General features: G+C 39.7%; 2 protein-coding genes and 1 pseudogene across 3 annotated transcripts; all 3 read right to left on the bottom strand.

Moving 5' to 3' along the window:
* Positions 1-9,164: 9,164 nt before the first annotated feature.
* Positions 9,165-18,605, bottom strand: LOC133074535 (guanylate-binding protein 7-like; annotated as a pseudogene).
* A 31,240-nt stretch (positions 18,606-49,845) lies between these two features.
* Positions 49,846-80,908, bottom strand: LOC133041078 (guanylate-binding protein 4-like). The gene is made up of 12 exons (XM_061121450.1): positions 80,702-80,908; positions 72,087-72,282; positions 68,784-68,911; positions 61,585-61,694; positions 61,183-61,379; positions 59,367-59,612; positions 58,010-58,290; positions 55,752-55,964; positions 54,122-54,224; positions 53,609-53,802; positions 50,371-50,428; positions 49,846-50,000 (listed from the first exon to the last, which is right to left on the bottom strand). Exons 1-12 carry the CDS (start codon positions 80,792-80,794, stop codon positions 49,978-49,980), a joined length of 1,842 nt encoding a protein of 613 aa, XP_060977433.1. The 5' UTR covers positions 80,795-80,908; the 3' UTR covers positions 49,846-49,977.
* Positions 80,909-89,201: 8,293 nt separating this feature from the next.
* LOC133041077 (guanylate-binding protein 2-like) lies at positions 89,202-110,230 on the bottom strand. Of its 2 annotated transcripts, none has more exons than XM_061121449.1 (11): positions 110,010-110,230; positions 104,707-104,910; positions 104,094-104,221; positions 103,060-103,169; positions 98,908-99,104; positions 98,322-98,564; positions 95,505-95,785; positions 93,883-94,095; positions 91,160-91,262; positions 90,475-90,668; positions 89,202-89,482 (listed from the first exon to the last, which is right to left on the bottom strand). In XM_061121449.1, the coding sequence occupies exons 2-11, from the start codon at positions 104,894-104,896 to the stop codon at positions 89,369-89,371; spliced, it is 1,773 nt and encodes a 590-aa protein (XP_060977432.1). In that variant the 5' UTR covers positions 104,897-104,910; positions 110,010-110,230; the 3' UTR covers positions 89,202-89,368. The 2 variants fall into 2 exon arrangements, with proteins under 2 accessions (XP_060977432.1, XP_060977431.1); XM_061121448.1 differs by having other exon boundaries at positions 104,707-104,915; positions 110,010-110,229.
* Between the last annotated feature and the right edge of the window lie 33,949 nt (positions 110,231-144,179).

Raw genomic sequence — 144,179 nt, 5'->3', positions numbered from 1 at the left:
ATGACCCAGAGGGAAGGGATGGGGAGGGAGGCAGGAGTGTGGTTCAGGATGGGGAACACATGAACACCCATGGTGGATTCAATTCAATGTATGGCAAAACCAATACAATATTGTAAAGTAAAATAAATTAATTAATTAATTTTAAAAAACAAAGCAATTTTGTGTGAACCCTTTTAGACTGAAGTCTCTGTTTCCCCAAGTTCTGTGGGGTTCCGGCAACTAAGCCCTATTGGCCTTCAAAGCCAGATGCTCTGGAGCTCATCTTCCTTGTGCTGGAGCCCTGTGTTCAAGATCCTGAAGTGGGGCTCAGAACTCTCACTCCTGCAGGAGAACCTCTGCAAGATAATTATTCTCTAGTTGGAGGTTCACTCAGCCAGGGACTATGGGATCTGATGATATCATGATTTTGCCTCTCTTACACATCTCCTTGTCATTCCCTCCTTATGTCTTTAGTTGGAGAAGATCTATTTGGTGTGTTCCTATCTTTTCCACTGATGGCTGCTCTGCAGATATTTGTGGTTTGGTGTGCTCATGAGAGGAAGTAAGCTCAGGGTTTTTCTACAATGCCATTTTGGGTGCTCTCAAAAATTATTTCTTACCTAAGCTTTCAAGGAATTTGTGTCAGGTACTCAAATGATAAGTCAGTGTGTCCATAGAGTTTCAGGCTATATTTAACTTTAATTTGAGAAAAATTGGGTAACAATGCATGAATTCTGCCTGTCTCCACCCTTGCCTTTCCTTTCTTGTTTTGTCTGATTAACATTTTATAAATGATAAATACTAAAGTTTATCTCCACCTTTCTTCATGAATGTAAAGTGCTGGTGTCAATTTTAGGACAAAATGTGAAATGCAGTCTATGGTTATTAGAAGTGAGATTGCAAATGAAAGTAGGGGCAGGACTGCTTTGAAATAGGACTAATGCTAGGAAACCAGCTTCTTACTTTGATCAAAAAACTACTGTTTATGTGGCAAACAAACCAAAACGTTGATACCAAGGACAAGTGAACGTTCTTGTATACTGTGTGCAAGGTAAATGTAAATGATGGTGAATTCTTCACGTTTCTAACCTGAAGAAGGCCCATTTGTCCATCTCCTTTTTAGAAATTTTCTTTGGAGACAGCTGGGCAAGGATCCTTTCCCTATTTTTTAACTTCAAAAGTTTCATGTTAAGTATTACAATTTGATTTCTGTATACACAAAAAGTGATCACCATCACAAGTCTAGTTGTCACCTATCACCACACAGTTGACCCCCTTCACCATATGTCCACCTCCTCTGCCCTGGCCCCCCTTGCCTCTAGTAACCACCAGTTGCTCACTGTATCTATGAGGGTTTTTTGTTTGTTTGTTTGTTTTACCCTGTTTGCTCATTTGCTTTTTTTTTGTCTCCTCATGTGAGTGAAATCATATGGCATTTGTCTTTCTTCACTTTACCTATTTCATTCAGCATTATACTGTCAAGGTCCATCCATGTTGTCACAAATGTCAGAATTGAATTCTATTTTATGGTTGAGTATTATATATATATTATATATATAATTTTATGGTTGAGTATTATATATATATATATTATATATACATATATAATATATATATATATATATCATATCTTTTCTATCCATTCAGTCATTGACTGGCACTTAGGTTGTTTCCATATCTTGGCTAATATAAATAATGCTACAAGGAAGATCTCAGTGCCTATATCATTTTGAATTACTGTTTTCCTGTACTTTGGGTAATTTCCTGTTCAGTTCAGTTTAATCACTCAGTCATGTCTGACTCCCTGCGACCCCGTGGACTATAGCACGCCAGGCCTCCCTGTCCATCACCAACTCCCGGAGTTGACCCTGAACTATTCCACAAACAGGGAATAGCTGGGATATATGGTAGCTGTATTTACAGGGTCCTTGACACCAGCTTCAATCCTGGCTGTAACCATTTCTTCTCAGGAAGATGAAAGACATTAGATTATTCTTTCAAGGATCCAAAAAATCAATTATTCAGTTTCCAATTTAGCATGAGTTTGACTCTCTGAAGCAAGGTACAGAAAGTTTAGCATGTAATAGTAAATTGTGCCATCCTGTCTGCTTATGGAAAACAAGATCTCATTGATCTTAAGGAAACATGCTCTATACCAGCTAAAAACTGCACTGGTAAAGGATTCATTGGCCTAGATATATAAATAACATGAGTTTATTCTTTCTAGTCATTTTAGTCTACTGACACACATGTACTGGGTACTGCTTATTCAATAAAATGAAGTGTTCTCTTTTTATGTTGTTATGAAGAGGACTTTCTTTAAGACGTTTAATTCACCAATAATATGAAGGAATGAATTTTTTGCTGCACCTTTTTCTAGATAATCAAAGTTATTGTTGTAGACAAATTTGGGCATGCTGTCTGTGAATAACTCAATTAATAATAGGTGCAATACTTTTCTGTTAATCAAAACATTTATATATCAATAATAAGTAGATTCTAGGAATCTATTCTAGGAATGGGCAAATGAAAATGGACTGGCATGGGTGAATTTAACTCAGATGGCCATTATATCTACTACTGTAGGCAGGAATCCCTTAGAAGAAATGGAGTAGCCATGAGTAGCCATCATGGTCAACAAAAGAGTCTGAAATGCAGTACTTGGATGCAATCTCAAAAATGACAGAATGATCTCTGTTCGTTTCCAAGGCAAACCATTCAATATCCAAGCCTATGCCCCAACCAAAACGCTGAAGAAACTGAAGTTGAATGGTTATATGAAGACCTACAAACCTTTTAGAACTAACACCCAGAAAAGATGTCCTTTTCATTATAGGGGACTAGAATGCAAAACTAGGAACTCAAGAAACACCTGGAATAACAGGCAAATTTGGCCTTGGAGTATGGAATGAAGAAGGGAAAAGGCTAGTAGAGTTTTGCCAAGAGAACGCACTGGTCATAGCAAACACCCTCTTCCAACAACACAAGAGCAGACTCTACACATGGACATCACCAGATGGTCAACACCAATATCAGACTGATTATATTCTTTGCAGCCAAAGATGGAGAATCTCTATATAGTCAGCAAAAACAAGACCGGGAGCTGACTGTGGCTCAGATAATGAACTCTTTATTGCCAAATTCAGACTTAAATTGAAGAAAGTAGGGAAAACCACTAGACCATTCAGGTATGACCTAAGTCAAATCCCTTATGACTATACAGTGGAAGTGAGAAATAGATTTAAGGAACTAGGTCTGATAGACAGAGTGCCTGATGAACTACGGACAGAGGTTCGTGACATTGTACAGGAGACAGGGATCAAGACCATTCCCAAGGAAAAGAAATGCAAAAAAGCAAAATGGCTGTCTGAGGAGGACTTACAAATAGCTGTGAAAAGAAGAGAAGTGAAAACCAAAGGAGAAAAGGAAAGATATAAGCATCTGAATGCAGAGTTCCAAAGAATAGCCAGGAGAGATAAGAAAGCCTTCCTCAGCCATCAATGCAAAGAAATAGAGGAAAACAACAGAATGGGAAAGACTAGAGGTCTCTTCAAGAAAATTAGAGATAACAAGGGAACATTTCAGGCAAAGATGGGTTCGATAAAGGACAGAAATGCTATGTACCTAACAGAAGCAGAAGATATTAAGAAGAGGTGGCAAGAATACACAGAAGAACTGTACAAAAAAGGTCTTTACGACCCAGATAATCACAATGGTGTGATCACTCACCTAGAGCCAGACATCCTGGAATGTGAAGTCAAGTGGGCCTTAGAAAGCATCACTATGAACAAAGCTAGTGGATGTGATGGAATTCCAGTTGAGCTATTTCAAATCCTGAAAGATGATTCTGTGAAAGTGTTGCACTCCATATACCAGCAAATTTGGAAAACTGAGCAGTGGCCACAGGACTGGAAAAGGTCAGTTTTCATTCCAATCCCAAAGAAAGAAAGTTTGCCATAGAATGTGCAAACTACTGCACAGTTACACTCATCTCACACACTAATAAAGTAATGCTCAAAATTCTCCAAGTTGGACTTCAGCAATATGTGAACCATGAACTTCCAGATGTTCAAGCTGGTTTTAGAAAAGGCAGAGGAATCAGAGATCAAATTGCCAACATCTGCTGGATCATGGAAAAAGCAAGAGAGTTCCAGAAAAGCATCTATTTCTGCTTTATTGACTATTCCAAAGCCTTCAACTCTGTGGATCACAATAAACTGTGGAAAACACTTAAAAACATGGGAAGACCAGACCACCTGACCTGCCTCTTGAGAAACCTGTATGCAGGTCAGGAAGCAACAGTTAGAACTGGACATGGAACAACAGACTGGTTCCAAATAGGAAAAGGAGTATGTCAAGGCTGTATATTGTTACCCCGCTTATCTAACTTATATGCAGAGTACATCATGAGAAATGCTAGGCTGGAAGAAGCGCAAGCTGGAATCAAGATTGTCGAGAGAAATATCAATAGCCTCAGATATACAGATGACACCACCCTTATGGCAGAAAGTGAAGAGGAACTAAAAAGCCTCTTGAAAGTGAAAGAGGAGAGTGAAAAAGTTGGCTTAAAGCTTAACATTCAGGAAACTAAGATCATGGTATCTGGTCCCATCACTTCATGGAAAATAGATGGGGAGATAGTGGAAACAGTGTCAGACTTTTTGGGAGGGGGCTCCAAAATCACTGCAGATGGTGATTGCAGCCATGAAATTAAAAGATGCTTACTCCTTGGAAGGAAAGTTATGACCAACCTAGATAGCATATTAAAAAGCAGAGACATTGCTTTGCCAACAAAGATCCATCTAGTCAAGGCTATGGTTTTTCCAGAGGTCATGTATGGATGTGAAAGTTGGACTGTGAAGAAAGCTGAGAGCTGAAAAATTGATGCTTTTTAGCTGTGGTGTTGGAGAAGACACTTGAGAGTCTCTTGGACTGCAAGGAGATCCAACCAGTCCATCCTGAAGGAGATCAGTCCTGGGTGTTCATTGGAAGGACTGATTCTGAAGCTGAAACGCCAATACTTTGGCCACCTCATGCGAAGAGTTGCCTCATTGGAAAAGACCCCGATGCTGGGAGGGATTGGGGGCAGGAGGAGAAGGGGAAGACAGAGGATGAGATGGCTGGATGGCATCACTGACTCGATGGACATGAGTTGGGGTTAACTCCTGGAGTTGGTGATGGACAGGGAGGCCTGGCGTGCTGGGATTCATGGGGTCGCAGAGTCAGACAGAATGAAGTGACTGAACTGAACTGAACTGAGTAAGTAGATAAGAGGCTTCCCAGGTAGCTTAGTGGTAAAGAAACTGCTTGTCAAGCAGGAGATGTGGGTTGGATCCCTGTGTTGGGAAGGAGAAGAAGATGGCAACCCACTCCAGTTCTTGCCTGGGAAATCTCATGGACAGAGGAGCCTAGTAGGGTATAGTCCAAGTGGTTACAGAGTCAGACACAACTTAGTGAATAAACAACAAGAACAACAATAAATAAATCAGAGCTTTGAACATTTGCATTCCATTATAAACAGCACTTTTAGCTCATATTTGGATTGCAGTTTATTATTTTTATACTTTTCTGTGAATAAGTGAAAGTGAAAGTCTCTCAGTCGTGTCTGACTCTGAAACTTCATGGAATTCTCTAGGCCAGAATACTGGAATGGGTAGCCTTTCCGTTCTCCAGGGGATCTTCCCAACCCAGAAATCCAACCCAGGTCTCCCATATGGCAGGCAGATTCTTCACCAGCTGAGCCACAAGGAAAGCCCAACAAAACTGGCATGGGTAGCCTATCCCTTCTCCAGGAGATCTTCCCGGCCCAGGAATCGAATCAGGGTCTCCTGCATTGCAGATGGATTCTTTATCAACTGAGCTATGAAGGAAGCCTTTCTGTGAATAACAAATCTTTAAAATGATACTAAATTCTTTGATACTCATAGAAGAACTTATACCCAACAGAAAAGTACTTCTCCTCTGAAAAAGAGAAATCATTTTATATTAAGAAAATTTTTCTGCTAGTTGATGGGTGTTGAAATCCCTTGTCATACATTTACTTGATGAGTATTAATGAATGACATTACACAAAATCTGTCATATAGAGTGTTCAATGTCATCAGATGAGTTATCTTAATAAAGTCTCTTGCATAGGAAATGAGGCAGCAATGAGGAATTTTACTCGTCCTCATGGTTTAGACAGAATCCAGAGTCAATTTATGTAGTTGCAGGGTGCAATAAGGGTGTTTTATCCTAGTGATTAAGTAGGAGACAAACATTCTGAACAATCACAGATTGGAACTCGAAAAGGTTATTTTTTTTCCCGTGTGGCTGTTGTATTTAGTGGCTAAGTCATGTCTGACTCTTTGTGACCCCGTGGACTGTAGCCCGTCAGGTTCCCCTGTCAAAGTTTTGTGTGGAAATTAGTAGTAAAATATTTCAGAATAATGTGTGCTGTCTTTGTTTAGATGCTGACTCCAATTAATACCCACAAGTGAGTGAAAGTCACTCTGTCGTGTCTGACTCTTTACGATCCCACGGACTGTAGCCTGCCAGGCTCGTCTGTCCGTGGGATTCTCCAGGCAAGAATACTGGAGTGGGTTGCCACAGCAATTTGTGGCCCTGATGGGTGGAAGCTCATGTATTTATTCACATTCCCTATTTGAATACTTGGGGCTTATGTGGTGGGAGCTACATAGATAGTGAAGAACATCAAAAAGACAAGATCATGAGGCAGTAGGAGACAAAATATAAATAGAACATTTCAGTATTAAAATTACACAAAAATCCTGTGGTTTGAGGGAAATCTGATACAATGGCATCACAGAGAAGGACACCAGACCCAATCTTAGGAAAGCAGGAAATCAGAGACAGTAAGGAGGAATGGATGGTGACTGATCAGGGTTTCAGGCTGGGGACCTGGGTTAGGGATATCTGTGTTGGGCTCAAATTCCCAAAATCAAGAGAATTTGTCCTATTGGGGAATTGTCAGCAATTTATTCTAAGTACAATGGTCAACCATCAGACAGCTAAGAAGAATTCCTAAAATGTTGAGTTGAAGGGAAATTTTTCTTTGAAATCACCATCTTTTAAAATCTAAGGTTAGTACTTAGAGAACATTTTAGCCAACATACCCAGGGACCCCTTTTCTGTAAAGAATTGGAGACTAAATTTCAATGCCTTAGTGAGAACTCCAAATGACAAGAAAGTTAGGATGCACCTCATATATTTTCCATTTCCTGCTGTAACAAGTAGGTGTTTCCTGTTGAGCTGACATGTTATTTCTAGTAGTATATAATCCTCTCACCTTGTCATAGGAGCATCTTCATTCCATACATTATTTTGTTCTTAATTTTAATAACTGTACTTATGTTTCAATATGTAAGAACTCTTACAAAATATAAATGTCACAGAAGAAAGTATCATGCAAACTTAGTTATCCTCTCATGTCTTACATGGAGAAGGCAATGACACCCCACTCCAGGACTCTTGCCTGGAAAATCCCATGGACGGAGGAGCCTGGTAGGCTGCAGTCCATGGGGTCGTTAAGAGTCGGAAAGGACTGAGCGACTTCACTTTCACTCATTGGAGAAGGAAGCAGCAACCCACTCTGGTGTTCTTGCCTGGAGAATCCCAGGGATCGGGGAGCCTGGTGGGCTGCTGTCTATGGGGTCACACAGAGTCGGACACGACTGAAGCGACTTAGCAGCAGCAGCAGCACCAGCAGCAGCATGTCTTACATCAAACATGCAGGACTATTCATGTTGTGCACATGGATACCAATTTCTTCGTATTTTCAAAGATAGATGATAACTAATGCATACATTCATTATTTCTTTCAATCAGTAATACAGCTATACACAGTTTCCACATCTTAGATTTTCCCACAGTAGCACAAAGAGTTTCCTTTTTTCGTCTAGAGACTGTGAAGTATTCCTTTGTAAGTGTGTTTCAGTATTTATCTCACTGGTATATGACATAGGGGCTTGAAAGTTGTTTCCAGGGCTTCTCTGGTAACTTGGTGGTTAAGAATACAACTGCCAATGCAGGAGACATTGGTTCGTCCTTGATCTGGAAGATTCCTCATGTTGTGGGGCAACTAAGCCTATGCATCACAACTTTTGAGCCTGTGCTCTAGAGCTGGGAGCTGCAATGACTGAGCCCATGTACTCCAAGTACTGATGCCTGAGTGTCCTAGAGCCTGTATTCCACAACGGAGAGGCCACCACAATGAGAAACCTGCACTCTGCATTTAGGATGAGGATTCACTTGTTGCAACTAAAGAAAGGCCTGCCCAGCAAGAAAGACAAAGCACAACCCAAAATTAAAATAAAATAAATAAATAATAATTATAAAAAATCGAGTTGTTTCCAGTCTTCTGAAATTACAGCAATCCTGCAACAAATACACTACAACATGTGCCATTTTCAACTCTGGTTAATAAGACCATTAAGACAGATTACTAAATGTGGATTCTGTATCAGCAGTACTTGCGTTTAAATCTTTGAATTATATTTGTACCAATTTGTACTCTCCTTAGCAGTTAGCAGAGACCCCCAATTTCTTGGAACCCTTGACACCTAGTGTCCTGTCCAAACTGCTGTTTCTGGCCCATCTGGGAGGTGACACAGGTCCCTCCTAATTTTACCTTGTATGTCATTTATTAGTAGTGAAGTTAAACACATTTTCTCTTTCTATATTTTTGCCCATGTAAAAATGTGCTTGTTGCTGCTTCTTCGCTGTTATATAAGGGCTCATTATAACTTAAAGAACTGACCTTCAGGACTGTACTATAGATTGCAAATGTTCCTCCTCTTATATTTGTTTCTTGCTCTTCTCAACACTTTACCAGAATTAATCATTGTCTTTCAACTTGTTTTCCTTTTCTTTGAATTAACTAATTCAATCAGAATTGCTTGTTTTTTATTTTTTGTGTATCAGACCATGGTAACCATGTTAAGTGGGATTCTCTGGTAGTTCAGAAGGTAAAGAATCTACCTGCAGTGCAGGAGACCTGGCTTCGATCTCTGGGTCGGGAAGATCCCCTAGAGAAGGGAATGGCAACCCACTCCAATATTCTTGCCTGGAGAATTCCGTGGACAGACCATGGGGTCTCAAGGAGTTGGACACGACTGAGTGATTCACACACACACGCATACACTACAGCAATTCTTCGATAATCAGTTTTTATTTTTAAAGTCTTCTTGAACAAAGCTGTCATGACATACATGTTTCAAAAATGAGCTACAATGTTACACTATTAAGACAAAAGATGCCTTTTAAAATGTACTTATCAGGGAATCTCAATCTTTTTCATAATTTCACTTATAGTGATATAAGTGGTTTGATATCAAACCATATACTTTACTAATCCCAGGTAGTACAGCAACTAATGTTAAGCTAGCCCCATCAAGGAACTGTGCAGTAACTGAAGGCTTATTATTTTTATTTGTTTTAATGTCTTCTTTTAGTTGATATATGTCTTTAACTCCTCAGCTTTCTTTTAAAATCCTTCTATAAGTAGTTCTTCTTGCATCTGTAAAAAGGGGAGAGTTCCTTTTAGAAAACAGACCAAATAAGTATTTTTTAATCAAACAACTATAGCAGAAAAGTATGTTTGTCTATTTCTCTAACACCTGAGATGCTTTTTTGATGTCTGTCTAGTATTTGCAAACATTTGCACCAGGGACGGGAGAGCATCCAAGGTTTAGAGTTTCTCATGTTCCTTCAACAGCATCTCCCTAGACACAGAAGAGCTGGGTGTAGGTCAGGTTTTAAAACTATCCTAGGAAGGGGTTCCAGCCCTTGGGAGAGAATGCAGGTGAATTCTAAATATCTGTCAGTTTTACTGAGGTAGAATGCCCACACATGTCACCAAAACAGCACTGCTGACTCTCTTTAGAACACTGGCGTTCAAACTCGAGGCTGGGACAAAGAATGCATTTATTCTAGGTATATAAAATGAAATCAGGCAGACCTGGAAACAAATGTAGCAAATTTTACAGCTTTTAGTATCCTGTATCTCATAGCAGGCACCATCTGATACCTTCAAGAGCAGATGGAACTATTCCAGGTCTCTGATGGTTGTCCCTAAAATTCTAAGGAGTCTAAGACGAGGTCCTATTCATTTCGGGGCAAATGTGATGCTATAATTACCATGAATGGCAGTCCAAGAGTCTGGGTCATTTTATGTGTCCCATCCAAACCCTAACACTACAGAAGGTGCTGAGTCTTACAGAGGTAAGCCTTTAGCACGATCCACATCTCTTTGACATTATAGTGAATGCTATGTCTTTGGAGTTCCCTCCAGGATCTGAACTTAGGTCAAATTTCTGTCCCTTTATTCCTGAGAAGTTAGGGTTTTCCCCATCAGGCCCTGCCCAGGCCCTTCTAAACTTACCTTCAGCTTGTGTTCCATCATCATTTCCTGCTCTCTCAGAAGGTTTTCTCTTTCCCTTTCCATCTTCTCTCTCAGCTGGGCCACATCTTCACTGAAACCACTCTCTTGTGCTTTCATTTTTTTGCTTCTTGTCATTCAGTTTCTGTGTTAGCAGTTCCTCCTCCATCTCTGCTTTCTGTCTCTTGGTTCATTCTTCTGTTTCACAAGCATTTTAAAGAGAGACATATGACAATTATACTGAGCTATACCCTCCTGAGCTCAGAGACTAGGATGACTTTAAATTGGTGGAAAGGTGTCTGCTGTTCCTGCTACCACATCAGGCAACCTGCTTTAGCACATGATATAGAGGCACTGATTGGATGTACATGCCACCCAAACTCCCCCATTTATTTCCACATGTAGCAGAGAGGTTCCACAAAAGAAGGGGAAGCTCTGGTTCCAGGAAGTGTTTGCTCCCAACCTGTCTAAGGGCAGCACAGGAACCACATTCCCCTCTGAGAGCTCAGTCTTCCCCTGTACCTGCCATGGCCTTGTCCCCATCAGCGAGGGCCTGGTCTGCCTGCAGGATGGCTGCCTCTACTCCTCCCTGTGACTGCAGGAAGTTCTGGAGGACCTCATTGGCCCGAGGAAACAACAAGGAGCAAAGACTTGTCAGGTAGGGAAGATGTAGTGTCTTGCTGTGGAAATTATCATTTAGTAAACTTACACACCAGACCCTTTAAATTCTCCATCCTTTGCAGGCTCCCAAAATGTTTACAGACTCCAGAATTCAGGGCAGGTCTACAAACTCCCATCTTCCACTGTTTGCAACTGCTATATATGCATATTCTCTTCTTCTTCTTCTTCTTTTTTTTTTTTTTACTAATGCCCATCTACTCTTTCTTTGTTAGAATATCATTTACGGTCATTTCAACTTGGAGCTTCTACCACCTCTTCCAGGAAGCTTTCTTAGGCTGTTTTCCGATTTTTGAATACTTGTCAAAAAACTACGGCTGCCCCATCAGCACTACCACTTGATGGCTCTGTGATCTTAAGCAACTTAGTGATATTTCCATATGTCATAGTTCTCAGTTTTATAAAGAGAATGACAGTAGTACCTAATTTATTATTCTGAGGACTAAACTAACTGATTGTCTTGGTAATATGCTGGAGCAGACTGACCCTGAGTTCATCTCCTCTCACAGGCACACTGAAGTCACAACTATGTGCAGAGCAATCATTGGTGAAAAAGAGCAAAATCTAACAGAAATTCAAGGGACCACAATTGATGGATAGGAGGGGCAGTGTCCCAGTACTGCCACATCCCATACACCCAGGTGGATGATCCACAATCCAGAGGGTAATTACAGCTTTAGAGGTCCTCCCACAGTGGTGAGAGGTCCAGCTCCCACATTGGGCCCCGCAGCCAGTGTCTAGCACTGGGAAGACAATCTTCCACAGCATTCTGCTTTGAAGACTAGCGGGGCTTCCTTTCAGGAGTCTCAGAGGGCTTGGGGAAATACAGATTTAACCCTGAAAGAGTACACACCAACTCTTACATGCTCCAGAACTCAGACAAGAAGCAGCAATTTGACAGGAACCTGGGTTGGACCTACTTCCTGATATTGGAGGGTCTCCTAGAGGCAGAGGGCAACTGCAGCCCCCTCAGGGGACACAGTCACTGCAACACTCATCTTTGAGAACTCTTTATCCCAGGTGCACATTGGTGCTGGCAATCACCATTTAGGAATCTTGCTTTTAGTTTATTAGCTCTAAGACCCAGGCTTATCCTGGCCCAGTCAGCTGACACTGCTGGGATGGTTCAGGCAACTAACTGAGCATAAGCATAGCTCCATGCACCAGAAGCCAGGCTACCTTACGAACTCCTGAGGCCAAAGCCAACTCCAGAAAAAAACCCAGCACCCTTCACCAGCCACGGGGTCTAAGCCTGAAAAATCCCTGGGCCCTCCAGCCAGAGACCTGTGACCTACATCTCTGCACCAGTGGGAAGATACCAGGAACAAAAAAACCTCAGTCTCCCAAACTGCACGGCCAGCCCACCCACTAGCCGGCCAGATCCCTCCCTGCACCCAGCTGGGCTCAGGCCAACAGAAATTTTAAGACGTTCCAGGCCCAGTAGCCAACTGTATGAGGGACCAGCTGCCCTACAGTTAACCAAATTAGGTTCTGGGTCTCTTGGATCCTGTAATCAGGACCCTGGAGGCTGCAACCAGTCCCCCAAAACTGGTTCTTCCCTCCAAGAGGCTGGCAACTTGCCCCACTACCTGGCCTTACCCACCAGTGTGAGCAACACTCAGGTCTCCCAGAGCCTCACGTCATTCATTGGTAATCTAGCACTAGACTCAGAACCCTCCAGGTTTCCACAGTTAGCCTCCTCATGACCTAGTCCCACCAACCAGTGGCTGACAGCTTCTGAACAAAGCAGGAACAAAAGAACAAAGGAACAAACAAGCACCTCCTGACTGCAGTCTGCTGTTTTCTCCCAATTCCTTTACTCCTCACCTAACTCCTTTCCGGGCACCTAGTTATAATCCTGTTCAACTTTCTTCTTTGCTTCTAAGTAGACATTGGGTTCTCCAGGAACAAAGAAAATTCCTTCTGAAATACTTTGCATCAAAGGATCTGAAAGGTGCTTAAGCTCAGCCTAACAGTAATTGACAGATGCCTCTTCATTCTGAAGCAAGAAAACTGCCTTCTTTTTCTCTGTGAAGTCCTATTAGGGAGAGTGGAGAAATCCAATGGAAAGAAGCTGTTAGAAGGGAAGGTCCAGCTGTGATTCTTTTGGAGGAAGTCTGATAACATAGGGTTGAGACACAGAATAACAGACATGGAGTCAGGGGTCTAGTTTTAGTCCCAGTTCTGACCACCTCTATGTGGGACTTGTGGGAAGTCCCTTAAATCCAGTGGACTCAACCTCAACATCTGTTCAGTGAAGGGGTTGGCAGGCATGGACCCTGTGTGCGTCTTTTAGCAGCAGTAGGACAAATCGCGATCCATCCACCAACAATGAAAAATGAAAAGTTTAATTATGATGGGAAACAGGGATTCTTCTGCACACTGGGTGCTATGGATAAAAATACATACACAGCAAACCAACTGCCCATTAATGAGTTAAGTACACACTGATCAGAGTTTTGAACTCTTCATGAATTCTTGATTCCCTGAGAGCTTGAGTGTGTGAAAATATAGAAACAAAATTTTTTGTTTGTACTTATAAATTAAAATCAGGCTTGCTTTCTCAATATGAGCTAAGAGGTTTTTGTAACTTGTAAGATGGTCAAGGGAGACCGAAAGTCAAACTTTCAGTGAAGCTGCCAATGGTAAGTAGAACTGTGATCTCCAAGCATTCTCTCCCCTCGTGTCCACACTCTTCATAGCCTGGAGACTTGTGAATATGACAAATATAGATGCTGTGTTTAGACTATGTTATATGGCACAGGTTAAGTGAAGAAATGGAGATGACCCAAGTGGGCATTACCTAATCACACAAGCCCTTCACATGTAGTCTTCTCCAGCTGATGGCAGAAGAGGTAATCAGAGAGATTAGAAACTGAAGAAAGAAACAGTGCCCCATTGCTGTTGAAGGGGTAGGGGGGTTCCCCAGAGTCTCCATGTGAGTAGCAAGCCCACGTGACCTTGTTTTCAGCTACAGTACACCGAGCAGATACCCATGGACCCTGAGTGGGAATCTGACCCGGGGAACGATAAGCTATTAGATGTGTGTTTCAACTTGCTAAGCTCAGGGTAGTTTATTTTACTATGACAGAAAATAAAAAGCCCAACTTTTAGAAAATGGATGGACTGTATAGCTTGTAGAGCCATATCACCCACTAGAATCTAGACTCATTTTATGATAAGAAGCATATGAACCATGGGGTCAAAAGTGCGGTGGCTAGGCATCATTCCGGAAGAAAGGAATCAGGAAGGATATATTCTAGGACACATTACTGCGAGCTTCTTCTGAAACATCTGCTTGTCATCCTTGAAGGAGTCCCTCAAGAAGATGGCAATGGCTTCCCTCTCACAGGCTGCATGCACCTCCAGCAGCTCCTGGAGCGTGTCTGTGGGGAGGCTCAGTCGCGGGGTCATCTGCTCACTGTAGTGATCAGCTGCCTTCTGCATGACTGATGAGTTCTCACACTCAGCCAGAGTTATTACTGCGTTCTCCAAACAGGGAGCTCCTCCACTGTTGATGGCATCTACATAAGCCTCCACCAGAGTCCCCAACCCTGAAAGATACATGATATTTATGAAATGAGAGAGAATTCTCACCGGCTTTTTAAAAACAGCTTTACAGATCAGCATTCTAGAAATCATTAAAATTTTTTGAAGTTAAAGATTTCTTTTCTTCTATTTATCCTTCCCCTCATTTTCTTCATTCTTGTATCCTCTTCCGTTTTCTTGTAGGAATCCACTTTTTTTGAATATCATCACTGTATCTCCTATGCACTCTTTTATGTGTCTCCAATTCATCACATTAGAATATTGAACAAATCATCTCAAACAATATGCTCAAGGGTCTCCCAGAACACTTTTCCCATTGTAATTAAATAAGAACATCTTATGACACTTGTAAGTAATTTACATAATTTGGGGGCTCTATTTGTAAATTAAAACATCTTGATGAAAATGTCATCAGAATTTCGGTACAGTGACACAAAACATGAAAACAAGAAGGACTCATCTCAGCACAGGACACAGTGTGACTGCCCAGGTGGCATGTTCATGAGGCCAACCCTGTATATAAGACATATTTATATTTGTTTCTCAGACTCTCGGTAAAACTACATGGATTCATGGACTACTATTTATTTTATTCTTCGTGTAAATTCACAAAATACTTTGCATATCCTCACTCAAAACACCTATCGCATCAGACATCTCATCACCATGAAGATTTCTATCTTTAACTTATATCATTATTGTAATAGTTTCAAGAGATTTGATAGACTGCAGAAAAAACACACATGTATATAGGCTCCTTTTAGTGAAGAAACATGCATTTCCATGTGTGGCATAAGCATCCATTTTCCAAGTTATGTGGAGAAGAAAACACAATTACTGAGAATCCCAGAGTGCAATCACAAGTTCATTGCACCCACTGAGTCACAGAGAGACATGCTCTATTGTGAGAGAATCACGTCCCCCCTTGACAGTGATTCCTTCTCTTAGGGTCTTGGGTTTTGCATGGGTAAAGATATATGAACAGAAATCATCTGATTTTTTCTGGAAATTCTCATCCAGTTGGTTATCTAGCACTTCCTCAATATGGAGTAATAGCTTTTTGTCACTTGTAGGCCAGTCAAAGGCAAAGCATTTTCTTTCTGGAAAAAAACTTCCTGATATTCTCTCTGGGCATGCTGGAGTTTTGAATTCTTGGATCCTCGCCAATAGTAGTGAAAAACAAGCAATCATGGAAGGGACAAATTTCAGGTGAGGGGGCTCAAGTGTTTCATTTCTGGGATCTTTGCATTTTGGTATCTCCTGTGTCTGTAAATCTTTACTAATCAATTCATGCAAGTCAACCTTATGCTAATCTACTCAGGAAATGGAAAATCCCTTCCCTTTTTTTTTTTTTTTCTGCACAGAGCTGAGAGTGAAGGAGGGCTTCCCAAGTGGTTCAGTGGTAAAAAATCTGCCTCCCAATGCAGGAGACCAGGGTGTGATCCCTGGGTCTGGAAGATCCCCAGGAGAAGGAAATGGCAACCCACTCCAGTATTCTTGCCTGGGAAACCCCATGAAGAGAGGAACCTGGTGGGCTATAATCCATAGGGTCACAAAAGATTAGCACATGACTGAGTGACTAACAACAACAAGAGTGATGAAAGTACTTCTGAGGAGGCAGGGGAGGAATCCATTCCAAGTGAAGAAACTTCTGATTATTTTCCTTAACCTTCCATGCTGTATAGTGAATCAACTAATTATTAGATGTCTTTTGAGTAATAGCTTTACCCAAGAAATTGTCAGAAATATTTTTCTGATATTACAGTTCCCATGTCTCTAAATGACATGTGTGCTCTAAAGTAATGTAATTATAGAAATAAAGATATTTATGATAATGCTGGGAAGAAAACCTATGGAAATAAATGATTCTCAGGACATAAAGAAAAGTTTTATAAACCAGGGTAAAAGTGTAAACATACTATCAAAAGATCACTTTAGCATATACCATCCCATAGTAAAGATAGCTTAAATGAAACTTGAAGACCTCATCCATCTCCTGTATCTTTCTATATTATGTCTTACAGCATCATAGAAGATGGTTCTAGGCATATCTATCAGTAAGTAGTTATTGAAAGAGTGAATAAATGATTTAATATGCAAAATTAATAATGCTTTTCAGTTCAGTTCAGTAGCTCAGTTGTGTCCGACTCTTTGTCACCCCATGAATCACAGCACGCCAGGCCTCCCTGTCCATCACCAACTCCCAGAGTTTACTCAAACTCATGTCCATCGAGTTGGTGATGCCATCCAGCCATCTCATCCTCTGTCTTCCCCTTCTCCTCCTGCCACCAATCCCTACCAGCATCAGGGTCTTTTCCAATGAGTCAACTCTTTGCATGAGTTGGCCAAAGTATTGGAGTTTCAGCTTCAGCATTAGTCCCTCCAGTGAACACCCAGGACTGATCTCCTGTAGGATGGGCTGGTTGAATCTCCTTGCTGTCCAAGGGACTCTCAAGAGTCTTCTCCAACACCACAGCTCAAAAGCATCAATTTTTTGGCTCTCAGCTTTCTTCACAGGTCAACTCTCACATCCATACATGACCTCTGGAAAAACCATAGCCTTGACTGGATGGACCTTTGTTGGTAAAGTAATGTCTCTGCTTTTTAATATGCTGTCTAGGTTGGTCATAACTTTCCTTCCAAGGAGTAAGCGTCTTTTAATTTCATGGCTGCAATCACCATGTGCAGTGATTTTGGAGCCCCCCAAAATAAAGTCTGACACTGTTTCCACTGTCTCCCCATCTATTTTCCATGAGGTGATGGGACCAGAGGCCATGATCTTAGTTTTCTGAATGTTAAGCTTTAAGCCAACGTTTTCACTCTCTTCTTTCACTTTCATCAAGAGGCTTTTTGGTTCCTCTTCACTCTCTGCCATAATGCTTTTAGGTACCAGCAATTATCCTCTCTGCTAAAATAACCTAAGTAACTAGCTTTTCTTTTAACATGACATGTACTGTGTAAGTTCAAGAATGAAGAGTGTGATGTTATGAGAAAGAGCATTTAGGAACCAGACAGTCTTACTGGAAGGACATAGCAGTTTGTTTCCCTGAACTCTTTAGTGTATAAACAGCCTGTCTATGAAGGAGTTATCTGTGTAGGCTAGTAACATATATTGTGTGAAATGTATGTCAAAAATTAGTCCTTTTTTTAACCTTATGATTCCGTATTTACCAATTTCCAATCTGATAGATTATCTTACTCAAATAGGAGAGGAGAAGCACTCAATATATAATACACATATGTCAGCCTTGCTTTTTCTTGGTACCCATTTCTCTAATATTGGATTCTAAACTTCCTCTGTGAGCTTACACTCTGGTCACTGGGGTTTCCAAGTAACAGCAATGATGGAGCCACACCTACATTTCATTCACCAAGCACCGTTAGCATGGCCTCAATCCAGCCCCAAATCAAGATTGACATCAAGTGCTGGATGTCAGGGCTCTTGATCCCACTTCCTACTGAGCTTTCTACCACCTTGCCCCTGCTCTGATACCTGGAATCAACTTCAAGACATTCTCCAGGTACTCATTTTCAGTGATGGGGTTTCCATCTAACTCCAGCTCCAGCATGAAATTCCACACAGTCCAGACAAAGTCTTGAAAGTATGTCAAAAACTCGACTGAGTCCTCTACATCATTCCGATGGGAGATGGGAGATGATTTGATTCTGATCAGCTCCGTTAATTCAGTCACGTAGCTGGTATCTTAGCTAAGGAAAAAGAAGCACTCTCGAACAAAATTTCCAGCTCCTACCCCAAAACAAGTTTTACAAATATTCCCTTTCTCCCCATTTTACTATCTCATCTGCCAACAGAATGGAGTCATGGAAAAGAACAAACATTGTCAGTTGCTATTCTCAGGAACTCAATGGAATGTATTCATTCAGTTCTGGAAGAATACTGCAGCTGTTCCAGGGCCTGGTGGTTGATGGTGTTCACCCTGTTGTAGACAAAACTGCTGCTCAGGAGCACGGCCAGGACAAAGATCCTCAAGTCATTCTTGGGGTCCCCTAGAGAGTACATTACAGCGTGAGGATGCTACTCCATGTGCTCTCATTCAATTGTTCATTTACTATAACATCTGTACTGTAACTCAGTAGTGAGACCAATAACAAATTTTCAAGACAATGTTAAATGCAAACCTTTCCGGTGAAGATATTGACCCCTTTAAACACCTGAGTGTGATTAGCTACTAACAGAAATGAATGATGCCCTATATGTGCTTAAAATGTTTAGTACAGTGCCTAGAACATAGAAGCTGTGGGACAGTAAGTGGGTGTTTGTTGCCTTTCCAACATTTTCCTAATATATCATGGTGTATATTGAGAACACAAATGATATTCAGTTAAATTAATCAACTACTAACTGTGCATCTAACTAACAGGAGACACTTATTTGCTTGCTTGGATATAAAGTTTCATATTATACTCCTTGCCTTAGAGAGAGGGCATTGAAGAGGTGCAGGTATACCTGGGAACATAATCTTATTGGAGATGTATACATGCATCCAAGATGATAAGCTGCCAGACATGGAATCAAATGTTATATTATAAATGGCAAAGGTAAGCAAGTAAGTGTTAGTTGCTTAGTCGTGTTCGACTCTATTCGACCCCATGGACTGTAGCCTGTGAGGCTTCTCTGTCCATGGAATTCTCCAGGCAAGAATACTGGGGTGGGTAACCATTCTCTTCTCCAGGGAATCTTCTGAACACAGGGATTGAACCTGGGTCTCCTGCATTGCATCAGATTCTTTACTGTCTGAGATACCAGGAAAACCTGTATGCCCAAACCATAAAAAAATACTCTGTGCATTCAGAGCAGTAGTGCTTGTGTCTGACTGTAATATGATGGTATTAAGAAATAAATAGCTGGAATTTAAAGAATTGACAGAAGATGGATTTGTGGGGTTATAGAAATCATGCAGGTGGAAGGACCCACAGAAGCCAATCATAATTGCCAGAAAGTGTGGTCATGTAAAGCTATTACATGATTATTTTATTTGACTGAAGTAGTGATTACTTGTGTGATAGTAAATGATGAGGCTGAAAGCAACATTCAGGGCAATTCATGAGTGACTTTGGAATAGAATATATATATATATATATATACACACACAGACACACACACACTCAGGGCTTCCCTTGTGGCTCAGTCTGTAAAGAATCTGCTTGCAATGCAGGAGACCCAGTTTCACTTCCTGGGTTGGGAAGATCCCCTGGAGAAGGAAATGTCAACCCACTCCAGTATTCTTGTCTGGAGAATCCCATGGACAGAGGAGCCTGGAAGACTATAGTCCATGGGGTTGCAAGATTGGACTTAGTGACTAAATCATCATCATATATACTATCAAGATACTTTATAATAATATGAGCAGCAAGTAGTTCTACTATCAGTGTGCAGTTCAGTGTGCTTTGGTTCTTTGAAAAATGCAGTTAGATAAAAAGAAGAGGGTCATGAAAATTAGTCTATTATGAATCCGTAGACCAACTTGGGTTGACACTAATGTGATTATTGAATACATTAAATCTGGATTTTTAAATTTAGAATTTCTGAATTTATGTACCAGCTCTTTTCTACAATGATGAAGGCCAAAGATTCAATGCTACTGCTTTCTAGTATAGATACAGATTACTATAAATAAGTCAAAAAGCTTGATTACAACTAACACTGTAAAGACAAAGTTTCTAAAATTATCCCATTTACAAAGTTCTTGATTAAAGTAGCTCATGCTTCTAGATAAGTCAATGAAGAATTCATCTTCAGAAACTAAAATCTTCCTGGGATAGCTGAAACTTTTCTGGAGATTTGAAAAATACATTATTCAGAGAAATCCTATGTTAATTGTTCCTACCTACACCACCATCAACTCATCAACTCCACATACTTCAATGACTAGATCCCATTGATTGAATGGGTTATAGCTTCCATAAGGAAGTTTTCAGGAACCTGAGCAACTGGGATAGATTCTCACATTCTTTTCCTCTTGCTTCCCTGTACTGAGAACACTGAATATTTATCTCCCCAACTCAGCTTTGGGTCTTTAACTTACTGAGATATCTGTTACACTTCATCCCCAGGATTCAAATGCCCAATGAATATTTATTAACTTGTACGGGCTTCCCTGATAGCTCAGTTGCTAAAGAATCCACCTGCAATGCAGGAGACCCCAGTTCAATTTCCGGGTCAGGAAGATCCTCTGGAGAAGGGATAGGCTACCCACTCCAGTATTCTTGGGCTTCCCGTGTGGATCAGCTGGTAAAGAACCTGCCTGAAATTCAGGAGACCTGGGTTGGATCTCTGGATTGGGAAGGTCCTCTGGAGAAGGGAAAGGCTACCCACTCCAGTATTCTGGCCTGGAGAATACCATGGACAGTATAGTGCATGGGGTTGCAAAGAGTTGGACAGGACTGAGAGACTTTCACTGTATCTTTCACCCCAGTGTTATAAATAATAAAAATTTATTCCTATCAACTGAAGTATATATTTTATCAAAGAATTAATTCAAGGAAAGAGAATTTGGCCTCATCATTCATAATAGGATTTGCAGTTTATAGGAACATATCATAAAAATCAAATCGAGGTGGGAAGTTGAAATGCAAGTGGAGTCTGAAGAGTAAAGAAGACTCCCTGGGTTACCTTATCCACATTGCCCAGATACTTCCATTTTAACAAGGAAAGAAAATCCAACCTCTATACATGTTCAGAACCTTCTCAAGGAACACTTTGTTTCCCCTATTCACCTCCTACCATTAATGGCTCTAACTGTGTCACATTCTAGAAACAATGCAAACTCTATTAAACTTTCTATATTTATCTGACACTGAAGATCCCCCATATCCTCCATCCTTTCTGATGGATATTTACCAGTGAGAAGTACTAGCAGGAGACTAGAAGTCAGGCTTCTGTTCCCCTTGCTTCCACCCTCATCAACCACAGTGCCCCAGTGTCTCTGTTCCTCTACCTTGGTCACATGTTTCGTTTAGCATCATCCATTATCTCTGATCTTCAATAATTCTGGAATTCACACATTGCTTGCCATTTCACTCAACACGAGTTATAAAAGCTACATGGTCCTTGTTCCTGCCACCTTCTGACTTCTCCATATCCTTCATTGAATCCCTCTGCTTGTGCCCTTGAACTTTTCCCTCCCCTTGAACTTTGCCCCCCGCCTTTAAGTTACCTGTTAAGTGGTTTATCTGTGTATTTCTAGCATCTGGACTATACATCAGCTGTTGTCAGATATTTTACCTCCCCTTCCTCTCTGTATTTTCCTCATTTCTGTTATTCTCTTCAAAAAAGGATGAATTCTTTATTCATTGACTGAGGTGGGCATGTAACAGCAGGAAATTCAACAAGACCTATGAGAATTGCTTGCCCATCTTTCTAAAGGTTTAAACCCACAGTGGAAGAGGATGTGAGGTATATGTTGAAGAAGCTGCAGGCAATGTATCTTATCCATACTCCAAGATTTTGACTGTCTGCCATAGGCAATGCTCCCTTCAACTGAGACTACAAATGGATATGATCAAATACCTAGGGGAGCATGGTTCAGCATGGCTCAGGCCAATCAGCTGCCATGTCCTGTGTGTTCTGTTCAGTGTGGGTATAACACCTAAGATGATCTGTACCCCTCGACATCTTGATGGCATTTGACTTCTTGCTGATTAATACAGAGCAACCTGAGCTCCCAGTTTCACCAAGGAGAAAAGACAAGGAGTTCACCACTGTCAGGTATTTGAGAAAAAGAGCAGATAAAGAAGTCATCACAAGGAGAAAGAGAAAGCAGTGACCTGGTCTTGATTGTCCACCTAACTGGGCATAAGTATAGTTTCTTTGGTTTTTGTTCTTTCTGTGATATGACTGGGGCTCAGCTCTGTCACTCAGTCATGTCCAACTCCGAGACCCCATGGACTGCAGGACACCAGGCCTTCCTGTCCATCCTGAACTCCCGTAGTTTACTCAATCTCTTGTCCATTGAATTGGTGATGCCATCCTCATCTCATGCCCTTCTCTTCCTGCCTTCAATCTTTCCAAGCATCAGGGTCTTTTCAAATGAGTCAGTTCTTCACATCAGGTGGCCACATAACTGGAGTTTCAGCTTCAGCATCATTCCTTTCAATGAATATTCAGGAATGATTTCCTTTGGGATGGACTGGTTGAATCTCCTTGCAGTCCAAGGGACTCTCAAGAGTCTTTTCCAACACCACAGTTCAAAAGCATCAATCTTTCTGTGCTCAGTTTTCTTTATAGTCCAACTCTCACATCCATACATGACTAGTGGATAAACCATAGCTTTGACTAGACAGACCTTTTTGGCAAAGTAATGTCTCTGCTTTTTAATATGCTGTCTAGGTTGGTGACAACTTTTCTTCCAAGGAGTAAACGTCTTTCAATTTCATGGCTGCAGTCACCATCTGCAGTGATTTCAGAGCCCCCCAAAATCAAGTCTGTCACTGTGTCCACTGTTTCCCAATCTATTTGTCATGAAGTGATGGGAGTAGATGCCACGATCTTAGTTTTCTGAATGTTGAGTTTTAAGCCAACTTTTTCACTCTTCGCTTTCACTTTCATCAAGAGGCTGTTTAGTCCTTCTTTGCTTTCTGCCATAATGGTGGTGTCATCTGCATATCCGAGGTTACTGATATTTCTCCTGGCAATCTTGATTCCAGCTAGTGCTTCTTCCAGCCCAGTGTTTCTCAAGATGTACTCTGCATAGAAATTAAATAATCAGGGTGACAATATACAGCTTTGACATACTCCTTTCCCCATATGGAACAAGTCTGTTGTTCCATGTCCAGTGCTAACTGTTGCATCCTGACCTACATAGAGATTTCTCAAGAGGCAGGTCAGGTGGTCTGGTATTCCCATCTCTTTCAGAATTTTCTAGTTTGTTTTGATCCACACAGTCAAAGGCTTTGGCATAGTCAATAAAGCAGAAATAGATGCTTTTCTGGCACCCTCTTGCTTTTTCAATGACCCAGTGGATGATGACAATTTGATCTCTGGTTCCTTTGCCTTTTCTAAATCCAACTTGAACATCTGGAAGTTCACGGTTCACATATTATTGAAGCCTGGCTTGGAGAATTTTGAGCATTACTTTACTAGGGTGTGAGATGAGTGCAATTGTACGGCAGTTTTGAGCATTCTTTGACATTACCTTTCTTAGGGATTGGAATGAAAATTGACCTTTTCCAGTCCTGTGGCCACTGCTGAGTTTTCCAAATTTGCTGTCATATTGAGTGCAGCACTTTCACAGCATCATCTTTTTGGATTTTAAATAGCTCAACTGAAATTCCATCACCTCCACTAGCTTTGTTCATGGTGGTTTTTTCTAAGGCCCACTTGACTTTGCATTCCAGGACATCTGGCTCTAGGGGAGTGACCACAGCATCGTAGTTATTTTTTGTATAGTTCTGTGTATTCTTGCCACCTCTTCTTAACATCTTTTGCTTCTGTTAGGTCCATACCATTTCTGTCCTTTATTGAGTCCATCTTTGCATGAAAATTTCCCTTGATATCTCTAATTTTCTTGAAGAGATCTCCAGTCTTTCTCATTCTGTTGTTTTCCTCTATTTCTTTGATTGATTGCTGAGGAAGGCTTTCTTATCTCTCCTTGCTATTCTCTGCATTCAGATGGGTATATCTTTCCTTTTCTCCTTTACCTTTCACGTCTTGTCTTTTCTCAGCTATTTGTTCATTTTGCCTTTATGCATTTTTTTTCCCCATGGGGATGGTCTTGATCACTGCCTCCTGTACAATGTCATGAACCTCCATCCATAGTTCTTCAGGCACTCTCTCTATCAGATCTAATCCCTTGAATCTATTTGTCAATTCCAGTGTATAATTGTAAGGGATTTGATTTAGGTCATACCTGAATGGTCTAGTGGTTTTCCCTACTTTCTTCAATTGAAGTCTGAATTTGGTAATAAGGAGTTCATGGTCTGAGCCACAGTCAGCTCCTGGTCTTGTTTTTGCTGACTGTGTGGAGCTTCTCCATCTTTGGCTGCAAAGAATATAATCAATCTGATTTTGGTGTTGACCATTTGGTGATGTCCATGTCTACACATGGACAGTTTCCTCTTGTGTTGTCAGAAGAGGGTGTTTGCTATAACCAGTGCATTCTCTTGAAAACTCTATTTAGCCTTTGCCCTGCTTCATTCTGTACTCCAAGGCCAAACTTGCCTGTTACTACAGGTATCTCTTGACTTCCTACTTTTGCATGCCAGTCCCCCATAATGAAAAGGACCTTTTTCAGGGTGTTATTTTTTTTTCAATTAATTAGTTAATTAATTTTACTTTTCAATGTGGTATTGATTTTGCCATACATTGACTTGAATCTGCCATGGGTGTTCATGTGTTCCCCATCATGAATCCCCTTCCCACCTCCCTCCTCATCCCATCCCTCTGGGTCATCCCAGTGCACCAGCCCTGAGCATCCTGTATCATGCATCAAATCTAAGTAGGTGATTCGTTTCATATATGATAATTTCCATGTTTCAATGCCATTCTCCCATATCATCCCACCCTCGCCCTCTTCCACAGATTCCAAAAGACTGTTCAATACATCTGTGTCTCTTTTGCTGTCTTGCATACAGGATTATTGCTACCTTCTTTGTAAATTCCATATATATGCATTAGTATAATGTATTGGTGTTTTTCTTTCTGACTTACTTCACTCTGCATAATAGGCTCCAGTTTCATCCACCTTATTAGAACTGATTCAAATGTATTCTTCTTAATGGCTGAGTAACATTCCATGGTGTATATGTACCACAGCTTTCTTATCCATTCGTCTACTGATGGATATCTAGGTTGTTTCCATGTCCTGGCTATTATAAACAGTGCTGCGATGAACATTGGGTGCACGTGTCTCTTTCAGATCTGGTTTCCTCAGTGTGTATGCCCAGCAGTGAGATTCCTGGGTCATATGGCAGTTCTATGTCCAGTTTTTTAAGGAATCTCCACACTGTTCTCCATAGTGGCTGTACTAGTTTGCATTCCCACCAACAGAGTAAGAGAGTTCCCTTTTCTCCACACCCTCTCCAGCATTTATTACTTATAGACTTTTGGATAGCAGACATTCTGACTGGCATGTAATGGTACCTTATTGTGGTTTTGATTTGCATTTCTCTGATAATGAGTGATGTTGAGGTTATTTTCATGTGTTTGTTAGCCATTTGTATGTCTTCTTTAGAGAAATGTCTGTTTAGTTCTTTGGCCCACTTTTTGATTGGGTCATTTATTTTAATGGAATTGAGCTGCAGGAGTTTCTTGTATATTTTTGAGATTAATTCTTTGTCTGTTGCTCAATTTGCTATTATTTTCTCCCATTCTAAAGGCTGTCTTTCACCATGCTTATAGTTTCCTTTGTTGCGCAAAGGCTTTTAAGTTTCATTAGGTCCCATTTATTTACTTTTGCTTTTATTTCCAATATTCTGGGAGGTGGTTCATAGAGGATCCTGCTGTGATTTATGTCGGAGAGTGTTTTGCCTATGTTCTCCTCTAGGAGTTTTATAGTTTCTTGTCTTACATTTAGATCTTTAATCCATTTTGAGTTTATTTTTGTGTATGGTGTTAGAAAGTGTTCTAGTTTCATTCTTTTACAAGTGGTTGACCAGTTTTCCCAGGACCACTTGTTAACGAGATTGTCTTTTCTCCATGATATATTCTTGCCTCCTTTGTAAAAGATAAGATGTCCATAGGTACGTGGATTTATCTCTGGGCTTTCTATTTTGTTCTATTGATCTATATTTCTGTCTTTGCGCCTGTACCACACTGTCTTGATGACTTTGGCTTTGTAGTAGAGACTGAAGTCAGGCAGGTTGATTCCTCCGGTCCCTTTCTTCTTTCTCAAGATTGTTTTGGCTATTCGAAATTTTTTGTATTTCCATACAAATTGTGAAATTATTTGTTTTAGTTTTCTGAAAAATACCGTTGGTAGTTTGATAGGGATTGCATTGAATCTATAGATTACTTTGGGTAGTATATTCATTTTCACTATATTGATTCTTCCGATCCATGAACACGATATATTTCTCCATCTATTTGTGTCCTCTTTGATTTCTTTCATCAGTGTTTTATAGTTTTCTATATATACGTCTTTTGTTTCTTTAGGTAGATTTATTCCTAAGTATTATATTCTTTTCATTGCAATAGCGAATGTTATTGTTTCCATAATTTCTCTTTCTGTTTTCTCATTGTTAGTGGGGTGTTAATTTTAAAAGGTCTTGTAGGTCTTCATAGAACCATTCAACTTCAGCTTCTTCAGCATTACTGGTCAGGGTATAGACTTGGATTACCGTGATATTGAATGATTTGCCTTGGAAACGAACAGAGATCACTCTGTCGTTTTTGAGATTGCATCCAAGTACTGCATTTCAGACTCCTTTCATGACTATGAGGGCTACTCCATTTCTTCTAAGGGATTCTTGCCCACACTAGTGGATATAATGGTCATCTTAGTTATTTACCCAATCCAGTCCATTTTAGTTCACTGATTCCTAAAACGTTGATGTTCAATCTTGCCATCTCCTGTTGGACCACTTCCAATTTAACTTGATTGATGGTCCTATCGTTCCAGGTTCCTATACAATATTGCTCTTTACAGCATCGGACTTTACAGCCATCAACAGTCACATCCACAACTGGGTGTTGTTTCTGCTTTGACTCTGTCCCTTCATTCTTTCTGGAGTTATTTCTCCACTGATCTCCATTACCATATTGGGCACCTACCGAGCTGGGGAGTTCATCCTTCAGTGTCCTATCTTTTTGCCTTTTCATACTGTTCATAAGGTTCTCAAAGCAAGAATACTGAAGTGGTTTGTCATTCCCTTCTCCAGGGCACCACGTTTTTTCAGAAGTCTCCACCATGACCTGTCTGTCTTGGGTCACCCTACAAGGCATGGCTCATAGGCATTGGTTAGCCAAGGCTGTAGTCCATGTGATCAGATCGGTTAGTTTTCTGTGACTGTGGTTTTCATTCTGTCTGTCCTCTGATGGAGAAGAATAAGAGGCTTATGGAAGCTTCCTGATGGGAGAGACTGACTGAGGAGGAAAATTGGCTCATGTTCTAATAGGCGGAACCGTGCTCAGTAAATCTTTAGTCCAGTGACTGGGGTTCAGTTCAGTTCAGTACAGTTCAATCGCTCAGTGGTGTTGACTCTTTGCGACCCCATGAATCATAGCACTCCAGGCCTCCTGTCCGTCACCAACTCCTGGAATTTACTCAAACTCATGTTCAACGAGTCAGTGATGCCACACAGCCATCTCATCCTCTGTCGTCCCCTTCTCCTCCTGCCCCCAATCCCTCCCAGCATCAGGGTCTTTTCCAATGAGTCAACTCTTTGCATGAGGTGGCCAAAGTATTGGAGTTTCAGCTTCAACATCAGTCCTTCCAATGAATACCCAGGACTGATCTCCTTTAGGATGGACTGATTGGATCTCCTTGCTGTCCAAGGGACTCTCAAGAGTCTTCTCCAACACCACAGCTCAAAAGCATCAATTCTTTGGTGCTCAGCTTTCTTCACAGGTCAACTCTCACATCCATACATGACCACTGGAAAAACCACAGCCTTGACTGGACGGACCTTTGTTGGCAAAGTAATGTCTCTGCTTTTTTATATGCTATCTAGGTTGGTCATAACTTTCCTTCCAAGGAGTAAGCATCTTTTAATTTTATGGCTGCAATCACCATCTGCAGTGATTTTGGAGCCCAAAAAAATAGTCTGACACTGTTTCCACTGTCTCCCCATCTATTTTCCATGAAGTGATGGGACCAGATACCATGATCTTAGTTTTCTGAATGTTGAGCTTTAAGCCAACTTTTTCACTCTTCTCTTTCACTTTCATCAAGAGGCTGTTTAGTTCCTCTTCACTTTCTGCCATAAGGGTGGTGTCATCTGCATATCTGAGGTTATTGATATTTCTCCCGGCAATCTTGATTCCAGCTTGTGCTTCTTCCAGCCCAGTGTTTCTCATGATGTACTCTGCATATAAGTTAAATAAGCAGGGTAGCAATATACAGCCTTGACATACTCCTTTTCTTATTTGGAACCAGTCTGTTGTTCCTGTGGCCACTGCTCAGTTTTCCAAATTTGCTGACATATTGAGTGCAGCACTTTCACAGTATCATCTTTTAGGATTTGAAATAGCTCAACTGGAATTCCATCACCTCCACTAGCTTTGTTCATAGTGATGCTTCCTAAGGCCCACTTGATTTTGCATTCTTGGACATCTAGGTCTAGGTGAGTGATCACACCATCGTGATTATCTGGTTCTTGAAGATCTTTTTTGTACAGTTCTTCTGTGTATTCTTGCTGCTGCTGCTGCTAAGTCACTTCTGTCCTGTCCGACTCTGTGCGACCCCATGGACTGCAGCCTACCAGGCTCCTCTGTCCATGGGATTTTCTAGGCAAGAGTATTGGAATGGGTTGCCATTGCCTTCTCCAATGAAAGGCTATATGTATATGTAATTATTTCAAGTTGTTGATCTCTCATTTTCAAAAACCTGCATTTTATTCTCCTTCCTTCAAGATTACAATTTTTGATAGCCTATTTTGCATCTCATTATTTTGTGTATCCTTTAATTGCTTATTGTTTAGAGACCATTTTACTGCTTTTGTCTTGTAATCTCCATACTAGATTTGTGTGTAGCTGACTTCGTGCCTTTGCTGTTGAGCCTTTCACTTCATAGTTTTCTTGTTTGACTTATGGCCATTTTTGCCTAGAAGTTCTTTTATCATTTGTTGTCATGGTTGTTTGGTGGTATTGAACTCCTTCAGCTTTTGCTTATCTGTAACATTTTTGAATTCTCCATCACGTCTTAATGATTGCTCTATTTCACAGAGCAGGCTTAGTTTTGGTTTTTCCCTTTTATCACTTTAAATATGTGATGTCTATATATTTCTGCTGAAAAATCAGTTGATAGCTTATGGAAGTTATTTAGCATATTATTTGCTTATTTTCCCTTCTTTTACTTTTTTTCCTTGTTTCTTTTAGTATCGTCTCTTAGTCTTTATTTTTTTTTAAGTTTTGCCCATCTTTTATTTTATTTTAAATTTTTATTGAAGTATACTTGATTTACAATGTGATGTTAATTTAAGGTGTACAGAAAATGAATCATTTATACATATACATATATCCACTTTTTTTTTTTTTTTCTTTAAAGATTCCTATCCCATATAAGCCATTACAGAGTACTGAGTAGAGTTTCCTGTGCTATACAGTAGGTCCTTAGTAGTTGTCTATTTTATATATAGCAGTATGTATATGTCAACCACAACCTCCCAATTTATCCCTCCCCTCCTTATCCCTCGGTAACCATAAGTTTCTTTTCTACATCTGTGACTCTACTTCTGTTTTGTAGATAAGTTCATTTGTACCCTTTTTGTAGATTCCACATATAATAGATATCATATGATATTTGTCTTCCTGTGTCTGACTTCACTTAGTAATGACAATCTCCAGATCCATCCATGTTGCTGCAAACTGTATTATTTTGCTCTTTTTATGGTTGAGTAATATTCCGTTGTATATATGTACCACATCTTCTGTATCTGTTCCTCTGTTGAGGGACATTTAGGTTGCTTCCATGTCCTGGCTATAGTAAATAGTGCTGCAATGAAAATTGGGGTGCATGTATGTTTTTGAATTATGGTTTTCTCTGGGTATATGCCTAAGAGTGCAACTGTTGGGTCATATGGTAGTTCTCTTTTTAGGTTTTTAAGGAACATCCATACTGTTCTCCACAGTGGCTATGCTGCGCTGTGCTCAGTTGTGTCTGACTCTTTTGCAACCCCATAGACTAGCCCACCAGGATCCTCTGTCCATGGAATTTTCTAGGCATGGATACAGGAGTGGGTTGCCATTTCCTTTTCCAGGGGATCTTCCCCAGCCAGGGATCAAACCCTCATCTCTTTTGTCTCCTGCACTGGCAGGTGGATTCATTACCCTGAGCCACCTGGGAAGCCCCATAATGGCTATACCAATTTATATTAATTTTATTTTTTAATTTATTTATTTTAATTGGAGGCTGATTACTTTACAATATTGTAATGGTTTTTGCCATACATTGACATGAATCATCCATGGGTATACATGTGTTCCCCATCCTTACACCCCTCCCACCTCCCTCCCCATCCCATCCCTCAGGGTCGTCCCAGTGAACTGGCCCTGAGTGCCCTGTCTCATGTATAGAACCTGGATTGGCGATCTATTTCACATATGGTAATATACATGTTTCAATGCTATTCTCTCAAATCATCCTACCCTCGCCTTCTCCCACAGAGTCCAAAAGTCTGTTCTTTACATCTCTGTCTCTGTTGCAGTCTCACATATAGGATCATGATTACCATCTTTCTAAATTCCATATATATGCATAATATACTGTATTAATGTTTTCTTTCTGACTTACTTCACTCTGTATAATATGCTTCAGTTTCATCCACTTCATTAGAATTGATCAAATCATTCTTTTTAATAGCTTAGTAATATTTCATTGTGTACATGTACCACAGCTTTCTTATCCATTCATCTGCTTATGGGCATCCAGGTCGCTTCCATGTCCTAGCTATTGAAAACAATGCTGCAATGAACACTGGGGTACATGTGTCTCTTTCAGTTCTGGTTTCCTTGGTGTGTATGCCCAGCTGTGGGATTGCTGGGTCGTATGGGAGTTCTATTTCCAGTTTTTTAAGGAATCTCCACACTGTTCTCCATAGTGGCTATACTGGTTTGCATTCCCACCAGTAGTGTAAGAGGGTTCCTTTTTATTCTCACCCTCTCCAGCATTTATTGCTTGTAGACTTTTGGATAGCAGCCATTCTGACCGACATGAGATGGTATCTTATTGTAGTTTTGATTTGCATTTCTCTGATAATGAGTGATGTGGAGCATCTTTTCATGTGTTTGTTAGCCATCTGTATGTCTTCTTTGGAGAAATGTCTGTTAGTTCTTTGGCCCATTTTTTTGATTGGGTCATTTATTTTTCTAGAATTGAGCTGCATGAGCTGCTTGTATATTTTTGAGATTAATTCTTTGTTAGTTGCTTCATTTGCTATTATTTTCTCCCATTCTGAAGGCTGTCTTTTCACCTTCTTATAGCTTCCTTCGTTGTGCAAAAGCTTTTAAGTTTAATTAGGTCCTATTTGTTTATTTTTGCTTTTATTTCCATTACTCTGGGAGGTGGGTCATAGAGGATCTTGCTGTCATTTATGTCAGAGAGTGTTTTGCCTATGTTCTCCTCTAGTTTTATAGTTTCTGGTTGTCTTTATAATTATAATGTATCTTGGTGTGTTGCTCTGGATTCATGTTATGTGAAACACTCTCTACTTCCTAGACTCCAGGGTCTGTTTCCTTTTCCAGGTTAGGGAGGTTTTCAGCTATGATGTCTTCAGTTATATTCTCATCCCCCTTCCTCTCTCTCTTCTCCTTCTGCGACCCCTATACTACAATGAAAATATGTGTCAGCTTAATGGTATAGGGTCTCTTAAATTGTCTTCATCCTTTTGGGTAGGGACAGATCTTGGCGCTAAAGAGTCAATATGGCAGCTGCCGAGAGTGTTCATGTGGTTCAAAGTTCCTCAATATGGCTGCCACCCAGAATCTGTGTCTCCAGGGTGATCTACAATCACCACTTCACCTCTCCAGGAGACTCCAAAATTAGCCAGTAGGGCTGGACCAGGCTCCTATCAAATTGCTGCTTTTTCTCTGGGTCCTCATGTGAGTGAAATTTTATGTGTGCCCTTTTAGACTGAGTCTCTATTTCCCAACGTTCTGTGGGATTCCTGAAACTATGCCCTTTTGGCCTTCAAAGTTAGATGCTCTGGGCTCATCTACCTGGTACTGGAGCCCTGTGTTCAAGAGTCTGAAGTGGGGCTCAGAACCCTCACTCCTGCAGGAGAACCTCTACAAGATAATTATTCTCCAGTTTGAGGGTTCCCTCACCCAGGGTGTATGGGATCTGATGATATTGTGATTGTGCTCCTCCTACCAATCTCCTTGTCATTCCCTCCTTATGTCTTTAATTATAGAAGATCTATTCTGGTATTTTCCCATCTTTTTCACTGATTGTTTCTCTGCAAGTAGTTTTGGTTTCGTGTGCTCATAAGTGGAAGAAAGCTCAGGGTCTTTCTAAAATTGTGTCTTGGCTGTTCTCAAAAGTTATTTCTTAACTAAGCTTTCAAGAAATTGGTGTCAGGTTCTCAAATGACATGTCAGTGTGTCCATATAGTTTAAGGCTGTATTTAAATCTAATCTGAGAAAATTTGGGCAACAATGCATGAATTCTGCTTGTTTCCTCCCTTGTTTCCTTTCTTGCTTTGTTTGATTAATATTTTGTAAGTGATAAGTTCTAAAGTTTATCTCCACCCTTCTTCATGAATGTAAAGTGCTGGTGTCAATTTTAGAACAAAATGTGAAATATAGTTTATGGTTAATAGAAGTGAAATTGAAAATGAAAGTAGGGCAGGATTGCTTTGAAATAGGTCTAATGTTAGGAATCCACCTTCTTATTTTGGTCAAAAAATGTACTGTTTATGTGGGAAACAAACCAAAACGTTGATACCAGGGACAATTGAAGCTTTTTGTAAATTGCATATAATATAAAGGTAAATGATGGTGGATTCTTTAAATTTATCACCTGAAGAAAGTTCATTTTCCCATCTCTCTTTTAGAGTGTTTCTTTCGAGATAATTTGGCAAATGTACTTTCTCTATTTTTAAAACTATTTATGTTTCATGTGTACATCACTATAATTTGACATCTGTATATAAAAATAAATGATCACTACCACAAATACACTTGTCATCCGTCACTATACAGTTGATTCTCTTCACCAATTTTATCTACGCCCTGGCACCCTTTCCTCTGGTAATTGCCAATTGTTCACTGTATCTATGAGTTCATTTTGTTTTACTTTGTTTGCTTATTTGTTTTTGTTTTCTTCTCTCCTCATACGAGTGAAATAATATAGTATTTGTCTTTCTCCACTTGATCTATTTCATTCAGCATAATAGTGTCAAGGCCCATCAGTGTTGCAAATGTCAGAATTTCATTCTATTTTATGGCTGACTAGTATTTATTTTCTTTATATATAAAAACATCTTTTTGTCCACTTATTCATTGATATGCACTTAGGTTCTTTCCATATCTTGAATGCAAATAAAACTGCAAAGAATATAGGGGTACCTGTATCCTTTTGAGGTATTTCCTGGTGGCTCAGATGGTAAAGAGTCTGCCCATAATATGGGAGGTCTGAGTCTATCCCTGGGTCCAGAAGATCCCCTGGAGAAGGAAATGGCAACCCACTCCAGTATTCTTGCCTGGAAAATCCCATGGATGGAGGAGCCTGACAGGCTACAGTCCATAGGATCACAAAGAGTGATCACACGACTGAGTGACTACACTTTTATATCCTTTTGAATTACTTTTCCTATTCTTTGGGTAAATAACCAGAAGTAGAATATGGGGTAATGCTCAGGATCCTTCAAGCTAGGATTCAACAGTACATGAACTGAGAACTTCCAGATGTACAGATTTAGAAAAGGCAGAGGAACCAGAGATCAAATTGTCAACATCTGTTGGATCATAGAAAAAGCAAGGGAATTCCGAAAAAGAACATCTACTTTTGCTTCACTGACTACACTAAAGTCTTTGAGTGTGTCAATCACAACAAACTTTGGAAAATTCTTAAAGAAATGGGAATACCAGACCACCTTATCTGCCTCCTGAGAAACCTGTATGCAGGTAAAGAAGCAACAGTTAGAACCGGACATGGAATAATGGACTGGTTCAAAATTGGGAAGGGAGTACATCAAGGCTGCATATTGTCACCCTGCTTATTTAACACACATGCCGAGTACATCATATGAAATGCTGAGTTGGATGAATCACAAGCTGGAATCAAGACTGCTGGGCGAAATATCAATAATCTCTGATATGTGAATGACACCACTCTAATGGCAGAAAGCAAGGAAGAACTAAAGAACCTCTTGATGAAGGTGAAAGAGGAGAGTGAAAAAGCTGGCTTAAAACTCAACATTCAGAAAACGAAGATCATGGCATCTGGTCCCATCTCTTTATGGCAAATAGATGGAGAAAACATGGAAATAATGACAGGCTTATTTTCTTGGGCTCCAAAATTAGTGTAGACAGTGACTGCAGCCATGGAATTAAAAGATGTTTGTTCCTTGGAAGGAAAGATATGACCAACCTAGGCAGCATTTTATAAAGCAGAGACATCACTTTGAAAAAAAAAAAAAAAGGACATATAGTCAAAGCTATGGTTTTTCCAGTAGTCAAATACAGATGTGAGAGTTGGACCCTAAAGAAGGCTGAGCACCTAAGAATTGATGCTTTCAAATTGTGGTGCTGGAGAAGACCATTGAGAGTCCCTTGGACAGCATGGAGATCAAACCAGTCAATCCTAAAGGAAATCAATCCTGAACATTCATTGGAAGGACTGATGCTGAAACTGAAGCTCCAATATTTTGGCCACATGATGCAAAGAGTCAACTCACTCTGGAAAAGACCCTGGGAAATACTGAAGGAAGGAAGTGAAAGGGGCAACAGAGGATGAGATGGTTGGATGGCATCACGGACTCAATGGACATGAGTTTGAGCAAATTTTGGGTGATAGTGAAGGACAGGGAAGCCTGGAAAGCTGCAGTTCATGGAGTTGCAAAGAGTTGGACATGACTGAGTGACTGGACAACAACAGTGGTAGTTTTATTTTCAGGCTCCCTGACATCTCGGTGGCTTCACCTATGTTCAATTCTGCCTGTAATCATTTCTCCTCAGGGAGCTGAGATGTAAAATTATTCTTTCTGATGAGGGCCATTAACCTAACAATGGATTACTCAGTTTTCAAGTTAGCATGAGTTGAACACTATGAAGCAAGGCTCAGAAAGTTCAGCATGTAATAGCAAATTGTGCAGTTTTCATCATTTTATGGGAAAACAAGATCCCATTGGTCTTAAGGAAACATGCTCTGTACTGGCTAAAAAATGCAATGGAAAGGACTTATTTGCTTTGATATATAAGTGAAACCATTTTACCCTTTCTAGTCACGTGTGTGTGTGTGTGTATTAGTCAGTCATGTCTGACTCTTTTTGACCCCATGGGATTGTAGCCCACCAGGCTCCTCTGTCCATGGAATTCTCCAGGGAAAAATACTGAAATAGGTATACATTCATTTCTCCAGAGGACCATCCTGACCCAGAGATTGAATCCAGGTCTCCTGTATTGCAGGCAGGTTCTTTAACATCTGATTACAGTCTACCTATATGCATGTTATAGTGTTATTCGCTTAGTTGTGTCCGACTCCTTGCAACCCTATGGAGTGTGGCTCCTCAGTCCTTGGGATTCTCCAGGCAAGAATACTGGAGTGGGTTGCCATGCCCTTCTCCAGGGGAATCTTCCCGACCCAGGGATTGAACCCAGGTCTCTGCCGTTGCAGGCAGGTTCTTTACTGTTTGAGTCATGAGGGAACCCCATGCATGTGCTAGGCCTGCTTATTCAATGATATAAAAATGTCCTCTTTTTAAATTGTTATGAAGAGGAATTTCTTTAACAGTTTTAATTCACCACTAATATGAAGGAATGGAATTTTTCCCTACATTTCACACCTCTTTTCAGATGACCAAGGTTACTCTCTGTAGAGGAATTTTGGCATGTTGATTGTGAATAACTCAATTTAGAATAGGTACAAAGCTGTTCTTTTATGAAAACATTTATATATCAATAATAAATAACTGACAATCTTGAAAATTATTTATTCCATTATAACCAGCATTTCTAGCTCATTGTTAGAATTGTAGTTTGTTATTTTCATACTTTTTTTGTCAATAGTTAATTATTTTCAATGATTTTGAATTCCTTTATAATCATAGTAGAATCATAGAAGAACACATACACAACTGGAAAGTACTTTCCTTTGAAAAAGAGAAATCATTTATTTCAAAAGAAAATTTTCTGCTAGGTGGTGAGTATTGGAAAGCATTGTCATACATTTGCTAGGTAAGTATTAATGACATTCCACAATGTCTGTCGTATAGCGTGTCCAATGTACACAGATGAATTATCTTAATAAAAGTGCTTACATAAAAAGGAGGCTTCAATGAGGGATTTTATTTGTCCTTTTGGTTTGGACAGAAGCTAGGTGAAAGTAATGAAGCTTCAGGTATGATAATGGTGTTTGATTCTAGTGAGCAAGTAAGAGACAAATATTCAAGTCAATGGCAGATTGTAACTGAAAAAGGTATTTGCTCCATGTGGTAATTAATATTAACATATTTCAAATAGTAGTGTGCTGTGTATGTTTAGATGCTGACTTCAATTAATACCCATAGGGTGGTTAATAGAATGTGAATTGACCAAATCTAGAATATAACATTTTAGGTAAGGTGATTTTTGTACAGGAAGTCTTTTCTGAGTTAAGAAAACGAGTTTGTTAAGGGGCATAACAGTCAATAGTAATGATGAAATCAGTGTTGCTTAAGACATGCGATGTGTTAGGAAAACCGAGCAGGTCCCAATCCTCTTGCATGAACAGGACATAAGCGGGGAGGGGCCATGGCTCCTGGCAGCTGTGCTGTTCTGAGCTCCCTTCTGCTGCTCTTATTAACCGCATCCCAGAGAAGACCCAGCCCTTGATAGAACTTCAAGGCCAGAGGACCTGCCATAACTGGTAACCATGGACCAGCTGTTTGCTTCATAGAGCAGGGCTTCCCCAGACTGCAGATTGGTTGCTTAAATGTTCTTGCCTGTCTTACACTCAAGGCTCACACAATTAGCAGAAGAAAATCTGAGCCTGAGGAGACCAAAGGACCCTACTTGACACTTTCTTACTAGTCCTGCTTCCTCAAGAAGCTATTTCCCGTATTCTTGAAGAGAAGTCTCTTTTCCAATCTGTGTGTTAAGCTTCTGTGTTTAATTTTAATAACTGTATTTATGTTTCAATAAGTAAGAGTTTCTACAAAGTATAAAAGTCACAGAGGAATGTGTCATGCAAAGTTAGTTATCCTCTCATGTCTTACATCAAATATGCAGGTCCATTCCTATTGTGCTCATGCATACCAATTTCTTCTGTATTTTCCAAAGATAGATGATAATATATGCACATATTCATTATTTTTCCAATCAGTAATACAAGTATACACATTTTCTGCATCTTGAGATTTTCTCATGTTAGCACAGAGTTTCCCTTTTCACTTCAATGACTGTAGAGTATTCCTGTATAAGCGTGTCTCAGGATTGATCTCACTATTGTGTGACAGAGGGACTTTAATGTCATTTCCTCTCCTGGAATTAAAACAATCCTGTGGCAAATACACTGCTACATGTGTCATTTTCACCTTGGGTAAATAAATCTGCAAGATGAATTGCTAAACGTGGACTTCTGTATCAGCTGTATTTGCATTTAAATCTTTGGTACATATTTGCACCAATTTTCACTCTCCCTAGCATTTATCAGAGACCCCCATTTCCTGGTACCCTTGCCAGCCAGTGTCCTGTCCAAACTCTTCTTTCTTGACCATATGGGAGGTGACATAAGTCCCTCCTAATTGTACAAGGTAAGTACATCATTTATAATCAGTAAAGTTAAACACATTTTCTCTTGTATATTTCTGCCCATTTAAAAATGTCTTTGTTGCTTTTTCCTCACTGATTTATAAGGGCTCATTATAACTTAAAGAATTGATCTCCATGACTGTATTATAGACTGCAAATGTTCTTCCTCTTCTCATTTGTTTCTTGCTTTTCTTAACACTTTTCTAGAATTAATCATTATCTTCCAAGTTGTTTTCCATTTCCTAAAATTAACTAATTTAATCAAAATTGGTTTTTTTTTTTTTCTTTTTTGAATATCAGGCCCTGGTACTCACTTTGATAATAACTTTAGTAATTTTTTGGTAGTCAGTTATCATTTTTAAGCTCCTCCTGAACAAAACTATAATGATAAACATATTTTTAAAATGAACTGTAGTGTTACACTACTAAAACATAAGAAACATTACAAATTATACTTAGCAGGTTTTCTCAGACCCTTTCATATAATCACTGAGAAGTTTTAGTTCCACACAAAATGCTTTATAAGCCCCAGGGAATATTACAATTAATGTCATGCTAGCCATATCAAGGACATTTGAAACGAAGGACTTATTTTCAGTTGTTTCTTTTAGTTAGCTAACTAACTTCTTTAGTTAGCTCCTCAACTTCCTTTTTAAATCCTTCTGTAAGTATTTCTTTTTGCATCTGTAAAAAAGGAGATTCCCCTTTTAAAAATGCCCCAAATTAGCATTCTGTATCAAACAGCTACAGGTGATATGCATGTGTGTCTATTTCTCTAATACCTTATGCTTTTTGATATCAGTCTAATATTTGCAAACATTTGTACCAGGAAAGAGAGAACATCCAGGGTTCGGAGCTTCCCATGTTCCCTCAAGACCATCTTTCTGGGCATAGAGGACTTGGGCCTAGGTCATGCCTGAAAACTACCCCAAGAAGGGGTTCCAGCCCTAAGAATACACTTTGGGAGAAGATGTGAGTGAATTCTTAATATTTGTCAGTTTCACTGAGGTAGAACGACCATACACAAGTCACCAAAATGGTACTCCTGACTAGCTTTAGAACTCTGGCCATCAAACTCCAGACAGGCAAAGAATGCATTTACTCTAGGTGTATAAAATGAATCAGGCAGACGTGGAAACAAATGTAGTAAGTTTTACAGTTTAGTACCCTGTATTTCATACCAGCACAAGCTGATACCTTCAAGAGAAGATAGAGCTATTCCAGGTCTCTGATGGTTGTCTCCCAAATTCTAAAGACTCTAAGACTAAGGTCCTATCCACATGGGAACAAATGTAATGCTGTAGTTACCACAAACAGCAGCCCAGGAGCCTGGGCCATGTTATTAGTCCCATTCAAACACTAACACTACAGAAGGTGCCAAGTCTTAGAGAGGTGAACTTCCAGCACAATTCACATCTCTTCGATGCTACAGGGAATCCTATGGTTTTGTATTTCCCTCTGGGATCAGACTTAAGGTAAAATTCCTGTCCCTTCATTCCTGAGGAGTTAGCATTTCCCCATCAGGCCCCACCCAGGCCCATCTAGACTTACTTTCAGCTTGTGCTCCAGCATCATTTCCTGCTCTCTCTGAAGGTTTTCTCTTTCCCTATCCATCTTCTCTTGCAGTTGGGCCAAGTTTTCTTTGAAGCTTCTCTCTTGTGCCTCTAGTTTTTGTTTCTCTTCATTCTGTTTCTCTCTTAGCAGCTCCTGTTCTCTCTTAGCTGCATCCTTTTTGGCACACTCAGCTCTTTTACAAGAGTTTTAAAAAGGGAACAGTTATGCTGAGCTGTTACCTCCTTTGCTCAGAGATAAAGTGGCTTTAATATTGTGGGAAGGAGTCTGACTGTTCCTGCTACCACATCAGACAACATGGTTCAGCTCATGATATAGAAGCACTGAGTGGATGTACACACAACCCAAACTCCCCCGTTTACTTCCCCATGTAGCAGAGAGGTTCCACGGAAGAAGAGGAAGCTCTGGTGTCAGGAAGTGTTTGTTCCCACACCTGCCAACTCGCAGCACAAGAGCCACCTTCCCCTCTGAGAGCTCAGTCCTCCCCTGGACCTGCCATGGCCCTGTCTCCATCAGTCAGGGGTCTGCCTGCAGGATGGCTTCCTCTACTCCTCCCTGTGACTGCAGGAAGTTCTGGAGGACCTCAGTGGCCTGAGGAAACAAGGAGCAAAGACTCATCAGGCAGCAAAGATATAGTGTCTTGCTATGGAAATTGTCGTTCACTAAACCTACAGACTGGATTCTGTAATTTCTCCATCCTTTGTAGGCTCCCCAAATGGTTACAGACCCTAGAATTCTGTGCAGGTCTACAAACCCCCATCATCTGTTGTTCACAACTGTCATATCTGCATATTCTTTTTCTCTTGACTAATATTCATCTACTGTTTCTTTAATAAGGCATCATTTATGCACACTTCAGCTTGTCCTTTCTACCTCATCTTCCTGGAAGCTTTCCTAAGCTGTATTCTGAGTTCTGAATGGCTGCCAAGAACTCCTACCCCACCAGCAAACCACTTGCTGGCTGTGTTGTCTTAATCAAATTAGGAATGTCTCTGTACATCATAGTTCTCAATTTTATTATGGCATGACAGCAGTATCTAATTCATTATTCTGAGGACTAAACTCATTGTCTAGGCAATATAGTGGAGTGGAAAGATCCTGAGTTCACCCCCAAAGAAACAATTGTTTGCAAAATAACCATTGGTGAAAAACATGGAACCTATCAGAAGAGATCTCCTATGAATGGTGATATAAAGGAGGAACCACAGTGAGATGAGTAGGAGTGGTGGAGTCTCAATACAGTCAAATTCCATACCCCCGTGTGGGCTATTCAGAACTTTGAGGATAATTATAACCCGAAATGTTTTCCAAGGAGTGAGAATTCCTAGGTCTGTATCATCACCCGCCCCTCCACCACAGCCATGGATCTAGCACCAGGAAGACAATCCTCAAGAACTTTGCTTTGAAGGCCAGTGAGGCTGGCTTTCAGCAGTCCCAGAGGGCTTGGGGAAATAAGAATCCTAGCTCTTACAGGGTACACATGTCCCAGGACCCAGAGAATAAGCGGTAATTTGATAGGAGCCTGGGTCGGACCTACCTGCAGTGTGGGGTCTGAGCAGGGGGATTTATTGTTGTTATCTAACGGAAGTGTGCTCGGAAGGTCAAATTTAAGAGTAAACTTATCTGAAGCTGCAGCCAGGGGTCAAGTCAGCTGCCCTGGCTTGCCCCTAGGGCTTCTCCTGCGTCCGGCTCCTCTGGAAACCTGACTCTTATATTCAGAAGCTGAAAAGCCAGCAAGTTATTAAAGGCCATCCAGGTATTGGTGGTGATTATTTGAAACGAAATCAAAATTGAAAGAACATGGACTTTTTTTTTTTAAAAACAGAGGCAGGAATCTGGATGAATTCTGGGAAGGACAGGGGATGATTGTTCCTCCATGTCTGGCTGGGTAAGCACACTTTGTCCCTCCTACACAAGTGGCTTGAACGTGGCCCAAGTAATGTACAGATGAGAGTTCAACAGTCTCTGTCAGGGGTGTTTTTGTGAGAGAGGGGTTTGTTTATTAATTTTTCTCCTCTTGAAAAATGTTTCATTTTTTCCTTTCTAAAATGTTTCTTCTTTTTAACTCAGTGATTTTTTTCATTAGTAAAAGAAATATGTGTGTGTATAAAATCCTTAATTTTATAGCCCATAGTCACTATTTTTTTAAATTTTTAATTGGGGAATAATTGATTCACAATGTTGTGTTGATTTCTGCTGTACACCACCACAAATCAGCCATAATTATATGTATATCCCCTCCCTCTTGATCTTCACTATTATTTTGTTAAGAGTTTTTCTCTTTTCTTTTACTAGTGTGGATCCAGATTTGAAGGTTAGGGCTTGATTCATCCTTTCCATTCTTTTCTGTATCCTTTAAAGCATTGTAAAAACCTGCAAGTTAAAAGCTTGATTGCTGCTGTTAGGGAACCCGGTTCTTTTGCCCGAGGAGCTGCAAGCCAAGATACTGAGACCCCAGGTTTGCAGCAGAGAGTTTATTTGTGAGGTATCAACTAAAAAAGATGCACAGTTTGAGAGTTGTGAGTTAAGTCTTGTTTAGGGAAAAATGAGGACTGTAGCCCAGAAGACATCACCTCAGATAGCTCTGAGAGACTGCTCTGAAGAAGTAGTGGGGGAAGTTCAATATGTAAGGTTTTGGTGAAGGGGGAGTTCAATGCAATCAAGTGCTTAATTTACAAGTGTTTTTCTTCTAGTCACGAGGATCTGATGTCAACGTGAATGGATTTTCTAGATATGAGGGGGCTCTTCCCTGATAGCTCAGTTGGTAAAGAATCTGCCTGCAATGCAGGAGACCCTGATTCGATTCCTAGGTCAGGAAGACCTGCTGGAGAAAGGATAGTCTACCCTCTCCAGTATGCTTGGGCTTCCCTGGTGGCTCAGCTGGTAAAGAATCCACCTGCAATGCGTGAGACCTGGGTTCAATCCCTGGGTTGGGAAGATCCCCTGGAGAAGAGAAAGGCTATCCACTCCAGGATTGTGGCCTGGAGAATTTCATGGGCTGTATAGTCCATGGGGTCGCAAAGAGTCAGACACGACTGAGCGACTTTCACTTAAGATGAGAGGAAATGCAGGGATTGTTATCATAAAATCTGCTCCCCAAAAATATCCAACTATATGAAGACCTGTCCCATCAGGTTACCTGGAGCACAGAGTGCCCCATTACACCCTGAACTTCCGCAGGGGTTGTTGAAGGTCAACAGCTGCAGCAGCACAGGGTTCAGTCTCCTCAGAGGCAGATGGCAAATGCCCTTATTGTTCAGTTCCTGGCAGGGCTCTTGGCAAGTGCCCATTTATAGTTGACAGAGGCAACCCAGTAAGGCTGCACAGGCTGTGATGACAGTAGGTCATGGGACAAGCAGGTCTCTTCTGAGCAGACTCTGATGAGCAATATTGGTTTCACCAGGTTTCAGCCAGGTTTGTTGTGTTACAAGAGGAAAGAGTTTTCAAACAAGCTCTTCTCTTATCTGCTGTTCTGTGAAAGGAGCTCAAGAATTTCCCTTAGTTACCAGTTTCTGTTACAGGTTTTTAACCCTATGAATCAGAGTTTTGCTATCTCACCTATATTTCAGATGGCAGTGAGGGGAAGGAAGGACATGCAGAGTATAGTCTCAAAATGCTATGCCCAAGCCTTCCCAAGAGCAAGGGCTGTTGCACAAATTCCCTATGCAGACTTCTCTAGCTGCAAAGGCAACTAGAAAAGTAAAAGAATCCTTAGATTACCATATCCTTATTTTGTAAAATAGAATGATATGATATTTGGAGCTGCAGAGTGTGTTATAACTGTAAAGGTCTATGTGACAATATCAGGGACAGATTTTTCTTGAATTCTGAGGCCACAGTTAGTATCTTCAAGACTTGAACCCAAGCTGGGAAAATTACTGTGGCCTCATAAGCCTGAGTCACTGAGATTGATTTAGAGGGAGATTGGGGATGTGACCTAAGTCCAGATAAAGTTAATCTTTTCTCAGTTACCTGTATCCAAGAAATTTTTCTCTCTTCTTCTCTCTCACTCAGTCTCTTTCGGGCTCTCTTGATCTCCTCTATTCTGTTTTTGTTAACTTTTTGTTGTCAGTGAGGGTATAAAGATGTACGATTCAAAATGAAAATTGTAATGCCATTTAGATATGTTTGGCTCTGAAACATGGTATATATTATAAACATGATATATATTATTACTTACAAATAAATTTGGAGTCTTTCAGTTTCCATGGTTTGTAATTGCTTCAGGAAAAATACTTTAAAAGTTACATCCCATAACTCTAATTCACAAAACTATAGTATTAGGAAAGGAAGAATGAGTAAAATGTGTTCCTAAATGGAAGGCAGTCAATGAGATGATTTAACTGAAGATTTTAATAGTTTCTATTTATTTAACTCCAGAAAAAGTGGTCTTGCATCTTGTTTTAGAAGTTGTGCTTCTTTGTCACCTAGTAAGGAGATCAGTCCTGGGTGTTCATTGGAAGGACTGATGCTGAAGCTGAAACTCCAATACTTTGGCCACCTGATGCGAAGAACTGACTCATTTGAAAAGACCCTGATGCTGGGAATGATCAGCGGTGGGAGGAGAAGGGGGCGACAGAGGATGAGACGGTTGGATGGCATCACCAACTCAATGGACATGTGTTTGAGTAAGTTCCAGGAGTTGGTGATGGACAGGGAAGACTGGCGTGCTGCAATCCATGGGGTTGCAAAGAGTCGGACAGACTTAGTGACTGAAATGAACTAAGTATTGCACACTGTGTCCAGTGAAACATCTGAGAGGAAGAACCTCATTTCCACACCCTCAGAGTTTAGTGCCAGACCACAGGGTGTGGATGGACGAGCATTATAAACAGCTCAAACATGAAGCACTTGCAGTTCAGAAATATGAGTGCAGTCCTTCACGTGGAAAATGTGGGCACAAACAAGTAATAGCTCTTTGGGGGATAAAGTTCCTAGGCTCGGGGAGCTTTAGAATTGGAGAGAGTAACCACTGAGGCAGAATGTTTATAAAAACGTGGCAAAACTAAAAGCATCTTGGATATTGCAGAGCACAGAAATAAACAAGATCAAAGAATAGGGATTCAGGACTATAAAATTGTAAGGTGATAGACCCTGATTGCTTACTTGGCTATAATAAATATGTCACTCTGCTTACAAACTGGGGTGGAGGTGTATCACCTGAGGAAGTTCAGCCTCAGTGTATCTGCAACACAAGGTAAAGGAATAACTGATAGTGTTCAAGCTAAACTCTCTTTAGATCTCATTTTTAAAGGAAAAAGTTATTTCTGGCTTAAATTTCCTTTTACCGTTTTTGAAGTGTCAGAGAATTCACATGATCAAAATCCGCAGACTTTAATATAGTTGGGTCGGAGTTTCAGGGGAAGGTGTCTATTAGCTCTATACAGAAACAGAAAGCAGGATCTAATACAAACTGAAGTCCCCACGTGTCTGTATATTCATCCACCATTAGTCTCATTCTGTGTTGTCCATTCTTCTAAATTTTTAGGATCCACATGTTCTTCACCAGGAATGGTTACCTTCTCACTCATCTCCACTACTTTTTAAGAATATCGGAGCCAAAAGTCGTATCATAATTGTATTACAATGTAATTGTATTTGTATTGTACAATGTAATTGTATTACATATTACAGATGTATTATCACAATTGTAAAATCTTAAACTACATATCTTAAACTAGTCTATCTAATTCTTGCATGAGAAGTGGTGTGGAAATCTACCGATTAAACTGCTATTCGGTTTTGTCTTGGTGCTTACTTCGAAAGAGGGGAATAGAAACTGCAGCCATTACCAGACAAGGACAAAAACTCTATTTAGGCACAAGCATTTTCTTTTTCAAAGTGTTCCCAACTGTTCAATATACCCAGCTGAATTCCACTCCCTAATTTGTGCCCTTTAAATGTGTCTTATGATGATAAACAAACAAAGGGACGCTAATGCAGACGAATTTGGAGGAGAATGTGTGAATCTCTTTTAAAGCTATAGCTTTGTTGTTACTCCTTGTTATGCTGGCTCTGATCACAGCAGGACTTCAGTGTCCTTTTGAAGATGAGCCTTTTTTCAGCTCTTGGGGTTGTGTTTGGCCACTCACACAATACAGAATGAGCTTAAGATCATGTGACATGAATTCCACTGGTTCTACCACAATCACACAGTTCAGAACTAGCTTGCCCAGTAGAATTGTGGAACACTCTCAAGAGGCAATTGAGATGCCAATTTGACCATAACTCTTGAGAGGATGGGATGCCATTGTTCTGGATGTGGTCAGTAACTTAAGCCCAGAGTCATTATAGGATGCTGGGTACCCAATAGGCATAATACATGCGTTTGGAGGCCAGTGGCACAAAGTATCCCTCCCAGTGACTTCTTTGGGGAAATTTGTGCTCCTTGACCTTGAATATCTAGGCCTGTGGTTCTAGAGAGGGAATGTTTCATTGAGGGGGCACACTAAAGGCATCTTAAACCTGAAGCTATAGATACTGCCTGTTTTCTCTGGGCATCTTTTGCCAATAAAGCAGCAGGCACAGGAGTAGTTTATCATGACAATTGACTTTGATCATCACAAAGAGGTATTATTGCTATCATGTGATGGGAGCAGGGAGGAATACTTTGGTTAAAATACTGGCCTACAAGTCCTAAGGGCATATATGTGTCTTTGCAGACCTTGTTTTCTTGGGAGCAGAATAAAAGCACTGCTGTTGTTGTTGTTATTCAGTCACTAAGTCCTGTCCAGTGCTCTTGCCTGGAGAATCCCATGGACAGAGAAGTGTAGCAGGCCACAGTCCATAGGGTCTCAAAGAGTTGGATTTTCTATTTGCATTTCTAATGAGTTCTGACAATCCATCTGTAACACTAAAGAATTTCCTTAATAAATACATTCTGTGAGGACTGTATAATACCTAGTCAACAGGCAAGAGACCCTCATGAGCGTGCCGTATACTAGTCTAAGAAGAACGGGGAATGGATGTAGAAATGTCCAGAGAAGCTCACTCTTCCTGTACTAAGTAACGTGTGAAAAAATGATTGTGATGCTGTCTTCCTCCAGAGTTGTTCAACAAGTACTTGGGTAGATCTCTGATTCCATCAGTCATTTAACAAATATTTATTAATTATGAAGTCTGGAAGAGGCCTTTCACCTGGAGCCTTGTCTTAAGATTCGTATAACTTTATTCCAACAGACGACCACTTGGGACTGAACATCAGAGCAGTGCAGGTTCCTTTCACTCTTTCCTAACAGTCCTTTCCCTCACTCCTGACCCCTTCCTTTCTCTAAGCCATGATCACTTCATGGCACAAATGCATGTGCCTGTTTCTTGTTTGCATTACTTGTCATGTGTGTTGGGGAGATTTGATGGGGAAACAGAACTCCTCACTGATCTCTTGACCACTTTACCAGACCATCCAGACTTCCGGTATTCGAGATATTCCTCTGATGACACCAAAGGGTCTTTAGGGACTGGACCCGCTGAAGGACTTATTCCAGAGACTTCGGTCAGAGAAGTGGCAATTAAGCATTAACCCTGAGCCCTTAAGAAAGCAGAGTCATCCTATAGACTCCGCAGTTTGTCAGCATGTGGGTGTCATGTTCAGTGAGAAATGGATCCTCCTCACATCAAAGGCACAGTTTTATTTCAACAGATGTTCTTTGAACTGTTAACAGTTATGGTGACAATGTGAATTTTGCCAATTACTGGCTCCTTTTTTGCTATTTTAAACAATATCATTGCTCTGTGAGCCCAATGTGGTGGCTTCATTGTTCGGCAAGTTTCCTGGGAGATAAACTGGAGGAACTCAGAGCACATGGGCTGCGCAGTCTCTCTCAGAGAAAAGTGGCAGGTTCAGATGGTTGTGTGTACTTTCTGCCTGAATGCTTTCAGTACCAGTTCCTAGAATTGTGCCCTTTATTTTGAGAACCCTAAGCAGCAATTAATGTAGTAAGGAAGTGGCGATTTGGGACCCTGATGGGTGGAAGCTTATGTATTTATTCATGTGTATTGTTTGAACACCTGAAGCTTCAGTGGTGATCTTTGTGGTGGGAGCTAAGTATACAGTGAAGGTGATCTAGTAGACAAGATCATGAGGTGGTAGAGGAGATAAAATGTAAACAGGTCATTTCAATGTCAAAATTATATAAAAATCCTGTGCTTTGAGTGAAACGTGGTGCAATGGGGGCACAGAGAAGGGTCACCACACCCAGTTCATTCTAAGGACAAGGTCTAGCATTCGACAGCTGAGAAGAATTCTTAAATATTGTGTTGAAATTGAAGAAAACCTCTTCTTTGAATACACTGTCTTCATGAAGTGTAGCAGGAATTTGGAGGTCATAACATTCCAGCAGACTTTATACCTAAAAATAACTTAGGGGCTAGAAGTTCAAAGCCTTAATGACAACAATGTGATACACATCTGGTGCTTTCCATTTCCTGCTCCAATAAGTGGATTCCTCCTGTGGAGCTGACTTTTTATTTCTCACACTACTCAACACTTGCATCTTGTCATAAGAACTCTTCCATCCCATGTATTATTATTTCTTATTTAATGTTAATAATTCCATTTATGTTTGAAAGGTGATAAATCATACAAAATATAAAACCCACAGGAGAATATGTCATGTACTTTTTGTCTCAAATACGCAGGTCCATTCCTGTTTTGCTCATGGATACCAGTTTCTTTTGTATTTCCAGAGATAGAAGATAATATATGGTGGGGTCCTTTAATGGACTGGAATCTGGTGGCCCAGAGTCAATGATAAGAAAGTGAAAGAGAGAGCTGGAGGGAGGGAGAGAGAGAGAGAAAGAAAGAAAGACATGGGGACCCAACCTCTGATGGAGCAAAGGTATTTTATTAGCAGAAATGCGGACTTATATATCTTTATTAAGATGATTACTTAGCTATTACACAGGATGAAATTTTATCAATAGCCACAATATGGATAGTCTAATACATACAAGGTCACTGACACTGAAAGGAGTCACTGAAGGGAGTTACTGAAAGGAATCCAACCAGATACCATTTCTCATGATCTCAGTCCTGAGAGCTGCGTGCAGCTCTACTCGTTCTTAGAATAGGAACTGATAAGGAACAGAGAATTTACGAGAAACAGCACGTAGGAATCCTCCTGTTAAACATTCCCTGACAAGTATATTCACATATTGATTATGTTTTAAATCAGTAATGCAACTTACACACTTTCTGCATCTTTATTTATTTATTTATTTTGCTTATGATACATCTTGGAGATTTTCTCACATTACCACAAATAGAGTTTCCCTTTTCACTTTAGCGATATAGAGTATTCCTGTATAATTGTGTCTCAGGATTTACCTCACTAGTATGTGATCGGGGGACTTTAAAGATGTTTCCCGTCTTTTGGAATTACAACAATCCTCCAATAAATGAACCACCATACATTCCCTATTCAGCTTGGGTACATAAATGTTTAAGATAAATCCCTAAGTGAGAACTTGCTGGATCAACAGTATTTGCATTTAAATTTTGGTGTACATCTGTATCAATCTGCACTCTTCCTAGCAAATATCAGGCTGCCACTTTCCTGTAACCCTTGCCAGGCCAGGGTCCTCTCAAAACTATACTTCTTGGCCCCTGAGAGGTGACACAGTTATCTCCTAATTATACTTTGCATATCTTTTATAAAGTAAAGTTAAACAGTAAAGTTAAACATTTTAATTATCTTCTTATATGTTTACCCATTTAAAAAATGTGGTCGTTACCCTTTCCTTGCTGATTTATGAGGGCTTGTTAGATCGAGCCTAAAGAAACTCTCTCCGTGTCTATATCATAGGTGAGTGTCCCTTCTTTTATGCTTTGCTTAAAACTTGGCTATGAATCAATCATTATCTTTTAACTCATTTTCCATTCCTTTAAATCGACCAAGTCAATCAAAATTATTTAGATATTTGGATATCAGGCCCTGATTCTTTGGTAATAACCTCTTATTTTTACACTTTTCTTGATTGAAACTCTGTGACATATACTTCAAGGATTAGCCACCTTTACATCAAGTTTTTTTTCATGTACTTAACAGGGATTGTCAGCTCATTTAACAACTCACCTGAGATCCATCATATCTATATACGTTTAAAAACTTTAGGCTGTGAGAACGCTAACAACGTAAGGCTAATTCCTGACAGAATCCTTAAAGTTTCAAGGAACTTATCATCTTTAATTCTTTCTATTTCCTTTTGTAGTTGAAGTATCTGAATATGTAATTCACTGGCTTTCCTTTCAAATCCTTCAGTAAGCATTTGTTCTTGCATCTGTAAAAAGAAGACAGTGCCCTGTTGAAAACATCCAACTATCAGAACTTCATATCTAACAACTACAGGAGCTCAGTACCTGTGTCTGTTTCTATATGGTCTTAGATGCTTTTTGACGAGTTTGTCCAATATTTCTAAAGGTTTGGATGTGGGTGGGTAGACAGAGTATTCATAGCTTATAGCTTCCCAGGATTGACCTATACCAGTGACCCAAACCTTTTAGGCACCAGGAACCAATTTCGTGGAAGACAATTTTTCCACAGACCAGAGTAGCGGGGTTTCAGGATGAATCTAGCATATTGTATTTATGTGCACACTATTCCTATTATTATTACATCATGATATATAATGAAAGAATTACACAACTTACTGTAAAGCAGAATGAGAGGGAGCCCCGAGTTCGTTTTCCTGCAACTAGATGGCTGCATCTGAGGGGATGGGAGACAGTGACGTCTGAAATGTGTTGCTTATGTCCAGTCTACTAGGCAATCTCATTTCAGTTTCTGTTACTGCAAAAACCCTGCTTCTTGAAGACAGGATGTTGAAATGGAAGCAGGCTTTTCACTGCTTTTGTGGCAACCTCAGGATATTTCACTTTGACTTGAATCCGGAAAGTATTTGACATTTGAAGCTGTCTCAAACATACTTTTTTTTTTTTCCCCTTTATTTATTTATTTATTTTTTCAGTGGGTTTTGTCATACATTGAGGCCACTGTCAATTGGGATTTCATGCAAATTCATCCTCTTCTAGCATGGATAAGGTTGATTCATTTGGTTTATTCACAAATGGGTCTCAGATCCTTTCCTTTCCAGTTTAGGAGTCTTTTGTGTTTGGGAAGTGATGTTCATACTGTTTTGAAAGCTGAAATAGGTGTTCACACACCAGTTGGGAGAAAGAAGGCCCTGGCTCAGTCTTTTTCAAAATCTCTGCTAATGTTTGAAACATGTCAAAAATCCCAGTTTACTCATCATCCGCATACTTACAGTTTGGCTTTGAATGCAGCCATTTTATCTGCTGACTTGAACACAGTTGTCATTCTCTCAATGAAGTTGACAGATTGAGTTTCAATATATCACACAAGTAAGCAAGTTTGGGTCAGAACCCATTGTGTGTCACTGAAATGTGCTGTCAGTGGTGACTGTTTTTATAAAAGAAGTCTCTGGAGTGGCTCTCTTAACTTAAAAACTCTGGCCAGTGACCTACCTTTAGAAAGCTATCCCACTTTTGTGGGAGGAGATGTGTGTGCTCTTCATCTATTTCCTCACAGAGCTGGGCAAACAGACATGAGTTAAGGGCAGATACTTTAATGTGGTTGACTATTTTAATCACATCGTGCAAAATGTTGTTACATTCAGGTGACATTTTTCATCTAGCCAGCATTTCTCTAAGGATAACACAGTGCATAGACTCACGTTCAGAAGCGAGCTCTTTGACCTGAATAGTGAAACGAGAAAGCCATTCAGTCACGGCAGCCTCTCCGTCCGTGCACATACCAACACAAATGCCCAATTCAGGTGTCCTTTTATGTAATCATTCAAAGACTTGAATAGTTCTGTGGTTGTGGTGTTGGTTGGCAACAAAACTGCACATAACATATCCTCATGCACAGCCTCTGAAAAATAGATGCCTCAAAAACAAGATTGTTGCTTTGTTGTCAACATTCATAGATTTGTCAGCCTGGATTGCATACCACCATGACTCATTAACCTCTGACAATTGTGCCTCAGTGTCCTCTGCTATTACATCAATTCATCTAGTTATAGTGCTAGCTGAAAGAGGAGCACGTGCCACCTTCTGAACTGCAGCCTCTCCTAAAAGTTCCTGACAAATGTCCTTGGCAGTTGGCAGGATCAACTCTTCACCAACTCTTCTTAGCTCTAGCATGTGGTTAGCCACTAAGAATGATGCTTTCAGTGCAGACACGTTTGATGAAGTAGTTGCCTTCAGTGATTGCTTCCTTTCCTTTTGTTCACATTTTTTCCTTTTGATAAACTCCTAAAGCTTGTCCTTTAATGCAGAAGGCTTGGTTTCTATGTGGCAAATCAGTTTTGAAGGTTTCATGGCTTCAGTGTGTAGCTGGTCACTACAAACTATGCAAAGTGGGTTGGAGAATATGAACCACCTATTGCAATGAACCTGTAATTTAAGTAGGACTTTTGGTATTTTCTTCTAAATGAAACTTTCATTTTGTTGGCAGTCCTAGAGTCTTCTGCTGTCTCATCATTGGGTCTTTCCCCCTTTTCAAAGAAGCTCTCCAGTGACATTTTTTTTTTTTTTAACTTATTTTGGCTAGGCTTAGCTTGTGAGCTCACCAAAACTGTGATTGAGACTAGTGAGCAGTGTGGAAAAGAGGCGGAGACAGAAGTGGTAAATAAAATAATCAACGGGCCATGTATGGACTAAAATAAGTGTTGGATACTTACTTGAAACCTGCCACCAGGTGTATAATTGAAGTACATCAACTCACTTGCCAGTGTAGAACCTGCCACCAGATGCAGCTTAATTGTCACTTGCCACTCACTAATAGGGTTTTGATATGAGTCTGCCGATTGATTTATGATGGCTCTGTGCAGTCAAACCTCTCTGCTAATTATAATCTGAATTTGCAGTCACTCCCAAGCATCACAGCCTTAGCTCCAACTCAGATCATCAGGCATTAGATTCTCATAAGGAGCATGCAACCTAGATCCCTTGCATGCACAGTTCACAGTAGGGTTCAGGCTCCTCTGAGAATCTGATGCTGCCACTGATCTGACAGGAGGCAGAGTTCAGGCAGTAATGCGAGTGGTGGGGAGCGGCTGTGAGTACAGATGAGGCCTTACCCACTCGCTTGCTCACACTCACCTCCTGCTGTGTGGCCCAGTTGCTAACAGGCCACAGACTGCTACCAGTCTGTGCCTGCGGGCTGGGAACCCAAGCTCTACACCATCTCCCTGGGCAGGGAGGATCTGCGCCTTAGGCAGGCCTTAAAACTATGCCAGTAATGCGTTCCAGCCCTAAGAATGCACTCTGGGAGGGAATGTAGGTGAATTCTGAATATTTCTCAGTTCCCGTGAGATAGAATGACCACACTCATGTCACAGATAATGAGATCTGCTGACCCTCTTTAGGACACTGACTATCAAACTCCAGGTTTAAACAAAGAATACATTTACTCTAGGTGTGTAAAATGAATCAGGCAGATCTGGAAACAAATGTAGCAAATTTTAGAGCTTTCAGCATCCCATATATCATACCAGGCACAATCTGATACCTTCAAGAGCAGACGGAACTATTCCAGGTCTCTGATCATTGTACCAAAAATTCTAACGCCTCTAAGACCGAAGTCGTATTCATGGTGGGGCAAATGTGACACTATAATCACCACAAACAGCAGCTCAGGAGCCCGGGTCATGTTATTTTCCCTTCCAAACCCTAACACTACAGAAAGTGCTGAGTCTTGCAGAGGTGAGTCTTCAGCATGATCCACATCTCTTTGGTATTTACATGAAATATATGTCTTTGGGTTTCTCTCTGGGATCTGACTTAAGGTTGAAGTTCTGTCCCTTTATTATTGAGAAACTAGCATTTTGTCCATCAGACTCTGCCCAAGCCCAACTAGACTTACCTTCAGCTTGTGCTCCAGCACTGCTTCCTGCTCTCTGATAAGGTTTTCTCTTTCCATACTGAACTTCTCTTTCAGTTGGGCTACATGTTCCTTGTGGCTTCTCTCTTGGGCCTCCATTTTTTGCTTCTCATAATTCAGTTTCTGTGTTAGCAGATCCTGTTTCATCTCTGCTGCTTGTCTCTTGTTACGTTCCTCTGTTTCACAAGAGTTTTAAAGAAATAGCAGTTATGCTGAGCTGTACCGTCCTGAGCTCAAAGACTAAAATGACATTAAATTGGTGGGAAGGAGTCTGACTGTTCCTGCTACCACATCAGACAACCTGCTTCAGCATATGATGTAGAAGCCCTGACTGGATGTGCATAAAACCCAAACTCCCCTGGTTATTTCCACATGTAGCAGAGAGGTTCCACAAAAGAAGAGGGAGCTCTGGTTCTGGAAGTGTTTGCTCCCACACCTGCCAAAGGGCAGCAGAGGAACCACCTTCCCCTCTGAGAGTTCAGTCCTCCCCTGTACCTGCCATGGCCTTGTCTGCATCAGTGAGGGCCTGGTCTGCCTGCAGGATGGCTACCTCTTCTCCTGCCTGTGACTGCAGGAAGCTCTGGAGGACCTGGTTTGCCTGAGGAAACAACAAGAAGCAAAGACTCATCAGGCAGCAAAGATGTAGTGTCTTGCTATGGAAATTATTGTTCAGTAAACCTACAGATTGGACCCTGTAAGTTCTTCATCCTTCTTGGGACCCCACAGTGGTTAAATACCTTGTAATAATGTGCAGTTGTACAAACACTAATCCTCTACCACTTGCAACTGTAGTCTCTGCACACTGTTTTTCTTCTAATGCTCATCTCCTCTTTCTTTATTAGGATATCATTTACTGACACTCCAACTTGTGGCTTTTACCTCCTCTTCCAGGAAGGATTCTTAAGCTTTATTCTGAGTTCTGAATGGTTTCCAAGAACCTAACAGCTGTCCTGTAAGCACTACTACTTGATAGTTGTGTGATCTTAGGCAACTTGGTACATTCTCTTCATGTCACATTTCTCAATTTTATAATAAAGATGATAACATCTAATTTATATTATTTTGAGGACTAAATTGATAATCCAACCAAATCACCTAAGGTACAGTTGATGTAGCAAGTGCTCAACATACATCAGTCATCATCATCATCACCACCACCATCACTGTCACTTATCCCTATCAATATATTGTCCCACCATGTCCCACCATTGTCCCACCATATCCATTGACTATTTACATGTTTCTCAGGCAAGACCATAAGCTTCTTGAAAATAGCAGCTTTTCTTTAATTTTCCTATTCTTTGCAGAAAGCCCATTTGAGGGAGATTTCTTTTTAAAATTTTGTTATTTTATGTTTATACAATTTTTTAATTTTTTAAAGGTTACATTGCACTTAAAGTTACTACAAAATATTGGCTATATTCCCTATACTTTGCAATACATCTTTACAGCCTTTCTTACACCCAATCATTTGTACCTCACACCCTTCCCCCTGTATTGCCCCCACTCCACATTGGTAACCACTAATTTGTCCTCTATGTCTGTGAATCTTCTTCTTTTGTTATGTTTACTAGTTTGTTGTAGTTTTGGACTTCAAATATAAGTGATATCATCAGTTTTTCTCTTTCTCTGTTTAACTTATTTCTCTTAGTAGAAGTCAATCCATGTTGCCACAAATGGCAAAATTTCACCCTTTTATTTTTTTAATAACTGAGTAAGTATCATTCATATATATGCACACTCCACATCTTCTTTATCCATTCATCTGTTGATGGATATTTAGGTTACTTCCATATCTTGGCTATTGTAAATAATGCTGCTATGAAATTTGGGATGCGGGTATCGTTTTGAATTAGTGTTTTGCAAAACCTAGTACACTGTTTGAATAAAAGGAATATTCTCTTTCATCTAGATCCTTGATAATAAGTCCTGTCTTTGGATAGAAATATTTCTGGTTTGTTGAAGAGTAGCTAACAAACCATAAATATAAAAGCTGAAAATGTAAAGATATTGCCATGCTCTCCTTTTTCTACAAAAGTTGTGCTATGGTCTTAGAATTTCAAAAAACCAGCAACAACCCTTGGTCTCCAACCTGTTGTGCTTTCCCAATCCCCTTCCTCCTCACCTTAACTCCTTTCCTGGGAATGAGTTTATAGTTCTCTTCAAGCTTGTTCCTTGCTTCTAAGTAGCAATGGTGTCCTCCAGGGACAAAGAAAGTTCCCTCTGAAATACTCATCTTTAAGGGCTCTGAAAGCTTTTTAAGCTCAGCCTGACAATATCTGTCAGATGCTTCTTCATTTTGCAACAAGAAATTGTCTTTCTTTTTCTCGATCATGATCTGTTGAGAAAACAAGGAGAAATTCAATAGAAAGGAGTTGTTAGAAGAAAACATCCAACTGTGATCCTCTTGAAGGAAGCAATCAGACAACATCTGCACAGAGACACAGAATAACAGATAGAGAGTGAGGAGACTAGTTTTAGTCCTAGGTGTGACCAACTCTGTGTGACTTACAGGAAGTCCCTTAACGTTCTTGTCTCAGTCTCAACATCTGTGAAATGATGGGTTGGCAGACGTGAATTTCATTGTTCCTCTAACAGTAGTAGGATTAATAGTGATAAATCCATCAACAATGAAAAATAGCAAGTTCAATTATGATTTGAAGTAGGCTTTCTTATGCATACTAGGTGCTTTAAATAAAATATATACATAGCAAATCAACTGCCTAACATAATGAATGAAGTATACACCGAACAGAGTTTTGAACTTGTTCTGAATTCTTGTTTCATTGAGGGTTTGATTGTGTGAAAATATAGGAACAGAAATTTTGTACTTGTCCTTAAAAATTACAATTGGGCTGGTTTTCCTCTAAGAGATTTTTGTAACTTGTAGGATGTACAAAAGTAGACTGAAAGACAAGGTTTCAGTGACGGCGCCAATGGTAAGCAGGATTATGAACTCTAAGAATTCTCTCCCCTGGCATTCACACTGCATAGTCCCTGGACCTGTGAACATGATGAACGTTGATCCTGTGTTTAGATTATGTCATACGGCACAGGCTCCTTCAAGAAAGTGAGATTACCCAAGCGGGCATTACATAATCACCCAAGCCCTTCCCCTGCAGTCTTCTCTAGTTGGTGGCAGAAGAGGGAATTGGAGTGATTAGAAACAAAAGAAGAATACAATGCACCATTGCTGGCTTGAAGATGAAACGGGGTTCCCCAGAGCCCATATGAGTTCTGATGAAAGATATATTCACATATTTACATATGGGGAGGACACTCTGGCTTGCACATGATTTAAATTAAACTTTATGCTAACTACAATAATCTGTTTTGTGGCCTATCAAACATGTACATCTGCTCTAATCATTTAAAAAGAACGCATTTAAAAATCAAAATGCAGTAACTGTCAGACAGGAATTAAAAATTGAGCTTGGTGGCCATTGTGGATGTGGTTTCAGACATGTTTCTGCGTCCTTGAGAATTTGAATCTTCTGAACTTTATCAAATTCAAGGATGCCACCATCCATTCTCGAGTGTCTGCTAGTAACTGGGAGCTGCAAACTTAGGAACTCAAAGTGTACCACTGTAAATATGCAATAGATTCAGACCCAAACAATCCTTCTTTAACAAGCACTCTCATTTCTTTCCAGCTACAATCTTAATTCTTGACAAATAATACAGGTAATTTTATGGGTTTTGCCTATAGTAAGGGTTCTCCACCCCCCCGCCCCCTCCACCCCGCATTTTGTCATGTAACAGAACAGAATTCAAGTTCTTTAATCTGTATCTAGTCTTCATTTGGCTCATATAAAACTCTTTTCTTATCCTGAGAAAAATTGCTTACTGATTATTCTTGGGGGTATTGCTAAACCCATTTGAACCTTTTTTTGTTTTCAGGTTGCCGTACTCTGAGCACATCACCCATACACACCCTGCACTGGAGTGTGACCTGAAAAAGTGTGAGCTAATAACTGTGTGTTATTTTAAGCACCAAAGCACAGGGTAATTTGTTTACAGTAGAAAATAAAGAGGCCAGTTTTTAGGAAAAAAGAAGGAAAGTAGCCTGTAGAGTACTGTCATTCACAACAATCCAAACTCCTTTTACAATGAGAAGCATATGAATCATAGGTGAACAGAAGGAGCCTAAGAACATTTCTCATCCTCTGCAGAGGGTGAGATGGTTGGATGGCATCCCCCACTCAGTGGACATGAAATTCAGCAAACTCCAGGACATAGTGGAGGACAGAAGAGCCTGGTGTGGTGCAGTCCCTGGGGTTGGAAAGAGTCAGACACGACTGAGCTACTACTGAACAACAGCAACAACAAAGCACATTTCTAGAACCACAAGAATCAGGAAGGATATATTCTAGGCCACATTACCACAAGCTTCTTCTGGAAACCCTGATTTTCATCCTTGAAAGAGTGCTCCATGAAGACTGCAATGGCTTCCTTCTCACAGGCTGCGTGCACCTCCAGCAGTTCCTGGAGCGTCTCTGTGGGGAGACTCAGTCGCTGGGCCATCTGGTCACTGTAGTGGTCAGCTGCCTTCTGCACGGCTGCTGAATTCTCACGCTGGGCCAGAGTTATTACTGCATTCTCCAAACAAGGAACTGATCCACTGTTGATGGCATTTACATAGGCCTCCACCAGAGGCCCCAGCCCTGAATAACATATTATATTGTATTGTCCAAAATGTTCGTTTAGATTTTCCCATAAGATGCTACAGAAAAATCCGAATAAACTTTTTGGCCAATTCAATATTTTGAAAATAGAATGTTTTCATTCATTTTATGAACCTTAGATCAGTATCCTAAAAATCACTAAAATTTTATTGAGCTTCAAATTTTCTTTTCTTCTCTTTTGTCTCCTCATCTTCATATCCTTCTTTTTCTTCTATAATTTTCTTTTAATAACACCAATGTCTCCTATTCATTCTCTTTTATGGTTCTCAATTCATCACAATACAATATTAACTGAATGACCTCAATAATATGTTCAAAATTCTCCTGGAACACTTTGCCCATTGTAGCAAAATATGGAGAATTTATATATGTAAGTAAATTGTGTATTTTGTGGGTACTATTTCCAAATGAAAATGCAGTGCCCCATGTAAAAATGTCATCAAGAATATCCAGACAGTGACAAAAACATTAAAACAGACAGGGCATGTCTCAGCATAGGGCACCGTGAGACTGCTCAAGTAGCCTGTGCATGAAGCCAGCTCTGTTTATAAGACTGTATTTACATTTGTTTCTCAGACTTTCAATGAGTTTACATGGATTCATGGTGTACTACTTATTTTCTGATTCGTGTGAATTCACAAAATAACTTGCATATCCTCACTAGAAACACTTATCCACCGGATGGCTCATCATACTGAATATTTGTATCCTTAACATACCTTCAATGTAATATTGGGTTGGCCAAAAAGTTTTTTTGGGTTTTTCCATAACATCTTACTGAAAAACCTGAAAGAACATGTTGGCCAGCCCTACAGTTTCATGAGATATGATAGTCTTCAAAAAACCCTCATGTAGGGAAATTTTAATGAAGTAACATGAACTTCTATGTGGGGCATAAATATGTTTTTCCAAATTATATAGAGAAGACACAATTACTGAAAAAAAGAAAACACAATTATTGGCAATCCCAGAGGATATTCACAATTTCAACTCCACCACACATTCCTCACCCACACTAAATCACAGAGAGACATGCTGTAGCAAATGAGGCTCACTTTTCCCGGTGACAGTGATTCCTTCTTTTAAGGTCTTGGTCTTTGCATGGGTATAGATATATGAGCAGAAATCTTTCGATTGCTTCTGGAAATTCTCATCCAGTTGATTATCTGGCATTTCCTCAAGATGGAGTAATTGGTTTTTGTTGCTTGCAGGACGGTCAAAGATGAAACACTTCCGTTTGGGAAAAAACTTCCTGATACACTCTCTGGGCAAGTTGAAACTTTGAATTTTGGGATCTTCATCTGCAAAAGTGGAAAAAGAGCAATCACAGAAGGGACAAAGTTCAGGTAAGGGGGCTGAGGACTTTCATTTCCAGGGATTTTTGGATCACTCTGATTCCTGTGCCTGTAAATCTTTTTTACTCTTATGCTGATCTACCATGGAAACTCTGTTTTTGTACTAAGCCAAGGGTGAAGAAAGTACTCCTGGGGAAGAAGAAGCATCCATCCCAACTGAAGAAACCTGTGGTTGTTTTCCTCAGCCATTGTATAGTATGCCATAGATTAATCATTTATTAAATGAAGACGTCATACAGCTCATGGCAGAAACCCTACAGACCAGGTCTATAGAGCTGCCAATGAACTTCCCTTGTGGCTCAGACGGTAAAGTGTCTGCTTACAATGCAGGAGACCTGGGTTCAATCCCTGGGTCAGGAAGATCTCCTGGAGAAGGAAATGGCAACCCACTCCAGTATTCTTGCCTGGAAAATCCCATGGATGGAGACGCCTGGTAGGCTACAGTCCATGGGGTCACAAAGAGTCAGACATGACTGAGCGACTTCACTTTCTTTCACTTTCTTGAAAGATAAACTAATACAAATCATTGTCAGAAATACTTTTTTGATCTTACAGTCTCCATTTCAGGTATGAAATGTGAGCTCAAAAGTAAAGAAATTATAGAAATAAGGATATTCACAGTATTTCTGGGAAAGAAACCATGCAGGAGACAAATGACACACAAGGCAGTAAAGTTTTACAAAATCAGAGTTAAAAAATGCACATTCTATAAATATGTTTTAAGATTACTTTAGCATACACAATCTCATGGTAAGATTGGCCTAAATGAAACTAGGACACCTCATCAGTCTTTTGCATCATTTTCTGTTGGAAGTGACAGTATCATCCAGAGAGATTCTGGCCATATATCTGCAGTCCAATAAATATTTATTGAAAGGGTAAATAAATGATTTAACAAACAAACTCAATATTTCTTCTAAGTACTACTCATTATTCTCTCTGCTAATTATAATCTGTTATAACTAATTTGTTATATAATATGACATACTATGTAACAAATTAGTTATATGTGAGATTAGGCGAAAGCATTTGAAGACATTTCCCAGTCTCAGTGAAAGGACATAGCAATGCTTTTCTTTGGAACTAATTAAGGTATAAGTAGTCTGTCTGTGAAGAATGTATCTATATAAGACAGTAAAATACACTGTGTGAAATGTATTTAAAAATGAATTATTTTGCTTACCTTATGATTCTGTATTTACTAATTTCAATTTGATGGGTTATATTTCTCGAATAGAAGAGGAGAAACACTTAATATGAAACACAATATATGAGCCTTTCGTTTTCATGGTATTAATTTTTGTCAAGTCACTTGGTAGAATATTGGATTCTAAATTTCCTCTGTGAGCTAAAGCTCTGGTCACTGGGGTTTTCCCAGTAACAATCATGACTGAAGCCACCTCGCAGTCATTCACCAAGTACCATTAGCATGGCCTCAAATCCAACTTCAAATCAAAGGGCTCTGTTGACCCCACCCCCTACTGAGCTTCTTACCACCCTGGCCTTGCTCTGATACCTGGAATCAACTTCAAGGCATTCTCCAGGTACTCATCTTCAGTGATGGGGTTCCCGTCTAACTCCAGCTCCAGCGTGAAATCCCGTACAGTCCAAATAAAGTCTGGAAAGAAACTCACAAATTTGGCTGAATCCTCTACTTCGTCAGAGCTGGGAGATGATTTGGTTCTGATCAGCTCTGTTAATTCAGTCACATAGCTGGGATTTTAGCTAAGGAAAAAGAAGTACTCTCCAACACAGTTTCCAGATCTCACCTCAAAACAAAGTTTTATCATCATTCCCTTTTGCCCCATTTTCCGTCTTCATCAACTATAAGAATGAAGTCATGGGCAAGAAAACACAGTGTCAATTGCTATTCCCATAAACTCAATGAAACATGGTGGTTCAATTCCTGAAAGGATACTGCAGCTGCTGCAAGGCCTGATTGTTGATGCTGTTCATGCCGTTGTAGATAAAGGTGCTGCTCAGGAGCACAGCCAGGGCAAATATCCACAGGTCATTTTTGGAGTCCTCCTAGAATGTATGTGAGAGAGTGAGGACACTATTCCGCATGCTCTCATTCAGGCGTTCATTCGCTATAACAGCTGTACTGTAACTCAGTTGTAAGCTAAATAAATTTTCAAGACAATGATAAATTCAAACGTTCTGGTATTGACATTTTCCCCTTCAAGTGCTTCAGTATGATTAGCTATTAACAAAAGTGAATGCCATCTTATATGTGATTAAAATGTTTAATGCAGTGCCTGGAACATAAAAGTTGTACAATAGTAAGTGGGCAGTGATTGCTTTGCAAGTTTTTCTAGATCACAATGTATATTAGAGACAGAAATACTATTTAATTAAATTCATCAACTGCTAACTATGCATCTAGATAGCACAAGATACTTATTTGCTTACTAGGATATAAAGTTCCACATGATAATGCCCACCCTAGAGAGATGGCTTTCTTGAGGGGCAGATATTCATGGGAACATACAAATCAGTCCACAATGATAAACAGCCTGGCATGGAATCAAATGTTGTACTGTAAAAGACAAAGTGGCAACTCCCAAAAGACAGAAAAAAATACTCTGTGCATTCAGAGCCAGAATTAACTATGTCTGATAGTGACATGATGGCATTAGGTTGAAAGGAACTGGGCTTTAAAAAATTGACAGAATGTGGATTGGAGTTATACGGACTCTGCAGGTAGATGGGCTCACAGAAGCTGATCACAATTGCCAGAAAGTGTGGTCATATAGAGAAATTACAAGATTATTTTATTTGACTGATGTAGTTTTACCCATGTAGTAGTAGATGTTGCGGCTAAAAATGAGATTCGGAAGGTCATGAGGGACTTTGGAATTGAGTATATATATATACATATATACAGAGAGAGAGATTATATATATATTGATTATATATATATATACACACTACAGAAATGGGCTCCCTGCTTGCCAATGCAAGGGACATGTGTTCGATCCCTAAGTCAGGAACGTCCCCTGGAGAAGGAAATGGCAACCCACTCAAGTATTCTTACCTAGAAAATCCCATGAACAGAGGAGCCTGGCAGGCTACAGTCCACGGGGTTGCACAGAGTTGGACACGACTTAGTGACTGAGTACACAGGCATACTACAGAGATACATGACACACAGTGGGGCAGCAAGGAGTTCTGCTGCGCAGACACAATATATCCCAAGTGATGAAAGGTGAGAACCAACAAACAAGAATACTTTACCCAGCAAGACTCTCATTAAGATATGATGGAGAAATCAAATGCTTTCCAGACAAGCCAAAAATTAAGAGAATTCAGCAGCACCAATCCAGCTTTGTTTGTTGTTCCGCAACAGCAACACTTGCTCAGTAGTGTCCAACTCTGCAAACCCCATGGACTGCAGAATGCCAGGCTTCCCTATCCTTCACTGTCTCCCAGAGTTTTCTCAAGCTCATGTTTCCATTGAATCGGTGATGCCATCCAACCATCTCATTCTCTGTCACCCCCTTCTCCTCCTTCCTTCAATCCTTCCCTGCATCAGGGTCTTTTCCAGTGAGTCAGCTCTTTGCATCAGGTGGCCAAAGTCTTCAAGCTTCAGCTTGAGCATTATTCCTTCCAAAGAATATTCAAGGTTGATTTCCTTTAGGATTGACTGGTTGGATCTCCTTGCAGTACAAGGGACTCTCAAGAGTCTTCTCCAGCACCACAAGTAAATAGGATCAGTTCTTTGGTGCTCAGCCTTCTTTATGCTCCAACTCTCACATCCAAACATGATTACTGGAAAAACTACAGCTTTTACTAGATGGACCTTTGTCGGCAGAGTGATGTCCGTGTTCTTTAATACACTGTCTAGGTTTGTCACAGATTTCCTTCCAGGAACAAACATCTTTTAACTTCATGGCTGAGGTCACCATCTGCAGTGATTTTGGAGCCCAAGAAAATAAAGTCTGTCACTGTTTCTATTGTTTCCCCATCTATTTGCCCTGAAGAGATGGGACTAGATGCCATGATCTTCATTTTTTGAATGTTGAGTTTTAAGCCAGCTTTTTCACTCTCCTCTTTCACTTTCATCAAGAGGCTGTTTAAGCAAGATCCTCTATGACCCACCTCCCAGAATATTGGAAATAAAAGCAAAACTAAACAAATGGGACCTAATGAAACTTAAAAGCTTTTGCACTACAAAGGAAACTATAAGTAAGGTGAAAAGACAGCCCTCAGATTGGGAGAAAATAATAGCAAATGAAGAAACAGACAAAGGATTAATCTCAAAAATATACAAGCAACTCCTAAAGCTCAATTCCAGAAAAATAAATGACCCAATCAAAAAATGGGCCAAAGAACTAAACAGACATTTCTCCAAAGAAGACATACAGATGGCTAACAAACACATGAAAAGATGCTCAACATCACTCATTATTAGAGAAATGCAAATCAAAACCACAATGAGGTACCATTACATGCCAGTCAGGATGGCTGCTATCCAAAAGTCTACAAGCAATAAATGCTGGAGAGGGTGTGGAGAAAAGGGAACCCTCTTACACTGTTGGTGGGAATGCAAACTAGTACAGCCGCTATGGAGAACAGTGTGGAAATTCCTTAAAAAACTGGAAATAGAACTGCCATATGACCCAGCAATCCCACTTCTGGGCATACACACCAAGGAAACCAGATCTGAAAGAGACACGTGCACCCCAATGTTCATCGCAGCACTGTTTATAATAGCCAGGTCATGGAAGCAACCTAGATGCCCATCAGCAGATGAATGGATAAAGAAGCTGTGGTACATATACACCATGGAATATTACTCAGCCATTAAAAAGAATTCATTTGAACCAGTCCTAATGAGATGGATGAAGCTGGAGCCCCTTATACAGAGTGAAGTAAGCCAGAAAGATAAAGAACATTACAGCATACTAACACATGTATATGGAATTTAGAAAGATGGTAACGATAACCCTATATGCAAAACAGGAAAAGAGACACAGAAATACAGAACAGACTTTTGAACCCTGTGGGAGAATGTGAGGGTGGGATATTTCAAAAGAACAGCATGTATACTATCTATGGTGAAACAGATCACCAGCCCAGGTGGGATGCATGAGACAAGTGCTCGGGCCTGGTGCACTGGGAAGACCCAGAGGAATCGGGTGGAGAGGGAGGTGGGAGGGGGGATCGGGATTGGGAATACATGTAAATCCATGGCTGATTCATATCAATGTATGACAAAACCCACTGAAATGTTGTGAAGTAATTAGCCTCCAACTAATAAAAAAAAAAAAAAAGGAGGCTGTTTAGTTCCTCTTTGCTTTCTGCCATGGCATAAGGGTGGCATCATCAGCATATCTGAGGTTATTGATATTTCTCCTGGCAATCTTGATTCCAGCTTGTGCTTCATCCAGCCTGGCATTTCTCATGATGTACTCTGCATATAAATTAAATAAGCAGGGTGACAATATGCAGCCTTGACATACTTCTTCCTAGTTGAACCAGTCCATTGTTCCATGTCTAGTACTAATTGTTGCTTCTTGTCCTGCATACAGGTTTCTCAGGAGGCAAGTAAGGTGATCTGGTATTCCCATCTCTTGAAGATATTTCCACAGTTTGTTGTGAGCCACACTGTCAAAGGCTTGTGATCCACACAGTCAAAGGCTTTAGCATAGCCAATGAAACAAAAGTAGATGCTTTTCTGGAATTCCCTTGCTTTTTCTATGATACAACAGATGTTGACATTTGATCCCTGGTTCCTCTGAGTTTTCTAAATTCAGCTTGTACATCTGGAAGTTCAGAGTCCATGCACTGTTGAAGCCTAGCTTGAAGGATTTTGAGCTAGCATGTGAAATGAGTGCAATTGTGTGGTAGTTTGAACATTCTTTGGCATTGCCCTTCTTTGGGACTGGAATGAAAACTGACATTTTCCAGCCCTGTGGCCACTGCTGAGTCTTCCAAATTTGCTGATATATTGAGTGCAGCACTTTAATAGCACCATCCTTTAGGATTTGAAATAGCTCAGCTGGAATTCCATCACCTCCACTAGCTTTGTTAGTAGTAATGCTTCCTAAAGTCCACTTGACTTCACACTCCAGGATGCCTGGCTCTAGGTGAGCGAGCACACCATTGTGGTTGTCTGAGTCATTAAGACCTTTTTTGTGTATTTCTTCTGTGTATTCTTGCCACCTCTTCTTAATCTCTTCTGCTTCTGTTATGTCCATACTGTTTCTCTCCTTTATTATGCCCATCATTGCATGAAATGTTTCCTGGTATGTCTAATTTTCTAGAAGAGATCTCTAGTCTTTCCCATTCTATTGCTTTCCTCTATTTCTTTGTATTGTTCACTTAAGTGAAAGGCAAAGGAGAAAAGGAAATATATACCGATCTGAATGCAGAGTTCCAAAGAATAGCAAGGAAGGATAAGAAAGGTGTCTTTTCTTTTATTTTTTAATTGAAGGGTAATTGCTTTACAGAATTTTGTTGTTTCCTGTCAAACCTCAACATGAAGGAAAGGCTTCTTAAGTGACCAATGCAAAGAAATAGAGGAAAACAATAGAGTAGGAAAAACTAGAGATCTCTTCAAGAAAATTAGAGAAACCAAGGGAAAATTTTGTGCAAAGATGGGCACAATCCAGCTTTACAAATATTAAAGGAACTACTCTAGGTGGGAAACACAAGAGAAGAAAAGGATCTACAAAAATAAACCCAATACAATTAAGAAACTGGCAACAGAATTATATATATCAATAATTACTTTAAATGTAAATGGATTAAATGCACCAACGAAAAGGCATAAACTGGCTGGGCTGATGAAAACATGTGCATGTATGCACTTCCACTTACCACATCACTCTACTTAACCCCCCAAATTGTATGTGATAATTCTATATTGTTAGGTTAGTCATGTTTTATTATGGCTTGCAATTGTAATTCTTTTTTATTTTTTGTCTGGCTATTGATTGTGAAAACTGATACACATCTTTTATTATTGTGATTATGTAACTATTATTCCGTTAATACTATTGCATCATGCTACAGCTGCTAAGTCGCTTCAGTCGTGTCCGACTCTGTGCGACCGCATAGACGGCAGCCCACCAGGCTCCCCCATCCCTGGGATTCTCCAGGCAAGAACACCGGAGTGGGTTGCCATTTCCTTCTCCAGTGCATGAAGGTGAAAAAGGAAATTGAAGTCGCTCAGTCGTGTCCTACTTTTAGCCACCCCATGGACCGTAGCCTACCAGACTCCTCCATCCATGGGATTTTCCTGGTGCAAGAGTACTGGAGTGTGGTGCCATTGCCTTCTCCATATTGTATCATGATTGGTCAACAAAAAAAAATGACAGAATTCTATATCAGTACAATTACCATTCAATAAAAAACCTGGAATCACTTTTTAAAATCCAGATGCATATCAGAATTATCTTGGAATTTTCTAAAAAATACAAATGTCCAGGTATTGCTTTTTTTCTCCAAAGCTCTAGATGTGTTTCTAGTGAACAGTCATATTTAATAACAAGTGGACTATATGATGATATTTTACTTTTCTCTATTTGTTTCACTTTTTCTATTTCATATTCAGTGCTCCCATTTGGTTTAGTTTATGCTTTCCAATTTCTCTGTCCCTCTCTCTCTCTCTTTTTTTTTTTTTTTTTGATATTCTTTCTAAAGTCCTTATCAAGAATAGTAGAAAAGCTTTTGTATATATATATACATATTATACATAATGTGTATTATATATATATATATATTTTAGAAAACATAAATTTTTGTCTGGCTAAAAATTATGACATTTTGATTCCATTTGTTTGACTTAGTATGAATAGAGTCCTAGATTTCTAATTTATATTTACTCAAAACTTTGATATCACTCCATGTACTTTGGCATCTAGTATTACTACTCGAAGTCTGTATGCTTAGTTGCCCGGTCATGTCCTACTCTTTGCTACCCCATGCCTGCCAGGCTCCTCTGTCCATGGAATTCTCCAGGCCAGAATACTGGAGTGGGTAGCCATTCCCTTCTCCAGGGTATTTTTCAGGTCCAGGGATTGAACCCAGGTCTGCTGCATTACAGGCAGATTCTTTACTGTCTGAGTCACCAGAAAAGTTTATTATCTTAGTTATTTGTTTAAAAAGAAGTTTTTTTGAATGAGGCTTGAAACTTCTTATCCAATTCTGAGAATATAAAGAAATACTATGTTGTAGAAAAAAAAAATCACATGTTAAAATGTGATATAGTATTATTAACTAAAGTTCAGATTTTGTTCAAATTTCACAAAACTTTATGCTTGTGTCCCTTGTTTTCATACCTTATTCGAGACTCCACATTGTATTTAACTGCATTGAGCAGCTTCAGCTACATGTAACAAATTCTGATAAATTCTCTTTTCATTTTTATTCTATTACAAATATTTTCTAGTTTTCCTTGTTATGAGCTTTTGGATATACCCATCATTTAAAAGTGGCCATTTAGTTTCTAAACCCATGGAATTTTTAAATGTCTTTGATATTAATTTCTCATTTTGATATCAATTTCTCATTTAAATGCTTTCTACTCTGCAATCACCCTCTGTGTTTTTTTGTCTCCTAACTTTATTGAGGATTTTAGTGGCTAAGTCAAATATCTCTCTTGGTAAATGTCACAGTGTAGTTATAAGTATGTGGGTTATTTTAACATATCTTTTGATATTGCTGTCTAACATAATTCCACAATGATAAGAGAACAGACTCTATGATTTTAATACCTTTATACCATGACTCTTTCACACCTGATCTTACATCCCTGGATAAGTTAAAGTGTCTCCTAGTTTATAATCTATGGGAACTTGGATAGAATTTGTATTCTACTGTAGTGTGAAAATTGTATAAATCTTAGTTATGTTGAATTGGTTCATAGTGCTTTTCAGGTCTACTACATCCTTCCCCTTCTCTGTATATTCATTCCATTAATTTTTGAGAGTTTGATATTGAAACTCCAACTAAAATCTTAACTTATCTGCATAAAATTTATTATAATATATAGTAGTACTATATGTAGCTTTCTTCTGTATTTTCCAGGTCTCCTGTAAATGTGTTATCATATTTTCACAATTTAAAAAAGAAAGAGGAATAAAGAGTAAAGAAGATTCCCTGCCTTACCTTCTCCACATTGCCCAGGCCCTCAGTGTCCAGAAGGACCAGGGTGCAGCTCTCCTTGGAGGGGTGGGGCATACACCACATCCAGATGCCTTTGGTTTCAGACCTCACTGTGGAGCCCAGATGAAAACCTGCACAGAAAGAAGAATGCAGCACACAAGAAGACCAGATAGTCCAGGCTGCCCATGGGTTACTTTGGGTAAAGTTGTTGAAATGTGAGTGCATGGCTGGGGGAAATGTGTTTTCATTTCAGCAAGGACTGTCAGTTCAAATGTTTACACATGTTCAGGACCTTCCCAAGAAATATTTCTTGTCCCATATTCACCTCATAACACTAATGGCTCATACTGTGTCACATTCCAGAATTAATGTAAACTCTATTAACCTTTCTATTTTTATCAGTTCCATATCCTCCTCTTTCTGATGGAGTCCCAACAGTGAGAGGTACCAGCAAGAGATCAGAAGTCAGGCATCTGTCCCCTTGGCTTCCACCCTGGTGAGCCATGGTGTCCTGGTACCTCTGCTCCTGTGCCTTCATCACATCTCCTTTCGTTTAGCCCCATCCAGTTGTTCTGGTTTCTGTCACATTCTGGAATCCACTCATTGCCTCTTCACCCTATAGGACTTATAAAGGCTCCCTAGCCATTGTTTCTGCTGCTTCCTTCAGAAAAATGGAGTGGTTCCTTTTGCTCTGCTTGGGTCCTTGTAATTGTCATTCCATTTCGGTTACCTGTTAAGTGGATCATCTGTGTCCTTCCAGGTTCTGAACTAATACATTAGCTTTTGTTAAATTGTCTTTTCCCTCCTCGTTTTCCCTGTATCTTCCTTGTTTTTGTTCAAAAAAATGATGAAATCTTTGGTCATTGACTTGTGTGGGGATAAAATAGCAGGGGATTAGAAAAGACCTGTGAGAGCTGTTTGCCCTTCTTTCTAAGGCTTAAACCAACAGAAAGTGATTATGTGAGGTAATGGGTTTCCCTGTTAGCTCAGATGGTAAAGAATCTGCCTGCAATGCAGGAGACCTGGGTTAGATCCCTGGGTTGGGAAGATCCCCTGGAGAAGGGAAAGACAACCCACTCCAGTATCCTTGTTTGGAGAATTCCATGGACAGAGGACCCTGACAGGCCACAGTCCATTGATCACAGAGTCAGACAGGACTGAGCAACTAACATGCATATGGGTAAGAAAGCAGAATATGTCTTATCTATATCCAAGATTTTGACTGTCTGCCAGATGCCAATGCTCCCTTCAACTGAGAATAGAAATGGATATGATGAAATGCCCAGGGGTGCATGGCTTAGGCCATTCAATTGTCATGTTCTGTATATTCTACTCTAGCAGGTATAAAACCTGAGATGATCTGCACTCTTCTACATTGTGATGGCATTTGACTGCTTTCTGATTAATACAGAGCAGTCTGAACTCCCAGTTCCCCCAGGGAGAAAGGCAGGGTATAATTGAAGTTCATCACAGTCAGTTACATGAGGTAAAGAGAGATAAAGAATCATAACAAAGAGACAGTAGTGAGCTGCTTCTACTAGTGAACGTTGGGCACCAGTGTTGCTTGTTTGTTTGTTTTTGTTCTTCCTGTCATTCAATTGGGATAGTAGTGCCACAATTCAAGTTCTTTAAAACATAACCAGGTGAAGGATTTCCTTAGTAATGGAAATCACCTCATTACCTGATGTTATCTTGAATAGAATAAAAAGGAATATTGTGAAACACCTTGACTGTTGAAACATCTTGACTGATATCATTTCTTAGAGTTCTCAAATCTTTAATTACCAAAAAACATGACCTATTAATTATTTCAGCCTGGCAAAGAAAAAGTGCTCTCCCCTGACTAGTTGTCAAGAATTCTTTAAAAGAAAGACAAATATAAAATGTTTTATTTGAGGCCAATGGGAGACTGTAAACAAAAAGAAAGAGGAAGACAGGGAGAAGTCTATCTACAAGTACTACTTACTTGTAGTGAGGCAAATAATGTGCAACTGTACAGACATCAGATCAGCCAGAGCTAAAAAAAAATCTTACCAAATTTTTATGATGCTGTGGAAAATTCCAGTTACTGCTAATATGCACCTAAATTGCACATAAATCTTGAAAAACTGTTTGATATTATCTTGAAAGTCTGAAAACATGTGGACTCCATGACCCAGCAATGGCACTTCTGAGTATATCAAACAAGGGTAGCTAGTGCACATGTGCACCAGGATATAGATACAAGAATATTCACAACAGTGAACCCATAAAAGTTGGAGCTACAAATAATACCAGTGTTCATCGTCAATGAGTGAATAAATAAAATTTCCTATTCTCTGTCAATAGCATACTCTACGATGGTGAATATACATGAATTATAGCTATGTATGACAAACTGGATTTCCCTCATAAACTTCTTGTTGAGCTAAAGAAGCAAGAGCCCCATGATTGTCACAATGTAACTCCTTTTGTATTAAGTTTGAGCAATGCTTAACAAATGCAGAAACATAATATAAAGCCATTTTTAAAAAGGAAGAATGAAAGAATGCACCATGGAAGTCAAAACATTGGTGAGATCTAGGAAAGGTATGAGAGGGCATGATTTGGGCTTTTGGGTGTTGAAGTATTTCTTGATCTGTGCAGTGATTACACAGATGATCACTTTAGGTTTATCAACTTTATAGTGTGTGTGTGTATATATATATATGTGTGTGTGTGTGTGTGTGTGTGTGTGTGTGTGTGTGTGTATATGTGTATATATATATACACATATATACATGTCTTATGTACTGTTCTATATGTATTATAGTTCAGATAATAGAAAAGATTAAGTAGAGAAACAGGGGTATAATTTACCAAAGTTTGGAAATAGGAAATTAAATGAAGCAAAAAAAGATGGGTGGTAGCCTCATTGAGATATGGGAGTTTTAGGAATTCATCTGTCTGTATTTCTTTACATCTCTTCGAAAAAACAGAGTGTGTTGAACAACATTTGTGTGCTATTTGAAACAACCCTGTGGTTTGGGGCAAAAGTGATGAAGGAGAAAGGAAGGGAGTAATTTTTGAAGATGAACCCTTGAGAAGATGGCAATGGATGGGATTGGGACAAATAAGGTGGACATTTTGATGGGCCTGTGAACTCTCCATTACTGGATGAAAGAGGGAACATTGTGCAGAGACACGTTTGGAGTTACAAAGTCAGTGGTGAGAATTAAAAGTTGTTTTCAGTGGGGAGTTAGGCTGTTCCTTAACAGGGCACTAGAGGAGGATGGTCAGCAGACTATCATCACAGCTTCCCAGCAAATGTTCCTGAACAACACTCACCATGGCTTTGTCCTGCCAGGCGGTTCATCAGGTAGGACTTTCCTGTCCGATACAGCCCTACAGTGGCCACCACCACCAGAGGCTGAGATATCTGGTCCAGAATCTTCAGTGCTTCGGGATTCACTGATAGTTGATTTTTCTGGTTTTCCACCAAACAGATGGGGTCCATTTTAGTAGATCCAGATGCCACAGGAACCTGTACCCCAGAGGAACAACTCAGTAGACTATAAGATCTGGAAGTCATCTCTCACAGTGCACATCGGCCTTCTGTTTGTGGAACTTGTATATCAATTCTCCATGCTTTGCATGTTTCTAAAAGGTAAGTATTTAGCCACCCTTTATCAAGGCCTGTACAGGTAAATTATGGAAATTATCTTATTGATCTTTAAATGAACTCTAAAACAACCTTGCCCACATGAGCCATACAGTGAACAGAATGAGAAAACAAAGTATTGGTGATGGAACCTTGAAAACACTAACATTTTGGGGATAAGTAGAGGCAGATGGGACATGAAGGAGATGAAGAGTGATCAGAGATGATTTCTGGAGTGTGGGAATGATTTGGTGACTCATTAATTGTATAAATATTCACTGAGAACCTACCATATGCTGAACACTGTTCTAGGGGCTCAGTATCAAACTGAAGAAAATGGATACAAATCTCTGCCTCACGGTACTCTATTCCAGTGGAGGAAACAGATAACATAGAAAGTAAAACCAAAATACATATATGTAAGGCTTGTACATGCTCAGCCATGTCCAACTCTTTGCCACCCCACGGACTGTAGCTTGCTAGGGTTCTCTGTCCTTGGGATTTTCCAGGCAAGAAGACTGGAGTGGATTGCCACTTACTACTCCAGGGGATCTTCCCAACCCAGGGATCAAACCCATGTCTCCTGCATTGGTAGGCAGATTCTTTAACACGAGCCACCTGGGAAGCCCTATATGTACATAAGAGGGTAGTAAAGTATCACAAGGAAATGAGCAAGCAATGGCCTATGGAACACTGGGAGTTGAATTTATGTAGAGAGTATCCAGGGAAGACTTTGACAATAAAGGAAAGATGAAGGTGATCAGTGTCCTCATCCTTTGAGGAGAACAGACAGATGCAGGGAAGCAGTGGGAGCAGGAACGGGCTGGAAGAGGAAGGACTGTGAGAGAAAGAAGTTGAGATAATGCAGCTTTCTCTCAAACAAACACAGCAGAGTTTAAGGTACCTACACAATGTTGTGCATGTAAGAATTAATTTATTAACAGGAATTATAGGACATTTCTTAAGCAGATAGAGAAGAGAAGCAAGCAACCAGGGTGTTGTCAGATCTGCCTACATATGTCAGAGTCTCACATCTGGGCTAGCTTCTACTTTAAAGAACTTTATTACAATGGTAGAGTGTTTCATGATCTCAAGAGACAGACTGCAGTAGCAGTCAGAGAGCTTGGATTGTCCCTTTATTTTCTCAAAGACAATACTAAGCAACGTCCATATGTTGCCAAACTTTATGAACTGTGTGATGACTGGGAAGACTAATTTCTCTGTGCCTCAAGTTTCTCTTCTGTAAAGTGGTGACATGAAAAGTAAAGATCAATCTTTCATTAAGGTCGTTGTTGTTCAGTTGCTAAGTTGTGTCCAATTACAGTATGCGAGGCTTCCTTGTCCTTCACTATCACCTGGAATTTGTTCAAAAGCATGTCCATTGAGTCAGTGATGCTATCTAACCATTTCATCCTCTATCACTCCTTCTCCTCCTGCCCTCAGTCTTTCCCAGAATCAGGGTCTTTTCTAGTCAGCATTTTGCATCAGGTGGCTAAAGTACTGGAACTTCAGCTTCAGCATCAGTCCTTCCAATGAATATTCAGGGTTGATTTCATTTAGGATTGACTGGTTTGATCTCCTTGCAATACAAGGGACTCTCAAGAGTCTTCTCCAGCACCACAATTTGAAAGCATAAATTTTTTGGCACTCAGTCTTTTTTATGGTCCAACTCTCACATTCATACATGACTACTCGAAAAACCATTACTTTGACTATATACACCTTTGTTGGCAAAGTGACATCTCTGCTTTTTAATATGTTGTCTAGATTGTCATAGCTTTTCTTCCAAAGAGCAAGCATTTTTGTAATTTCATGACTGCAGTCACCAACTGCACTGATTTTAGAGCCCATGAAAATAAAATCTGTCACTGCTTCGACTGGATGCCATGATCTTAGTTTTCTGAATGTTGAGTTTTAAGTCAGCTTTTTCACTCTCCTCTTTCACTCTCATCAAGAGACTCTTTAGTTCCTCTTCAATTTCTGCCATTAGAGTGGTATCATCTGCATATCTGAGGCTGTTGATATTTCTCCTGGCAATCTTGATTCCAGCTTGTGATTCATCTATACCAGCATTTTGCATGATGTACTCTGCATATACATTATTAATAAATAAGCAGGGTGTCAATATAAAGCCTTGTCATCCTCCTTTCCCAATTTTGAGCCAGTCCATTGTTCTATGTCCAGTTCTAACTGTTGTTTCTTGACTGCATACAGGTTTCTCAGGAGGCATTTAAGGTGGTCTGATATTCATGTCTCCTGAAGAATTTTCCACGGTTTTTTATGATCCACACAGTCAAAGGCTTTAGCATAGTCAATGAAACAGAAGTAGATTTTTTTTTTTTTTTTTTTTTAGAATTCCCTTGCATTTTCTATGATCCAACAGATGTTGACAATTTGATTCCTGGTTCCGCTCCCTTTTCTAAATCCAGTTTGTACATCTGGAAGTTCTCATTTCATGTATAGCTGAAGTGTGCTTGAAGGATTTTGAGCATTACCTCACTAGCATGTGAAATAAGAGCACTGGACAGTAGTTTGAACACTCTTTGGCATTGCCCTTCTTTTGGATTGGAATGAAAACTGACCTTTTCCAGTCCTGGGGCCACTGCTGGGTTTCCACATTTGCTCATATATTGAGTGCAGCACTTTAATAGCACCATCCTTTAGGATTTGAAATAGTTCAGCTGGAATTCCATCACCTCCACTAGCTTTGTTTGAAGTAATGCTTACTAAGGCCCACTTGACTTCACACTCCAGGATATCTGACTCTAGGTGAGTGATCACTCCATCATGGTTATCTAGGACATTAAGTTTTTTTGTGTGTAGGTCTTCTATATATTCTTGCCACCTCTTCTTAATCTCTTCTGCTTCTGTTATGTCCTTTCTGTTTCTATCCTTAATTGTGTCCATCTTTGCATGAAATGGTTCTCTCAATACCTCCAATTTTCTTGAAGAGGTCTCTAGTCTTTACCATTCTATTGTTTTCTTCTATTTCTTTGCATTGTTCACTTAAGAAGGCCTTATTATTTCTCCTTGTTATTCTCTGAAACTCTACATTCAGTTGGGTTTATCTTTTCCTTTCTCCCTTGCCTTTCATGTCTTTTCTTTTCTCAGCTAAGTGTAAGGCCTCCTCAGACAACCATTTTGCAATCTTGCATTTCTTTTTTTGAGGGGGGGAGGGATTGTTTTGTCATTGCCTCCTGTACAATGTTATAATCTCTGTCCATAGTTCTCCAGGTATTCTATCAGTCTAATCCTTTGAATCTATTTATCACCTCCAGTGTATAATCAAGGGCTTCCCTCATAGCACAGTCAGTAAAGAATCTGCCTGCAATGCAGATCTGCGTTCAATTTCTGGGTTGGGAAGATCCCCTGGAGAAGGAATTGGCAACCCACTCTAGTATTCTTGCCTGGAGAATAATCCCATGCACAGAGGAGCCTGGCAGGCTACAGTCAATAGGGTCACAAACCAAACCAGTGTATAATCATAAGGGATTTTATTTAGGTCATACCTAATGGACTAGCAGTTTTTGCTACTTTCTTCAATTTAAGCCTTATTTTTTTCAATAAAGAGCTCACGGTCTGAGCCACAGTCAGCTCTAGGTCTTGTTTTTGCTGACTGTATAGAGCTCCTCCAATCTGGGCTGCAAAGAATATAATCAGTCTGATTTCGGTATTGACTATCTGGTGATGTCCCTTCACTGTGACAAGGCTGTGATCCATGTAGGGTATTGGGGTCATTAGGAGGATTACATATCTCATAATGCTCACAATACTCTTAAAGTTATACAAGCGCATAGTCAACCCTACATAATTTCACAATTGTGTGTCTCTGAGGACTGGGAGGGTAATTTCTGAATGAAAGTGGAGAGTTGGCTTTGGCCTGAAAAAGTGACACTTCCTTCCCTGGTTGCAGCAGTGGGAGCACCCAGCCCAAGAAGAAGACGAGCAGGCTGGAGGCCCAAGCAGTGACAACTGAGGGAGAACAGCAATGGGGGAAGAGTCAGGTTGGAGGAGCTGGAAGCTGCCCCGAGATGTCTAAGCACAGGTTCTGGGGTTGGGCTGCCAGGGCTCAAACCTGAGGGTTCAAGTCACCTATTGTCTGTTGAAACCTTGAAAAAGGAACTTACGTGCAAAGCCTCCATTTTCTTACCAGTGTTACAGGATAAACAGTAATTCCTGCCTGATTCATTACTATACAGATGATAAGATATAAGTTCTCAGATAGTTTTTAAAACTTTTCCTGCATTAATGTATGGCTCCAACAGTAAATAAGTTGGACAATATGCTATAACATGTTGGTGCATTCTGTAAGTTGCAATTTGCCAAGAAATACAAGTTATCTAAAATCTTTCAGTCAGGAAAAAGCATGAATTTGCTCAAAGGAATTCCTCTCTAAAATTTCTCTTTCTCTCTCTCTGTCTCTGGCTCTTTTTTGTCTATAGTGGATTGGGAGCAGAGATAGAGCAGTAAAATGACCTTTTACTGCTCTGTTAGGTGAAAATTAATAAAAGGAAACTTCACTCAAATGGAATCAGCAGGCCAGAAAGAAGAGTTCTCACACAGTACCACTGGAGATGGTTATGAGAACTGTCAATCATAAAACCCAAGGAAAAAATCTTCAACAGGAGATTCTCCAATGAGAGTCCCCAACAGGAAAAGGCATATCTCACATCTCCTAGAAGAACCCAGGAGTACCCCAGCAACCCAGCCAAGGAAAAAGGGTCATTACCTTGAACGCCTACTTTTCTCGAATGGACTTTCTTTTAAAACAATCCTTCCGAACTTACTACTTTTCTCTATAAAATACGAGAGAGAAACTTCCTCTTTTTCTTGGTTGAATTCGCCTCATGTCTTTTGCTATAGCTTGCTTGTCCCAAATGACAATTCCCGTGCTATTCCTGAGTAAACCCTTTTTTACTTGAAAAATGACTATTTTTAAGGTGAACAGTTTTAAGCAACAGGAACTGTAGCATTCACTTCTGAGTCAGAATATTGATAAAGCTTTGGTAGGAGTCCATAAATTTACTGTGTATTTTTTTAAATTAAAAATATTCTGAGATTTCCAAACCAAGAAACTTGAAAACTAAGTAACTAGAATGAAATAGTGTTACCAGATGGCAGAAGATGATGAACAGTTTCCAATGGTTACTACTCAGTAGAGTTATCTGAAGTGATAGTTAAAAGTACCCCACACTCTGTATTTTCAGCAAGCATCAGAAGTTAGAAGAGGCAGTATTTGTATGGGCCAGGTATTAAAAAAAAAAATGCATGGTAAATAAACATGAATAGGCTTACAATTAGTATTTTTTTTTATTAAGAATGAAATTGAGTTATTTCAAATAATACAGTTTTGTGTTATTCAGAATATTGAATGTTAAGGAAAAAAAATAATCCACTGTTAATCTGTTAGGATTTAAATTGTCTGTGGACTACCACCAGTGCCCAGCCGGGTGCAGTCATGATGGAGGGGGCTGGAGGAAGAGACTGCACCCAGGGCTTCTGTGAGGGGGCTGGGAGTTTGGGCCCTCAGTCCTAAAAAGCACTTCAGCCCCTTTTTCTCAGAAGATGAAGCATACTCTCCTCTTTGTCCCATGCCGGACATTTTGCTCCAGCCCTGCTTAGGGGGTTCCCTTGGACAACAAGGAGATCAAACCAGTCAATCCTAAAGGAATTCAATTCTGAATATTCAAGGACTGTTGCTTAAGCTGAAGCTCCAATATTTTGGCTACCTGATGTGAAGAGCCAACATTTTGGAAAAGACCCTGATGCTGGGAAAGATTGAGGGCAGAAGCAGAAGGGGTGACAGAGGATGAAATGGTTGGATGGCATCATGGACTCAATGGACATGAGTTTGAGCAAACTCCAGGAGGTAGTGGAGGCTGGGGTGCTGCCGCCCATGGGGTCGCAAAGAGTCAGACACCATCTTAGCAGCTGAACAACAGCAACTGCTACATGCTCCAGGTGGAGCAGAGCATCAGGGTGACATGCCTCAAAGCCAACCAACTCTGAGCTGCTTGAGCTACACTCTGACCCCACGGCGCCATCCTCGCCTCCCCTCCCCCAGGATAGGGCCTGCACTGGGGGATTTTATTGTTGGGGAAGGCAGAGCCTGGTGGGCTGCCGTCTATGGTGTCTCACAGTCAGACACGACTGAAGTGACTTAGCAGCAGCAGCAGCAGCAACAGAACAGTGCTTGGAAGGTCAAGCTTAGGAGCAAACTTATTTGGAGCAGACACTGCAGCCAGGAGTCGAGTCAGCTGCTCTGGATCACCCCTAGGGCTCCTCTTGCCTCTGGCTCCTCTGGAAACTGCTCTTAGATTCAGAAGCTGAAAAGCCAGTTGCTTGTTTAAAAAAAAAGTCATCTGGTATGGGTGGGGTTTATGAGAATCGAAAATGAAAGGACAGAAGGACTTATATTTTTGTTTTGTTTTGTTTCCTGGAGGCAGTAACCTGGGTGCATTCCAGGAAAGCCAGGGAGACAAGATTCCTCCCTTCCTGACTTGGTAAACCCAATTTCATCCCTCCTCCACAGGTGGCTTAGGCATTCCTGACCCCACAGTGAATGAGACCCAAATGAATGACCCAGTGAATGGTAGGATGGGAGTTCAACAGCCTGTTTCTCAGGGGTGTTTTTGTGAAAGAAGGGGTTTGTTTATTATTTTTTCTTCAGTTGAAAAGTCTTTAATTAGTTTGTTTTTCTCTTTCCTTTTTAAAAAAGTGTTTTCTTTTTAACTTGGTGATTTCTTTCTTCACTGGAGAAGGAAATGGCAACCCACTCTAGTGTTCTTGTCTGGAGAATTCTATGGACAGAGGAACCTGTGTATTCAATCCTTGATTTTATAGCCCAGAAATATTCACTTTTTTTTTTTTTTCTGTTCTTTTACTAAGGTGGATCCACCTTTGGGGTTTGGGGGTTGATTCAGATTTCTTCCATTGTTTTATGTATCCTAAGGTGTTGTACTCACCTACAAGGTAAAAGCTTCACTGCTGCTATTAGGGAACCAGGTTCTTTTGCCCAAGGAGCTACAAGCCAAAACACTGAGACACCAAGGTTTGCTGCAGAAGCAACCTAGCAAGGAGGCAAGAGAACAAGTCTCAGGACTGCCTCTCAGGAGGACAGGTGCTTAGAATATTAACAGGAGCAAGAAGCAGAATGGTCTTAGGCCTTAGAGAAAGGTGATTGGCGATAAGGAAAAGTGAGATAATTGGTGTTCTGTGCAAGTTTATCTTGGTTACATGCTTCTTCATGGGACACATGCAAATACAGAGGATTTGGTGTGAAACAGGTTGGTGATTTTTGGGCTGTGATGACGTGGGTCTCCTATGGGACAAGCAGGTCTCTTCTGCACAGATTCTGATGAGCTATATTGGTTTGACCTGATATCGGCCAGTTTTGTTGTGTTACAATAGGAGTTGTCAAACAACCTGTTCCCTTATCTGCTGTTCTGTAAAAGGAGCTCAAGAATTTCACTTAGTCACCAGTTTCTGTCACAGGTTTTTAACCCTGTGAATCAGGGTTTGGCTATCCCATCCGTATTTCAGATGGCACTGAGGAGAAAGGAAGGACAGGCAGAATGTAGTCTCAAAGTTCTATGGCCAAGACTCCCCAGGAGCAAGCGCTTTGGCACATATTCCCTATGCAGACTTCTCTAGGTGCAAAATCAGCCTGAAAAGTATAAAAATCCTTAGTCAGATTGCCATATGCTTATTTTGTGAAACAGAATGATACCATATTTGGAGCTGCAGAGCATGTTGTGACTCTAAAGGTGTACGTGACAGTATCAGGGACAGATTTTTCTCGAACTCTGAGACTACACTGAGTAGATTCCAGACTTGAACCCAAGCTGGGAAAGTTACTGTGGCCCTGCAATTCCTGAGCCACCAAGACTGATTTAGGGGGAGACTAGCATATGACCTGAAACCGATAATCATTTCTCAGTTACCTGGGTCCAAGAAAGTTCTTTTTTTTCTCTCTTGCTCTTGGTCTTGTTCTGTCTCTCTGGATCTCCTCTCTTGTGTTTTCAACAGCTTTTTGTTGTTGTGAGTGAGGGTATAAAGATGTGTGTTTCTAGATGAATACTGTAAGGCCACTTAGATATGTTTGGCTCTGGAACATGATGTATACTATTACCAAAGTACCTACAAGTGTTACATGAAAACAGATTATAGTGTGTGTGAGTAATATATATAGCAGCATATAAAAATAGATTTTAAGAGCAAAAATGCCTGTCTATGGGCATGCAGAAAATTGAAGAAAATTTCGGCTTTATAGAAGACATAATATTGTTGTATTTGTATGTACCTTGTGGCTCAGCTGGGAAGATCCTCTGGAGAGGGGAAAGGCTACCCACTCCAGTATTCTGGCCTGGAGAATTCCGTGGACTATACAGTCCATGGGGTCACAAAGTCGGACACGACTGAGCAACTTTCACTTTCACTTTATAATGTGGCTTCCAATAAATTGAGAAATGGCAGAACTGAAAGAATAAGGAAATTCACAATTTTAAGGACCCACTTATCCCACTTCAGTAATTAATTAATAGAACAAACACACAAAATCGGTAATGGTGTTGAAGACTTGAAGTAAAGTGAAGTGTTAGTTGCTCAGTCGTGTCTGACTGCAATTCCCTGGACTGTAACCCATCAGGCTCCTCTGTCCATGGAATACTCCAGGCAAGAATACCGGTGTGGGTTGTCACTTTCTTCTCCAGGGGAATCTTCCTGACACAGGGGTCAAACCCATATCTCCTGCATTGTAGGCAAATTCTTTAACATCTGAGCCACCAGGGAAGCCCAAAGATTTGAAGAGGATAAGTAGCAAGTTGAACACATAGATATTTAATATGTTGATAATTGTGATCAAACACTGTAGAAACCATATTTTTTCTGGTTAACAAATTAAAGTCAAGCAGAGTATACCAATTTACCATAATGCTATGTTAAAAAAATATTACCTGGTAGCTCAGATGGTAAAGAATCTGCCTGAAATGCAGGAGACCCAGGTTCAATCCCTGGGATGGGAAGATCCCCTGGAGAAGGGAATGGCTACCTATTCCACTATTCTTGCCTGGAGAATCCTATGGACAGAGGAGCCTGGCAGGCTACAGTCCATGGGGTTGCAAAGAGCTGGACATGACTGAGCAACTAACACTTTCACCTTTCAATGTTATAAAACAGTGACAAAAAGATAACTGAAGATCCTTGTATTTTTATATTATAATTCTAGATAATATATAGGTCACACAAAATTTTATTTTGAAAAATATAAAATATTTTAAATGAGTAATACTGATAATACCATATATCAGACTTCAAGATGCAGTTAAATCACTAATTTCAGTGAAATTCATATCCTCAAAGCTATAAACAAGTAAAGAATTAAAGTAGAAAGCAAGCTAAATATCAATCTCTTCAAGTGAACCAAATGCAGAAAAAGTAGAAGAAACCAAAATAAAAACAAAACAATGAAGTAGAAAACCAACATATAATAAGAGAGTCAAAGCAACCAAACTGTTTGTAAAATTGGTAGTTAATGAAATTGGTAAAGCTAGAGTGACTAATCGAGAGAAATGAGATCCATGTTCCAAACTACTAAGAATCCAAAATGTCTCAAGAGAACATTGCTCCAACCTGAAAAGAAAAAAGGTCCAAATAATCTATAAAATCATGCATTTAAGAAACCATCCCAAGTGAGGTCACAAAGCAAGAAGACAAAACCTCAAAGAGTTGCAATCCCTTTTGAGAAAATGAGCCACATAAACAAGTTATCTTTTATCTGATTACAGATATTAGAATAACAAAATTTTTAATAAACTTCCTGCATATTGCACAATGGCCAGAATCCCCAATAAACTCTGACATAAGAGAAATTCACACATACTCATTAAAATCTTTCATTGGCCTCCATCAGGTATCATAAGAAATAGTAGGTGCAGAGCAGGAGATATGCAATAACCTTTGTTGGGCAGACTGGCTGAGCTTTTCAAGGTTTGAGGTGCAACAGAATTACCTGGGAAACCTAAGAGTATGCAGGCTTTCAACAAAGTCTTGCAATGAGTAAATAAACAAAAACAAAAAATAAAAACAACAGTCTACCACTGGAATAGGTCAAGAGCACAAAGACTGCCCACATGACAAGTATGCAGGGCTTGCTAAAGGTTGAGGATGGAACAGAGAAACTAAAAGAATCTTCTGGTGCTTCAGGTCTTCCACTACAAATAGTAGAATTCCACTGGAGGAATGTGAAGCTTGTGGTGGACTTGATGTAGTGTAGCAACAACAAAACTCAGCACAGATGAATTGCTACACTGAATAAATGCCCCCGCCCCAACAATCATCCTAACCAAAATAGAGGTTGTGCTATTTGACAAATATAAATCTTATTACTTCAATATCCACTTTTTTTTTTACAATGCTAAGCATACAATATAAATGGAGTCAAGCAAAAACAAGAAACAAACAAAAACAAAAAAAACCCCAAGTTAAAACTATGCATCATAATGAGATAAGACAAAGAACAGAAGCAATATCAGAAATAAACCTAATGTGGAACAATCAGGGCCTTTGAAATCACTATTACTATGTTGAAAGATCTAATGGAAAGGTGAATAACACACATGAACACATTAAAAATTTTTAAAGACTGCATGATATTAATAGTTAAGTGGAAATCCTATAAAAGTAAAGCACAGTATCAGTGACTAAGAATTCTTTTAAAGGAATTAACAGAAAATATGTGAACAAATTGGTGGAAAGAACCATACAATCTGAGATAGATCAATAGTCATTAACCATATGGAAACATAGAAATAAAGAGAAAAAAATATTCTGAGCCTTCAATAGTTTAGGATATTCCCCCAGTACAATGACAAAAAGTTTCTTGTGCACATAACTGGAAAAATAAAAGTAAAAGAGATAAAGAAAGAGGCAGGAAAAATACTTAAAGAGAAAATTTCCCAAAATTAATAAAAGAGACAAATGGACAATCAAATGTTCACAGAACCCCAAACAAAACAAATATAAAATAAATATGGCCTTGCACCCCACAGACTAGTAATAAAAGCCAGTTATGAAGAGAAAATCTTAAAGACAAGCAGTAAAAAAAGAAACATTATACACAGAAGAACAAAAACTAGGCTTGGAAAGAAACATTACTAGAAATTATATAAGCTAGGAGAAAGTGGAATAACATCTCTATTAAAGTGTTGAATGAAAAATGTCAACCAGAATTATTTACAGAGTAACAATGCCTTTAAAGTGAATGCAAAAGACTTTTAAAATGTAGCATTTGTTTGTACCCTATTGGTGGGAATGTAAATTGATGGAGCCACTATGGAAAACAGTATGAAAGTTCCTCAACAGACTAAAAATATAACTACCATTGCAAGGGTATGGTATGAACATAGTACATGGTATGAGTTTATGTAAGCATTAACTCATTCATGATTGTTCTGCGCTCATGAACTAATCACTTCCTAAAGGTCCCACCACCAAAAACCAGGACATTGGGCATACGTTTTTCAACATATGATATTTGGGGAGACATATGCATGCCAGGCCTCCCTGTCCATCCCAACTCCTGGAGTTCACTCGAACTCATGTCCATCGAGTTGGTGATGCCATCCAGTCATCTCATCCTCTGTCGACCCCTTCTCCTCCTGCCCACAATCCCTATCAGCATCAGGGTCTTTTCCAATGAGTCAACTCTTTGCATGAGGTGGCCAAAGTATTGGAGTTTCAGCCTCAGCATCAGTCCTTCCAATGAACACCCAGGACTGATCTCCTTTAGTATGGACTGGTTGGATCTCCTTGCAGTCCAGGGGACTCTCAAGAGTCTTCTCCAACACCGCAGTTCAAAAAGCATAAACTTTTTGGCACTCAGCTTTCTTCACAGTCCAACTCTCACATCCATACATGACCACTGGAAAAACCATAGCCTTGACTAGACAGACCTTTGTTGGCAAAGTATTGTCTCTGCTTTTTAATATGCTCTCTAGGTTGGTCATAACTTTACTTCCAAGGAGTTAGCGTCTTTTCATTTTATGGCTGCAATCACCATCTGCAGTGATTTTGGAACCCCAAAAAATAAAGTTTGGCACTGTTTCCAGTGTTTCCCCAGCTATTTGACATGAAGTGATGTGACCAGATGCCATGATTTTAGTTTTCTGAATGTTGAGCTTTAAGTCAACTTTTTCACTCTCCTCTTTCACTTTCATCTTCATGGGGTCACAAAGAGTCAGGCACGACTGAGCGACTGAACTGAACTGAACTGATTTAGATGGTAGTAGAAACGTTCCCTAGGGTGGGCAGGGGTCCCCAACACCCCCACCCCCTGCTGCAGACTGGTACTAGTCCATGGCCTGTTAGGAACTTGGCTGCACACCAGGAGGTGAGCTGCAGGGCAAGAAAGGGAAGCTTCATGTATCACTCCCCATCACTAGTATTGCCACTTGAACTATCCTCTACCTCCACTTCCCTTTTCTTCCATAAAACCAGTCCCTGGTTCCAAAATGTTTGGGGACCACTCTTCTAGGAAAACCAAAAGAGAGCAGAGACAAAAACATTAACAGTAAGGAATTTTTATTTCCTGACACAGCCACCAAAACTAGTGGTAAACACAATCTAACCTGTAGACAGTTAACGTAAAACCTCACACTATAGATGTATTTACCTCATGTCCTTCAAAATATTAAACTATGCCAGCTTTCAACAAAAAATTACTAGACATGCTAAAAGACATAAAAGCAGTCTGAAGAGTCAAATCAAGTATCAGAACCAGATTCAGACAGGGCAGAAACTTACAAATTATCAGACAGCTAAATTTAAAATTACTGTGATTAATATGCTAAGAAATCTAATGGAGAAAGAGGAAAATGTGAATGAATGTGAGTAATAAAGAGAGAGAAATGGAAACTCCCACAGTTTTAAGGAAATACAAGAAACTAAAAACATGGTGACAGAATGAAGAATGTCTTTGGTGGATTCATCAGTAGACTGAACATGATTAGGACGGACTCAGTGAACTTGGAGGTGTGTCAATAGAAACTTTTCAGATTGAAGAGCACATCATATTCAACTACAGAAAACTAAAGGCAAAGAGAAAATCTTGAAATAAGCCAAAGAGATTTTATTTTACTCACAGAGGCACTCGGTTAATAATTATATCAGACTTCTCCTTTGAAAGCATACAAGCAAGAAAAGAATGGAGTGAAATAATTAAAATCTCAAAAGAAATAGTAACACCAAGTTAGAATTCTGTATCTACTGAAATTATTCTTCTGAGTGAAGAAGAAATAAGTACTTCCTCAGACAAGCAAAAATTGAGGGAATCTGTCACCAGGAACCCTGATTTGTAAGAAATGTTTAAAGTTCTTCAAAGGAGGAAAATGATATATCAGAAATGTAGATCTACATAAAGAATAGAAGAGCACTGAAGGAGGAATAAATGGCAAGAAAATAAAAATATATTTTTCTTATTCTAAGTTGATCTAACATACCACAATTTATTAAAACAATAATAGCACCAGTGTATTTGAAGATTGTAGTGTATGTATGAGTGAAATGAATTATAGCAATGATACAAAAGACAGGACAGAAGAATTAGGAATATTTTGTTATTTTAAGGTGTTTGTGCTATTGGTGATGTGGTATAGTGTTAATTGACACTGAACATGGACTGTTCAGAAATGTATATTGCAATCTCTAGGGTAAAGAGTTTTAAAATTTTTATTAAGAGGTATGATTGCTATGCTAAGAAAGGATAGAAAATGGAATCATATAAAATGCATAATTAAAACCAAAAGTTAGAAAGGACTGAAAGATAAAGTAGTGACAAAGATATGGGCAATGAATAGCAAGAAGTATCAAGTAAGGTGGATATTAATCCTACTATATCAGTAATCAATTTTAATATCAATGGTCTAAATACACCAATTAAAAGACAGAGACTGCCACAGTGAATTAAAAACACAGGACTCAATTATCTGTTGTGTACAAGAAACCCACTTTAAATACGAAGACAAAGGTAGACTAAAGGGATGGAGATTGTGATATATCATATAGGGTATATATAGGTTATAGTATATATCTTATATGATATATATAGATGACTGTGGATAACATCAGTTCAGTTCAGTTCAGTCTCTCAGTCATGTCCGACTCTTTGCGACACCATGGACTGCAGCACGCCAGGCTTCCCCGTCCATCACCAACTGCTGGAGCTTGCTCAAACTCATGTCCATCAAGTGGGTGATGCCATCCAACCATCTTATCCTTCTCCTCCTGCCTTCAGTCTTTCCCAGCATCATGGTTTTTCCCAATGAGTCAGTTCTTCACATCAGGTGGCCAAAGTATTGGAGTTTCAGGTTCAGCATTAGTCCTTCCAATGAATATTCAGGACAAATTTCCTTTAGGATTGACTGGTTTGATCTCTTTGCAGTCCAGGGGGCTTTCAAGAGTCTTCTCTAACACCACAGTTCTAAAACATCAATTCTTTGGCACTCAGCTTTCTTTACAGTCCAACTCTCACATCCGTACATGACTAACAGAAAAGCCATAGCTTTGACTAGACAGACTTTTGTTGGCAAAGCAGTATCTCTGCTTTTTAATGTGCTGTCTAGGTTGATCACAGTTTTTCTTCCAAAGAGCAAGCATCTTTTAATATCATGGCTGCAATCACCATCTGCAGTGATTTTGAGCCCCTCCAAAAATAAAGTCTGTCACTGTTTCCATTGTTTCCCCATCTATTTGCCAGAAGTGATTGGACTGGATGCTATGATCTTAGTTTTCTGAATGTTGAGTTTTAAGCCAACTTTTTCACTGTCTTCTTTCACTTTCATCAAGAGGCTCTTTAATTCCTCTTCACTTTCTGTCATAAGGGTGGTGTCATGTGCATATGTGAGGTTATTTATATTTCTCCCAGCAATCTTGATTCCAGCTTGTGCTTCATCCAGTCTGCATTTCGTATGGTATACTCTGCATAGAAGTTAAAAAAGCAGGATGACAATATACAGCCTTGACAAAATCATTTCTCGATTTGGAACCAGTCTGTTGTTCATGTCCAGTTCTAACTGTTGCTTCCTGACCTGCATACAGATTTCTCAGGCAGGTCGGGTGGCCTGGTATTCCCATCTCTTGAAGAAAATTCCACAGTTTGTGGTGATCCATACAGTCAAAGGCTTTAACATAGTCAATAAAGCAGAAATAGATATTTTTCTGGAATTCTGTTGCTTTTTCGATGATCCAGTGGATGTTGGCATTTTGATCTCTGGTTCCTCTGCCTTTTCTAAAACCAGCTTGAACATCTGGAAGTTCACAGTTCACCTATTGTTGAAGCCTGGCTTGGAGAATTTTGAGCATTACTTTGCTAGAGAGTAAGATGAGTGCAACTGTGTGGTAGCTAGAACATTCTTTGGCATTGCCTTTCTTTGGGATTGAAATGAAAACTGACCTTTTCCAGTCCCATTTTATCCAAATTTGGCCTTGCTGAGTTATCCAAATTTGTTGGCATATTGAGTGCAGCACTTTCACAGCATCATCTTTTAAGATTTGAAATAGCTCAACTGGAATTCCATCACCTCCACTAGCTTTGTTCATGGTGATGTCTCCTAAGGACCACTTGACTGCAGACTTCAGGATGTCTGGCTCTAGGTGAGTGATCACAATATCATAGTTATCGGCATCATGAAGATCTTGTTTTGTATTGTTCTTCTGTGTATTCTTATCACCTTTTCTTAATATCTTCAGCTTCTGTTAGGTCCATACAATTTCTGTCCTTTATTCTGCCTATCTTTGCATGAAATATTCCCTTGGTAGCTCTAATTTCCTTGAAGAGATTACTAGTCTTTCCCATTCTTTTGTTTTCCTCTATTTCTTTGCATTGATCACCAAGGAAGTCTTTCTTATTTCTCCTTGCTATTCTTTGGAACTCTGCATTCAAATGGGTATATCTTTCCTTTTCTCCTTTGTCTTTCACTTCCCTTCTTTTCTCAGCTACATGTAAGGCCTCCTCCGACAACCATTTTGCCTTTTTGCATTTCTTTTGCATGGGTATGGTCTTGATCACTGAAAAATGGAGTTAGGTAAGGTTTTGAAGAATTATAGCTATGATTCTAAGAGGAATAGAAAGGAATTATGAGCTAAAGTTTCCTTTTTGTGATTGTAGAAGTTATTCTTGGAACTGTGGGTGAGGGGAACCAAGAAAAGAAGAGTAAAATAGAGAGACATTGTGTGGCCTAGAAATGGGGCAGTAATTATCTAGAGGGATTCTCTAGACAAAGAAGTTTGAACATCCACTCATATATCCATTTCACACAAGTGCAAGTAATTCCCCTACCAGCGTTCAGGAATCCCATCAGTGACCACAGCAATGCAGCCTCCACCCAATGGAGAACTGTACACTGTCTGCACCCTGAAGTTAATTGTTCCAGGTCTCCCTTATTGGAAGCTGTCATGTGACCTAGTGACTGCTTGGCAGGAGTGATGCTTAACTGTGCTCCATGACTTTGTACACTCCCATCAGACTTTTCCTGTGTACACAACACTCCAACTCCATCCCAGTACCAAAGTAAATCCTTGAGTAAGACCATGGAGCTGAGGATACCTAGAGGGGTGGTTTATGGGGGGAAACAGTCTACACTGAATAGAACACCTCTGATATCCCCAAATTGGGTGTAAATGTATCCCAATTACACAATTAAAAGTCTCTCTAGAATCAATATGCATGATTTCAAATATAGGTTCTACTGAGGTATCATACTAGTCATTTATACTATATTTAATCATGAATTGAATTCTTCTATAGGTTAAAAACTGAATGCACATTTTATTTCATCTTTGCAAACTTTAAGCCTCAATGAAAATGCATCTTATGACTTCAAGTTTAGTGGCAATTGTTTGACATCTTGAAGGTGCTCATTCAACTTGTTCTTAACAGATAGAAGCTGGTTAGGAAATTATGGTCCTTAGGTTTTTAGAGAATATTACATCGTTCTACTTCTTTCTGTTTCCTCTGGAGGGCTATAATCTCTTTATGAAGTTTCATGCTCTCCTTTTGGAATCCCTCCTGGAGAAGTTGTCCCTGTTCCTGAAAGGGAAAGTGGAGACTGAACACACAACTTAAAACATTTCCCACACTTGCTAAATTATACCTATATTAATCCCTCATGGGTTGTGAAACTTCTTTTTGAAATCTTTTCCTCCTTTAATTTTCATTATATCCCTCTTTCTTAAGTCTACTATCAAAATTTTTCTGGGATTTATTTAGCTTCAGAAATATTCTTCTCTTATGGTTTCTAAAATATTAGTGAACCCTAGAATTAATTTTTTACCTCCTTCAACCTGAAACAACAGTCTCTAAAGAAAAACTGTCCTTTTCTATCTCAGCTCTATATCACATGAACTCCCAAATGTATATCTAAGAAGGCAAGGAAGATGAAGGAACACCATAGGAAGGTTACTACAAAATTCAGAATCACAGCAGATGTTTGATCAGGGAATTTAGTACAAGTATCCAAATTTTGGTAGCAGAGATAACAGAAATAAGTTGAGGAGGTAAAACCTACACTGGTCCATTCTATATTACAGGGTAGACATCCCGACTCGGCACAGATTTGGAGAGTAGCCTGGAGGGCAACCTGGAGAACAGCCTGGAGAACAGGAAGAAACTAGCAGCCTGGGTATGCAGTTAATTGTACGATATGGAATTTCCTGGTGTCTCAGATGGTAGAGAATCTGCCTGAAATGCAGGAGACCTGTGTTTGTTCCCTGGGTCGGGAAAATCCCCTGGAGAAAGAAACAGCAACTCACTCTAGTATTTTTGTCTGGAAAATCTCATGGACAGAGGAGTCTGGTAGGCTACAGTCCATGGGGTTGCAAAGGGGTCGGGGACAACTTAGCAACTAAATAACAAAATAGACTTCAATAACCAGAGATGGTTAGGGGTAGAAGCAGTAAGGGAATGAAATGTCTACTAGTTTTGGGGCTAGAACAGTCCTTAAACTGATATAATGCCCTAACTTTTAAGAGCTTTTGATTCAGCACAGCGGAAGGTAGAATGGAGATGCTACAGTTGAATACCTGAAGTTTAAGGGCTAGAATCCTCTCTTGGTCTGCCATTAACTGGGCCCTCTCCTTTTCCATCTTCTCAGTCAGTTGCTTCATATGTTCCTGATAACTCGCTTCTTTTTCTTGCATCATCTGTTGATTCTTCTTTTGCATTTCCTCTAACATTTTGTTTGCAGCTTCTGCAGCTTCAGACTTCATACGTTCCACTTAAGAAGAAAAATAAGCATAGAAATATGAGAATATTAATTTATTTTTATAGCTTTATTTCTGCTTTCACCCTTTTTACTTGTTTGCTTGTCTCATGAAGAAAGACTCTTGTGTTTATTTTTGCACTGAGCAATCAGAATCTGACTGCCAATGCAGGAGATGTGAGTTGGATCCCTTGGTGGAGATTCCCTGGAGGAGGGCATGGCAACCCACTCCAGTGTTCTTGCCTGGAGAATACCATGGACGGAGGAGCCTGGTTAGGCTGCAGTCCATGGGGTCGCTAAGAGTCGGACACGACTGAGCGACTGCACTTTCATCTTTCACTTTTCACTTTCATTGGAGAAGGAAATGGCAACCCACTCCAGTGTTCTTGCCTGGAGAATCCCAGGGACGGGGGAGCCTGGTGGGCTTCCGTCTATGGGGTCACACATAAGAGTCAGACACAACTGAAGCGACTTAGCAGCAGCAGAGTGTTTTCAGCTGTTCTCACCTTCAATCTCTTTTTCCTTTTCTGTCAGCGACTGATCAGTCTGTAGAAGTGCATCAGCCACACCCTCTTTGGAATCCAAGTATTTCCTCAGTGTCTCTTCTGTCTGTTGATGCAGACCAAGTTAGAATTAGGAAATAAAGATTATGGGTTAAAGGAAAATTTAGCAGTACATGTTTCAATTCAATTTCATTTTACCCATTTTAGAATTTATTAATGAATACTATCTCAAACTGGCTTAAACCCCAACTCTAGATCCACCCTCAAATTTGCCTCATTCTCAGGGCCCTCCAGGATACTATCTGATTATCCTCTGGCCTTGAGCATCTCTCGACCTTACCTCCTGCCACCTCTTTCTTTGCTCATTGCCCTCTTGCCACATTTGTTGGACATAAACCAATTCGTCCTTCTGGGATTTTCGTTGTTTGAAATTATCTTCTTTTAGATGCTCACTTGGCTTACTTCCTGACTTCCTTGAAAACTGTTGAAGCAGCACCTCACCAGAGAGGTCCTCTCTAAAATTCTACATATAAAATAGGACCATGTTCCCTTCCTCTCCTGGACCTGTACCCTACTTTATTTTTCTTCAGGGCAATTTTTATCTCTGTGATAGCAGCTTCTAGAGTCACCCTAATATTTTTCTCCCCTTCGTTCTTAGTAATAGAACCTATTTTTCCCAATCAGGGCACATCATAGGCCATGATAAAATACTGCATTTTTTTTAGACAACCTCCCTGGTAGCTGGAGGTGGCCATAAGATTAAAATTTGGCTAATACCACTTATGCAATGGTATTATATTGGGCTTTTTGCAGATCACCTTAAAGAGAGTTGATCCAGAGACCTTTTACTCTTCTGTTTTCCCCTTTTCTTCCCATCTGTAATATGGAAGGAAGGGGTGAAACTCCAACAGCCATCTTACACCATGAATTGACCTTGAAGATGGAGGCTGGGTGCTAAGGTGCTGGAGCAGAATAGGAGAGTCTGGGAACAGCATGACTATGGAATTGTCATAGCAGCCTGGACCCCTCTGCCTTACTTCTTGTATATAAGAGAGAAAGAAACTTCTGTGTTCTTAAGGCACTCTTGTTTTGTTTTTAAATAATATGTGCCCACAAAGATCTAAACAGACATTTCTCCAAAGAAGACATACAGATGGCTAACAAACACATGAAAAGATGCTCAACATCCCTCATTATCAGAGAAATGCAAATCAAAACCTCAATGAGGTACCATTACACATCAGTCAGGATGGCTGCTATCCAAAAGTCTACAAGCTATAAATGCTGGAGAGGGTGTGGAGAAAAGGGAACCCTCTTACACTGTTGGTGGGAATGCAAACTAGTACAGCCACTATGGAGAACAGTGTGGAGATTCCTTAAAAAACTGGAAATAGAACTGCCATATGACCCAGCAATCCCACTCCTGGGCATACACACCAAGGAAACCAGATCTGAAAGAGACACGTGCACCCCAATGTTCAATGCAGCACTGTTTATAATAGTCAGGACATAGAAGCAACCTAGATGCCCATCAGCAGACGAATGGATAAGGAAGCTATGGTACATATACACCATGGAATATTGCTCAGCCATTAAAAAGAATACATTTGAATCAGTTTTAATGAGATGGATAAAATGGGCTCCCTTATACAGAGTGAAGTAAGTCAGAAAGATAAACACCAATACAGTATACTAATGCATATATATGGAATTTAGAAAGATGGTAATGATAACCTTATATGCAAGACAGAAAAAGAGACACAGATGTATAGAACAGACTTTTGGACTCTATGGGAGAAGGCGAGGGTGGGATGTTCTGAGAGAACAGCATTAAAACATGTATATTATCAAGTGAGAAACAGATCACCAGCCCAGGTTGGATGCATGAGACAAGTGCTCAGGGCTGGTGCACTGGGATGACCCAGAGGGATGGGATGGGGAGGGAGGTGGGAGGGGGGATCAGGATGGGGAACACATGTAAATCCATGGCTGATTCATGTCAATGTATGACAAAAACCACTACAATATTGTAAAGTAATTAGCCTCCAACTAATAAAAATTATTGGGGAAAAAAAATATGTGCCCAAACCTAATTCTAACTGATATAACCTAAGTATACTGGCACAGAAGCGTAGTTACGAGCCCAGAGTTTCCTATTAGAGTTTCCATTTCAGCTGTACCTCTTATTGCCTGTATATCTTAGGTGAGTTATTTTACTTCCCTCAGTTTTCTTATTTATAAAATGAGGACATTGATATCATGTACTTCATAGTGCTCTTGTGAGGATTGAATGAGTTAAGCCCATTTGTTTTCTAACACAAAATAGCTCTATAGGTGAACTGCTATTATTATTAGATTTGCTGTAAGCTATACTTTGTTGATTGCTGATGAATATTTTGAAAGAACTTGCTTGTTGTTAAACTGCACTAATCCCAGTTATATACATATAGTTAGGCCTGAGTAGAGAATTTTTGTATGATTAAATGACTAAATTATTGAATAAATTCTGCAAAAGTTTTTGAGGCTCCCATCTGTGCTTCCAAGAAACACTACCATGGGATGAATCTGCTATTCATCTCATGGTAATCTCTCCTATTGAGTAAATCAGTGAATAGTCAATGAAAGCCACAGGCACCATTTATCCATTGCATTTTTGTTGTTCCCACTGTAGTTTGAAAGAGTCACATTAACAAGGCCCCAGAAATGGTGATCAGTAGGTAATTTACCTGTACCCCCTTTCTGGGGACCTGGTGGTACTTATCCTTCAGCTCATTCATCTTCTTAATAAATAGATAATAACCTCCTGGTTTAGAAAATGTTCCCTGCTTCACATCTTCATATAGAGGATGAAAAATATCGTGAATTAAAGCCATGCAGTAATCTGAGGATGCTTTCATGTTCTGTCTGCAAAAGTCATGTCGCTTTGCTTCTAATTTGTCCTGTGAGGTGAAAAATAGCACAAATGGTACATTGAGCCATGATGAGTATGTGAACCAAGGTGGATTACTGGGAAATGCTTCTCCTGCAGAGAATGTGGCACATAAATCTAACACACCCCCTCACCATGATGGGAGAGTCTAGAAAATTGTTAGATAGAGTGTTGGTTTAAAAAATACATCTACTTCTCTTTGTGCTTATCTGAAGCTTTTTTTCCCATTTTTTTTTTTTTTTTTTTTAGCTTCAGAGAATGATTCTCAAATCATAAACACAGCTCCATTTGAAACTTCTCTTTTTAAGTCCCTAATAGTTTATCACACAATTGTCCAGTATGGCAGGCCTGCAGAAAGTTTCTGGTTCCACCAATTTGTGACTTAGTGACACTCAACCTTCATGAAATGAGATTTCTTTGTTAAAACACAGGAAACTGTATCTATCTTATAGATTCCCTGTCAGGATTATATGCAGTGGTATAAAGTGTTAAGCCCAGTGACTTCTCTATAAGTGCTCAAAAGGGTCAATGATTAGTGGTACATTGTTTAAAATAATAGTATTTTGGCATATTTTCTCAATATAAGGCTAATGAAGGTAATGGAGATTGTACTGCAGTTAATGTCTGTATGGAGAAAGCCTACAGAACAGCATTTTTACCTGCATTCAATTATAGAAGAGAACTTGCATGTTTCTTTGGTCTAGAAAGACGTCCATAGTCTGCTGACCTTCACTATTTAGTTTCATCAGAACCTTTGAAAGCAGTAAGGTATGACTTGTAAAATTCTACCCTACAAGTCAGGGAAGGGATTGTCATCTGTCAAATGATAATTTGTCATACAACAATCCTTCCTTAATTTTAAAGAACTCAGACTCAAGTCCTCAAATAGCATTCTAATGATTGATTTCTCTTTCTTGTCTTTCTGAATATTTATTGTTGCTTTACATTAAGCACAATATGTTTTTAAGGTTTTCACAAAGGAGCGAATCCTCCTATATTATTAGCATGGAATATGAAAGCACTGTGTCTTTGACTAACTTTAAATAAAAAAATAAATTAAAATAATCTTATGTAAATGCAGTCTTACAGCTTACTTGTTTGATTAAAATATGGCATCTATAGGGTAGAGATTAATAGATGAGGATATTTTTAATAACCATAGTCAGTCACGGTACCATAGTCTCCAGGACTAAGGCTAAGAACAGTCTATTCTTTTAGTAAAGAGTGCAAATGAGTACATATAACTGAGGGCTGCTATCCCTGGGTCTGGGAGGACTACTTGTAGCAAGAAAGGCTTATTCACATTGTTGTGTGGAAGACACCAATACAATATTGTAAAGCAATTATCTTCCAATTGAAAACAAAAAAGAGAAAGGCCCAGATTTTTCATCCTCTCACTAACCAGAATAGCAAACATACCCCTAATTTTTTTTGAAACACTTGGTCCACATCCTTGAAAGAGTTCTTCATGAAGACTTCAATGGCCTCTTTCTCACTGGCCCTGTGCAGGTCCAACAGCTCCTGGAGGGTTTCCGTGGGCAACTTCAGCTTTTGGCCCATCCGCTGGTCATAGTGGGCAATGGCCTTTTGCACTGCAGCCAAGTTCTCGGTCTCGGCCAAGGCCAGGACTGCATTCTCCAAGCAGGGCAGATCCCCACTGCTGATGGCATTGACATAGGTCTGCACCAGGCTCTCTAGACCTATGAAGGGAATTTAAAAAACAGTGACTAAGAGTTGGTGAGACAGAGGAACAAGCTGTGTTAGTTTAGTCCTGAGCATGCAAATTTAATCATTCTGAGTCAACTGATAGTGCACTTTTTATGCTTTCCAAGTGTTACAAACAGGAATTTTAAGAATGTTAAAGAAGAACTGTGATGGAATATTTTGTTACCCTCTAGGTTCAGAAGAGTTTGAAGCTTCCCTTTCCTCCTCCTTCCTTCGCCCAAATGGAAGCTATTGGAATGAATGGGTTTGAGAAAGGGTATTTTGCAGACAAGATGGTAAGTCTTAATCTTTTCTTAGCCTTCCTGAATCTCCCTTTCTTTTTTTAATGAATTCCCCCTCCTTTCTCAATTCGAAGTAATATAAAGGTCAAGGAGACATTTTAATGTACACAAGCACGTGTGTATGTAAATGTAAGTGTACATGAGATGCATCTCACTAATTCTGGGTCTGGCCTAAATAAGAGGGTCTTCCTAGATATTCTTTCATCAGAGCTCCATGCAGTGTGATCAATTCATCCAAGTTTGCCAGGGAATTCTGGTTTTAACACTGAAAGTCTTACATACCAGTAAACCCCAGCCTTGGGAAACTGGAGTGGATTGTGGCCCTACAAGTACTAGTTCTTGACTACAATAAGCTATCACCTCATACTGGTCAGAATGCCATTGTTCAAAGGTCTACAGATACCAAATGCTGGAGAGGGTGTGAAGAAAAGGGGACCCTTGTACACTGTTGATGGGAATGTAAATTGATGCAGTCACTATAGAGAACATTATGGAGGTTCCCTAAAAAATGAAAAATAGAGTCCTCTTATAACCCTGCAATCCTAATCTTGGGCATATAGACAGAAAAAACTATTATATGAAAAGATGCATGCACACCAATATTAATAGTAGCACTAAAATAGTAAGGACTTGCTCAGTCACTTTAGTCATGTCTGACTCTGCGACCCTATGGATTGTAGCCCACAAGACCCCTCTGTCCATGGGATTCTCCAGACATGAATACTGGAGTGGGTTGCCGTACCCTCCTCCAGGGGAATCTTCCTGACCCAGGGATCAAACCTAGGTCTCCCTCATAGCAGGTGGATTCTTTACCACTGAGCCACCAGGGAAGCCCGTCAGGACACAGAAGCAACCAAATGTCCATCAGCAATGAATGGATAAAGACAATATGGTACATATATATAATGGAATGTTACTCAGCCATAAAAATGAAACAATGTGATTTGCAGCAACATAAATGGACCTAGAGATCATCATACTAAATGAAATAATCAGACAGTGAAAGACAAATATCACATGATAGCACTTATAGGCTTGTGTGCTAAGTCACTTCAGTCATGTCCGACTCTTTGTGACCCTATGGACTGTAGCCTGCCAGGGTCCTCTGTCCATGGGATTCTCTAGGCAAGAATACTGGTGTGGGTTGCCATTTCCTCCACCAGGGGATCTTCCCAACCCAGGGGTTGAACTCAAGTCTCTTATGTCTCCTGCATTGGCAGGAAGGAAAATCAATACTAAATAATCCAGATCTAAACAACTTCATCCATTCTGGAAAACTATTCCTCCTCCATATATTTCTTTTAGTAAATAACATCTGTTCAAGTAGTTGTTACGCTCAGAATCCTGGAGTCAGCTTAACATTGCCATATCATTTCTTCCACACACCCACATACCTTCTATCATCAAAACATATGGATTTGACATTCAAAATATGTGAGGATTCTGTTAATTTTGACAGTCACTATTGCCACTACCTTAGCCTACATAGGCGCCATTTATTAAAAAATATTGCAAGTACCATTCATTTTCTTGTTGCTTCATGTACATCTCTCCAGCACATTATCTATAAAACATTCTGAAGGACTGTATGAAACATAAATTACATATCTTTACCTCTTTGCCTGTCATTCCTCAAGATCTTTTCATGGGCTCAGACTTTAACCTCTTTGAAGTCACCCAAAAGTTCTTTCAGTTATGGTTCCCTGCACTTACCAGTGTTTAATCATTAGGGTTACATAAATTGTTTAAGTACCTTTTGTTCCCATCATGTTGGAATGAGGATTATGCCCAGTGCTTGGTAGATGGCAGGCACTCCTAATCAGTGCCTAACTACACATTTTTGCATTGATTAACAAGAGAATTGTGTTAAGGTGAGAGGCAAAGCCTCACATACATGGAATATTTGCCTTTTCCTGACTTTGTCAATAATATACCTCTCCTGGAAGGAAATTTCATAAAAAGGGAGTTGAGAAGTTGGTGGAGAAAGTTACTACACCAGGATTAGATTCTAGTTCTTTCTCTTTGTTCATCTGACTCATGTGAATATTAGATAATACCAGAAATAGTTTTAGTTCATATGTAAAATTCACAATGTGACCCTTGTTGTGTGTTTTCCTTGGCATCATTAGACTTTGTATTTGTCAGAAGTAATCCTCGTGCCTCCCACTTCTGTTGTCTACAATGGGCAGTAGGAGAGTCTGGGTAAGGAAAGAGAGTAAGAGGGACTCACGAGGCCCATTGACTGTGATACCGCCTGAGAGAGTCTTGGCCTTGGAATGGCTGAGGATGTAGAAGCAGAAGTCTGCAGCTTGTTCTCTGAATTCAGGGTTCATATCATCCTCTTGTAGCTGCTCCAGGTGGATAAGGTACTTCCTATGAGCAGGGCGATCAAAGATGAAGCACTTCTTCTCTGGGAAGAACTTTCGGATACATAACCGAGGTTCATTAAAAGTTTTAGTTTTTTTATCATCTCCTAGAGGAAAGAAAATCAGAGGTTTTACAACTTCAGGCTACTTCAGATATATACCCTTCAACTTTGTAATTTGCACAAATCCTATATAAAGAGGTAAAAATTAACTAATCATGGATCAGACCCAATAATTAAAGGGGTAGAGGAATGAAATTTCTTTCCTGCTCCAAGAAGGAAGTAACTTAAAATTAGATTGCACTAATTTGTCTAAGAAACGTTTCATTTCCTCTAATAGAACAGCCAAGATAGCAAAGTTATAAAATTATAATTTTCAGCATCTACATTGAAATGGTCATTCTGATACTATTTTCTCTTTTTTTGTTTCCCAACTATGAGTCCTAGTAACCTTGTTTTAGCTTCAGTGACTTTTCCAGGTACTCATCAGCAGTGATGGGCTGTCCATCTGCTTCCAGTTCCAGGGAGAAATCTCTCAGAGTCCACACAAAGTCTGGAAAAAAGCCTACAAAGTTGGCTGAGTCTTGGACCTCATGTTTATCAGGTGAGGATTTTGCCCTGATTCGATGTGTCAGCTCTGTCACATAGCTGGGATGCTAACATAGGAAAACTGCAGAAAAGGAATAGCACCTTTTATGCTATACTATTCCCCAAAGCTTATCTAAAATAATTTTTCTTAATTAGCTCATTCATTCATTCCACAAACATTTATTGAGCAATTACTCTAAACCAGGAATTGTCCTAGGGACAAATAACGTTGTGATGAGTCAGAAAATGCTACCATCTACATTCTAGTAGGACTTCCCTGGTGGCTCAGAAGGTGCCTGCATTGCAGGAGACCCAGGTACAATCCCCGCGTTAGGAAGATTCCCTGGAGAATGGAATGGCAACCCACTCCAGTATTCTTGCCTGGAGAATTCCATGGCCAGAGGAGCCTGCCTGGCTACAGTCTATGGGGTTGGAAAGAGTCGGACACAACTGAGTGACTAACACACACACACACACACACACACACACACATTCTGGTGAGGGGGACAGATGATAAACAAGTAAACAAAAATATAATAAACCTGAGATTTTGAAATAGTTGCCTTGAAGAAAAATGAACCTCAGCTAAACTTTAGAGAATAACTGTGCATAGTGCTGGTTTATGTGGTGGTTCAGGTAAGTTCATTCTGAGGTGATCATTGTGCAGAAATCTAAATGAACTGAGAGAAGCTGCCATGTACTAATCCACTGGAGAAACCTTCCTGGCAGAGGAAATAGCTCCTGCAAAACCTCAGACGGGAAACCATTGAGTGTGTCTAACATATAGCAGGGAGGCCAGCGTGGCTTGGGTAGAAGTTCTGGAATAGCTAGGGTTCAGACTAGGTAGGCACTGTAGGCCATAGAAAGTGTTTGAATTTTAATCTAAATTTAATGGGAAGGCACTGAGAAGCTTTAAATTGAGAGGGGAATATGACCTGATGTTTGTTTTTAAAACAAAAACTGTCAGGTGTTTTGCCTATGAGAGGCAAGAGAGAAGAGAAAGAGAAGGTTAGGCAGTTTAGAAGATAACCCAGAGGCAAGAAGATGGAAGCTTAAACTGAAATTGCCATTGAAGAAGTGGTGGGAATTAGCCAGCCTGGGCAAATACCTATGGCAGGAGAGCTGATCAGACTGTGAGTAATAGTTTGTAGGAAATAAAGAAAGTAATTGCCTAGGATGAATACTAAGCTTTTGATCCAAAAATCTCTATGAGTGCCATGGAAATTTACTGTGATGTTGAAAGAGTGCTTCTGGTCAAAATTTTAAGACTTTTCCAGAGATAATCCCACACACATATGGACAGCTTATCCAAAGGAGGCGAAAATATTCAATGAAGAAAAGACAGTCTCTTTAAGTGCTGGGAAAACTGGTCAACCACATGTAAAAGACTGAAACTAGAACACTTTCTAACACCATACACAAAAATAAACTTGAAATGGATTAAAGATATAAGTGTAAGACCAGAAACTATAAAACTCTAGAGGAAAACATAGGCAGAACACTCCATGACATAAATCACAGCAAGATCCTCTGTTACCCACCTCCCAGAGTAATGGAAATAAAACCCAAAATAAACAAATGGGACTTCATTAAACTTAAAAGCTTTTGTACAATGAAGGAAACTATGCTGAAAAGACAGCCTTCAGAATGGGAGAAAATAATAGCAAATGAAACTGACAAAAATTAATCTCCAAAATATTCAAGAAGCTCATGCAGCTCAATACCAAAAAAGCAAACAACCCAATCAAAAAGTGGGCAAAAGAATTAAGCAGAGATTTCTCCAAAGAAGAGATACAGATGGTTAATAAACACATGAAAAGATGTTTTACATCACTCATTATTAGATAAATGCAAATCAAAACCACAATGACGTATCATCTCATGCCAGTCAGAATGGCCATCATCAAAATGTCTACAAATAACAAATGCTAGAGAGGGTGTGGAGAAAAGGGAACCCTTTTACACTGTTGGTGGGAATGCAAGCTGGTACAGCCACTATGGAGAACAGTGTGGAGTTTCCTTAAAAAACTGGGAATAGAAGTGCCATATGACCCAGAGATCTCACTGCTGAGCATACACCCCAAAGAAACCCAAATTGAAAGAGACACATGTACCCCAATGTTCATTGCAGCACTATTTATAATAATTAGGACATGGAAGCAACCTAGATGTTCATTGGCAGATGAATGTATAAGGAAGTTGTGGTACATATACTCAATGGAATATTACTCAGCTATAAAAAGGAACACATTCAAGTCAGTTCTAATGAGGTGAATAAAACTGGAGCCTATTATACAGAATGAAGTAGTCAGAAAGAGAAACACAAATACTGTATATTAATGCATATATATGGAATTTAGAAAGACAGTAATGATGATCCTATATGGAGGGCAGCAAAAGAGAAACAGATGTAAAGAACAGACTTTTGGAGTCTGTGGGGGAAGGCCAGGGTGGGATGATTTGAGAGAATAGCATTGAAACGTGTATGTTACCATAGGTAAAACAGATGGCCAGTGCAATTCAATGCATGAGACAGGACAACCAAAGCTGGTGCTCTGGGATAACCCAGAGGGGTGGGGTGGGGTGAGAGGAGGGAGGGGAGGTTCAGAATAGGGGGACACATGTGTAACCGTGGCTGATTAATGTCAATGTATGGCAAAAACCATCACAACATTGTAAAGTAATTATCCTCCAATTAAAATACATTAATTTTTAAAAAAAAGAATCCCCCATATATTTCTACTTTAATAGTGTCAGAAGCATGATATTATTCAATTCATTATAGTCACTTAAATATTTAAGACTTTTGTGTTGTTTTTGCATGTTAAGTTTGAGATGTTTCTTACACATCTAAATGGAGACTTGTAATCAACTAGATACACAATTTTGTACCTGAGAGTGTGGTCATGATTGCTCATGCAAATGTTACGGTAACTGACATGGTGCTAGTAAAAGTCCAAGGCTGGATGAGATGGACTAGGGACTAAGAAAAGAAGAACAGAAGCCCAAGAATCAAAGAGCTACCATACTTAAAGGCCAAGAAGAAGCTGAATGAAAACATGAGTTTTAGAGGATACCAAGGGTTTGGCAATGGATATTGTAGGGGAAAGTCATCAAATATGACTGAAGTTTTGTCCCCTGAGGTGGACCCAGGCAATGGAAGTACGCTCACCCTCTTTTCCATCTTTGGAATGTGCACTGCACTTGCCTTCCCCATGCTGGAAGCTGCACAAGGACACAGCCTCCTTGAGATAGTAATGTGGTGCTAAGACCATCTGGACTGTGTACTCACCGGGACAGTTTAGGCATCTAAAAAGACTTTTAAAATTTGGCGGGTGGATGTGGAAACATGTTAGTCTTCCAGTCATGTAAGAAAGGATACCTAAGTAAATTCCCTTGCTTATTAAACCTGCCACCTGCCAATCTCAAGCGATCTGCCATCTCCTTTTGTCTTTCCTTACTGGCTGGGTGAGCTTCCCAGGTGGTACCAGTGGTAAAGAATCCTCCTGCTAATGCAGAAGACTTAAGAGACATGGGTTTGATCCCTGGGTTAGTAAGATCCTCTGGAGGAGGGCATGGCAATCCACTGCAGAATTATTGCCTGGAGAATTCCTTCGACAGACGAACCTCGTGGGCTTACAGTCCATAGGGTCACAAACAATCAGACATGACTGAATCGACTTAGCGCACACACACACACATGCTGTCTAGGGACTGGGGTCAGCTTCAGGTTACACACAGGAAACCCCTGAGGAGATTGTGACCCCAAAATATGAACTCAGATAGGAGGCATACAGAACCTTGTGCAGCTAAGTGTCTGAGGATGATGTGTGATCAGAAAGGCTTGGGCTTCTGGTGGTGACTGAGGTAAACAGGGATGGTGAGCATAAGCATAATGGGGTTCATTAAGAAGGGGACTCCCAAATTCTTCTGCAGTGGACCACCACTGTAACTGGTGACAAAGTGAAGCTGTTCTTTTCCGGATTTCATGTTGTCTAGTCCACAAAAAGGATACTGTAGTTGGTCCATGGCCTGCTGATTGATGGTTCCCATGCTGTTGTATACAAAGGTGCTGCTCAGGAGAACCGCCAGGGCAAAGATCCAGGAGTCATTCTGGTTGTCTCCCTAGAAGTCATTGGAGAAGCCACACCAAGTAACTAAGAGCACATCATTCCAGTTCAGATGGACAGACTCTGAACCCAGCTGTCTCTATTTGGAGACACATTAATCATTTCCCTATGCAAAGTTTTATCCATATGTACATGATTTTAAAAACATAAAATCAATGGTGTAGTGAAATTTAAATAAGACTTTATATAACTGCATATGAACGTGTAAATCAAATAAGCACTTGATCAGGTAATAGAATTCAAACCTATCTCCTGAACTGAGATTATGATCTTCTGTTCCCATGATATGACATGATGAAGCACTTTTAAAACAGTAGTTAAAATGTACCCCTTTAACAAGAGTTTTCTAAGACTTCTAAGAGTAGTAATGTATGATCCTTTATGAACAAAGCTGCTGTTATCAGGTCTTATACTCTGCTTCTCTCACTAACTGTACAGCTGTGGATAACACTATTTCCACCATCTTTCTGGATTCCCACTCTGATTAGTCAGACATATTTTTAAATTTTCTAGTTAGGTTTAGACACACCTTCAGTAGCTTTATCAGAATGTTTTCCTACAATATGAAAGGAAAACGACTTTAAAAGTCATTAGTCATTATTTTATGGGTTACAAAAAATATCAGTGGGTCTTACTGACCACTCTCAATGCTTATATGTGTGGCCAAGATATGCAACAATTCTTAAATTAGCCCATTATTCTCATACTTAGTGCTTAGTGCTCTCACATAAAGCTCACTTTGGATTGCTTCAAATTGTATTTGAGGTCAAATCTTGAGCACAAACAAGTTAATAAAATAAGATAAAAATATAATATATTAATAGTATATATTTGAAGCACAATTCAAAGGGTGGGAAGTGACAGTGCAAGAAGGGCTACTGATTTGACATAAACAGGATTAGAAGATTTGTTTCTTTACCTTCTCCACATCCCCCAGGCCCTCAGTATCAAGCAGAACCAGAGCATGGTCTGGCTTCTCGGGATGAGGCATACACCACATCCAGATGCCCTTTGTATGTGACTGCACCGTGGAGCCCAGAGAGAAGCCTGCAAGAGGGTGTGGGGAAAAGAGAGGGTGGATTTTTAATAGCAGATGGATTAGATCTGGAAATTGAGAGTTTAGTTAATAAAATCAAGGTTTAAAAAAATAAATGAAAGCATAATCAATATTGATCTTAATTATGAGAAAAAGAATTTAGAACATTCAGTAGAAACTGAAATATTTGTATTACCTTAGAGATCATTATAAGCTTGATGTTAATCCACATACATTTTAGTAAATTTCTTATTATTAACTATGCTAATTTCATCTATAACTACTGTACTCCTTTCAAAAAGGCAAGTTTATACATTAAAGAGGAAGCTAAGGCAAAGTGGGAAGAAAGAGTCGACTCTTGTCCTCCAGCACAGGATGAATGTTAGAAACCCACTCCTCCCAGGTCTCTCCCTTCCTCTCCTCACATCGCTGTGCTGCGTGCTGGGGGTGTGGATGGACAGAAGGGACTTGGCTGGGCTCTGCCCGTGTCACTCACCCTTGTTCTTCCCAGCCAGCTTGTTCATCAGGTAGGACTTGCCCGTGCGGTAGAGGCCCACGATAGCCACCACCACAACAGGCTCCCTGATGGCAGACAGGATCTTCGCAGTTACTGGATTAACCACCAGTCGCCCATTGACATTCTCAATGAGGCACTCTGGGGCTGGCATGTGGATCTCTGAGGCCATGTCCAGGGTGTCTCCTGATCTTCAAGGGAAGAGATGGCATGGAAACCAGCATTTAGTCAGTGAGCTGAGTGAGAACTTTACAGTTAGGACCAAAACTTTGTTCCTTGTGTGTTTTAAAAAGCCCCATGGCCTCTTTAAGCTTGTCCCATAGACTAGCCCACTGGTTCTCTTTAAAAATAACTTTATTTTGAAGGAGCTTACCCTTACACAAAATCATACATTGGATACAGAAAACTTCCATATGCCATTTCCCCAGCTACCCTATTATTAATATCTTATGTAACCATAGACAATAATTGAAATAGGACTTTCATATTAAAACAACACTGTTAACTAAGCTACACAATTTCCCCCACGTCATCAGTTTTCCTTTTGTCTCAGTTGTTTTTCTCCTAGCTTTCCCTTTGTTCCTAGTGTCCTTTTCTGACCCAGGATGCAATTCAGGATCCTTTGTCCATTCACGCATTACCTTTAGTCTTCTCTCATCATTGGCCATTCTTCATCTTTATTTTGTCTTTCATGACATTGTCATTTTAGAAGAGTATTGGCCTGTCATTTTGCAAAATATCTCTCTGTTTGGGTTTTTCTTATGGTTCCTCATAATTAGATTGAGTTTATATTTTTTCTTTTTTTGGCAAGTATGCTGTGGTTGTGATGTTCTGCCAGTCTCAGTGTATCGTATCAAAGGTTGTGTGATGTCTATAGAACATACTCTGGTGCTGTGATGTTAACTTTGCTCACTTACTTTAGGTGTTGTCTGCCAGATTTCTCCACTGTAAAGTCACAATTACTTCCTTGTAAGTACAAAAGTTAACACTGGGGCAGATATTTTTGAGACTGCAGATATATTCTCCTCAAAGTTTCATATTGTTTTTTCAGTGCTGACTTTAACATCCACTAATGATGATTCTTGTTTGCAACAGTTATTACTGTGGTGCTTGACTGTAGGTCTTTTGTACTTCATTCCTTCAACATTAGCTGAGGTTCTACTTCAAACAAGAGAAGTCCTCTATTTTTTTCCTCTCATTTAATTATTTATTTGTATCAGAGTAGACTCATAGATATTTATTTATTTTATTCTGTGGGGTTTAGTACTTTACTATCATTCCCTTGTCTCTCAGTGGTAAAGAATCCGCCTGCCAAGCAGGAAAGGCAGGTTCGAATCCTGGGTTGGGAAGATCTGGGAGAAGGAAATGGTAACCTACTCCAGTATTCTTGCCTGGATAATCCCATGGACAGAGGAACCTGGTGGGCTATAGTCCACGGGATCACAAAAAGTCAGACACAACTTAGTGACTGAACAACAACAAACAAATTGTTATTTATTATTGCTTAATTTGCCTCAGATTTGTTCTTTGAGAGCTTCTTCAGCCTGGCTCCTGGGTGGTTTGGCTACACTTACGTCATATTCTAAACACTTTTTTACTTTGTAGCACCACAAGGTATTCCTGGTCCATCTTGTTCTTTGCCTGAATCAGCTCTAGATTTGGCCATTTCTTCCAGGAACCTGATTCTTTTCTTTGGATAACAGAACTTTGGTGCCAGGATATAACATTAGGTGTGTACCTTACTTCTAGGTCCCCTCAGTGGACCAAATAAAGAAATGCATATATGAATACTAGCACATGTAGATACATCTATATTTATTTATTTCTGTATACAACCTTAATTTCCTGCTGATGTTTTTATTTGGAGGATAATTGCTTTACAATGTTGTGTTGTTTTCTGCCATATAACAGCATGAATCATTCATAAGTATATATATATATATATATTATATATATATATTCATATATATAAGTATATATATATATATATCTCCCCTCCCTCTTGAGCCTCTCTCTCACCCCACCATCCCACCCCTCTAGGTGCTCACTGTGTGCCAGGCTGGACTCCCTGTGTTATATACTGCTCATGTTTCTTATTGCAGTTAACACAATAGGAATTACTCAGTCTTTACCTTTCAACTCCATACTCTGACTGTGTAAGCCACAACTATTATTATCATAAATTTGCTTATGTGCTCAGTCCTAGTATACATATAAAAGCATTTCAAAATTGCTAATCTATATCTTGGTGATAAATAGATTTACTAATTAAAGTGCATTATTAAGATAGTTATTTTTGTCTCTAACCTAATATATATAGCTAAAGTACTGTATTCTGAAGTTCTTAGATTAGTTCTTTCCTTCCTCTTCCTCTTGAGCTGGTAGTTTATTCATTTGTAACACAGTCAGTTTCATTTGTTCCTATTTGGGCTTCATTTAGGACTCCCCCACATCTTGGTTGGGCTTCTGGGGTAGCTCAGAATTCGCCTGCCGCGGGAGAGACCTGGGTTCAGTCCCTGGGTTGAGAAGATCGCCCAGAGAAAGAAATGGTTACCCACTCCACTATTCTTGTTTGGAGTATTCCATGGACAGAGGAGTCTGGCAAGCTACAGTTCATAAGGTTGCAAATAGTCGCACATGACTGAGTGACTAACATTTTCACTTATTTCACATCTTGGTTAATTGTAGTATATGACTATTTTTTGAGTATGTGAAATATTATGTAGTTCTCAGAGTCAAAGCTTTCCAAAAAGGTGAAGGTGAAAGAAAGTGAAGTCTCTCAGTCGTGTCCGACTCTTTGCGACCCCATGGACTGTAGCCTACTAGCTTCTCCGTCCATGGCATTTTCCAGGCAAGGGTACTGGAGTGGGTTGCCATTTCCTTCTCCAGGGGATCTTCCTGACCCAGGAATTGAACCCAGGTCTCCCGCATTGCAGGCAGATGCTTTACCTTCTGAGCCACTAGAGAAGCCTACTCCATTAAATGTATATACCATAGTTTACTTAACCACTCCTATGTGTGGGCACTTAGAATGCTTTTAGTGTTTTTCAATTATAGTGCTGCAATGAATAACCCTGCTTTCATATTGTTGCAGCTGTTTCTTCAGAACAGATTTCTGGGAATGAGGTTGCTCTGTCAAAAGGTAAGAGTATATACTTTTTTGTTGCTTATTGCCAAATTCTTTTCCAGAAGAAGAGTATACCAGACTGCATTTCCACTGGCTCAGCTTGTATCACATTTCCATAACATGGAGATTTTTTTCCTTGTGTCTCACATCTTCTGACTTCATTACAAAATTTCCTTTCAAAGCTTTTCACCTTCAAATTTTGATCTTTGGACAGGACACCCTGAGCTGTCTCACCTCAGGTATATATAAAAGGCAGCCTGCATCTGGGGAATACTATGTCAAACATTTATATAATGTGAAACACATGCCATCTTAACCCAGTCTTGGACCTGTTTTCTCCCAAGTCTGTTCCTGGGCAAGCTCTGGATCAGACTGAGACTCAGGGTCCCCAGTGGCTTCCTCCTCTCAGGGAGAGGCACTCCTGAGCTGCCAAAGCCCACCCTGTTTAGAGACTCACTGGTTCTTAACTGTTGATCTGCATCTGAAGTCATGTGTTTTCACCCAAGACTGATCCCTCTAATCTGAATCTCACTCTTTATGACAAATTGAAATTACAATTCAATTTGTAATTACAATACAAATTACAATACAATTATGGAGTGATCATAGTTCAGACATACAAAACTAGAGCTGAGTGCCATTAAGAATTTAGTCTAAGACACATCCTAGCGCCATGGAAAGCTTGAATTTGCTCTGACCTGTATCACACCTAAGCACACCATCAACTGTATTTGGGACAACATCTGCTACCTGCAACTTTATGGTTCAGGGTTCCCTCCTCCCCCCACCCTGTGGAACTTTAAAACCATTTCAGGAATTTAAAGCAATTTAAAATCAATTCTGCAACCAATTCAGGTCCTTACTTTTTGCCTTAATTATAATCCTTAACGCAGAATTGTAAATAACTGATCTTAGTTTTGACCTTTAGAAACTTTTTCTGTTTTGTAGTCAAGAGGAACACAAGTTTTTAAGTGTTTCTTGAACTCGTCTCCCAGGCTGCAGTCCTAATAAACCTTCAATAAAACACCTCTTCATTCTAATCAGGTCATCGTTTCTGAAATTTTTGTTAACACTCTATATTTCACTCAATTATGTTACCAGATTTTGACCTCCTTGTGTTTGAAGATTGATTCTTTATTATCTCTGCATATATCAACTGGCATATTGCTTTTAATTACCTCAGGTAATGAAGCTACTCTTATGAAACATGATCTTATAAATGATCATGTTTCCTCTCTGAACTCTGTTCTATATAAAGTATTTATTTGCACGATTTTGACCTCTTTAACCAGGACTTGATGCTTTGATAATTTTATAGCATTGAGAGAAGTTGAAGTTTTCTTTTAGTAATGCCCTACTTACCTTGTTAACTTCAATGTCTCAATCCCTGTAACTGAAAGTGATCATGATAAAATTTTATTAACTTTTTGAGATACCAACAAAGACAGACTAAGGGATGCTGGTTTTTATTTTTATCCTATAAGAAAGCATGATTGCTTCTATTATAGTTGATTACCTCTGACTTCTGGCTGAAAACTGGAATCTTATATGATGCCAGTCTTGCCACCTATCTGGATTCCCAATTCTCTAGGGATGGCTAAAAAAAAAAGCTTTTTTTTTTTTTTTTTTCTGTGATAGTACTGTACTCATTTCCTCTTACAACAGTGGCCCACCAGGACTGCTGGCAAGAAGATTGTCTGGTTTTTAACATGAGACATAGCACTTTTATAAAATGAGAATCAATCAGTTACTGACCAGAAAAAGTGGCTGCACAAAGATTTTGTAAGCTCCCAAATTACAATAACCTGTAGCCTTTTTTTGTAGACCCCAAGTTCTAGCATGTGGAAAGTTTCCAATAAAGACAGAAGTGAACTCTGAGCTTTAGTTAGTGGGTTTTATCAAAGAGAAAGACACTTTAATAAAGTATCAAGAAAGAATCTTGAAGCATCCCCGGCTCTCAGTTTAGACTCTGCCTCTGCTGGAACCTAATTCACCACAGAGCTCAGCAATGGGCACTTAGAGGACCCCCTGCTGCCCAACATCAGACTTCCGTCTGAACTCATGACAGATCAGGCTCTGCGCAGCCTGTCTTGGTATGATTTCTTTAGAGAAAGTAGCTGCCTCCTGTAAATCTCTTCCCACCCAGCCTCAGTCTTACCCGGTGGAGAGATTCTGTAGAGGTGAGCAGAAAGCTGCCTCAGCTGGAAGGTTAGAAGAGCTTGTCCTCTTTGTTTTTCTTCTGAGTTTAGCTGTGCTGGTTTCACTTTTCTCTCTCACTGGCAATTTGGGCTTTATTTTTATCCCTCCAATCTCCTGGCACTTCCCAGATTTTCCTCAGACACGCAATGATAAGAAAGCAAAACTGTCGGGCAAAGTCTGCAAAGAAATAGACAGCCCTGAAACTGAAAGTAGAATCTAAGGCTACAAAGGGACTGCAAGAACTGTGCTAGTGAGAGAGTGTGACATGATTTCTCAACTGGAATCTTCACATTTTATAATTAGAAAACTTCTTAGAGACTGCTGAAAAGAAAAATGAGAGAAAGATCCATTGGGTCAATTAAAATAATGCTGTTTATTTCTTGTTTGGAGACAGTTTGAAAAGTATTAGGATGAGAAAACCTAATATAACAATTTTCTAGGTCCAATTAGATTTCAGTCACACTGTAGCTGGTTACTCGTGTTTAGTGAGTGAGGACTGTAAGTTCTCTGGAGGAACGACTATGTCATACATTTTTAATTCTCCATACCTAACCCTAGTATTGGCACTTAGTGCTTAATAAGTAATAAAAAATGAGGTTAGATTCCATTTTTTGCACACTTGATTCATACCTAGTGACAACTTCTTTACATATATTATCCCCTCTTAGTCTTATACCACAACATTTTTACCACAATATTATTTACTTTTACCACAATATTAGAGAGATTTATAATGTGTTAAAATCACAAGGTAGTAAGTATGATTGAACCCCAAAAGTCTTTCTCCAGAACCCATGCTATCAACCAACTCACTTAATACCTCTGTTGTTGTCAAGTGAACAATAATAATAATATTTCTTATTTATCAATTTCTTCCTAGGCCAAACTCTTTACATATTATTACCTATTACATATAATATTTAGGCAGCTTGAGTTTGCAGCAGTCCTTGGGCCCTTTGGGGCTTCCCTTGTGGCTCAGCTGGTAAAGAATCTGCCCTCAATGCAGGAGACCTGGGTTCGATCCCAGGGTTGGGAAGATCCCCTGGAGAAGGAAAAAGTTACCCACTCCAGTATTCTGGCCTGTAGAATTCCATGGACTGTATAGTCCATGGGGTCATGAAGAGTCAGACACAACTGAGTGACTTTCACTTTCACTTTCTTTCCCTCGGGCTCTTTTGATTGAGGACTTCCTTGGGACTTTGACTTATTCTTTTCATGGCCTTCCAGCTGTTTAAAGGCCTCTGTGCTCTACATCAGGAGGTCTAAGCCAGGATTCCCCAAAGGTCATTCTACTGAACAGTGAGCCTCTGGAATGCTCCTTGATAAAAATATTTCATGGCCAAGTAAGTTTGAGAAATCTCTTGTTCCCTTGTTAGGGTTTTGCCAGGAATAGAAAAGAGCAGAGGGAGGAAGGGAGGGAGGGAGGAAGGGTTCTATAACTTACTTCTCACGTAATCCTTTTTCTCCTTCAGGTAACTGATGATTCTGTATACTGCTCTGTGTTGATTCCTATAATCTTCTCTCAATGTTCTACCCATTTTCTGAGTTTGAGTTAAATTCTTTGAGTGGTTTCATTACCCTTTTCATGCTACCAAGGTCCCACTTATTAATCTGATTGTGGCACCTGGGAAGAGAAATTTCTCTTCTCTGTCTTTGGAAGTACCTAGCAAAGTTCTCAGCACACAGATGATGCACAAACACTTTTGATATAACAACCAATGATTGAAAAACACTGACACCTAAATGTAATCAAATCCATACTATACACTGCCAGGAGGAAGCACACGAGATCCCACCCAAGACAAGGTCATGAGGAGAAGACCTGACAAGCAAGGCAGATCAGGACTTCAGGGATTTCAAAAAGCTGCCCTGGCGCTCACCTTAAAGATGATATCTGTCTTTCTGATGCTTGCTATATTAGACTACTTCCTAATTTCTGTGACATGGGTAGAAGGCCTTCCCCGATCTCTTTCCAAACAGAATCAACTTAGAGCTTTAATCAATATGTCCCCTGGACGGTGGTATCCTATAAGATTATCCAGGATGGAAGGAGTGTTTCAATCTAGACCCCTTTACTGGCATTCTAGCCTGCTTGGCAAATGCGTACTAATGCACATGACTGCTCACAACACTTTAATCATGAACGGCATAAAGAACCTGATCACACAAAAGGCCTAATAGGCACAGAGCCCTTCGGGGGGTGAGGAAGCCCTATTAGAGAACACAAAAAAATATTATTCTAAACATAGTTATTGGATCAACGTTTGCTTGCTGTGTTTTTGCTCTTAATGTGCTGAGGTTGTGCAGTGGAAACTATTGTTAATATAATGAAAGATTTAGAAAAATAAGAGTTTAGCCTTAGTGTGGAAACAATAAGATAATTGTTAATTTTAACCAAGAGTGCTAAGCAGAGGCTGCCTCACCGAGCCAGAGTCTTTGTGTGGTAAACTTTTTAGATAAATTTAGCTGAGAACTTCTGCAAAAAGACTGACCTTTGTGTTAACAGGATTGTATTTTCTACTATGTTGCAACCTGCTGTAACATGAGACTGCAACTTTTCTGTTTTCTGCTAAGCTTAAGGAAAAATAGAACAATAAAAAATAGCCTACGGAAAACAGCTTTGTATTCGCCTAGGTCATAAAATGGAAAAGGCAATGGCACCCCACTCCAGTACTCATGCCTGGAAAATCCCGTGGACAAAGGAGCCTGGTAGGCTGCAGTCCATGGGGTCGGGAAGAGTGGACATGGCTGAGCGACTTCACTTTCACGTTTCACTTTTATGCATTGGAGAAGGAAATGGCAACCCACTCCAGTGTTTTTGCCTGGAGAATCCCAGGGATGGGGTCACACAGTCGGACACCACTGAAGTGACTTAGCAGTAGCAGTTAGCAGGTCATAAAATGCCAATGGGCCCCAAGGCCAGAAGATAATGTACTGAAATCTACTATGGAAAAAGACTCTCATAAACAAAAAAATATGCAAAAAACATCCTGGTCTCGTAAAGGGCAAACTGACGTAATGTTAAACTAAATCTGTATGCTTATCTTTCACCTCCCCTTAAAAAATGTACTAACTTAGGGTATAAAGGCTACAGTGAAAAATAAAGCAAGGCCAGACCCTGCTGCAGAGCCCAGTCTGGTCCCTCTCTCTCTCTCTCTCTCTCTCTCTCTCTCTCTCTCTCGCTCTCTCGTCTCTCTCTCTCTCTCTCGCCGACACCGTTCATCCTGAGGGTACCCCTGGATCCTGCTGAGGCTGGACCCCGGCAATACACCAACCTTTGTTCCATGCATTTGGTATTAGTATTAGAAACAGTAAATGCAGAAATAAAAGCAAAGTACTAGATTTATCCCCATTTTACAGATGATAAAACCTGAGGCTCTCAGAGACTGTGAATGTCAGAAGTCCAAGACTAGTAAACGTGAATGTGGACCTAAATTTGAAGCCATCTAGATCTGTCTGACTTTGAAGCCAATGCTCTTTCTATCAATGTATAGTTTAAGGCTCATAACAATACTTCAGATATGGGATACTTATTATCCCCATAGTTAATGAGGAAAAAGAGTCAGAAGGTAAGAAATAAGTCAGCCTAAATATTCTTGTGTACTTAAAATATACCCTTTGTATGTTGGCTACAGTGTTCTATGGATATTCAATAGAACTTAATAGAACTCAATGGAATTCCTTTTTTTGCTCTTCATCCCGTTCTATGTCTCCAAATTTCCATCTAGCAATTTATACAAACAAATAGTAATATAACATAAATATGAATAAAACTAATCTTCACCTGAAAAATTACCTCCTATTTAGTTGAAGAGAGAGTTAAATAATAAACTACTAAATGGCAAAGATTAGAATCAGCGGGAATAAAAAAGAGCAAGTGTGGACAGAACATATTGTAATGCTAATGCTATGGTGGATGCTCATTTAAAATATTATCTCAGGCTTATGCCTCAACTGACAGCTTGAGGACTGCCGGTAATCATTTAAAACTGGCAGAAATTATGATTTTTAAATGAATGGTCCTAGGCCAATGAATATCCACAAAGAAAAATGAGAAAATGACTTCCATGTCATACCATACACAAAAAGTTATTCCAGAAAGATTATAGAATTCAATTTAAAAGAGAAAAAAATAGCCTCTAGAAAGTAATATGGAAGAATAATTTCAAGTATTTGAGGATCAGTTCAGTTCAGTTCAGTTCAGTCTGTCAGTTGTGTCTGACTCTTTGTGACCCCATGAATCACAGCACGCCAGGCCTCCCTGTCCATCACCAACTCCTGGAGTTCACACAAATTCATGTCCATCGAGTCAGTGATGCCATCCAGCCATCTCATCCTCTTTCATCCCCTTCACCTCCTGCCCCCAATCCCTCCCAGCATCAGGGTCTTTTCCAGTGAGTCAACTCTTCGCATGAGGTGGCCAAAGTATTTGAGTTTCAGCTTCAGCATCAGTCCTTCCAATTAATACCCAGGACTGGCCTCCTTTAGGATGGACTGGTTGGATTTGCTTGCAGTCCAAGGGACTCTCAAGAGTCTTCTCCAGCACCACAGTTCAAAAGCATCAATTTTTCAGCACTCAGCTTTCTTCACAGTCCAAATGTCACATCCATACATGACTATTGGAAAAACCATAGCCTTCACTAGATGGACTTTTGTTAGCAAAGTAATATCTCTGCTTTTTAATATTCTATCTAGGTTGGTCATAACTTTCCTTCCAAGCAGTAAGCGTCCGTTAATTTCATGGCTACAATCACCATCTGCAGTGATTTTGGAGCCCCCAAAAATAAAGTCTGACACTGTTTCCCCATCTATTTCCCATGAACTGATGGGACCAGATGTCATGATCTTAGTTTTCTGAATGTTGAGCTTTAAGTCAACTTTTTCACTCTCCTCTTTCACTTTCATCAAGAGGCTTTTTAGTTCCTCTTCACTTTCTGCCATAAAGGTGGTGTCATCTGCATATCTGAGGTTATTGATATTTCTCCCGGCTATCTTGATTTCAGCTTGTGCTTCTTCCAACTCAGCATTTCTCACGATGTACTCTGCATAAAAGTTAAATAAGCAGGGTGATAATATGCAGCCTTGACATACTCCTTTTCCTATTTGGAACCAGTCTGTTGTTCCATGTCCAGTTCTAACTGTTGCTTCCTGACCTGCATACAGGTTTCTCAAGAGGCAGATCAGGTGGTCTGGTATGCCCATCTCTTTCAGAATTTTCCACAGTTTTGTTGTGATCCACACAAAGGCTTTGGAATAGTCAATAAAGCAGAAATAGATGTTTTTCTGGAACTCTCTTGCTTTTTCGATGATCCAGCAGATTTTGGCAATTTGATCTCTGGTTCCTCTGCCTTTTCTAAAACCAGCTTGAACACCTGGAAGTTCACGGTTCATGGATTGCTGAAGCCTGGCTTGCAGAATTTTGAGCATTACTTTACTAGCATGTGAGATGAGTGCAATTGTGCGGTAGTTTGAGCAATCTTTGGCATTACCTTTCTTAGGGACTGGAATGAAAACTGATGTTTTCCAATCCTGTGGCCACTGCTCAGTTTTCCAAATTTGCTGGCATATTGAGTGCAGCACTTTCACAGCATCATCTTTCAGGATTTGAAATAGCTCAACTGGAATTCCATCACATCCACCAGCTTTGTTCATAATGATGCTTTCTAAGGCCCACTTGGCTTCACATTCCAGGATGTCTGGCTCTAGGTGAGTGATCACACCATCATGATTATCTGGGTCATGAAGATCTTTCTTGTACAGTTCTTCTGTGTATTCTTGCCACCTCTTCTTAATATCTCTGCTTCTGTTAGGTCCATACCATTTCTGTCCTTTATTGCACCCATCTTTGCCTGAAATGTTCCCTTGGTATCTCTAATTTTCTTGAAGAGATCTCTAGTCTTTCCCATTCTGTTGTTTTCCTCTATTTCTTTGCATTGATCACTGAGGAAGGCTTTCTTATCTCTCCCTGTTATTCTTTGGAACTCTACATTCAAATGGGAATATCTTTCCTTTTTTCCTTTGCTTTTTGCTTCTCTTCTTTTCACAGCTATTTATAAGGCCTCCTGAAACAGCCATTTTGCTTTTTTGCATTTCTTTTCCATGGGGATGTTTTGATCCCTGTCTCCTGTACAATGTCATGAACCTCCATGCATAGTTCATCAGGCACTCTGTCTATCAGATCTAGTCCCTTAAATCTATTTCTCACTTCCACTGTATAATCATAAGGGATTTGATTTAGTTCATACTTGAATGCTCTAGTGGTTTTCCCTACTTTCTTCAGTTTAAGTCTGAATTTGGCAATAAAGAGTTCATGATCTGAGCCACAGTCAGCTCCCGGTCTTGTTTTTGCTGATTGTATAGAACTTCTCCATCTTTGGCTGCAAAGAATATAATCGATCTGATTTCGGTGTTGACCATCTGGTGACAGAAAATTTGAGGATAGGAAAGGTAGTTTTAGGGCATAAAATGTGTGAAGCAGTTGTAAAGATTAACAAATTTGACTATATGAAAATTAAGATATATTGTTAATAACAGATGCTTTAATAATAGAAAAAGGTAAACTGCATATGGGAAGACATATATAAATAATAAATGACCATATACAAACATATAAATAACTTCTAGAAAGATAGGTACTCAATAGAAAATTGAAAATGATAATTCAGCTGTTCCAAAAGAAGGTATCCAAATGATCATAACATTTGAAAAAGATCTAACAGCATAAATCATAAGATAAATCAAGTTAACGTCACTAGGCTATTGTAGCACACACCTATTACAGTGGCCTAAATTAACAATACTGATAAATGGCAATGTAGACTAAGACATGGAGCTACTAGAATTCTTAGACATAGTTCCTGAGTAAATTTAGTACAACCACTCAAGTAGGTTTGGTAGTGATGTTGGTGGCACCAGAAGACATCTAGTACTTATGCCCTGTGTAGTCCCCTCCACATTAAGTTTATGTTTTGCCATGTGACTTGACAATGATATGTCAGCAAACATGACCCAGGGTTGAGAAGTATTCCTGCAACTTTCATTTCCTATTAACATAAGTGAAAGTGAATGTGAAAGTAGGACAGGGCTGATCTGAAATAGGATTAATGCTGAGAAATCACCTGTTGCTTCTCCAGACCAATGAAATCTGTTGCTTATATCAGGCAGCAAGAAGTAATTCCAGAAACAGTTTAGTCTTCCTGTGAATTATATGTAATGAGAGTGTGCTTATAAACTGGAAAAAGTTCATTTCCCTATCCCCTTTTCAGAGGTTCTCTTTTCTTCAGAAACTAATAGATAGTTTCTTTTCTCTAAACATCTAAATGTCAATAAAAGTCTAGGGTCAAATTAAAATTACTGGCAGCTTTAACACTCAGAGAAGTCTCCAAGTATCTAGGCTTCACCCATATTGAAAAATGACCACCCAGAAAGCTAAAGCTTCAGGCTCCCTAACACTTTGGGAGTTTAACCTAAGTTCAGTCTTGGCTAAAGCTATTTCTACGTAGGGAGATAAGAAAAGTTTTATATTATTTTTTCAGATGAGAGAAATTAACTGGTAGCTACCTCAATTGTCCAGTGAGATTAGAGTGAACTCTGTAAAGGAAGGCATAGGAAGTTCTGCATGTCATAGCAAATGGTGCTGCCCCATACTCACTGGAAAACAGGATACTGTTGACCCAGGGAAACGTGTCACATGCTAGCTAAAACAGTGCAAAAGAATCTTACCTGTTTGGCTATATAAAAGTGTAACATTTCATCCTACTTACTAGTCACTTTCAGTCTACCTATATGCATGTACTTAATTCTTTTTACCCTAAAATGAGATAGTCTTCTTTCTTTTCTAAATTGTCATGACGAGGACTTTATCTATTGATAAAAATTTTAATGCACCAAAAATATGAAACAATTGAATTTGCATTATACTCCAAATCCCTTTCCAGATGAGCTAAAGATATTTATCATAATAAATTTGGAATTTTGGTTAAGAATAATTTAATTTATGGTAGGTATAAAATTACTTATGAAAAATTTATAAATCAGTAATCAGTATAGAAAAGGCTGGAAGCATATATTGTATACTCCAAAATTAATCTTACTTTTCACTAATTGATGGCACTAGAGATTATTTTCCCACTTCAGTACTCTTGCCTGGAGAATCCCATGGATGGAGGAGCCTGGTAGGCTAGAGTCCATGGGGTCTCTAAGAGTCGGACATGACTGAGCAACTTCACTTTCACTTTTCACTTTCATGCATTGGAGAAGGAAATGGCAACCCACTCCAGTATTCTTGCCTAGAGAATCCCAGAGACGGGGGAGCCTGGTGGGCTGCGGTCTATGGGGTCGCACAGAGTTGGACACAACTGACGTGACTTAGCAGCAGCAGCAGCAGAGATTATTTTGTGTTTCTGAACTTTGTGGATTCTTTAAATGACTATATAAAATTATTTTATAATAGTAGAAAAACATATACAACAAAAAGTAATTTCCCTTTTGAGAAATAAAATCATTTATTCAAGAAATATTTCTTTAGTATCACAATCCATTGGTCGCTGTTTTATTATACAAGTTTTTAACAAACAATGATGGTATACAAAGCCTGTCATACATTAGTGTTCAACTAATGTATGTATATTATATTAATAATTAGCAATATATTAATAATATAATAACCATATAATAAATTATAACCTTAATATAAGGGGAGTTATTACATTAATATTAAGGTAGGTCATATAGGAAAGGCAGCTTGGAATGAGGATTGTATTGATTCTCTTGGTTTGGACAAAAACCAGTTTTGTTTGCTATACTTGCAGCATCCAGGGCTTTATCTTCTTGGAAATCAGGAAGAAAAATTATTATATTATTGTTATATTATTCATTATTCTAATTTGATTTCAGAATAAACAGTGTGCTGTGTATGTTTTCAAGCTATCTCTAATTTAAACCCATGGAGTTGTTCATGAACACATGACTTGCCCTAGTCTGAAAACATGACTTTAAGAGTTGATGATTTAGCACAGGAAGTATTCTTTTCTGAACTAACAAAAATGAATGTGTTACTTGGCATGCAAGTTGGCAGAAATAAGGACGTCACTAGTGTTCACAGTGTGTGACAGCTTGGGAGAATGAACAGACGCAGGTACCCTGCCAGTTGTGAATGTCCCTGGACTGGAACCTGTGGTCCTGTTTCTCCCCCAGAGGGAGGCTCCGGGCCCTGCTGCAGAATCTCACTGCGCCAACCTGGGGATGAAACTCTGCCTGACAGAGAGGGACCTCCCCACGCTGCAGAGAGATTACTTAAATGCTCTAACCTTCTTGTTATCTTCAAAGTACACATACGTTGCAGAATTTTATCTGATACTGAGAAGGCTGCAGTAGTCCACTTGACACTCTTACCAGCTCTCTTGAGCTTCCTTAAGCTCTTTCCTGTGTTCTGGTCTCCTCTATTTTTCTTTGTATTTTCCACAATTTCCTGTCCCTAATCCCTACTTCATCAGTGAAGTGTTTCCTTAAGAAATACTCTGTGTGCAATTTGAGACCAGATTGACAGGTGAGAAGACAGCATCAGTGAGGCAAGCTATAGACTAAGTGGAGAAAGTATAGAGAGAATTCTAGGAGTGGTCGAGCTGCTAATTTGGTGTATAAAATACCACATGCAAGGAGAGTTGTGAACCTAGCTTCCAAAAAATTGTGGAAAAGTACTTGAAATAGATCTCTTATTCCTTCATTCAGTCAATAATTATTGATTAGCTTTCAAGTTTGTGAGAGGCCTTTTGCCTGAAGCCTTTTCTTGGGGTGTATATAAACTTTGACAACAGATGACAAGTTATACTTGAACTTGTAAAGTAGGTACATATTCCTTTTACTCAGCTTCATTGTCCTTTGACTCTCTCTTGATCCCTTCCTGATCTATAGACAGCTCTATTCCATGTCAACATTATTGTGTTATTTCATATTCCGTTTGCTGGTTCCTATACTGGGGAGATTGATGAGGACACAACCCTTTTGCCTGCCTTCTCATCCCATTTCCAGACCATCCAGACATGCCACATGGAGCACATTTCTTTGGTGAGACCTATGGGCTTCAGGACTGGCTCAGCTCTGACTTCTCATTTCCATGTTGGTGAGAGGAACCGAAAGGTGACTGAGAGTTACCTCACTTTCCTCAGAAAAACACAGCTGTGCTCTTCCTTCCGCCTTTAGAAGGAAAGAAAAGATGAAGACTGATTACTGAGCTTCTGTTTCATGGCTCAATAGCCAGTGTTCAGATTCCATCATGTTATCAGCCTGTGGTTATCAAATGCACTGAGATATTGGTTCTCATAGAAAAAGTATGATTTTATTTCAGAACACCCTGAACTGATTAAAAAAAAAACTACAGTGGAGATATGAGGGATTTTCATGATTCTGGTAATTTATTTACTATTTTAAACACCACAATCACTCTGTGAGCCAAAGGCATTGGGTTAAGTTCTGGCAATTAACCTGGAGGAAGTTTAAGAACACAGGGAACATGGAGTTTCCGCCCCTCGGAGAGAACAGCACAACCGGTTCAGATGGGAGAGCGTGTCCTTTCTGCCTCAGGGAGTCCCATCTGCACTAGTTCCTAAACTGTGGCCTGTATTTTGAGAACCCTGAAGAGCAGGGAATAGAGTGGAGGCATGGTAAATTGAATGGCAGTTCTTTATTTATTCAACTTACACCAGGTTTTTTATGTGGTGGATTCTATACCGGGAAATAAAGAAATATGATGGAGATCAAATACCTGAGATCAAGAGACAGGGGAGACAAAAGTTCACAATTTCCATTTCACAATGATATAAAAGGTGCTGCTGTAGGAGTGACAACATGTAAGGCACAATGGCAGCGCGGAGGTGGTCCCCTCACCCAGGCTCAGGGGGTTAGGCAGTAGGGGACCACGAGGAGGAACAGAAGTAACAAGTAAGGAGTATCCGGTGGGGAAGCCAGAATGCCTTTTTAGGAAATCTGTTCATTGTGTTGCAAAAGCCTAGAGTTAAGAGAATATGTCCAGCTTGTAGAATTACAAAGAGTTCATTCCAGCTACTGCAGAGTCTAAGGCAGTAGACAGCATAAGCGCTCCCCCAAAGTGGGTGGGCCCTAAAGAAAAAAAAATTCTTCCCAATTCACCAACTTTATAAATGTAGGACTTGAATTTAGATGCCATTCTAGGCAACCTCCATATGACTTTATATCTAAAGAGATTGGGGGTCAAGTTTTAAAGCCTTACTGAGAACCCATATACTGATGATCCCACAATATAATCAAAGTTCCACCTCACATTCTGAGCAGAGATAGCTTGGGACAAAGGTGACACATGGTTCCCAGTGACAATCATCCCCTTTGGGGGTCTTAGTCATTGCATAAGTAAAGAATATGAATAAAAATTTTTCAATGCACCTGGAAATTACTATTCAGCTGTTTTTCTGGCATGTTATCAAAATGGAATAAGATTTTTGTCACTTGTTAGTTGGTCAAGGACAAGGCACTTCTGTTTTAGAAAGAACTGTCCAATACATGGTGGGCATGTTGGATTTGGGGACTTTTACCTGTAGACATGGAAAATCAGTGGTCACTGAAGGGACAGCCTTCAGTTGAAGAGGTTGAGCACTTTCATTTCCAGGGAGCTTTGCATCATTGCAGCTCCTATGCCTTTAAATTTCCTTTAATCCAATCCAGTGTTACCTTATGGCAAATCAAATTTAGGTTAATCCAGCAAAGACAAGGATAATTAATTTTTGCACAGGCCAAGAGTCAAGGATGTACTTCAGGAGAGAAAGGAGAGGCATGTAGCCCAAGTGAAGAAGCTTGTGGTTGGTTTTTGTAGCAATGGTATGGAGTTAGGTGAATTAAATGTTTACTAAATACTTATTGAGGGACTGATTAATGAAAGTATGGTCATAACTCCTTGTGATCCTATTGTCTCCATGGCAAAATTGAAAAGTGGGCCCTGGAATAAAGTAATAAAGTAATGCCAGAAAGAATACATGTTGATTGTGAGAATATCATGTTGAAGAGAGTAATAGCTAGATCTGTAAAGAGAAAACTTAGAACTCAGAGTTAAGCATGGGTGTGTGTGTGTGTGTGTGTGTGTGTGTGTGTACACATACATACATATGCCATAAATACATTGGAAAGTCTCTTAACAGAAAACACTAAAGAGTGAGGTTAACCTAAATATAATTTAGAACTCACCCCTTATCTATATCAGATTATATTGCACTTGACAATGCCTTACAGAATCATTCTGTGGTCCTTACTAGGTATTTAACAAACATTTGTGAATGGAATGAATAACGAATGAGTAAACAAAAATGGATATTCTTTCTTGGTGCCATCAGTTATCCATTGTGTCAAATAAAACAAATGTATTAAAATTATAATAGCAAAATTGGTACTGTAGGGTGTGAGGTTGTAGAATGAGTAGTTAAGTCCTGAGGAAAGTAAAACAAAAGATGTGATAGTCTTCTGGAAGGATTCATCATTTGGGGGGAAACAGTTAGGTATACATGTCCTTTCTCTGAAAGATGCAACTGTTTAGGAACTAGTAAAATATGCTTTATGAAATATAGTTTTTAAATGACATAATTTTGTTTCTTGAGACTCTATTTTTATTAACCACTGCTCTGATGAACTCTTTTTGGAAGTAAAGAACAGGAAAAGCACAGAATAAGGAACATATATATGTGAGCCTTGGGAAGTTATAGCACTTACTATAAGCTGGAAAATTATTTTCATGGTATCAATTGGTATAAAATTATTTGTGCCAACATTGGTTCTCTAATTTTGGAATTGTTCATTTTATAAGTCTAAAAGCTAAAGGATGCCTAGAGAGCTTGCAATACATTTTTTCTAAGTAGGTCTGTGAGGGGGTTTCTGGAGGAGATTAACATTTGATTCAATGGACTAAGTGAAGAAGGTCCACTCTCAGCAATATCAGTGGGCCTCGTCCAATCCCTTAACAACTCAAGTAAAACAAAAAGACAAAGGGAAAACAAAGTTCCTTCATCCTCCTACATCCTTCAACATCAGGAGGATGTAGGAACTGGCACTAAATCAGCTTCCCTCTGGTTCTTAGACCCTCAGCCTTGGACTGAGTGTTATATACCATCAGTTTCCCTTGTCTCAGGCTTTCAGACTCAAACTGAATTATATCACTGACTTTCTTTTTCTCTAGCTTACAGAGCATGGTACTACTTGGCCTCCATAATTGGAAGAAACAATTCCTGTAATTTCTATAATTATATATAGTTTTTCTGGAGAATCTTGACTATTTCTTCAGTGAGCTTATCCAGCATAAGAATTGAATATCAATCACCAATTGCCACTTAACAATTACTACTATTAGTATGAATCTCATTTCAGGCTCAGAAGTTGAAGTCAAGTTCAGAATGATGGTACTTAGTTGATCCTATCCACTGCTGAAACCTCCACCATCCAGGCCATGCTCTGGCACCTTGAATCAACTTCAAGGCATCTTCCAAGTACTCCTACCTTTATCTCCAAGGCAAAAACAAGACAGGCCAAACAAAATTTGGAAAGACATTTAAAAACTCAGTGGAGTCTTTTATTTCACCAGGTTTCAAGGAACATTTTGTTCTAATTAGCTCTGCTAGTTGAGTCACATAGCTGGGAACTTAGATAAGGAAGCCAAAGTATTCTACATCCCACTGTCCAGATCGCAGAAAAAAATGATAAACATTAACTTTTGTCCCAGGCCCCTTTTCAACCATGACAACTGAGGCACAGAAAAGAATAGTCTCAGTTACCATATCTTAACTGAACAACACAGGGTTAATTCATTCACTTGGTTATTGATGGTGCCCATACTACTATAGACAAAGTCATTACTCAGAAGCGCAGCCCATGCAAGGATCTAAGAGTCATTCTTACAGTCACACTAGAAACTATATTAAAGGACTAAGAAGTCATTCTTTCATTCATTCACTCACTGTTTAATTCACTAATATAAAGACTAGAATATAGTAGGTGTGAACTAATAAGCAAAGAATTATATCTTTAGCAAACTTAATCCATCATGGCAATATTAGAAACACAGAGCTATTCAACTAAACTCAAGAACTATTCATTGGGCATCTACTAAATGCCAGGCAGCATATTTAGTTGTGTTTAAGAAAAGTTCCTTATGACAGTCCCTGCACCCAAAAAGATGACTTTGTAGATGGGCAGACCAGTAAGTAAATGTGCAACTGCAAACAAGTTTAATATCTCTGCCAGGAGGGAAACCAAAGCTATAATGAAAAAGAAAAAGGAGTAAATCCAGTTAATATAAAAAGATGTAACAAGAATATATTTTATTATGAAATGACAGTAGTAGGCAAAAAAAGAAAAAAGTTGCACATGAAAGAAGTGGTAGAATATGGAATTGTGGAAACAAAAGGATGATGCAAGTGGGAGGACCAACACAAGCCAAGTCAGAATTCTTAAAAGCACCATCATATGAAGGTATTATAAAGTCATTACATTTGACTGGAACATTGGATACCTCTCTGGGAATGGAAGTCAAGGAAATTTAGGCAAGACATGAAAGACCCTGAAGGTTGAACAAATAGAATTGGACACTACTCAAATCACACTATGGGTCCTAAAGTTAACAAGCAATTTTATTTCCATTGTCATGAATAATTTGATGTGATTTGGTGCCTTGAACAATGCAGCTAGATTCAAATAACTAAGTTTAAGTTAAGTTAAATAAGTTTAAGTTAAAGAAATGCAAAAAGGCAAAATGGTTGTCTGAGGAGGCATTTTAAATAGCTGTGAAAAGAAGAGAAGCAAAAAGCAAAGGAAAAAAGGAAAGATATTCCCATGTGAATGCAGAGTTCCAAAGAATAGCAAGGAGAGATAAGAAAGCCTTCTTCGGCAATCAATGCTAGAAATAGAAGAAAACAACAGAATGGGAAAGACTAGAGATCTCTTCAAGAAAATTAGAGATACCAAGGGAACATTTCAGGCAAAGATGGGTGCAATAAAGGACAGAAATGGTATGGACCTAACAGAAGCAGAGATATTAAGAAGAAGTGGCAAGAATACACAGAAGAACTGTACAAAAAAAAGATCTTCACAACCCAGATAATCATGATGGTGTGATCACTCACCTAGAGCCAGACATCCTGGAATGTGAAGTCAAGTGGGCCTTAGAAAGCATCACTACGAACAAAGCTGGTGGATGTGATGGAATTCCAGTTGAGCTATTTCAAATCCTGAAAGATGATGCTGTGAAAGTGCTGCACTCAATATGCCAATAAATTTGGAAAACTGAGCAGTGGCCACAGGACTGGAAAAGGTCAGTTTTCATTCCAATCCCTATGAGAGGCAATGCCAAAGAATGTTCAAACTACTGCACAATTGCACTCATCTCACATACTAGTAAAGAAATGCTCAAAATTATCCAAGCCAGGCTTCAGCAATCCATGAACCGTGAACTTCCAGATGTTCAAGCTGGTTTTAGAAAAGGCAGAGGAACCAGAGATCAAATTGCCAACATCCACTGGATCATCGAAAAAGCAAGAGAGTTCCAGAAAAACATCTATTTCTGCTTTATTGACTATACCAAAGCCTTCGACTGTGTGGCTCACAACAAACTGTGGAAAATTCTGAAAGAGATGGGCATACCAGACCACCTTACCTGCCTCTTGAGAAACCTGTATGCAGGTCAGGAAGCAACAGTTAGAACTGGACATGGAACAACACACTGGTTCCAAATAGGAAAAGGAGTATGTCAAGGCTGCATACTGTCACCCTGCTTATTTAACTTATATGCAGAGTACATCATGAGAAACCCTGGGCTGGAAGAAGCACAAGCTGGAATCAAGATTGCTGGGAGAAATATCAATAACCTCAGATATGCAGATGACACCACCCTTATGGCAGGAGAGAAGGCCTAAAAAGGCCTCTTGATGAAAGTGAAAGAGGAGAGTGAAAAAGTTGCCTTAAAGCTTAACATTCAGAAAACTACGATCATGGCATCTGGTCCCATCACCTCATGGCAAATAGATGGGGAGACAGTGGAAACAGTGTCAGACTTTATTTTTTGGGGGGGGCTCCAAAATCACTGCAGATGCTGACTGCAGCCATGAAATTAAAAGACGCTTACTCTTTGGAAGGAAAGTTATGACCAACCTAGATAGCATATTAAAAAGCAGAGACATTACTTTGCCAAGAAAGGTCCGTCAGGTCAAGGCTATGGTTTTTCCAGTGGTCATGTATGGATGTGAGATTTGGACTGTGAAGAAAGCTGAGCACCGAAAAATTGATGCTTTTGAACTGTGGTGTTGGAGAAGACTGTTGAGAGTCCCTTGGACTGCAAGGAGATCCAAACAGTCCATCCTAAAAGGGATCAGTCCTGGGTGTTCATTGGAAGGACTGATGCTGAGGCTGAAACTCCAATACTTTGGCCACCTCATGCAAAGAGCTGACTCATTGGAAAAGACCCTGATGCTGGGAGAGATTGGGGGCAGGAGGAGAAGGGGACGACAGAGGATGAGATGGCTGGATGGCATCACCGACTCACTGGGCATGAGTTTGAGTAAACTCCAGGAGTTGGTAATGGACAGGGGGGCCTGGCGTGCTGCAGTTCATGGGGTTGCAAAGAGTCAGACAGACGACTAAGCGACTAAACTGAACTGAACTAAAGTTAAAGTACAGTCTATTTCTTTCTTTCTTTTTTTTTTTTTTTTCTTTCATTTATTTTTATTAGTTGGAGGCTAATCACTTCACAACATTGCAGTGGGTTTTGTCATACATTGACTTGAATCAGCCATGGAGTTACATGCATTCCCCGTCCCGATCCCCCCTCCTACCTCCCTCTCCACCCGATTCCTCTGGGTCTTCCCAGTGCACCAGGCCCGAGCACTTGTCTCATGCATCCCACCTGGGCTGGTGATCTGTTTCACTATAGATAATATACATGCTGTTCTCTCGAAACATCCCACCCTCGCCTTCTCCCACAGAGTCCAAAAGTCTGTTCTGTACATCTGTGTCTCTTTTTCTGTTTTGCAGATAGGGTTATCATTACCATCTTTCTAAATTCCATATATATGTGTTAGTATGCTGTAATGTTCTTCATCTTTCTGGCTTACTTCACTCTGTATAATGGGCTCCAGTTTCATCCATCTCATTAGAACTGATTCAAATGAATTCTTTTTAATGGCTGAGTAATATTCCATGGTGTATATGTACCACAGCTTCCTTATCCATTCATCTGCTGATGGGCATTTAGGTTGCTTCCATGTCCTGGCTATTATAAACAGTGCTGCAATGAACATTGGGGTGCACGTGTCTCTTTCAGATCTGGTTTCCTCAGTGTATATGCCCAGAAGTGGGATTGCTGGGTCATATGGCAGTTCTATTTCCAGCTTTTTAAGAAATCTCCACACTGTTCTCCATAGTGGCTGTACTAGTTTGCATTCCCACCAACAGTGTAAGAGGGTTCCCTTTTCTCCACACCCTCTCCAGCATTTATTGCTTGTAGACTATTCAATAGCAGACATCCTGACTGGCATGTAATGGTACCTCATTGTGGTTTTGATTTGCATTTCTCTGATAATGAGTGATGTTGAGCATCTTTTCATGTGTTTGTTAGCCATCTGCATGTCTTCTTTGGAGAAATGTCTGTTTAGTTCTTTGGCCCATTTTTTGATTGGGTCATTTATTTTTCTGGAATTGAGCTGCAGGAGTTGCTTGTATATTTTTGAGATTAATCCTTTGTCTGTTGCTTCATTTACTATTATTTTCTCCCATTCTGAGGGCTGTCTTTTCACCTTGCTTATAGTTTCCTTTGTTGTGCAAAAGCTTTTAAGTTTCATTAGGTCCCATTTGTTTAGTTTTGCTTTTATATCCAATATTCTGGGAGGTGGGTCATAGAGGATCCTGCTGTGATTCATGTCGGAGAGTGTTTTGCCTATGTTCTTCTCTAGGAGTTTTATAGTTTCTGGTCTTACATTTAGATCTTTAATCCATTTTGAGTTTATTTTTGTGTATGGTGTTAGAAAGTGTTCTAGTTTCATTCTTTTACAAGTGGTTGACCAGTTTTCCCAGCACCACTTGTTAAAGAGGTTGTCTTTTTTTCATTGTATATCCTTGCCTCCTTTCTCGAAGATAAGGTGTCCATAGGTTCGTGGATTTATCTCTGAGCTTTCTATTCTGTTCCATTGATCTATATTTCTTTCTTTGTGCCAGTACCATACTGTCTTGATGACTTTGGCTTTGTAGTAGAGTCTGAAGTCAGGCAGGTTGATTCCTCCAGTTCCATTCTTCTTTCTCAAGATTACTTTGGCTATTCGAGGTTTATTGTATTTCCATACAAATTGTGAAATTATTTGTTCTAGTCCTGTGAAAAATACCGTTGGTAGCTTGATAGGGATTGCATTGAATCTATAGATTACTTTGGGTAGTATAGCCATTTTGACAATATTGATTCTTCCAATCCATGAACACGGTATGTTTCTCCATCTGTTTGTGTCCTCTTTGATTTCTTTCATCAGTGTTTTATAGTTTTAAATGTATAGGCCTTTTGTTTCTTTAGGTAGATATACTCCTAAGTATTTTATTCTTTTTGTTTCAGTGGTGAATGATATTGTTTCCTTAATTTCTCTTTCTGTCTTCTCATTGTTAGTGTATAAGAATGCAAGGGATTTCTGTGTGTTAATTTTATATCCTGCAACTTTACCATATTCGTTGATTAGCTCTAGTAATTTTCTGGTAGAGTCTTTAGGGTTTTCTATGTAGAGGATCATGTCATCTGCAAACAGCGAGACCTATGGGACACTGTAAAAGCAGTTCTAAGGGGAAGGTTCATAGCATTACAGGCTTACCTCAAGAAATAAGAAAAAAGTCAAATAAATAACCTAACTCTACACCTAAAGCAATTAGAGAAGGAAGAAATGCAGAACCCCAGGGTTAGTAGAAGGAAACAAATCTTAAAAATTAGGGCAGAAATAAATGCAAAAGAAACTAAAGAGACCATAGCAAAAATCAACAAAGCTATAAGCTGTTTTTTTGAAAAAATAAACAAAATTGACAAACCATTAGCAAGACTTATTAAGAAACAAAGAGAGAAGAACCAAATAACAAAATTAGAAATGAAAATGGAGAGATCACAACAGACAACACTGAAATGCAAAGGATCATAAGAGACTACTACCAGCAGTTCTATGCCAATAAAATGGACAGCTTGGAAGAAATGGACAAATTCTTAGAAAAGTATAACTTTCCAAAACTGAACCAGGAAGAAATAGAAGATCTTAACAGAGCCATCACAAGCAAGGAAATCGAAACTGTAATCAGAAATCTTCCAGCAAACAAAAGCCCAGGACCAGATGGCTTCACAGCTGAATTCTACCAAATATTTAGAGAAGAGCTAACACCTATCTTACTCAAACTCTTCCAGAAAATTGCAGAAGAAGGTAAACTTCCAAACTCATTCTATGAGGCCACCATCACCCTAATTCCAAAACCAGACAAAGATGCCACAAAAAAAAAGAAAACTACAGGCCAATTTCACTGATGAACATAGATGCAAAAATCCTTAACAAAATTCTAGCAAACAGAATCCAACAACATATTAAAAAAATCATACACCATGACCAAGTGGGCTTTATCCCAGGAATGCAAGGATTCTTTAGTATCTACAAATCAATCAATGTAATACACCACATTAACAAATTGAAGATAAAAACTATATGATTATCTCAATAGATGCAGAGAAAGCCTTTGACAAAATTCAACACCCATTTATGATTAAAACTCTCCAGAAAGCAGGAATAGAAGGAACATACCTCAACATAATGAAAGCTATATATGACAAACCCACAGCAAGCATTACCCTCAATGGTGAAAAATTGAAAGCTTTTCCCCTAAAATCAGGAACAAGACAAGGGTGCCCACTCTCACCACTACTATTCAACATAGTTTTGGAAGTTTTGGCCACAGCAATCAGAGCAGAAAAAGAAGTAAAAGGAATCCAGGTAGGAAAAGTACAGTCTATTTCAACACCAGGAGTCCATCTTAGCTTTATACTTTATATTGAAAACTTTAAATATCATGAGTTTGAATACTTTAAAACTTTTAAAATTAAAGATAATTTTAATTCAGAACTTTTAAATTATTTCTTTTTTTTTTTTTTCAATAAAGGAAGGCTATTGGCATGGTACTATACTCAATGTAGATATGTAGATTCAGACTCAGTCTAACATAAAAATGACTGATTTCACCCACTGTATAAAGTCAGTGTACTGAAAATTATCACATTTACTATGTTTTTCATTATTTAAACTCGTGCTTTTGAAGAGACTGTAAAGAATCAATCTTCAAAGCCCAAAATTTGCACCAAAATCTTTATGAATGTTTCTGGAGCAGCTAAAGCCTTACTAGATACAGTTTGAATATATTCCTTTACAGTTTAAATATATTGAAAGCTTATTTTCAAGGCTCCTGTATTCAACCTCATAACTCCACACATTTTAACTGGTGGCTCCTACTGACCTCACATGTTACAGTTTAGAGGTTGTCTCATACTGAAACTTTCTCTACGTGTACAACAGGGCTGCACCAATGGCATCCTATACTGATCATGCTCTGTACTGTCATCTCCCAAACTAGCCTCTGGTCCCTTCTTCACTACAGTGTCTGTAAGACTTAATACAGAGCCCTGCATTCCACCATTCAGTAAAGCATTTATTAAACTGTGTTATTCTTCCCAGTGTTAAAAATCAGATGAAAATCTTGCCTTAAAATACAGATGTTTCTACTGATCAAGAAAACTTGTTTAAGGTAAGAGAATTTAACTTTATTATCCAACATTAATATTGGATGGATAATGTTGGCTTCCCAGTTGGTGCTAGTGGTAAAGAATCCTCCCCACCAGTGCAGGAGATGCAAGAGATGGGGGTTCAACCCTGGGTTGGGAAGTTCCCCTGGAAAAGGGAATTGCATTCCACTCCAGTATTCTTGCCTGGGAAGTCCCATAGACAGAGGAACCTGGTGGGCTATCCCCCATGGGGTCGTAAAGAGTCGGACACAACTGAGTGACTGAGCACACGCACGTCCAGCATTTGGAGTTACAATTTGCAGGAAGACATCACAAAGGTTGAATTAGGAGGGAAAATTAAAAGGCCAGGGAAAATAAGATTTTTTTCCATGATCCTCACTGTCCAAATTCTCTGTGTCCATAAGAAACACTATTTATAGGAATGGAGTACATAACATTTAGATGACCTTGGATTCAGATCACACTGTGGATCCCAGATAGAAACCTGTAAGGGAAGAGAAGTACATGACATTAAGTCACAGATGGTTATCCAGGTGACCCCAGGGCTAAAGGAATTAAACTAGTAAGAAATTAAGGGCCCAACAGGGAAAGAAGTTGCTTCCATTTCAGCAAAGACAGGCAATCAAAACTTTATACATATTAAATACCTTCTCAGGAAACATGCTCTGTTCCCTATTCACCACACATCTTTATAAGCTAAACTCTGTAACATTACAGAATTAATGCAACCTCTATAAATCTACATATTTTTACCTGATGCCCCACAAAGAAGGGAAAGACCTGCATCATGTCTAGAGAAAGGTATATACCAAGGTTTAACTTAATTAACTGGTAGAAGAAGACATTTCTTGTTTATAGGTTGACAGGAAGAGAGAAAAAAATAGCAAGGGTGTCTGAGGATCTCCCAGGTCTGACAAGAGTCCCAAGTCTGAGGGAGGCTCTCCTTTGTATTTTTTCATCTCACTGAGTGGGACATTTCATGACCTCAAGATACAGAGAGCAAAAAGCATGGTTACCCCTTTATTCAAAGACAGTGCTATGCAGAATTCACATGTTCTCACACTGCTTCCAGCCCTCTGCCTAAGGTGGGGTAACTTTAGACAGTCATTCAGGCCCTCCTGGAGCCCATGTCAGAGGAGCTCTCTTGTCCAAAGGTGCCCCACTAAAAGGTCTCAATGTGTATATTTGTAAAACATATGATTTTATCTTTCAAAATAATCACTATCATTTGGAGGCTCATTTTTTTCACTGGAATGAATGCAGATTTGGGGGAACCAGAGTTTATATCTTTGGGGAATTCACTCTGAATGATGCATACATAAAAATTGAAACTCAATCAGTTGCTGTACAGCAGAAATTAACACATTGTAACTCAACTATGTTTTAATTTTTAAATTTTTAAAAATAAGAAAAAAATTCAAAAGCGCATATTTATTTAAGTGTGCAAAGCAACCATAACAAATAGATTTTTCATATCTGTCAAATCATCAAACAGTTTCTCTCAGCTTCCAGTTTTTCTTCTCTGGGGTGCTTCTAATAATCATTGAATATTAGTGTAATAATTCTGGAGAAGCTAAAAATATACAAATGTAAGGCACTCCCCTGTACTGAATTAGTGAACTAAAACTACATGATCCATTACCTGACATCTGCTGGCCTCTGGATGGATACAGATAGGAACTGTGTCATGGAATCTTTGTGCACGTTGGTTCATCAGCCACTTTGCCCAGAATATTCTGAGTGGATGACAAGACATTAAATATGGTAATTCCATTTTCAGCAATATCTTTGTGTAAAGTTGACTCAGACAATACTGTTAAAAAAAAAAAAAACTACTAAGATGTTAGATTCACTTTTGGTAATACTGTCAAAAAAAGATTCTTAAAATGACAGATGAATCAAGAAAGATTTTACATGGAAAAAATTCAGGAAACAAACACCTAAAATAAAAACACATTGGATATTTCTGGGCATGGAAGCCCCCAGGATAAGAAAGCCAGAATTCAGATTTACACAAATGTAAGGCAATAAAACTTTCACATTGAGTCAGCATAATAAATGCCATGTTGCTTGCAAGTTGGGATGAAAGTTGTATTACCAAAACATACACCCTTTATTTAGTTTCAGTGTCCCTGGAACATGATATTTAAAGGGAAAACTTGGTAACAAAGGCTTTTAACTTATAGCTACTTAGGGAGAAAAGAAGCCTTAAGTAAGACCAGGTATTGACATGTTAGAGTTACATATTTATAAGTTTACAAAGTCAGGGTTGGTTTGCACGCCACTTTCTGAGAGGCTCCAGCCAGTTCCCTGGTCCCCTTCTCCAAGCTGGTTCTGCCCATAGTGATCCCTTACACACATCTACCCTAACAAGAGATAAGAGTAGCCTTGTCTCACATCACTGATGTTACTGCTGGGTAACGCTTGAGACTCCTGGTCATGCTTCCTGTCAGGGGGCCCTTCACAGACTCACTGACCTCCCTAGAGAAAAATTCAGTGATTTGTAAATGGGTTGAGGTTAAAAAAAAAAAAAAAACCAAAACAAAAAAAAAAAAACACCTTATCCATCTTCTCAAGATCCAATCTGGAAAAGATCGTATTAAGAGTCAACTGATGTGCCCTCTCCATGGGTGATGCATTAGTTTTGGTGTGGAGGGAAAGTGGTCCTAATTCTCAGTTCCGCTGAGGTAGCATCTAACAAATAATGGGAACTGTTAACCCTGTATAGAACACTGGCTAAGAAAGTGAAGTGTGTTAGTCACTCTTCGTGACATGATGGACTGCTGTAGCCTGCCAGGCTCCTCTGTTCATGGAATTCTCTAGGCAAGAATACAGGAGTGGGTAGACATTCCCTTCTCCAGGGACTCTTCTTGACCTCAGGATCAAACCCGTGTGGGTCTCCTGCTTTGCAGGCAGATTCTTTACCATCTGAGTCACCAGGGAAGCCCAGGTTAAATTAAAGAAAGTATTTTCCTCAGTGTTTGTAAATGCAACAGGTTTTAGAAATGTCCACATCCTGTATTCCATATTGACCAAGCCTGATACTTGTAAGTCTAGATGTATCTATTTCGGGTCTCTCTGATAGTTGTACCAAGAAAATTAGGAAGTGTAGCCTAAGGCTCTATTCATTTAGGACACAATGAGGCCATCCTATAATCAACATACATAGAAGCCCAGCTCCCTGGGAGATGTTACATGTACACTCTAAAGCCTAACATACCAGAAAATGATGGACTCTTATAGATTTAAGGGCTTCAGCAGAATCCAGATGGATCTGAGGCAGTTGGTGAAACATAAGCCATTTGTGTTTTTCTCTGAGACCATGACTTCACTTATAATTTGGGGTCAGTACTTCATGAAATGCCTTGGCATTATTCATCAGGCATTGCCCAGGTCTGATCTAGACTTAGCTTCAGTTGGTGCTTCAGCATTCTTTCCCATTCTCTCAGCCTTGAGTCAGGGTCTATTTTCCTTAAAGTTTCCATTTTTATTTTTTATTTTTTAGAATGTATTTCTTCTTAAATGGAAGATAATTGTTTTACAATGTTGTGTTGGTTTCTGCCATACAGCAACATGAATCAGCCATAGGTATACATACGTCCCCTCCCTCCTAAACGTTCCTCTCACCCTATCCCGCCCCTTTAGGTCGTCACAGAGCACTGGGTTTGAGCTCCCTATGTCATACAGCAAATTCCCACTGCCTATTCATTTTATGGGTATTGTGTATACATATGGTATTGTGTATGTTTCAGTGCTATTGTCTTAATTTGTCCCACCCTGCCTTCCCAGGTGGCACTGGTAGTAAAGAACCCACCTGCCAATGCAGGTAGACGAAGGATACACGGGTTTGATCCCTGGGACAGGAAGATCCCCTGGAGGAGATCTGGAGTATTCTTGAGAAGACTCTCGACTGGAGTATTCTTGCCTGGAGAATCCCATGGACAGAGAAGCCTGGCAGGCTGCAGTTCTTAGGGTTGCACAGAGTCGGACACGACTGAAGCAACTTAGTATGCACTCCTTCCCTTACCGTGTCCACAAGTCTATTCTCCATGTTGGTGTCTCAATTGCTGCCCTGCAAATAGGTTCATCAGTACCATTTTTCTAGATTCCAGATATATGTTTTAATATAGAACTTTTTTTTTTTTTTTTACTTTCTGACTTACTTCAGTCTGTACAAGTCTGTACAAGAGGATCTAGGATCTAGGTTCATCTACCAAAGTTTCACTCTTGAGCCATCATCTGTTGCTGCTTCTTTCATAGTTTCTGACTTAGTAGCTCCCATTCCCTCTTAACTGTTTCCTTAGCCCAGTCTACTATCCAAGAAGTTTTTATGAAAAAAGCAACAGTTAGACCTATGCTTTGCTGTCCTGAGACCAGAGAAATAAAGTTAAGAATAGTTGCAAAATTTCTGAATCCACTCAGTGTACACACCATCAAAAGCATGTGTCAGAATGTGATGGGCAAGGCAAGGCCTATCTGGCTGGACATCCAACTATAACCTCACTTGTTTTTTTCAGATAAGGCAGAATGTGTTCCACAGAAAGAGATGATGTTCCTCATTATAGGAAGATACCCCACTCAAATATGTCAGAAGGCACTGCCAAAACCTACTCATTTGCTGTGACCTGAGCCCTGCCCCTATACCTGCTAGGGCCTTCTCTCCATTGGTGAGAGCTTTGTCTATCTGCAGGATGGATTCCTCTATTGTTTTCTGTGACTGCAGGGAACACTGGGAGACCTCTGTCACCTGAGGAAACAAGGAACAAAAATATTTCAGGTAAGAAAGATCTAGAGGGCTTCTTAGTGGCGCAGCAGTTAAAAAAAAAAAAAAAAAAAAAAGTCCACCTGCAATGCAGGAGATGTAGGAGATGTAGACTTGACTGGGTCGGGAAGATCCCTTGAAGAAGGGAATGGCTACCCACTCCAGTATCCTTGCCTGGAGAATCCCATGGACAGAGGAGCCTGGTGGGCTACAGTCCGTAGGGTCATTAAGAGTTGGACAGGACTGAAGTGACTGAGAATGCATGCACATGAAAGATCTAAACTCTTGCTAGGGAAATTAAAATGCCAAATCTGACCTTATAAACTTTGTATCTGTTAGGAAAATTAAATAGATAGCCTTGTTCAGGCTTCAGAGAGAAAACAGAGCAGGCCTTGACCTTGCTTCTAACCTGCCTGGACACTGCCCTGATTGTGAGTACCCTGACTGCCTGCTGAGAGTACAAGCCTTGAGGTCTCATATTAAGATAGAGGACAAATCTTCAGATTGTTGAGCCTCTGGAGGTGGTCTGGCCAATGAAGCCCAAGACTTAACAACATTACAAGTTTTTACATAAAACAAACAGCATTAACAAGAAATCAGAACTGCAATTTGCTGACAGATTGATGATGATATCAGTTTGCCTCCTGTGATTATAAGCAGGAATCCCAAATTGCAATTTTTGATGTCTCACCCATGAAGAAGACACATTGCCTGGGACATTTTCCCAATCAGGACTCCAGATGTGCTGTGTCATGGGACTTGCCAGCACTATTTAAGCCTAAGTGTTAGTCAAAACCCAATTTGGTGACATATCCTCTACTGTTTCTATTTCTCTTTTCTTTTAATGTTAGTATATTGAAAGTTTCTCTAGTGGCTCAAGCAGTAAGGAATCCACCAGCAATGCAGGAGCTGCAGGAGACGCAGGTTCAATGCCTGGGTTGGGAAGATCCCCTGGAGGAGGGCATGGCAACCAACTCCAGTATTCTTGCCTGAAGAATCCCATGGACAGAAGAGCCTGGCAGCTACAGTCCATGGGGTCCCAGAGTCGGACACAACTGAAGGGACTTAGCACACACACATTTTGAAAGTAAGCCAGATAATTCTCTAATAAATATTGGTATTATTTATTAGTACCTACCAAGTGGCTTATTTTAACATATCCTTTGAATGTCAGATGAAAGTGAAAATTTTCTGCAAAACAGCACCCAAAGATCTTGCTTTGTTTCTTCTTCCTCATCACTCACAAACAACAAACATTTGCTCCTTGCAATTCTGGAGTCTGGGAAGTCCAAGATCAAGTTGCCAGAAAATGGGTGTATAGTGAGAGTTGCTTCCTGGTTCATAAATGGTGCCTTCTCATCATGTTCTGACCTGAGGAAGTTGTGGGGGAGCTCTCTGGGTCCTCTTTTATAAGAGCATTAATCCCACTCATGAAGCATATGCCCTCATGACTTAATCAGCTCCCAAAAGTCTCACCTCCAAATACTTTAGGGATTAGATTTTAACATATGAATTTTGGAGGGAGAAAAATATTCTGTCTGTAGCACCAAGGAACTGTTAACAGATTGACACTAACTAACGAGACATGACAACTAAATACATTTTGGGTCCTGGCACAGAAGGGCACTCAAAGATGTGTAAAATAAATGATTGGTGTCTGGATTTTCATAATAGAAGCAGAATTGGTCTCCAGTATAAGAATCTTCAGAGAAACTGCAACTGCTCATATTGATAAGAAAAGCCTTGTGTCCTGAGAAATCAGATCATGGAACTAGAGTGAAATACAGTTGGTTTTGGCTGAATTTCCAGGCTATGCTGTCTCTTTGGGCTCCTTTGGATGGTTTGAGGTGCTAGTGCTCATCTGTGAAGACAAGATGTGTGTAGATGAAGGTGCAGATAATGATGCACCAGCCCAAGTGTTGAAGGTCTGGAGAAGCACTGGAGTAAAGCTTTGTCCTGAAAACAGAATCCCTTCTGGAACAGCCCTGGCAGGACATCATGGGGCCTGTGTTTAAGCCCTGGGCTTAAACTGGCTGATGGGTCCCTGTGGTTCTGCAGGTGGCCCAGAAGGGACTTGGTCCACATTTGTGTCTTTATGTCCCTGACCATAATATACATTCTAAGCTCTTTGGTGCGACATACAAACCCTCCTTTGCGTTTTACTTCTCTTCTTTTCACAGCTATTTCCAAGACCTCCTCAGACAGCCATTTCGCTTTTTTGCATTTCGTTTTCTTGGGGATGCTCTTGATTCCTGACTCCTGTACAATGTCACGAACCTCTGTCCATAGTTAATAGGGCACTCGGTCTATCAGATCTAGTCCTCAAAATCTATTTCTCATTTCCACTTTATAATCATAATGGATTTGATTTAGGTCATACCTGAATGGTTTAGAGGTTTTCCCCACTCTCTTCAATTTAAATCTGAATTTGGCAATAAGGAGTTCATGATCTGAGCCACAGTCCGCTCCCAGTTTTGTTTTTGCTGATTGTATAGAGCTTCTCCATCTTTGACTGCAAAGAATATAATCAATCTGATTTCGGTGTGGACCATCCGGTGATGTCCATGTGTAGAGTCTTTCTTGTGTTGTTGGAAGAGGGTGTTTGCTATGACCAGTGCGTTCTCTTGGTAAAACTATATTAGCCATTTCCCTGATTCATTCTGTACTCCAAGGCCAAATTTGCCTGTTACTCCAGGTGTTTCTTGACTTCCTACTTTTGCATTCCAGTCCCCTAAAATGAAAAGGACATCTTTTTTGGGTGTTAGTTCTAGAAGGTCTTATAGGTCTTCATAGAACCATTCAACTTCAGCTTTTTCAGCATTACTGGTCAGGGCATTGACTTGGATTACAGTGATATTGAATGGTTTGTCTTGGAGATGAACAGAGATCATTCTTTCATTTTTGAGATTGCATCCAAGTACTGCATTTTGGATTCTTTTGTTGACTATCACAGCTACTCCATTTCTTTTAAGGGATTCCTGCCCACAGTAGTAGATATAATGGTCATCTGAGTTAAATTCACCCATGCCAGTCCATTTTAGTTTGCTGATTCCTAAAATGTCAACGTTCACTCTTGCCATCTCCTGTTTGACCACTTCCAATTTGCCTTGATTCATGTACCTAATATTCAGAAAAAGAAATGCAAAAAAGCAAAATGGCTGTCTGAGGAGGCCTTACAGATACCTGTGAAAAGAAGAGAAGCAAAAACCAAAGGAGAAAAGAAAAGATATACCCATTTGAATGCAGAGTTCCAAAGAATAGCACGGAGAGATAAGAAAGCCTTCCTCAGCAAAGAAACAGAGGGAACAAGAGAATGGGGAAGACTAGAGATCTCTTCAAGAAAATTAGAGATACCAAGGGAAGATTTCATGCAAAGAAGGGCTCAATAAAGGACCAAAATGGTATGGACCTGACAGAAGCAGAAGATATTAAGAAGAGGTGGCAAGAATACACAGAAGAACTGTACAAAAAAGATCTTCACAACCCAGATAATCATGATGGTGTGATCACTCACCTAGTGGCAGTTATCCTGGAATGCAAAGTCAAGTGGGCCTTAGGAAGCATTACTGCAAATAAAGCTAGTGGAGGTGATGGAATTCCAGCTGAGCTATTTCAAATCCTAAAAGATGCTGCTGTGAAAGTGCTGCACTCAATATGTCAGCAAATTTGGAAAACTGAGCAGTGGCCACAGGACTAGAAAAGGTCAGTTTTCATTCCAATCCCAATGAAAGGAAATGTCAACGAATGCTCAAACTACCGCACAATTGCACTCATCTCACACGCTAGTAATGCTCAAAATTCTCCAAGCCAGGCTTCAATAATACACGAACCATGAACTTCCAGATGTTCAAGCTGGTTTTAGAAAAGGCAGAGGAACCAGAGATCAAATTGCCAACATCCACTGGATCATTAAAAAAGTAAGAGACCTCCAGAAAAACATCTATTTCTGCTTTATTGACTATGCCAAAGCCTTTGGCTGTGTGGATCACCACAAACTGTGGAAAATTCTTCAAGAAATGGGAATACCAGAACACCTGACCTGCCTCTTGAGAAAGCTGTATGCAGGTCAGGAAGCAACAGTTAGAACTGGACATGGAACAACACACTGGTTCCAAATAGGAAAAGGAGTATGTCAAGGCTGTATATTGTAACCCTGCTTATTTAACTTATATGCAGAGTACATCATGAGAAACTCTGGGCTGCCTCAAGCACAAGCTGGAATCAAGATTGCCGGGAGAAATATCAATAACCTCAGATATGCAAATGACACTACCGTTATGGCAAAAAGTGAAGAAGAACTAAAGAGCCTCTTGATGAAAGTGAAAGAGGAGAGTGAAAAAGTTGGCTTAAAGCTCAACATTCAGAAAACTAAGATCGTGGCATCTTGTCCCATCACTTCATGGCAAATAGATGGGGAAACAGTAGAAACAGTAGCTGACTTTATTTTTATGGGCTCCAAAATCACTGCAGATGGTGATTGCAGCCATGAAATCAAAAGACGCTTGCTCCTTGGAAGGGAAATTATGACCAACCTAGACAATATATTAAAAAGCAGAGACATTACTTTGCCAACAAAGGCCCATTTAGTCAAGGATATAGTTTTTCCAGTGGTCATGTATGGATGTGAGAGTTAGACTATAAAGAAAGCTGAGCACAGAAGAATTCATGCTTTAGAACTGTGGTGTTGGAGAAGACTCTTGAAAGTCCCTTGGACTGCAAGGAGATCCAACTAGTCCATCCTAAAGGAGATCAGCCCTGGGTGTTTATTGGAAGGACTGGTGCTGAAGCTGAAACTCCAGTACTTTGGCCACCTGATGCAAAGAGCTGACTCATTGGAAAAGACCCTGATGCTGGGAATGATTGAGGGCAGGAGGAGAAGGGGACAACAGAGGATGAGATGGTTAGATGGCATCACCAACTCAATGAACATGAGTTTGGGTAAATTCTGGGTGTTGGTGATGGACAGAGGCCTGGTGTGCTGCAGTTCATGGGGTCACAAAGAGTCAGACATGACTGAGCAAGTGAACTGAACTGAACAAACCCTCCATCACAGCTTTTTCTCCAGCTTTCCACCCTTATCGCTTAAGTGATGCCTCCCACCTCCCATTGAGTTATAGCATACAAGAACACAATCTCTGTTTTTTCACATATTTGTACATATTTTTTCTTGTGCCTTGATGCTCATCCACCCTTTCTCAACCATTCAGCACACTGAGTGATACTACTTCTAGTATCTTGTATCTCTTCTTACCCCAATTTTTCTTAAGCTCCCTTCCCAATTTGGAATGGCTTTGAGTACTTTGAGTTGGTCCTTAGCTACACCCCATGCTGGATGTGTGACTTTGAATAACTTAACTTCTTTGTGCATCACATTTCTCAATTGTATATTGTGGGTAGCAGTAGAATCTAATTCATAATATTATTCTTGAGTCTTTACCTGGTAATCCAGCAAAAGCACTTTAGAATATGCCTGGTACAAAAAATGCATACTCAATATGTATCAGCTGTTAGGAACCTTTCTTCTTATACTATTCCTTGTCCATCATCATCATCTGTGTATTCTAGTATGATAACTCTTATTAAACTAGACTCAATCAACTATTATATTTGTTTGCATTTCAGATAATAACCACTGTGCAGTCAAAAGTGTGTCTTAAATATTGTATCCCATTTTTAGAAAAAGTCAGTACAAGAAAGAAATCTCATTTACTTGGATTCATTATTCTAAGCTATTTTTAGAAATATTTGTAGTCTCTTCAAGAATATCTAATTGTGGTTATAAAAAGATAAAAAGTCAAGCTATCACCATGTTCCACTTCCCACCTACAGCTGGTACTGTTTGGTCTTAGGCCTTCAGAAAGAGGAATAAAAACCATTTGACTTCTTTCATTTACCCATCTCTGATCTCTCCCTGGGCTTCCCTGGGGGCTCAGATGGTAAAGAATTTGCCTACAATGCAGGGGACCTGGATTTGATCCCTGGGTCGGGAAGATCCTCTGGAGAAGGGAACGGCAACCCACTCCACTCTTGCCTGGGAAATCCCATGAACTGAGGAGCCTGGCGGGCTAAAGTCCACAGAGTTGCAAAGATTCCTTATCTTAACTCCTTTCTATGAATGAAAATTTACATGTAGAAAAATAACTTGCCCAGTAATGGCTCCAAGCACTCTGAACATAGGGTGGAACCTTTCATGAGTACTTTGAATGATGACTTGAAGGTGTGAAGATATGGAAATGGACAAGTTTCCTTGCTCTTGACAATTACAATTCAGATTGTTTTCTGGCACTTTGTCAATATGAACTAAGACTTTTTTGGTCAGATGTTATTTAGTCTGATTCATGTTGATATACAGCAGAAACCAACACAACACTGTAAAGCAACTATCCTCCAATTAAAAATAAATAAATTAAAGAAAAAGAAGTTCTATAGGCAAAAAAAAAAAAAAAAGACCAATAAAAGCTTTCAGTGATTGTGTCTCTGGTAAGCAAAATTAAAAAGTCCCTGAAGATATCTCTCCTCTAATATACATACACTGCATTGTCCCTGGAAATAGGCTGTTTTCATCCTGTGCTTAGGCTACATTATAGAACACAACTTAACTTTTAAGAAATTGGAGGCTGACCAGGGTGGCATTACCTAATCACATGAGAATATTTCCTGGTGCTCTCCAGAACTGTGGAGCTCGGGCCTGTCCTCAACAACTTGCATAGCGTCAGGAGTGTAGGGAATACAACCGATAAAAATCATTCTGAGCAGCTTTAAATTGGTGATAGTCGATCTCCATTGGAAGGGCTGCCTTGAGGGGGTCTTGGGATTCTCCGGAAATCAAGGCTGCTGAGAGTCTCTTTTTGGAGGATACCTGAACTAGCCGCCCAATTCTCCCAGGTAAGGCAGTCCAGATTTTCTCAGTTCTGCTTTTCGGGGGAATATGGGAATTTGTGTACGTTAGGTCTTGGAATTACGTAGATGCCTTGAACCCCCAAGAGTCTGCTCCTATGAACAGGTTTCTCCTGACAATTGCTCTGTGCCAGGTCCCTAGCTACCCTGATCTGCTCGGCCCACCCATGCACGATACAAACATTGTTAGCCAGACTTGGGAAGCCAAAAGTTTTATTTCTCTCTTGTGGAAGAGTTGGAAAGCCTCGCATGGCACAGGGAACTCTGCTCAATAATTATTGCCTATGAAAGCATGAAAAAAGATCTTACCTCTGTGAGCCTCCATGTTCTTAACAATAGGTAGGTAAAACAATAATTCCTCCTGGATTTGTTACTGTACAGGTTGATAACAAATAGCTTAATAAATAATTTTTATTTAGCCAGGATTAGTATACTACTTCTTCAGTGAGCAAGTGAAGCCATGAGTTCATATGTCCATAAGTCCTGTAAACTGTAAAATGCCTAGAAATCTGATTGATAGATTATTTTGTCAGAAAAAAATTATAGATTGGCTTAACACTTCTCCTCTGTATGAAATATCTTATTTCATTTTATCTGTTGGGGAGCAGTATGGAGTAAAGCAGGGCTTTTTGTTTTTGGTGTCTTATAAGCAGGAGAATTTAAAGAGTTCTTAGAGTTAATATTCAAAAAGCTCTGGGGAAGAGTAGATGAGTTTACACAGCTGGGTATTTCAGGTGTTTTGTTTGCTTGCTTTTGTTTTTCGCTTTTACTGTAAAGGAGATATCCAAGCAAATAAGCTTTAAACTTCAATTAAACAGGTAAATTAGATTAGATTGTGTAGATGATTAACAGTTTCCAAAAGTTATTATCCGTAAAGTCTCCGTGATGATTAAAAATATCCCAAATCCCTATTTACAGCAAGTTACCACAGCTGATTCTGATGTAACTTGTGCACGAGCCATGCTTTTAAAAAGTGCACGCTAAATGAGTAAACTTTATAGCTATTTTTAACAGTTGGTGAGTGTAAATGTGATTGAATTATTTCATATATTAGAGCTTTGTAGAATTTATGAAATTAAATATAGTTATTACAAAAATAAGCAAGAAATAACCTACTGGGGTGTAAACAGTCTGAAGGTAGGGGCCCTCTTTTTTTCTCGAGTTTCTCCAACCCCTGGCAGTTAGAAAATGCTCGAAGGAGGGAGGAGGAGACGGGAGGAAGCGACCCCACCCCGCACCTCAGCAAAGGGGCTGAATTTTGGTCCTCAGTCAGAGAAAGGATACCAGCCTCCTTTCCGCAGTTGAGGTAGGATTCATTCCCCTTCCTTTGTAGGGATTTTTGTGCAGCCCCCAGGGGGATGCCGGGGGAGGAGCAGCGCATCTTGCTTTGGTCTCGCAACCGCAACCACCACACACAGCATCGCCGCGCGGCCGCCAGCTACCTTTCAGCTTGCAGGGGAAGCGAGGGTACGCCAGTGCGGTCTGTGCTGGGAAATTCTTGTTGTTCGCTAACGGAAACGTGCCTGGATGACCACACCTAGAAGCGAATTTGTGTGTTGCGCGGGGGAGCTGTAGCTGGGGGACGGGTTCTCAGTTCTCAGCTGCCTTTGCGCGCCCCTCGCGCTCTCCCCGCGTCTGGCTTCGGAAATCGACTGTTCAGTAGCTGA

The sequence above is a fragment of the Dama dama genome, chromosome 20 (genome assembly GCF_033118175.1).
Source record: "Dama dama isolate Ldn47 chromosome 20, ASM3311817v1, whole genome shotgun sequence".
NCBI classification, from domain to species: Eukaryota; Metazoa; Chordata; class Mammalia; order Artiodactyla; family Cervidae; genus Dama; species Dama dama.
The sequence above is the reverse complement of the archived record's forward strand: the minus strand, read 5'-3'. Positions and strand labels throughout refer to the sequence as shown.

Coding starts and splice junctions, on each gene's coding strand:
- LOC133041078 (XM_061121450.1), bottom strand. CDS start 80,794: ATGGACTGTATAGTCCACGGAATTCTCCAGGCCAGAATACTGGAGTGG. Junction 59,613..61,182: donor TGCCTTGAAGTTGATTCCAG/GTATCAGAGCAA, acceptor CCACTTTTGCAG/ATGAAGATCCCAAAATTCAA. Junction 53,803..54,121: donor TGCAGACAAGGCCATGGCAG/GTACAGGGGAGG, acceptor CTTGTGAAACAG/AGGAACGTAACAAGAGACAA.
- LOC133041077 (XM_061121449.1), bottom strand. CDS start 104,896: ATGGCCTCAGAGATCCACATGCCAGCCCCAGAGTGCCTCATTGAGAAT. Junction 91,263..93,882: donor TCCCCAGAAAGGGGGTACAG/GTAAATTACCTA, acceptor CTGCATCAACAG/ACAGAAGAGACACTGAGGAA. Junction 90,669..91,159: donor AAAGGAAAAAGAGATTGAAG/GTGAGAACAGCT, acceptor TTTCTTCTTAAG/TGGAACGTATGAAGTCTGAA.